Genomic DNA, 144,179 nt, shown 5'->3' with positions numbered 1-144,179 from the left:
CACCAATAAGGAGAGGCAGACTCGAGGGTTAGCGACCAGCACTCACCAATAAGGAGAGGCAGACTCGATGGTTAGCGACCAGGGCTCACCAATAAGGGAGGCAGATTTGAAGGTTAATGACCAGGGCTCACCAATAAGGAGAGGCAGACTCGAGGGTTAGCGACCAGGGCTCACCAATAATAGGAGGCAGATTTGAAGGTTAATGACCAGGGCTCACCAATAAGGAGAGGCAGATTCGAGGGTTAGCGACCAGCACTCACCAATAAGGAGAGGCAGACTCGATGGTTAGCGACCAGCACTCACCAATAAGGAGAGGCAGACTCGAGGGTTAGCGACCAGGGCTCACCAATAAGGAGAGGCAGACTCGAAGGTTAGCGACCAGGGCTCACCAATAAGGAGAGGCAGACTCGAGGGTTAGCGACCAGGGCCCACCAATAAGGAGAGGCAGACTCGAGGGTTAGCGACCAGGGCTCACCAATAAGGAGAGGCAGACTCGAGGGTTAGCGACCAGGGCTCACCAATAAGGAGCGGCAGACTCGAGGGTTAGCGACCAGGGCTCACCAATAAGGAGAGGCAGACTCGAGGGTTAATGACCAGCACTCACCAATAAGGAGAGGCAGACTCGAGGGTTAGCGACTAGGAGGGTTAGCGACCAGGGCTCACCAATAAGGAGAGGCAGACTTGAGGGTTAATGACCAGGGCTCACCAATAAGGGAGGCAGATTAGAGGGTTAATGACCAGGGCTCACCAATAAGGAGAGGCAGATTAGAAGGTTAATGACCAGGGCTCACCAATAAGGAGAGGCAGACTCGAAGGTTAATGACCAGGGCTCACCAATAAGGGAGGCAGATTAGAAGGTTAATGACCAGGGCTCATCAATAAGGAGAGGCAGACTCGAGGGTTAGCGACCAGGGCTCACCAATAAGGAGAGGCAGACTTGAGGGTTAGCAACCAGGGCTCACCAATAAGGGAGGCACATTAGAAGGTTAATTACCAGGGCCCACCAATAAGGGAGGCAGACTCGAGGGATAATGACCAGGGCTCACCAATAAGGAGAGGCAGACTCGAAGGTTAATGACCAGGGCTCACCAATAAGGGAAGCACATTAGAAGGTTAATGACCAGGGCTCACCAATAAGGGAGGCAGATTAGAAGGTTAATTACCAGGGCCCACCAATAAGGGAGGCAGACTCGAGGGTTAATGACCGGGGCTCACCAATAAGGGAGGCAGATAAGAAGGTTAATGACCAGGGCTCACCAATAAGGGGATGCAGATTAGAAGGTTAATGACCAGGGCTCACCAATAAGGAGAGGCAGATTCGAGGGTTAGCGACCAGCACTCACCAATAAGGAGAGGCAGACTCGAGGGTTAGCGACCAGGGCTCACCAATAAGAAGAGGCAGACTCGAGGGTTAGCGACCAGGGCCCACCAATAAGGAGAGGCAGACTCGAGGGTTAGCGACCAGGGCCCACCAATAAGGAGAGGCAGACTCGAGGGTTAGCGACCAGGGCCCACCAATAAGGAGAGGCAGACTCGAGGGTTAGCGACCAGGGCTCACCAATAAGGAGATGCACACTCGAAGGTTAATGACCAGCACTCACCAATAAGGAGAGGCAGACTCGAGGGTTAATGACCAGGGCTCACCAATAAGGAGAGGCAGATTAGAAGGTTAATGACCAGGGCTCACCAATAAGGAGAGGCAGACTCTAGGGATAGCGACCAGCTCTCACCAATAAGGAGAGGCAGACTCGAGGGTTAATGACCAGGGCTCACCAATAAGGAGAGGCAGATTAGAAGGTTAATGACCAGGGCTCACCAATAAGGAGAGGCAGACTCGAGGGTTAATGACCAGCACTCACAAATAAGGAGAGGCAGACTCGAGGGTTAATGACCAGGGCTCACCAATAAGGAGAGGCAGATTAGAAGGTTAATGACCAGGGCTCACCAATAAGGAGAGGCAGATTCGAGGGTTAGCGACCAGCACTCACCAATAAGGAGAGGCAGACTCGAAGGTTAGCGACCAGGGCTCACCAATAAGAAGAGGCAGACTCGAGGGTTAGCGACCAGGGCCCACCAATAAGGAGAGGCAGACTCGAGGGTTAGCGACCAGGGCCCACCAATAAGGAGAGGCAGACTCGAGGGTTAATGACCAGCGCTCACCAATAAGGAGAGGCAGACTCGAGGGTTAGCGACCAGGTCTCACCAATAAGGAGAGGCAGACTCGAGGGTTAGCGACCAGGGCTCACCAATAAGGAGAGGCAGACTCGAGGGTTAGCGACCAGGGCCCACCAATAAGGGAGGCAGATTCGAAGGTTAATGACCAGGGCTCACCAATAAGGAGAGCCAGACTCGAAGGTTAATGACCAGGGCTCACCAATAAGGGAGGCAGATTAGAAGGTTAATGACCAGGGCTCACCAATAAGGGGAGGCAGATTAGAAGGTTAATGACCAGGGCTCACCAATAAGGGAGGCAGATTCGAAGGTTAATGACCAGGGCTCACCAATAAGGGAGGCAGATTAGAAGGTTAATGACCAGGGCTCACCAATAAGGGGATGCAGATTAGAAGGTTAATGACCAGGGCTCACCAATAAGGAGAGGCAGATTCGAGGGTTAGCGACCAGCACTCACCAATAAGGAGAGGCAGACTCGAGGGTTAGCGACCAGGGCTCACCAATAAGAAGAGGCAGACTCGAGGGTTAGCGACCAGGGCCCACCAATAAGGAGAGGCAGACTCGAGGGTTAGCGACCAGGGCCCACCAATAAGGAGAGGCAGACTCGAGGGTTAGCGACCAGGGCCCACCAATAAGGAGAGGCAGACTCGAGGGTTAGCGACCAGGGCTCACCAATAAGGAGATGCACACTCGAAGGTTAATGACCAGCACTCACCAATAAGGAGAGGCAGACTCGAGGGTTAATGACCAGGGCTCACCAATAAGGAGAGGCAGATTAGAAGGTTAATGACCAGGGCTCACCAATAAGGAGAGGCAGACTCTAGGGATAGCGACCAGCTCTCACCAATAAGGAGAGGCAGACTCGAGGGTTAATGACCAGGGCTCACCAATAAGGAGAGGCAGATTAGAAGGTTAATGACCAGGGCTCACCAATAAGGAGAGGCAGACTCGAGGGTTAATGACCAGCACTCACAAATAAGGAGAGGCAGACTCGAGGGTTAATGACCAGGGCTCACCAATAAGGAGAGGCAGATTAGAAGGTTAATGACCAGGGCTCACCAATAAGGAGAGGCAGATTCGAGGGTTAGCGACCAGCACTCACCAATAAGGAGAGGCAGACTCGAAGGTTAGCGACCAGGGCTCACCAATAAGAAGAGGCAGACTCGAGGGTTAGCGACCAGGGCCCACCAATAAGGAGAGGCAGACTCGAGGGTTAGCGACCAGGGCCCACCAATAAGGAGAGGCAGACTCGAGGGTTAATGACCAGCGCTCACCAATAAGGAGAGGCAGACTCGAGGGTTAGCGACCAGGTCTCACCAATAAGGAGAGGCAGACTCGAGGGTTAGCGACCAGGGCTCACCAATAAGGAGAGGCAGACTCGAGGGTTAGCGACCAGGGCCCACCAATAAGGGAGGCAGATTCGAAGGTTAATGACCAGGGCTCACCAATAAGGAGAGCCAGACTCGAAGGTTAATGACCAGGGCTCACCAATAAGGGAGGCAGATTAGAAGGTTAATGACCAGGGCTCACCAATAAGGGGAGGCAGATTAGAAGGTTAATGACCAGGGCTCACCAATAAGGGAGGCAGATTCGAAGGTTAATGACCAGGGCTCACCAATAAGGGGAGGCAGATTCGAAGGTTAATGACCAGGGCTCACCAATAAGGAGAGGCAGACTCGAGGGTTAGCGACCAGGGCTCACCAATAAGGGGAGGCAGACTCGAGGGTTAGCGACCAGGGCTCACCAATAAGGAGAAGCAGATTCGAAGGTTAATGACCAGGGCTCACCAATAAGGAGAGGCAGACTCGAGGGTTAACGACCAGGGCTCACCAATAAGGAGAGGCAGACTCGAGGGTTAACGACCAGGGCTCACCAATAAGGAGAGGCAGACTCGAGGGTTAGCGACCAGGGCTCACCAATAAGGAGAGGCAGACTCGAGGGTTAGCGACCAGGGCTCACGATAAAGGAGAGGCAGACTCGAGGGTTAGCGACCAGGGCTCCCCAATAAGGAGAGGCAGACTCGAGGGTTAGCGACCAGGGCCCACCAATAAAGAGAGGCAGACTCGAGGGTTAACGACCAGGGCCCACCAATAAGGAGAGGCAGACTCGAGGGTTAGCGACCAGGGCTCCCCAATAAGGAGAGGCAGACTCGAGGGTTAGCGACCAGGGCTCACCAATAAGGGGGGCAGACTCGAGGGTTAGCGACCAGGGCCCACCAATAAGGAGAGGCAGACTCGAGGGTTAGCGACCAGGGCTCACCAATAAGGAGAGGCAGATTCGAAGGTTAATGACCAGGGCTCACCAATAAGGAGAGGCACACTCGAAGGTTAATGACCAGCACTCACCAATAAGGAGAGGCAGACTCGAGGGTTAATGACCAGGGCTCACCAATAAGGAGAGGCAGATTAGGTTAATGACCAGGGCTCACGAATAAGGAGAGGCAGACTCTAGGGATAGCGACCAGCACTCACCAATAAGGAGAGGCAGACTCGAGGGTTAATGACCAGGGCTCACCAATAAGGAGAGGCAGATTAGAAGGTTAATGGCCAGGGTTCACCAATAAGGAGAGGCAGACTCGAGGGTTAATGACCAGCACTCACAAATAAGGAGAGGCAGACTCGAGGGTTAATGACCAGGGCTCACCAATAAGGAGAGGCAGATTAGAAGGTTAATGACCAGGGCTCACCAATAAGGAGAGGCAGACTCTAGGGATAGCGACCAGCACTCACCAATAAGGAGAGGCAGACTCGAGGGTTAATGACCAGGGCTCACCAATAAGGAGAGGCAGATTAGAAGGTTAATGACCAGGGCTCACCAATAAGGGAGGCAGATTAGAAGGTTAATGACCAGGGCTCACCAATAAGGGAGGCAGACTCGAAGGTTAATGACCAGGGCTCACCAATAAGGGGAGGCAGATTAGAAGGTTAATGACCAGGGCTCACCAATAAGGGAGGCAGATTCGAAGGTTAATGACCATGGCTCACCAATAAGGAGAGGCAGACTCGAGGGTTAGCGACCAGGGCTCACCAATAAGGAGACGCAGACTCGAGGGTTAGCGACCAGGACTCACCAATAAGGAGAGGCAGACTCGAGGGTTAATGACCAGGGCTCACCAATAAGGAGAGGCAGACTCGAGGGTTAGCGACCAGCACTCACCAATAAGGAGAGGCAGACTCGATGGTTAGCGACCAGGGCTCACCAATAAGGAGAGGCAGACTCGAGGGTTAGCGACCAGGGCTCACCAATAAGGGAGGCAGATTTGAAGGTTAATGACCAGGGCTCACCAATAAGGACAGGCAGACTCGAGGGTTAGCGACCAGGGCTCACCAATAATAGGAGGCAGATTTGAAGGTTAATGACCAGGGCTCACCAATAAGGAGAGGCAGATTCGAGGGTTAGCGACCAGCACTCACCAATAAGGAGAGGCAGACTCGATGGTTAGCGACCAGCACTCACCAATAAGGAGAGGCAGACTCGAGGGTTAGCGACCAGGGCTCACCAATAAGGAGAGGCAGACTCGAGGGTTAGCGACCAGGGCCCACCAATAAGGAGAGGCAGACTCGAGGGTTAGCGACCAGGGCTCACCAATAAGGAGAGGCAGACTCGAGGGTTAGCGACCAGGGCTCACCAATAAGGAGAGGCAGACTCGAGGGTTAATGACCAGGGCTCACCAATAAGGAGAGGCAGATTAGAAGGTTAATGACCAGGGCTCACCAATAAGGGAGGCAGATTAGAAGGTTAATGACCAGGGCTCACCAATAGGGGAGGCAGATTAGAAGGTTAATGACCAGGGCTCACCAATAAGGGAGGCAGACTCGAAGGTTAATGACCAGGGCTCACCAATAAGGGGAGGCAGATTAGAAGGTTAATGACCAGGGCTCACCAATAAGGGAGGCAGATTCGAAGGTTAATGACCATGGCTCACCAATAAGGAGAGGCAGACTCGAGGGTTAGCGACCAGGGCTCACCAATAAGGAGAGGCAGACTCGAGGGTTAGCGACCAGGACTCACCAATAAGGAGAGGCAGACTCGAGGGTTAATGACCAGGGCTCACCAATAAGGAGAGGCAGATTCGAGGGTTAGCGACCAGCACTCACCAATAAGGAGAGGCAGACTCGATGGTTAGCGACCAGCACTCACCAATAAGGAGAGGCAGACTTGAGGGTTAGCGACCAGGGCTCACCAATAAGGAGAGGCAGACTCGAAGGTTAGCGACCAGGGCTCACCAATAAGGAGAGGCAGACTCGAGGGTTAGCGACCAGGGCCCACCAATAAGGAGAGGCAGACTCGAGGGTTAGCGACCAGGGCTCACCAATAAGGAGAGGCAGACTCGAGGGTTAGCGACCAGGGCTCACCAATAAGGAGCGGCAGACTCGAGGGTTAGCGACCAGGGCTCACCAATAAGGACAGGCAGACTCGAGAGTTAATGACCAGCACTCACCAATAAGGAGAGGCAGACTCGAGGGTTAATGACCAGGGCTCACCAATAAGGAGAGGCAGATTCGAAGGATAATGACCAGGGCTCACCAATAAGGAGATGCACACTCGAAGGTTAATGACCAGCACTCACCAATAAGGAGAGGCAGACTCGAGGGTTAATGACCAGGGCTCACCAATAAGGAGAGGCAGATTCGAAGGATAATGACCAGGGCTCACCAATAAGGAGATGCACACTCGAAGGTTAATGACCAGCACTCACCAATAAGGAGAGGCAGACTCGAGGGTTAATGACCAGGGCTCACCAATAAGGAGAGGCAGATTAGAAGGTTAATGACCAGGGCTCACCAATAAGGAGAGGCAGACTCGAGGGTTAATGACCAGCACTCACAAATAAGGAGAGGCAGACTCGAGGGTTAATGACCAGGGCTCACCAATAAGGAGAGGCAGATTAGAAGGTTAATGACCAGGGCTCACCAATAAGGGAGGCAGATTAGAAGGTTAATGACCAGGGCTCACCAATAAGGGAGGCAGATTAGAAGGTTAATGACCAAGGCTCACCAATAAGGGAGGCAGACTCGAAGGTTAATGACCAGGGCTCACCAATAAGGGGAGGCAGATTAGAAGGTTAATGACCAGGGCTCACCAATAAGGGAGGCAGATTCGAAGGTTAATGACCATGGCTCACCAATAAGGAGAGGCAGACTCGAGGGTTAGCGACCAGGGCTCACCAATAAGGAGAGGCAGACTCGAGGGTTAGCGACCAGGACTCACCAATAAGGAGAGGCAGACTCGAGGGTTAATGACCAGGGCTCACCAATAAGGAGAGGCAGATTCGAGGGTTAGCGACCAGCACTCACCAATAAGGAGAGGCAGACTCGATGGTTAGCGACCAGGGCTCACCAATAAGGGAGGCAGATTTGAAGGTTAATGACCAGGGCTCACCAATAAGGAGAGGCAGACTCGAGGGTTAGCGACCAGGGCTCACCAATAATAGGAGGCAGATTTGAAGGTTAATGACCAGGGCTCACCAATAAGGGAGGCAGATTAGAGGGTTAATGACCAGGGCTCACCAATAAGGAGAGGCAGATTAGAAGGTTAATGACCAGGGGTCACCAATAAGGAGAGGCAGACTCGAAGGTTAATGACCAGGGCTCACCAATAAGGGAGGCAGATTAGAAGGTTAATGACCAGGGCTCATCAATAAGGAGAGGCAGACTCGAGGGTTAGCGACCAGGGCTCACCAATAAGGAGAGGCAGAGTCGAGGGTTAGCGACCAGGGCTCACCAATAAGGAGAGGCAGACTTGAGGGTTAGCAACCAGGGCTCACCAATAAGGAGAGGCTGACTCGAGGGTTAGCGACCAGGGCTCACCAATAAGGGAGGCACATTAGAAGGTTAATGACCAGGGCTCACCAATAAGGGAGGCAGATTAGAAGGTTAAATACCAGGGCCCACCAATAAGGGAGGCAGACTCGAGGGTTAATGACCAGGGCTCACCAATAAGGAGAGGCAGACTCGAAGGTTAATGACCAGGGCTCACCAATAAGGGAGGCACATTAGAAGGTTAATGACCAGGGCTCACCAATAAGGGAGGCACATTAGAAGGTTAATTACCAGGGCCCACCAATAAGGGAGGCAGACTCGAGGGTTAATGACCAGGGCTCACCAATAAGGGAGGCAGATTAGAAGGTTAATGACCAGGGCTCACCAATAAGGGGATGCAGATTAGAAGGTTAATGACCAGGGCTCACCAATAAGGAGAGGCAGATTCGAGGGTTAGCGACCAGCACTCACCAATAAGGAGAGGCAGACTCGAAGGTTAGCGACCAGGGCTCACCAATAAGGAGAGGCAGACTCGAGGGTTAGCGACCAGGGCCCACCAATAAGGAGAGGCAGACTCGAGGGTTAGCGACCAGGGCCCACCAATAAGGAGAGGCAGACTCGAGGGTTAGCGACCAGGGCTCACCAATAAGGAGAGGCAGACTCGAGGGTTAATGACCAGCACTCACCAATAAGGAGAGGCAGACTCGAGGGTTAGCAACCAGGTCTCACCAATAAGGAGAGGCAGACTCGAGGGTTAGCGACCAGGGCTCACCAATAAGGAGAGGCAGACTCGAGGGTTAGCGACCAGGGCCCACCAATAAGGGAGGCAGATTCGAAGGTTAATGACCAGGGCTCACCAATAAGGAGAGCCAGACTCGAAGGTTAATGACCAGGGCTCACCAATAAGGGAGGCAGATTAGAAGGTTAATGACCAGGGCTCACCAATAAGGGGAGGCAGATTAGAAGGTTAATGACCAGGGCTCACCAATAAGGGAGGCAGATTCGAAGGTTAATGACCAGGGCTCACCAATAAGGGGAGGCAGATTAGAAGGTTAATGACCAGGGCTCACCAATAAGGAGAGGCAGACTCGAGGGTTAGCGACCAGGGCTCACCAATAAGGGGAGGCAGACTCGAGGGTTAGCGACCAGGGCTCACCAATAAGGAGAAGCAGATTCGAAGGTTAATGACCAGGGCTCACCAATAAGGAGAGGCAGACTCGAGGGTTAACGACCAGGGCTCACCAATAAGGAGAGGCAGACTCGAGGGTTAGCGACCAGGGCTCACCAATAAGGAGAGGCAGACTCGAGGGATAGCGACCAGCACTCACCAATAAGGAGAGGCAGACTCGAGGGTTAGCGACCAGCACTCACCAATAAGGAGAGGCAGACTCGAGGGTTAGCGACCAGGGCTCACGATAAAGGAGAGGCAGACTCGAGGGTTAGCGACCAGGGCTCCCCAATAAGGAGAGGCAGACTCGAGGGTTAGCGACCAGGGCCCACCAATAAAGAGAGGCAGACTCGAGGGTTAGCGACCAGGGCCACCAATAAGGAGAGGCAGACTCGAGGGTTAGTGACCAGGGCTCCCCAATAAGGAGAGGCAGACTCGAGGGTTAGCGACCAGGGCTCACCAATAAGGGGGGCAGACTCGAGGGTTAGCGACCAGGGCCCACCAATAAGGAGAGGCAGACTCGAGGGTTAGCGACCAGGGCTCACTAATAAGGAGAGGCAGATTCGAAGGTTAATGACCAGGGCTCACCAATAAGGAGAGGCACACTCGAAGGTTAATGACCAGCACTCACCAATAAGGAGAGGCAGACTCGAGGGTTAATGACCAGGGCTCACCAATAAGGAGAGGCAGATTAGAAGGTTAATGACCAGGGCTCACGAATAAGGAGAGGCAGACTCTAGGGATAGCGACCAGCACTCACCAATAAGGAGAGGCAGACTCGAGGTTTAATGACCAGGGCTCACCAATAAGGAGAGGCAGATTAGAAGGTTAATGACCAGGGCTCACCAATAAGGAGAGGCAGACTCTAGGGATAGCGACCAGCACTCACCAATAAGGAGAGGCAGACTCGAGGGTTAATGACCAGGGCTCACCAATAAGGAGAGGCAGATTAGAAGGTTAATGACCAGGGCTCACCAATAAGGGAGGCAGATTAGAAGGTTAATGACCAGGGCTCACCAATAGGGGAGGCAGATTAGAAGGTTAATGACCAGGGCTCACCAATAAGGGAGGCAGACTCGAAGGTTAATGACCAGGGCTCACCAATAAGGAGAGGCAGACTCGAGGGTTAGCGACCAGGGCTCACCAATAAGGGAGGCAGATTTGAAGGTTAATGACCAGGGCTCACCAATAAGGACAGGCAGACTCGAGGGTTAGCGACCAGGGCTCACCAATAATAGGAGGCAGATTTGAAGGTTAATGACCAGGGCTCACCAATAAGGAGAGGCAGATTCGAGGGTTAGCGACCAGCACTCACCAATAAGGAGAGGCAGACTCGATGGTTAGCGACCAGCACTCACCAATAAGGAGAGGCAGACTCGAAGGTTAGCGACCAGGGCTCACCAATAAGGAGAGGCAGACTCGAAGGTTAGCGACCAGGGCTCACCAATAAGGAGAGGCAGACTCGAGAGTTAGCGACCAGGGCCCACCAATAAGGAGAGGCAGACTCGAGGGTTAGCGACCAGGGCTCACCAATAAGGAGGCAGACTCGAGGGTTAGTGACCAGGGCTCACCAATAAGGAGTGGCAGACTCGAGGGTTAGCGACCAGGGCTCACCAATAAGGAGAGGCAGACTCGAGGGTTAATGACCAGCACTCACCAATAAGGAGAGGCAGACTCGAGGGTTAATGACCAGGGCTCACCAATAAGGAGAGGCAGATTAGAAGGTTAATGACCAGGGCTCACCAATAAGGGAGGCAGATTAGAAGGTTAATGACCAGGGCTCACCAATAGGGGAGGCAGATTAGAAGGTTAATGACCAGGGCTCACCAATAAGGGAGGCAGACTCGAAGGTTAATGACCAGGGCTCATCAATAAGGGGAGGCAGATTAGAAGGTTAATGACCAGGGCTCACCAATAAGGAGAGGCAGACGCGAGGGTTAGCGACCAGGGCTCACCAATAAGGAGAGGCAGACTCGAGGGTTAGCGACCAGGACTCACCAATAAGGAGAGGCAGACTCGAGGGTTAATGACCAGGGCTCACCAATAAGGAGAGGCAGATTCGAGGGTTAGCGACCAGCACTCACCAATAAGGAGAGGCAGACTCGATGGTTAGCGACCAGGGCTCACCAATAAGGAGAGGCAGACTCGAGGGTTAGCGACCAGGGCTCACCAATAAGGGAGGCAGATTTGAAGGTTAATGACCAGGGCTCACCAATAAGGAGAGGCAGACTCGAGGGTTAGCGACCAGGGCTCACCAATAATAGGAGGCAGATTTGAAGGTTAATGACCAGGGCTCACCAATAAGGAGAGGCAGATTCGAGGGTTAGCGACCAGCACTCACCAATAAGGAGAGGCAGACTCTATGGTTAGCGACCAGCACTCACCAATAAGGAGAGGCAGACTTGAGGGTTAGCGACCAGGGCTCACCAATAAGGAGAGGCAGACTCGAAGGTTAGCGACCAGGGCTCACCAATAAGGAGAGGCAGACTCGAGGGTTAGCGACCAGGGCCCACCAATAAGGAGAGGCAGACTCGAGGGTTAGCGACCAGGGCTCACCAATAAGGAGAGGCAGACTCGAGGGTTAGCGACCAGGGCTCACCAATAAGGAGCGGCAGACTCGAGGGTTAGCGACCAGGGCTCACCAATAAGGAGAGGCAGACTCGAGGGTTAATGACCAGCACTCACCAATAAGGAGAGGCAGACTCGAGGGTTAATGACCAGGGCTCACCAATAAGGAGAGGCAGATTCGAAGGTTAATGACCAGGGCTCACCAATAAGGAGAGGCAGATTAGAAGGTTAATGACCAGGGCTCACCAATAAGGAGAGGCAGACTCTAGGGATAGCGACCAGCTCTCACCAATAAGGAGAGGCAGACTCGAGGGTTAATGACCAGGGCTCACCAATAAGGAGAGGCAGATTAGAAGGTTAATGACCAGGGCTCACCAATAAGGAGAGGCAGACTCGAGGGTTAATGACCAGCACTCACAAATAAGGAGAGGCAGATTCGAGGGTTAATGACCAGGGCTCACCAATAAGGAGAGGCAGATTAGAAGGTTAAGGACCAGGGCTCACCAATAAGGAGAGGCAGACTCTAGGGATAGCGACCAGCACTCACCAATAAGGAGAGGCAGACTCGAGGGTTAATGACCAGGGCTCACCAATAAGGAGAGGCAGATTAGAAGGTTAATGACCAGGGCTCACCAATAAGGGAGGCAGATTAGAAGGTTAATGACCAGGGCTCACCAATAAGGGAGGCAGATTAGAAGGTTAATGACCAGGGCTCACCAATAAGGGAGGCAGACTCGAAGGTTAATGACCAGGGCTCACCAATAAGGGGAGGCAGATTAGAAGGTTAATGACCAGGGCTCACCAATAAGGGAGGCAGATTCGAAGGTTAATGACCATGGCTCACCAATAAGGAGAGGCAGACTCGAGGGTTAGCGACCAGGGCTCACCAATAAAGAGAGGCAGACTCGAGGGTTAGCGACCAGGACTCACCAATAAGGAGAGGCAGACTCGAGGGTTAATGCCAGGGCTCACCAATAAGGAGAGGCAGATTCGAGGGTTAGCGACCAGCACTCACCAATAAGGAGAGGCAGACTCGATGGTTAGCGACCAGGGCTCACCAATAAGGGAGGCAGATTTGAAGGTTAATGACCAGGGCTCACCAATAAGGAGAGGCAGACTCGAGGGTTAGCGACCAGGGCTCACCAATAATAGGAGGCAGATTTGAAGGTTAATGACCAGGGCCCACCAATAAGGAGAGGCAGATTCGAGGGTTAGCGACCAGCACTCACCAATAAGGAGAGGCAGACTCGATGGTTAGCGACCAGCACTCACCAATAAGGAGAGGCAGACTCGAGGGTTAGCGACCAGGGCTCACCAATAAGGAGAGGCAGACTCGAAGGTTAGCGACCAGGGCTCACCAATAAGGAGAGGCAGACTCGAGGGTTAGCAACCAGGGCCCACCAATAAGGAGAGGCAGACTCGAGGGTTAGCGACCAGGGCTCACCAATAAGGAGAGGCAGACTCGAGGGTTAGCGACCAGGGCTCACCAATAAGGAGCGGCAGACTCGAGGGTTAGCGACCAGGGCTCACCAATAAGGAGAGGCAGACTCGAGGGTTAATGACCAGCACTCACCAATAAGGAGAGGCAGACTCGAGGGTTAATGACCAATAAGGAGAGGCAGACTCGAGGGTTAGCGACTAGGAGGGTTAGCGACCAGGGCTCACCAATAAGGAGAGGCAGACTTGAGGGTTAATGACCAGGGCTCACCAATAAGGGAGGCAGATTAGAGGGTTAATGACCAGGGCTCACCAATAAGGAGAGGCAGATTAGAAGGTTAATGACCAGGGCTCACCAATAAGGAGAGGCAGACTCGAAGGTTAATGACCAGGGCTCACCAATAAGGGAGGCAGATTAGAAGGTTAATGACCAGGGCTCATCAATAAGGAGAGGCAGACTCGAGGGTTAGCGACCAGGGCTCACCAATAAGGAGAGGCAGAGTCGAGGGTTAGCGACCAGGGCTCACCAATAAGGAGAGGCAGACTTGAGGGTTAGCAACCAGGGCTCACCAATAAGGAGAGGCTGACTGGAGGGTTAGCGACCAGGGCTCACCAATAAGGGAGGCACATTAGAAGGTTAATTACCAGGGCCCACCAATAAGGGAGGCAGACTCGAGGGATAATGACCAGGGCTCACCAATAAGGAGAGGCAGACTCGAAGGTTAATGACCAGGGCTCACCAATAAGGGAAGCACATTAGAAGGTTAATGACCAGGGCTCACCAATAAGGGAGGCAGATTAGAAGGTTAATTACCAGGGCCCACCAATAAGGGAGGCAGACTCGAGGGTTAATGACCGGGGCTCACCAATAAGGGAGGCAGATTAGAAGGTTAATGACCAGGGCTCACCAATAAGGGGATGCAGATTAGAAGGTTAATGACCAGGGCTCACCAATAAGGAGAGGCAGATTCGAGGGTTAGCGACCAGCACTCACCAATAAGGAGAGGCAGACTCGAGGGTTAGCGACCAGGGCTCACCAATAAGAAGAGGCAGACTCGAGGGTTAGCGACCAGGGCCCACCAATAAGGAGAGGCAGACTCGAGGGTTAGCGACCAGGGCCCACCAATAAGGAGAGGCAGACTCGAGGGTTAGCGACCAGGGCCCACCAATAAGGAGAGGCAGACTCGAGGGTTAGCGACCAGGGCTCACCAATAAGGAGATGCACACTCGAAGGTTAATGACCAGCACTCACCAATAAGGAGAGGCAGACTCGAGGGTTAATGACCAGGGCTCACCAATAAGGAGAGGCAGATTAGAAGGTTAATGACCAGGGCTCACCAATAAGGAGAGGCAGACTCTAGGGATAGCGACCAGCTCTCACCAATAAGGAGAGGCAGACTCGAGGGTTAATGACCAGGGCTCACCAATAAGGAGAGGCAGATTAGAAGGTTAATGACCAGGGCTCACCAATAAGGAGAGGCAGACTCGAGGGTTAATGACCAGCACTCACAAATAAGGAGAGGCAGACTCGAGGGTTAATGACCAGGGCTCACCAATAAGGAGAGGCAGATTAGAAGGTTAATGACCAGGGCTCACCAATAAGGAGAGGCAGATTCGAGCGTTAGCGACCAGCACTCACCAATAAGGAGAGGCAGACTCGAAGGTTAGCGACCAGGGCTCACCAATAAGAAGAGGCAGACTCGAGGGTTAGCGACCAGGGCCCACCAATAAGGAGAGGCAGACTCGAGGGTTAGCGACCAGGGCCCACCAATAAGGAGAGGCAGACTCGAGGGTTAATGACCAGCGCTCACCAATAAGGAGAGGCAGACTCGAGGGTTAGCGACCAGGTCTCACCAATAAGGAGAGGCAGACTCGAGGGTTAGCGACCAGGGCTCACCAATAAGGAGAGGCAGACTCGAGGGTTAGCGACCAGGGCCCACCAATAAGGGAGGCAGATTCGAAGGTTAATGACCAGGGCTCACCAATAAGGAGAGCCAGACTCGAAGGTTAATGACCAGGGCTCACCAATAAGGGAGGCAGATTAGAAGGTTAATGACCAGGGCTCACCAATAAGGGGAGGCAGATTAGAAGGTTAATGACCAGGGCTCACCAATAAGGGAGGCAGATTCGAAGGTTAATGACCAGGGCTCACCAATAAGGGGAGGCAGATTCGAAGGTTAATGACCAGGGCTCACCAATAAGGAGAGGCAGACTCGAGGGTTAGCGACCAGGGCTCACCAATAAGGGGAGGCAGACTCGAGGGTTAGCGACCAGGGCTCACCAATAAGGAGAAGCAGATTCGAAGGTTAATGACCAGGGCTCACCAATAAGGAGAGGCAGACTCGAGGGTTAACGACCAGGGCTCACCAATAAGGAGAGGCAGACTCGAGGGTTAACGACCAGGGCTCACCAATAAGGAGAGGCAGACTCGAGGGTTAGCGACCAGGGCTCACCGATAAAGGAGAGGCAGACTCGAGGGTTAGCGACCAGGGCTCACGATAAAGGAGAGGCAGACTCGAGGGTTAGCGACCAGGGCTCCCCAATAAGGAGAGGCAGACTCGAGGGTTAGCGACCAGGGCCCACCAATAAAGAGAGGCAGACTCGAGGGTTAGCGACCAGGGCCCACCAATAAGGAGAGGCAGACTCGAGGGTTAGCGACCAGGGCTCCCCAATAAGGAGAGGCAGACTCGAGGGTTAGCGACCAGGGCTCACCAATAAGGGGGGCAGACTCGAGGGTTAGCGACCAGGGCCCACCAATAAGGAGAGGCAGACTCGAGGGTTAGCGACCAGGGCTCACCAATAAGGAGAGGCAGATTCGAAGGTTAATGACCAGGGCTCACCAATAAGGAGAGGCACACTCGAAGGTTAATGACCAGCACTCACCAATAAGGAGAGGCAGACTCGAGGGTTAATGACCAGGGCTCACCAATAAGGAGAGGCAGATTAGGTTAATGACCAGGGCTCACGAATAAGGAGAGGCAGACTCTAGGGATAGCGACCAGCACTCACCAATAAGGAGAGGCAGACTCGAGGGTTAATGACCAGGGCTCACCAATAAGGAGAGGCAGATTAGAAGGTTAATGGCCAGGGTTCACCAATAAGGAGAGGCAGACTCGAGGGTTAATGACCAGCACTCACAAATAAGGAGAGGCAGACTCGAGGGTTAATGACCAGGGCTCACCAATAAGGAGAGGCAGATTAGAAGGTTAATGACCAGGGCTCACCAATAAGGAGAGGCAGACTCTAGGGATAGCGACCAGCACTCACCAATAAGGAGAGGCAGACTCGAGGGTTAATGACCAGGGCTCACCAATAAGGAGAGGCAGATTAGAAGGTTAATGACCAGGGCTCACCAATAAGGGAGGCAGATTAGAAGGTTAATGACCAGGGCTCACCAATAAGGGAGGCAGACTCGAAGGTTAATGACCAGGGCTCACCAATAAGGGGAGGCAGATTAGAAGGTTAATGACCAGGGCTCACCAATAAGGGAGGCAGATTCGAAGGTTAATGACCATGGCTCACCAATAAGGAGAGGCAGACTCGAGGGTTAGCGACCAGGGCTCACCAATAAGGAGACGCAGACTCGAGGGTTAGCGACCAGGACTCACCAATAAGGAGAGGCAGACTCGAGGGTTAGCGACCAGCACTCACCAATAAGGAGAGGCAGACTCGATGGTTAGCGACCAGGGCTCACCAATAAGGAGAGGCAGACTCGAGGGTTAGCGACCAGGGCTCACCAATAAGGGAGGCAGATTTGAAGGTTAATGACCAGGGCTCACCAATAAGGACAGGCAGACTCGAGGGTTAGCGACCAGGGCTCACCAATAAGGGAGGCAGATTCGAGGGTTAGCGACCAGCACTCACCAATAAGGAGAGGCAGACTCGATGGTTAGCGACCAGCACTCACCAATAAGGAGAGGCAGACTCGATGGTTAGCGACCAGCACTCACCAATAAGGAGAGGCAGACTCGAGGGTTAGCGACCAGGGCTCACCAATAAGGAGAGGCAGACTCGAGGGTTAGCGACCAGGGCCCACCAATAAGGAGAGGCAGACTCGAGGGTTAGCGACCAGGGCTCACCAATAAGGAGAGGCAGACTCGAGGGTTAGCGACCAGGGCTCACCAATAAGGAGAGGCAGACTCGAGGGTTAATGACCAGCACTCACCAATAAGGAGAGGCAGACTCGAGGGTTAATGACCAGGGCTCACCAATAAGGAGAGGCAGATTAGAAGGTTAATGACCAGGGCTCACCAATAAGGGAGGCAGATTAGAAGGTTAATGACCAGGGCTCACCAATAGGGGAGGCAGATTAGAAGGTTAATGACCAGGGCTCACCAATAAGGGAGGCAGACTCGAAGGTTAATGACCAGGGCTCACCAATAAGGGGAGGCAGATTTGAAGGTTAATGACCAGGGCTCACCAATAAGGAGAGGCAGATTCGAGGGTTAGCGACCAGCACTCACCAATAAGGAGAGGCAGACTCTATGGTTAGCGACCAGCACTCACCAATAAGGAGAGGCAGACTTGAGGGTTAGCGACCAGGGCTCACCAATAAGGAGAGGCAGACTCGAAGGTTAGCGACCAGGGCTCACCAATAAGGAGAGGCAGACTCGAGGGTTAGCGACCAGGGCCCACCAATAAGGAGAGGCAGACTCGAGGGTTAGCGACCAGGGCTCACCAATAAGGAGCGGCAGACTCGAGGGTTAGCGACCAGGGCTCACCAATAAGGAGCGGCAGACTCGAGGGTTAGCGACCAGGGCTCACCAATAAGGAGAGGCAGACTCGAGGGTTAATGACCAGCACTCACCAATAAGGAGAGGCAGACTCGAGGGTTAATGACCAGGGCTCACCAATAAGGAGAGGCAGATTCGAAGGTTAATGACCAGGGCTCACCAATAAGGAGATGCACACTCGAAGGTTAATGACCAGCACTCACCAATAAGGAGAGGCAGACTCGAGGGTTAATGACCAGGGCTCACCAATAAGGAGAGGCAGATTAGAAGGTTAATGACCAGGGCTCACCAATAAGGAGAGGCAGACTCTAGGGATAGCGACCAGCTCTCACCAATAAGGAGAGGCAGACTCTAGGGTTAATGACGAGGGCTCACCAATAAGGAGAGGCAGATTAGAAGGTTAATGACCAGGGCTCACCAATAAGGAGAGGCAGACTCGAGGGTTAATGACCAGCACTCACAAATAAGGAGAGGCAGATTCGAGGGTTAATGACCAGGGCTCACCAATAAGGAGAGGCAGATTAGAAGGTTAAGGACCAGGGCTCACCAATAAGGAGAGGCAGACTCTAGGGATAGCGACCAGCACTCACCAATAAGGAGAGGCAGACTCGAGGGTTAATGACCAGGGCTCACCAATAAGGAGAGGCAGATTAGAAGGTTAATGACCAGGGCTCACCAATAAGGGAGGCAGATTAGAAGGTTAATGACCAGGGCTCACCAATAAGGGAGGCAGATTAGAAGGTTAATGACCAGGGCTCACCAATAAGGGAGGCAGACTCGAAGGTTAATGACCAGGGCTCACCAATAAGGGGAGGCAGATTAGAAGGTTAATGACCAGGGCTCACCAATAAGGGAGGCAGATTCGAAGGTTAATGACCATGGCTCACCAATAAGGAGAGGCAGACTCGAGGGTTAGCGACCAGGGCTCACCAATAAAGAGAGGCAGACTCGAGGGTTAGCGACCAGCACTCACCAATAAGGAGAGGCAGACTCGATGGTTAGCGACCAGGGCTCACCAATAAGGGAGGCAGATTTGAAGGTTAATGACCAGGGCTCACCAATAAGGAGAGGCAGACTCGAGGGTTAGCGACCAGGGCTCACCAATAATAGGAGGCAGATTTGAAGGTTAATGACCAGGGCTCACCAATAAGGAGAGGCAGATTCGAGGGTTAGCGACCAGCACTCACCAATAAGGAGAGGCAGACTCGATGGTTAGCGACCAGCACTCACCAATAAGGAGAGGCAGACTCGAGGGTTAGCGACCAGGGCTCACCAATAAGGAGAGGCAGACTCGAAGGTTAGCGACCAGGGCTCACCAATAAGGAGAGGCAGACTCGAGGGTTAGCGACCAGGGCCCACCAATAAGGAGAGGCAGACTCGAGGGTTAGCGACCAGGGCTCACCAATAAGGAGAGGCAGACTCGAGGGTTAGCGACCAGGGCTCACCAATAAGGAGCGGCAGACTCGAGGGTTAGCGACCAGGGCTCACCAATAAGGAGAGGCAGACTCGAGGGTTAATGACCAGCACTCACCAATAAGGAGAGGCAGACTCGAGGGTTAATGACCAGGGCTCACCAATAAGGAGAGGCAGACTCGAGGGTTAGCGACTAGGAGGGTTAGCGACCAGGGCTCACCAATAAGGAGAGGCAGACTTGAGGGTTAATGACCAGGGCTCACCAATAAGGGAGGCAGATTAGAGGGTTAATGACCAGGGCTCACCAATAAGGAGAGGCAGATTAGAAGGTTAATGACCAGGGCTCACCAATAAGGAGAGGCAGACTCGAAGGTTAATGACCAGGGCTCACCAATAAGGGAGGCAGATTAGAAGGTTAATGACCAGGGCTCATCAATAAGGAGAGGCAGACTCGAGGGTTAGCGACCAGGGCTCACCAATAAGGAGAGGCAGAGTCGAGGGTTAGCGACCAGGGCTCACCAATAAGGAGAGGCAGACTTGAGGGTTAGCAACCAGGGCTCACCAATAAGGAGAGGCTGACTGGAGGGTTAGCGACCAGGGCTCACCAATAAGGGAGGCACATTAGAAGGTTAATTACCAGGGCCCACCAATAAGGGAGGCAGACTCGAGGGATAATGACCAGGGCTCACCAATAAGGAGAGGCAGACTCGAAGGTTAATGACCAGGGCTCACCAATAAGGGAAGCACATTAGAAGGTTAATGACCAGGGCTCACCAATAAGGGAGGCAGATTAGAAGGTTAATTACCAGGGCCCACCAATAAGGGAGGCAGACTCGAGGGTTAATGACCGGGGCTCACCAATAAGGGAGGCAGATTAGAAGGTTAATGACCAGGGCTCACCAATAAGGGGATGCAGATTAGAAGGTTAATGACCAGGGCTCACCAATAAGGAGAGGCAGATTCGAGGGTTAGCGACCAGCACTCACCAATAAGGAGAGGCAGACTCGAGGGTTAGCGACCAGGGCTCACCAATAAGAAGAGGCAGACTCGAGGGTTAGCGACCAGGGCCCACCAATAAGGAGAGGCAGACTCGAGGGTTAGCGACCAGGGCCCACCAATAAGGAGAGGCAGACTCGAGGGTTAGCGACCAGGGCCCACCAATAAGGAGAGGCAGACTCGAGGGTTAGCGACCAGGGCTCACCAATAAGGAGATGCACACTCGAAGGTTAATGACCAGCACTCACCAATAAGGAGAGGCAGACTCGAGGGTTAATGACCAGGGCTCACCAATAAGGAGAGGCAGATTAGAAGGTTAATGACCAGGGCTCACCAATAAGGAGAGGCAGACTCTAGGGATAGCGACCAGCTCTCACCAATAAGGAGAGGCAGACTCGAGGGTTAATGACCAGGGCTCACCAATAAGGAGAGGCAGATTAGAAGGTTAATGACCAGGGCTCACCAATAAGGAGAGGCAGACTCGAGGGTTAATGACCAGCACTCACAAATAAGGAGAGGCAGACTCGAGGGTTAATGACCAGGGCTCACCAATAAGGAGAGGCAGATTAGAAGGTTAATGACCAGGGCTCACCAATAAGGAGAGGCAGATTCGAGGGTTAGCGACCAGCACTCACCAATAAGGAGAGGCAGACTCGAAGGTTAGCGACCAGGGCTCACCAATAAGAAGAGGCAGACTCGAGGGTTAGCGACCAGGGCCCACCAATAAGGAGAGGCAGACTCGAGGGTTAGCGACCAGGGCCCACCAATAAGGAGAGGCAGACTCGAGGGTTAATGACCAGCGCTCACCAATAAGGAGAGGCAGACTCGAGGGTTAGCGACCAGGTCTCACCAATAAGGAGAGGCAGACTCGAGGGTTAGCGACCAGGGCTCACCAATAAGGAGAGGCAGACTCGAGGGTTAGCGACCAGGGCCCACCAATAAGGGAGGCAGATTCGAAGGTTAATGACCAGGGCTCACCAATAAGGAGAGCCAGACTCGAAGGTTAATGACCAGGGCTCACCAATAAGGGAGGCAGATTAGAAGGTTAATGACCAGGGCTCACCAATAAGGGGAGGCAGATTAGAAGGTTAATGACCAGGGCTCACCAATAAGGGAGGCAGATTCGAAGGTTAATGACCAGGGCTCACCAATAAGGGGAGGCAGATTCGAAGGTTAATGACCAGGGCTCACCAATAAGGAGAGGCAGACTCGAGGGTTAGCGACCAGGGCTCACCAATAAGGGGAGGCAGACTCGAGGGTTAGCGACCAGGGCTCACCAATAAGGAGAAGCAGATTCGAAGGTTAATGACCAGGGCTCACCAATAAGGAGAGGCAGACTCGAGGGTTAACGACCAGGGCTCACCAATAAGGAGAGGCAGACTCGAGGGTTAACGACCAGGGCTCACCAATAAGGAGAGGCAGACTCGAGGGTTAGCGACCAGGGCTCACCAATAAGGAGAGGCAGACTCGAGGGTTAGCGACCAGGGCTCACGATAAAGGAGAGGCAGACTCGAGGGTTAGCGACCAGGGCTCCCCAATAAGGAGAGGCAGACTCGAGGGTTAGCGACCAGGGCCCACCAATAAAGAGAGGCAGACTCGAGGGTTAGCGACCAGGGCCCACCAATAAGGAGAGGCAGACTCGAGGGTTAGCGACCAGGGCTCCCCAATAAGGAGAGGCAGACTCGAGGGTTAGCGACCAGGGCTCACCAATAAGGGGGGCAGACTCGAGGGTTAGCGACCAGGGCCCACCAATAAGGAGAGGCAGACTCGAGGGTTAGCGACCAGGGCTCACCAATAAGGAGAGGCAGATTCGAAGGTTAATGACCAGGGCTCACCAATAAGGAGAGGCACACTCGAAGGTTAATGACCAGCACTCACCAATAAGGAGAGGCAGACTCGAGGGTTAATGACCAGGGCTCACCAATAAGGAGAGGCAGATTAGGTTAATGACCAGGGCTCACGAATAAGGAGAGGCAGACTCTAGGGATAGCGACCAGCACTCACCAATAAGGAGAGGCAGACTCGAGGGTTAATGACCAGGGCTCACCAATAAGGAGAGGCAGATTAGAAGGTTAATGGCCAGGGTTCACCAATAAGGAGAGGCAGACTCGAGGGTTAATGACCAGCACTCACAAATAAGGAGAGGCAGACTCGAGGGTTAATGACCAGGGCTCACCAATAAGGAGAGGCAGATTAGAAGGTTAATGACCAGGGCTCACCAATAAGGAGAGGCAGACTCTAGGGATAGCGACCAGCACTCACCAATAAGGAGAGGCAGACTCGAGGGTTAATGACCAGGGCTCACCAATAAGGAGAGGCAGATTAGAAGGTTAATGACCAGGGCTCACCAATAAGGGAGGCAGATTAGAAGGTTAATGACCAGGGCTCACCAATAGGGGGAGGCAGATTAGAAGGTTAATGACCAGGGCTCACCAATAAGGGAGGCAGATTCGAAGGTTAATGACCATGGCTCACCAATAAGGAGAGGCAGACTCGAGGGTTAGCGACCAGGGCTCACCAATAAGGAGACGCAGACTCGAGGGTTAGCGACCAGGACTCACCAATAAGGAGAGGCAGACTCGAGGGTTAATGACCAGGGCTCACCAATAAGGAGAGGCAGACTCGAGGGTTAGCGACCAGCACTCACCAATAAGGAGAGGCAGACTCGATGGTTAGCGACCAGGGCTCACCAATAAGGAGAGGCAGACTCGAGGGTTAGCGACCAGGGCTCACCAATAAGGGAGGCAGATTTGAAGGTTAATGACCAGGGCTCACCAATAAGGACAGGCAGACTCGAGGGTTAGCGACCAGGGCTCACCAATAATAGGAGGCAGATTTGAAGGTTAATGACCAGGGCTCACCAATAAGGAGAGGCAGATTCGAGGGTTAGCGACCAGCACTCACCAATAAGGAGAGGCAGACTCGATGGTTAGCGACCAGCACTCACCAATAAGGAGAGGCAGACTCGAGGGTTAGCGACCAGGGCTCACCAATAAGGAGAGGCAGACTCGAGGGTTAGCGACCAGGGCCCACCAATAAGGAGAGGCAGACTCGAGGGTTAGCGACCAGGGCTCACCAATAAGGAGAGGCAGACTCGAGGGTTAGCGACCAGGGCTCACCAATAAGGAGAGGCAGACTCGAGGGTTAATGACCAGGGCTCACCAATAAGGAGAGGCAGATTAGAAGGTTAATGACCAGGGCTCACCAATAAGGGAGGCAGATTAGAAGGTTAATGACCAGGGCTCACCAATAGGGGAGGCAGATTAGAAGGTTAATGACCAGGGCTCACCAATAAGGGAGGCAGACTCGAAGGTTAATGACCAGGGCTCACCAATAAGGGGAGGCAGATTAGAAGGTTAATGACCAGGGCTCACCAATAAGGGAGGCAGATTCGAAGGTTAATGACCATGGCTCACCAATAAGGAGAGGCAGACTCGAGGGTTAGCGACCAGGGCTCACCAATAAGGAGAGGCAGACTCGAGGGTTAGCGACCAGGACTCACCAATAAGGAGAGGCAGACTCGAGGGTTAATGACCAGGGCTCACCAATAAGGAGAGGCACACTCGAAGGTTAATGACCAGCACTCACCAATAAGGAGAGGCAGACTCGAGGGTTAATGACCAGGGCTCACCAATAAGGAGAGGCAGATTAGAAGGTTAATGACCAGGGCTCACCAATAAGGAGAGGCAGACTATGGATAGCGACCAGCTCTCACCAATAAGGAGAGGCAGACTCGAGGGTTAATGACCAGGGCTCACCAATAAGGAGAGGCAGATTAGAAGGTTAATGACCAGGGCTCACCAATAAGGAGAGGCAGACTCGAGGGTTAATGACCAGCACTCACAAATAAGGAGAGGCAGACTCGAGGGTTAATGACCAGGGCTCACCAATAAGGAGAGGCAGATTAGAAGGTTAATGACCAGGGCTCACCAATAAGGGAGGCAGATTAGAAGGTTAATGACCAGGGCTCACCAATAAGGGAGGCAGATTAGAAGGTTAATGACCAGGGCTCACCAATAAGGGAGGCAGACTCGAAGGTTAATGACCAGGGCTCACCAATAAGGGGAGGCAGATTAGAAGGTTAATGACCAGGGCTCACCAATAAGGGAGGCAGATTCGAAGGTTAATGACCATGGCTCACCAATAAGGAGAGGCAGACTCGAGGGTTAGCGACCAGGGCTCACCAATAAGGAGAGGCAGACTCGAGGGTTAGCGACCAGGACTCACCAATAAGGAGAGGCAGACTCGAGGGTTAATGACCAGGGCTCACCAATAAGGAGAGGCAGATTCGAGGGTTAGCGACCAGCACTCACCAATAAGGAGAGGCAGACTCGATGGTTAGCGACCAGGGCTCACCAATAAGGGAGGCAGATTTGAAGGTTAATGACCAGGGCTCACCAATAAGGAGAGGCAGACTCGAGGGTTAGCGACCACGGCTCACCAATAATAGGAGGCAGATTTGAAGGTTAATGACCAGGGCTCACCAATAAGGAGAGGCAGACTCGATGGTTAGCGACCAGCACTCACCAATAAGGAGAGGCAGACTCGAGGGTTAGCGACCAGGGCTCACCAATAAGGAGAGGCAGACTCGAAGGTTAGCGACCAGGGCTCACCAATAAGGAGAGGCAGACTCGAGGGTTAGCGACCAGGGCCCACCAATAAGGAGAGGCAGACTCGAGGGTTAGCGACCAGGGCTCACCAATAAGGAGAGGCAGACTCGAGGGTTAGCGACCAGGGCTCACCAATAAGGAGCGGCAGACTCGAGGGTTAGCGACCAGGGCTCACCAATAAGGAGAGGCAGACTCGAGGGTTAATGACCAGCACTCACCAATAAGGAGAGGCAGACTCGAGGGTTAATGACCAGGGCTCACCAATAAGGAGAGGCAGACTCGAGGGTTAGCGACCAGGAGGGTTAGCGACCAGGGCTCACCAATAAGGAGAGGCAGACTTGAGGGTTAATGACCAGGGCTCACCAATAAGGGAGGCAGATTAGAGGGTTAATGACCAGGGCTCACCAATAAGGAGAGGCAGATTAGAAGGTTAATGACCAGGGCTCACCAATAAGGAGAGGCAGACTCGAAGGTTAATGACCAGGGCTCACCAATAAGGGAGGCAGATTAGAAGGTTAATGACCAGGGCTCATCAATAAGGAGAGGCAGACTCGAGGGTTAGCGACCAGGGCTCACCAATAAGGAGAGGCAGAGTCGAGGGTTAGCGACCAGGGCTCACCAATAAGGAGAGGCAGACTTGAGGGTTAGCAACCAGGGCTCACCAATAAGGAGAGGCTGACTCGAGGGTTAGCAACCAGGGCTCACCAATAAGGGAGGCACATTAGAAGGTTAATGACCAGGGCTCACCAATAAGGGAGGCAGATTAGAAGGTTAATTACCAGGGCCCACCAATAAGGGAGGCAGACTCGAGGGTTAATGACCAGGGCTCACCAATAAGGAGAGGCAGACTCGAAGGTTAATGACCAGGGCTCACCAATAAGGGAGGCACATTAGAAGGTTAATGACCAGGGCTCACCAATAAGGGAGGCAGATTAGAAGGTTAATTACCAGGGCCCACCAATAAGGGAGGCAGACTCGAGGGTTAATGACCGGGGCTCACCAATAAGGGAGGCAGATTAGAAGGTTAATGACCAGGGCTCACCAATAAGGGGATGCAGATTAGAAGGTTAATGACCAGGGCTCACCAATAAGGAGAGGCAGATTCTAGGGTTAGCGACCAGCACTCACCAATAAGGAGAGGCAGACTCGAAGGTTAGCGACCAGGGCTCACCAATAAGAAGAGGCAGACTCGAGGGTTAGCGACCAGGGCCCACCAATAAGGAGAGGCAGACTCGAGGGTTAGCGACCAGGGCCCACCAATAAGGAGAGGCAGACTCGAGGGTTAGCGACCAGGGCTCACCAATAAGGAGAGGCAGACTCGAGGGTTAATGACCAGCACTCACCAATAAGGAGAGCCAGACTCGAAGGTTAATGACCAGGGCTCACCAATAAGGGAGGCAGATTAGAAGGTTAATGACCAGGGCTCACCAATAAGGGAGGCAGATTAGAAGGTTAATTACCAGGGCCCACCAATAAGGGAGGCAGATTCGAAGGTTAATGACCAGGGCTCACCAATAAGGGAGGCAGATTCGAAGGTTAATGACCAGGGCTCACCAATAAGGAGAGGCAGACTCGAAGGTTAATGACCAGGGCTCACCAATAAGGGAGGCGGACTCGAGGGTTAGCGACCAGGGCTCACCAATAAGGAGAGGCAGACTCGAGGGTTAATGACCAGGGCTCACCAATAAGGGGAGGCAGACTCGAGGATTAATGACCAGGGCCCACCAATAAGGAGAGGCAGATTCGAAGGTTAATGACCAGGGCTCACCAATAAGGAGAGGCAGACTCGAGGGTTGGCGACCAGGGCTCACCAATAAGGAGAGGCAGATTCGAAGGTTAATGACCAGGGCTCACCAATAAGGAGAGGCAGACTCGAAGGTTAATGACCAGGGCTCGCCAATAAGGGAGGCAGATTCGAAGGTTAATGACCAGGGCTCACCAATAAGGGGAGGCAGATTAGAAGGTTAATGACTAGGGCTCACCAATAAGGGAGGCAGACGAGGGTTAATGACCAGGGCTCACCAATAAGGGAGGCAGACTCGAGGGTTAATGACCAGGGCTCACCAATAAGGAGAGGCAGACTCGAGGGTTAATGACCAGGGCTCACCAATAAGGAGAGGCAGACTTGAGGGTTAGCGACCAGGGCTCACCAATAAGGAGAGGCAGACTCGAGGGTTAGCGACCAGCGCTCACCAATAAGGAGAGGCAGACTCGAGGGTTAGCGACCAGGGCTCACCAATAAGGAGAGGCAGACTCGAGGGTTAGCGACCAGGGCCCACCAATAAAGAGAGGCAGATTCGAAGGTTAATGACCAGGGCTCACCAATAAGGAGAGGCAGACTCGAGGGTTAGCGACCAGGGCTCACCAATAAGGAGAGGCAGACTCGAGGGTTAGCGACCAGGGCTAACCAATAAGGAGAGGCAGACTCGAGGGTTAGCGACCAGGGCTCACCAATAAGGGAGGCAGATTTGAAGGTTAATGACCAGGGCTCACCAATAAGGGAGGAAGATTCGAAGGTTAATGACCAGGGCTCACCAATAAGGAGAGGCAGACTCGAAGGTTAATGACCAGGGCTCACCAATAAGGAGAGGCAGATACGAAGGTTAATGACCAGGGCTCACCAATAAGGAGAGGCAGACTCGAGGGTTAATGACCAGGGCTCACCAATAAGGAGAGGCAGACTCGAAGGTTAATGACCAGGGCTCACCAATAAGGAGAGGCAGACTCGAGGGTTAATGACCAGGGCTCACCAATAAGGGAGGCAGACTCGAGGGTTAGCGACCAGGGCTCACCAATAAGGAGAGGCAGATTCGAAGGTTAATGACCAGGGCTCACCAATAAGGAGAGGCAGACTCGAAGGTTAATGACCAGGGCTCACCAATAAGGAGAGGCAGACTCGAGGGTTAATGACCAGGGCTCACCAATAAGGGAGGCAGACTCGAGGGTTAGCGACCAGGGCTCACCAATAAGGAGAGGCAGATTCGAAGGTTAATGACCAGGGCTCACCAATAAGGAGAGGCAGACTCGAAGGTTAATGACCAGGGCTCACCAATAAGGAGAGGCAGACTCGAGGGTTAATGACCAGGGCTCACCAATAAGGGAGGCAGACTCGAGGGTTAATGACCAGGGCTCACCAATAAGGGAGGCAGACTCGAGGGTTAGCGACCAGGGCTCACCAATAAGGAGAGGCAGATTCGAAGGTTAATGACCAGGGCTCACCAATAAGGAGAGGCAGACTCGAGGGTTAGCGACCAGGGCTCACCAATAAGGAGAGGCAGACTCGAGGGTTAGCGACCAGGGCTCACCAATAAGGGAGGCAGATTTGAAGGTTAATGACCAGGGCTCACCAATAAGGGAGGAAGATTCGAAGGTTAATGACCAGGGCTCACCAATAAGGAGAGGCAGACTCGAAGGTTAATGACCAGGGCTCACCAATAAGGAGAGGCAGATACGAAGGTTAATGACCAGGGCTCACCAATAAGGAGAGGCAGACTCGAGGGTTAATGACCAGGGCTCACCAATAAGGAGAGGCAGACTCGAAGGTTAATGACCAGGGCTCACCAATAAGGAGAGGCAGACTCGAGGGTTAATGACCAGGGCTCACCAATAAGGGAGGCAGACTCGAGGGTTAGCGACCAGGGCTCACCAATAAGGAGAGGCAGATTCGAAGGTTAATGACCAGGGCTCACCAATAAGGAGAGGCAGACTCGAAGGTTAATGACCAGGGCTCACCAATAAGGAGAGGCAGACTCGAGGGTTAATGACCAGGGCTCACCAATAAGGGAGGCAGACTCGAGGGTTAGCGACCAGGGCTCACCAATAAGGAGAGGCAGATTCGAAGGTTAATGACCAGGGCTCACCAATAAGGGGAGGCAGACTCGAGGGTTAGCGACCAGCACTCACCAATAAGGCGCATAAGGTCACAAAGCCCATAGAAGGGCCCATTTAAAAACGAGAACAAAAGGTTGGTTTTAGTCAAAAGAGAATACCTCACGGATGTTAAAGTTGGTGTGGTTATGCTGGGAGCACACTTGGACTCGAGAGTTTCTAGGCGCTATCCTTCTGAAGGTTATTCACGGATGAGAAGCAACGTGAAGACAGGGTTCAGGGCTGCACTCGCCTCTGGAGAAAGACCAGAGGGAAGCTGGGGAAAGCTCAGTTTGACACCCTGTGTTCTCCTGGGGTTTTATGGGAAGCTTTTCAATGGGATGTTTGTATATAGTTGGGGGGGGGGCATGTGTGCTTACAGCTTATTGGATTGCCTGGTAGCATGTGCTAGGTTTCCTTCAAACAATATAAAGGCATAATTAGTTTCATATGGTGTCGTCGAGATAGCGTGCCCTGAGGTTATTCAAAGAACGATTGTGTCTAAACCCTCAAGTACGTGTGGTGGTCGAGCGCCTGCTAACGGGGATAGCGCCGTGAAGCATCTGGTGCTCAGTGGGAGCTTTGCAGTGGAGTTCCCATTGTAAGAGTAGGAATGGCGAGAGGAACAGCCTTCCAGAGGGAACACATGCCTTCAGCTCCTCCATCGGATTGGGGGGGCAGCCGGCCAAGGCTCAACAATGGAGACTCCCCGCGAGGTTAACAATAGAGACACCCCGCGAGCTCAACAATAGCGACACCCCGCGAGCTCAACACTGGCGACACCCCGCGAGCTTCACACTGGCGACACCCCGCGAGCTCAACAATAGCGACACCCCGCGAGCTCAACAATGGAGACACCCCTCGAGCTCAACAATGGAGACACCCCTCGAGCTCAACAATGGAGACACCCCTCGAGCTCAACAATGGAGACACCCCTCGAGCTCAACAATGGCGACACCCCGCGAGGTTATCAATGGCGACACCCCGCGAGCTCAACAATAGCGACACCCCGCGAGCTTCACACTGGCGATACCCCTCGAGCTCAACAATAGTGACACCCCGCGAGGTTAACAATAGTGACACCCCGCGAGGTTAACAATAGTGACACCCCGCGAGGTTAACAATAGAGACACCCCGCGAGGTTAACAATAGACACACCCCGCGAAGTTAATAGCGACACCCCGCGAGCTTCACACTGGCGATACCCCTCAAGCTCAACAATGGAGACACCCCTCGAGCTCAACAATGGCGACACCCCGCGAGGTTATCAATGGCGATACCCCTCAAGCTCAACAATGGAGACACCCCTCGAGCTCAACAATGGCGACACCCCGCGAGGTTATCAATGGCGACACCCCGCGAGGTTAATAGAGACACCCCGCGAAGTTAACAATAGCGACACCCTGCGAAGTTAACAATAGCGACACCCCGCGAGCTTCACACTGGCGATACCCCTCGAGCTCAACAATGGAGACACCCCTCGAGCTCAACAATGGCGACACCCCTCAAGCTCAACAATGGCGACACCCCGCGAGGTTAACAATAGCGACACCCCGCGAGGTTAACAATAGCGACACCCCGCGAAGTTAACAATAGCGACACCCCGCGAGGTTATCAATGGCGACACCCCGCGAGGTTATCAATGGCGACACCCCGCAAACAGTGACCAAGCCGATGGGCCGGATTTGAGAAACCCCATAGATTAGCACAAGGAGGTCGTTTTTGACCCTTCATCCCATCAGAATGTCTAGGGTGCAGTCAACCACTGGCATCGTCGGCATTCTGCTGCCAGAGGCACGATTACTGTCAAGTAGACACCTTCTGTGGGTGGAGCCCACCAAATTGAAAGCTAAAACACTGGGAAATGCCTTCACTTTCCAGAGAAACCGTTTAGTTTTACGGGACACCTTCTGCTTGCTCCTGTTCACCCCTTTGCAATTAAAAGGTTTGTTTTTTAACACAACCAGGTTACTTAAATAAGGTCGCAATTGGGGGCAAGTGTCCTCACTGGCCTGATCATCAACATGCTGCAGGGTGGTCGCTCTCGCTGCCCCAGGGACCACAGGGCGCACCCGAACCTTAGTCTGATTTGAAATTATTGGGTTGGGTACCCGAGCGTGGCGCGCAAACAGGCGTATGGAATAGGTGTGAAAAAAGTGCCTTTATTCTAGAGACTGCCATTTCGTTAACGCGTGTTTCGACCAACACTGGTCTTTTTCAAAACGGGGCGATTGTTCTTATGAAGTCATGGCACTCACGAGGGGTGTGAATTCATTGTAGGTTTCAATAAATTGGGATACATTTCCTAAATCCTTGGATAACATGGATCCCCGTGTTATGGCAGGATCCGGACCGCTGGCACGCCGCGCGCTAAATAGGACACAGCGCACCATCAGGACCGGATCCTGCCAAGGATTTAGGGCGCACTCTAGAATAAAAGGCACCTTTTTCACACCTATTCCATATGCCTATTTGTGCAATATTCAAAGAGCACTTATACATTAATTCAAAGGGACACGGGCCTCACGCTCACGAACCCAACCCAATACATGTTATTTAAATACTTCAGTATAAAACCACATTCAAATGACTAATTCAGTTTCCCTTTTACTTTACTGACTGTTAAAGTAATATGAGTTTACTTCAGAACCAATGTAGCCAGCGCTTTGAGGTCATACGAATGATACATAAGGCGCTCTATAAATGCCAAGTAACATAACATGTATTGCTGTGACCACCATGAGCCTTGTAGACCTCGGTAGAGGTCATTGTCGCTTGGGACACTTTCCCCAATTTACGGCCTGAGACGAAGGGTCATTATCCAGCGATAACAACCCTCTCCCTCAGTCTAGAAGGCTAGAACATCTCTCCTACCGCCTCTTCCTCACAACATCTTTAAAGACAAACAAAAAGGCAATCCTATCACAAAGGGAGGGAGATGCGAGCAGCCAAAATGAACATTCAAGACACAGAAAATCAAACACCAGGACTGTAACAAAAGGCTTTATTTTCTCTTTCCAGCTGCAGAAGTGCAATTATGTACAGATTCTGTAAGAACAAACTGCAAAAAAGTGTCATTCACGTGGCGTGCACGCTGCAGAGACTCAAAATCACAAATAGAAAAAAAATAGAAAAGTCTCCTCCTCTCCCAGAGCTGGGAGCGGCTTCAGATGTCTTTGATGACCTCCTCCAGCTCCTCCTTTGAGTACATGTGGAAGAGTTTGCCGGGCTCCACCGTGGCAAGCTGCAAGGAAAGAAGCAGGGTTAGGAAGGGGCGACAGCTGTGGCATCTCTCCGGCGCCTTAAAAATAAACCAGCAGTCCCGAAATAGCGGCTAGGCCAGCACACCGGAGGCGCTGGACGGAGCCTACACCTGGCTACTCGGCACGGAGCCGCGCCACAGTCCATTGCTGCGACCCCATACAGCCCAGCACACGGGGGCTTTCAGGAAGTTTAGTCTGCGACCCATTTCTCCTGATCCCAGCTCACCTCATCTCAGGGGGCAGGAACATATATGCTCTCTTGGTAAAAAGAAGTCATACTCGAGTCAGGACTTTGGAGGAAGTTCTTACACTACGCGCGTCCAGGTAAAGAGCTGCCGGCATTAGCCATGGCAGAGACAGCGGCACGCGCTGCAACCCGCTGAGCAGCAGGCACCTACCTCGATGTTGATGGCGTTCAGCTTCTCCTCCATGACCTGCTTCAGGATGGTGAGCGCAGACTTTATGGCCTCCTTCAGCGTCATGGACTGCAAAGAAGACAGCATGGGGTCAGTACCAGTCTGCACATGTCACTCTACACGGGGGTGCGCCAAGAAGCCCGCTGCTTGGGGCGCAGGCGCTCGCCAATAAGCACCAAGCTCCGCATTGCAGGTCACATGTGGGGCACATGGGACAGGAAGTGATGGGCCATAACTGGCTGCAGAGAGTGACCGGGCAACTGGAAGAGCCCTGGGCATTTCATTTCTAGACAGAGAAGCAGGTCACATGTGGGGCACATGGGACAGGAAGTGATGGGCCATAACTGGCTGCAGGCAGTGACCGGGCAACTGGAAGAGCCCTGGGCATTTCATTTCTAGACAGAGAAGCAGGTCACATGTGGGGCACATGGGACAGGAAGTGATGGGCCATAACTGGCTGCAGGCAGTGACCGGGCAACTGGAATAGCCCTGGGCATTTCATTTCTAGACAGAGAAGCAGGTCACATGTGGGGCACATGGGACAGGAAGTGATGGGCCATAACTGGCTGCAGGCAGTGACCGGGCAACTGGAAGAGCCCTGGGCATTTCATTTCTAGACAGAGAAGCAGGTCACATGTGGGGCACATGGGACAGGAAGTGATGGGCCATAACTGGCTGCAGAGAGTGACCGGGCAACTGGAAGAGCCCTGGGCATTTCATTTCTAGACAGAGAAGCAGGTCACATGTGGGGCACATGGGGCAGGAAGTGATGGGCCATAACTGGCTGCAGAGAGTGACCGGGCAACTGGAAGAGCCCTGGGCATTTCATTTCTAGACAGAGAAACAGGTCACATGTGGGGCACATGGGACAGGAAGTGATGGGCCATAACTGGCTGCAGGCAGTGACCGGGCAACTGGAAGAGCCCTGGGCATTTCATTTCTAGACAGAGAAGCAGGTCACATGTGGGGCACATGGGACAGGAAGTGATGGGCCATAACTGGCTGCAGAGAGTGACCGGGCAACTGGAAGAGCCCTGGGCATTTCATTTCTAGACAGAGAAGCAGGTCACATGTGCGGCACATGGGACAGGAAGTGATGGGCCATAACTGGCTGCAGAGAGTGACCGGGCAACTGGAAGGGGCTATTTTTAGGGGGATGCCCAATAAGAAGGGCCGGTCTTGGTGCTCAGAATCAAATAGGGGTTCATTATAAGCTCCAGGCAGTGTGCAACAAACTCTACACGCTGGTGCCTATCACGCATGCTCTTATGCGGCACTTTCAAATCTCCAAAGTGGAGATGCTTTCCGGCCCCTCTTCCCAGCGTGCATTGGTACAGAGTACAGAGGTACGTGCTCAAATGCCTGGAAAACATACGGGCACCGAGGCAAGCTTCCCCTCCTACCCAAGGTCGGCGACCCCCAGCAAGCCAGGCTATCTCAGTGCTTTCCTTGCCAGGATATGGAGTGCAGGAAGTCGCCCACCGAGCACTGTTGCACAGCAGCGTTCATAGAGTACTCAAGTAGATGGCTTCTGGATAGCGAAGGTGCTGGTTTTTCTTGGTTGAGGAATATTTAGCAAGCAAAGGAATACTGGTCGCTTCTGAATGCGTGGCCACCCTGAGGATCTTGGCTAAAGTTGCTGATGTAGAACTTCAGTAAATTAAAAACCGATTTAAAAAACAGACACGCAATGTTTAATGCCTTTAATGGGAGGCGTTTGGCTCCATTTGAACTGAGAGCAAAATGATCTTAAAATAAGATTACACAGCCTAGGAGAGAGAGTTTTAGACAAAGAATGTAGAGCTATGATAAAGTAGGCGAATGCGTTAGTACTCTGGAGGCACACCCAGTCCCTCACCATTGGCCGGTTTGCAGGACTCACACTGTCAGTCGGTTGTCCGCCGCCTCACTGGCCTCACTTGCCACCCGTGGCTTCCAGCCCATCACCCTTCTGCCAGATTCTCCAAGCCCTGCCATTCCAAGCTCCTGGGCCAGCTAGTCATCAGCCTGCAAGGTCGCGACCGGTACTAAGCCCGCCCGTCACCCCCAGTGCCACATAATGCCCACCGCCTCTTGGTAATCTTGCACTCCAGTCCACAGCATTTGCCTGGAGCACTAATGGGGGGAGACTTTACCCACCTGTAACAGCGGCAGAGAGCACACCCACCCCCTCGCCTTGTGCCACTGACTGTTACTGGATGAAAAGCCCCGGCCTGAGGCTTCTTGTTTAAACAAGGCCGGGGTAGGGGGGCTTGGCAGTGATTATTTTGGGTTATGCCCAAGCACTGTTTTGTAGCACGGAAAAAGGAGCAAACCACCCAAAGACCATATTAGTAGATCTGAGCCTAGAACGCTTGTGAGTGATAGAGTGAACTAGGAGAGCAGAAAGAACTGCTTGCGTCCTGTTACTCGTCTAGAGGGCAGATCTCTTTTTCGATAAATTAGGAGTATTTGAGTACTCCCCAAATCTGGTTATCAATCTGAGAATCAATTTAGGACAGAGTAAAGTGGGGGGAAACAGGGGGAGGGGGGAAAGGTTCTCGCTCTCCCTACCTGCCTCAAAGCCCAGGGACGGGCGGCACACCAGCACAGCCCAGGGACAGGCGGCACACCAGCAGAGCCCAGGGACAGGCGGCACACCAGCAGAGCCCAGGGACAGGCGGCACACCAGCAGAGCCCAGGGACAGGCGGCACACCAGCAGAGCCGGCACACCAGCACAGCCCAGGGACAGGCGGCACACCAGCACAGCCCAGCAGAGCCCAGGGACAGGCGGCACACCAGCACAGCCCAGGGACAGGCGGCACACCAGCACAGCCCAGGGACAGGCGGCACACCAGCACAGCCCAGGGACAGGCGGCACACCAGCACAGCCCAGGGACAGGCGGCACACCAGCCTAGGGACAGGCGGCACACCAGCACAGCCCAGGGACAGGCGGCACACCAGCCTAGGGACAGGCGGCACACCAGCACAGCCCAGCAGAGCCCAGGGACAGGCGGCACACCAGCACAGCCCAGGGACAGGCGGCACACCAGCACAGCCCAGGGACAGGCGGCACACCAGCACAGCCCAGGGACAGGCGGCACACCAGCACAGCCCAGGGACAGGCGGCACACCAGCACAGCCCAGGGACAGGCGGCACACCAGCACAGGGACAGGCGGCACACCAGCACAGCCCAGGGACAGGCGGCACACCAGCACAGCCCAGGGACAGGCGGCACACCAGCACAGCCCAGGGACAGGCGGCACACCAGCACAGCCCAGGGACAGGCGGCACACCAGCACAGCCCAGGGACAGGCGGCACACCAGCACAGCCCAGGGACAGGCGGCACACCAGCACAGCCCAGGGACAGGCGGCACACCAGCACAGCCCAGGGACAGGCGGCACACCAGCACAGCCCAGGGACAGGCGGCACACCAGCACAGCCCAGGGACAGGCGGCACACCAGCACAGCCCAGGGACAGGCGGCACACCAGCCTAGGGACAGGCGGCACACCAGCACAGCCTAGGGACAGGCGGCACACCAGCACAGCCCAGGGACAGGCGGCACACCAGCACAGCCCAGGGACAGGCGGCACACCAGCACAGCCCAGGGACAGGCGGCACACCAGCACAGCCCAGGGACAGGCGGCACACCAGCACAGCCCAGGGACAGGCGGCACACCAGCACAGCCCAGGGACAGGCGGCACACCAGCACAGCCCAGGGACAGGCGGCACACCAGCACAGCCCAGGGACAGGCGGCACACCAGCCTAGGGACAGGCGGCACACCAGCACAGCCTAGGGACAGGCGGCACACCAGCACAGCCCAGGGACAGGCGGCACACCAGCACAGCCCAGGGACAGGCGGCATACCAGCACAGCCCAGGGACAGGCGGCACACCAGCACAGCCCAGGGACAGGCGGCACACCAGCCTAGGGACAGGCGGCACACCAGCACAGCCCAGGGACAGGCGGCACACCAGCACAGCCCAGGGACAGGCGGCACACCAGCACAGCCCAGGGACAGGCGGCACACCAGCACAGCCCAGGGACAGGCGGCACACCAGCACAGCCCAGGGACAGGCGGCACACCAGCACAGCCCAGGGACAGGCGGCACACCAGCACAGCCCAGGGACAGGCGGCACACCAGCACAGCCCAGGGACAGGCGGCACACCAGCACAGCCCAGGGACAGGCGGCACACCAGCACAGCCCAGGGACAGGCGGCACACCAGCACAGCCCAGGGACAGGCGGCACACCAGCACAGCCCAGGGACAGGCGGCACACCAGCACAGCCTAGGGACAGGCGGCACACCAGCACAGCCTAGGGACAGGCGGCACACCAGCACAGCCCAGGGACAGGCGGCACACCAGCACAGCCCAGGGACAGGCGGCACACCAGCACAGCCCAGGGACAGGCGGCACACCAGCACAGCCCAGGGACAGGCGGCACACCAGCACAGCCCAGGGACAGGCGGCACACCAGCACAGCCCAGGGACAGGCGGCACACCAGCCTAGGGACAGGCGGCACACCAGCACAGCCCAGGGACAGGCGGCACACCAGCACAGCCCAGGGACAGGCGGCACACCAGCACAGCCCAGGGACAGGCGGCACACCAGCCTAGGGACAGGCGGCACACCAGCACAGCCCAGGGACAGGCGGCACACCAGCACAGCCCAGGGACAGGCGGCACACCAGCACAGCCCAGGGACAGGCGGCACACCAGCACAGCCCAGGGACAGGCGGCACACCAGCACAGCCCAGGGACAGGCGGCACACCAGCACAGCCCAGGGACAGGCGGCACACCAGCACAGCCCAGGGACAGGCGGCACACCAGCACAGCCCAGGGACAGGCGGCACACCAGCACAGCCCAGGGACAGGCGGCACACCAGCCTAGGGACAGGCGGCACACCAGCACAGCCTAGGGACAGGCGGCACACCAGCACAGCCCAGGGACAGGCGGCACACCAGCACAGCCCAGGGACAGGCGGCACACCAGCACAGCCCAGGGACAGGCGGCACACCAGCACAGCCCAGGGACAGGCGGCACACCAGCCTAGGGACAGGCGGCACACCAGCACAGCCCAGGGACAGGCGGCACACCAGCCTAGGGACAGGCGGCACACCAGCACAGCCCAGGGACAGGCGGCACACCAGCCTAGGGACAGGCGGCACACCAGCACAGCCTAGGGACAGGCGGCACACCAGCACAGCCCAGGGACAGGCGGCACACCAGCCTAGGGACAGGCGGCACACCAGCACAGCCTAGGGACAGGCGGCACACCAGCACAGCCCAGGGACAGGCGGCACACCAGCACAGCCCAGGGACAGGCGGCACACCAGCACAGCCCAGGGACAGGCGGCACACCAGCCTAGGGACAGGCGGCACACCAGCACAGCCCAGGGACAGGCGGCACACCAGCCTAGGGACAGGCGGCACACCAGCACAGCCCAGGGACAGGCGGCACACCAGCCTAGGGACAGGCGGCACACCAGCACAGCCTAGGGACAGGCGGCACACCAGCACAGCCCAGGGACAGGCGGCACACCAGCCTAGGGACAGGCGGCACACCAGCACAGCCTAGGGACAGGCGGCACACCAGCACAGCCCAGGGACAGGCGGCACACCAGCCCAGCCCAGGGACAGGCGGCACACCAGCACAGCCCAGGGACAGGCGGCACACCAGCCTAGGGACAGGATTCCTATCTAACAGTAAAGCTTAACCCTAGGCTGTGCTGGTGTAAAGCCCAACGGTAAAGCCTGCCCCTAGGCTGCGCTGGTGTAAAAAACAAAAATGGTGAGAACCTCAAAAATGTGACACCTCGAGGTAAAGCAATATAGAAGAAACACGTGGTGGTGCCAAGATGAGGAGAGCAACTGAAGGACAAGGCAAGAGGTATTAGATCAAATCATCCATTTATTTTATTTAAATTGTGATAAAAAAAATGAATTGAAGACGTTCATGATGATTTATCATTTTTTAATCACAGTTTAAATAAAATAAATGGATGATTTGATCTAATACCTCTTGCCTTGTCCTTCAGTTGCTCTCATCTGTGCTGGTGTAAAGCCTGTCCCTAGGCTGCGCTGGTGTAAAGCCCGTCCCTAGGCTGAGCCGGTGTAAAGCCCGTCCCTAGGCTGAGCTGGTGTGCTGCCTAACCGTGAAGCCCGTCCCTAGGCTGAGCTGGTGTAAAGCCCGTCCCTAGGCTGAGCCGGTGTAAAGCCCGTCCCTAGGCTGAGCTGGTGTGCTGCCTAACCGTGAAGCCCGTCCCTAGGCTGAGCTGGTGTGCTGCCTAACCGTGAAGCCCGTCCCTAGGCTGAGCTGGTGTGCTGCCTAACCGTGAAGCCCGTCCCTAGGCTGAGCTGGTGTGCTGCCTAACCGTGAAGCCCGTCCCTAGGCTGAGCTGGTGTGCTGCCTAACCGTGAAGCCCGTCCCTAGGCTGAGCTGGTCATGAAGCCCGTCCCTAGGCTGAGCTGGTGTGCTGCCTAACAGTGAAGCCCGTCCCTAGGCTGAGCTGGTGTGTTGCCTAACCGTGAAGCCCGAGCTGGTGTGCTGCCTAACCGTGAAGCCCGGCCCTAGGCTGACCTGGTGTGCTGCCTAACCGCGAAGCCCGTCCCTAGGCTGAGCTGGTGTGCTGCCTAACCGCGAAGCCCGTCCCTAGGCTGAGCTGGTGTGCTGCCTAACCGTGAAGCCCGTCCCTAGGCTGAGCTGGTGTGCTGCCTAACCGTGAAGCCCGAGCTGGTGTGCTGCCTAACCGTGAAGCCCGTCCCTGGGCTGAGCTCTAACCGTGAAGCCCGTCCCTAGGCTGAGCTGGTGTGCTGCCTAACCGTGAAGCCCGTCCCTAGGCTGAGCTGGTGTGCTGCCTAACCGTGAAGCCCGAGCTGGTGTGCTGCCTAACCGTGAAGCCCGTCCCTGGGCTGAGCTCTAACCGTGAAGCCCGTCCCTAGGCTGAGCTGGTGTGCTGCCTAACCGTGAAGCCCGTCCCTAGGCTGAGCTGGTGTGCTGCCTAACCGTGAAGCCCGAGCTGGTGTGCTGCCTAACCGTGAAGCCCGTCCCTGGGCTGAGCTCTAACCGTGAAGCCCGTCCCTAGGCTGAGCTGGTGTGCTGCCTAACCGTGAAGCCCGAGCTGGTGTGCTGCCTAACCGTGAAGCCCGTCCCTGGGCTGAGCTCTAACCGTGAAGCCCGTCCCTAGGCTGAGCTGGTGTGCTGCCTAACCGTGAAGCCCGTCCCTAGGCCGCGCAGCCCAACAGTAAATAGCCCAGGGATAGACTTTACTGTTCCACAGGCCACACATAAGCTTTGCTGTTAGGCTTTACACCTGCACAGGCCTGGGGGGGGAGGGGGGGGGGGAGAGACTTTTCTGTCCGCCCTTTTACTCGGTCCTAAATCGATTCTCAGATTGATAACCAGATTAGGCGAGTACTCGAATACTCCTAGTTTATCTATAAAGAGATTCGGCTTCCAGACGAGTAACAGGACGCAAGCAGTTCTTTCTGCTCTCCTAGTTCACTCTATCACTCACAAGCGCTCTACGCACCGATCTACCGATATGCTCTTTGGGTGGTTTGTCCCTTTTTTTCGTGTTACAACAAATATGGTTGTCTACTTGCAGTGTCGACTTCTTACTTTAATCAGTAAGTTGCTTAAAGTAGATTTTGTTTATACAACAATGATTTTCCATAATGCTAGGGTGGGTGGCAGTGTAGTTCTAGTATTTAGATCCGGACGCTAGTGTCCTACCGGAACGATGCCAATGGATCGGGACACACATCAGTATGATCGTGTCAGGGTGGCCATTACGCACACAGGCTGCTGGATGTAAATGAGTGGATCGCCCTCAGCAGCGTCATCCGGTGGGCACCGCTACAGTTCTATGCGAGAGCGGAATATGGACCAACGCCATCAATGAGACCGATGAAAGGAATGCAAAACCGCCGTGAGTTGGGGGAGAATATCCCACACGCCTCCACTTTTACATTGTGGTACTCTACCGTAAACCTTCCACACGACTACACTAATTACCTTGTGGAGCACCTCATGTAAACCTTCCACACGACTACACTATTTACCTTGTGGAACACCTCATGTAAACCTTCCACACGACTACACTATTTACCTTGTGGAGCACCTCATGTAAACCTTCCACACGACTACACTATTTACCTTGTGGAGCACCTCATGTAAACCTTCCACACGACTACACTATTTACCTTGTGGAGCACCTCATGTAAACCTTCGTCACGACTACACTATTTACCTTGTGGAGCACCTCTGTAAACCTTCCACACGACTACACTAATTACCTTGTGGAGCACCTCATGTAAACCTTCCACAACAGGACTACACTATTTACCTTGTGGAGCACCTCTGTAAACCTTCCACACGACTACACTATTTACCTTGTGGAGCACCTCTGTAAACCTTCCACACGACTACACTATTTACCTTGTGGAACACCTCATTGTTAGGATGTGCAGTGTTTCCAATGTTTACCTGTTAAACCATGAGTGTATAATATTTCCTTCACTATGTCTATTGTCACTTAGATACTATAGAACATAGAACTGCATCTTATGTAGCAGGGTTCCAAGGAGAGCCAGTGAAGAAGCAGGGCCTTAGTGGGAAGATTGTACTCCTCCTGCTGGGGGTCGTCTTATGTCATCAACTTGCAAATAAAAGGTTCTTTACCTTTAAACTACTGGTTATGTGAAAGCCTCCCTTTGTACATAACATTTGGCGACGAGGATTTTGACTGGGACCCGGAGGACGACCCCCAGCGCCTTTTCTACAGATCTAGTGTGCTGGCTGTGGAGCGGAGCCAGCCTGACTTGCCTGAGGGAGGGCCTTTTTCAGTGGATTATTGACGGCCTGACATCCAGTGTGTGGCATCCACCGGAGGGACATTGCTAGCGCCAGAGGAAAACCCCTGGAGGCTCCGTGGTCTGTGGGAGCTGGAATTGGACCCCTGCAATTTTGTTGAACTTGTGGAGACTGGGCTGGCAAAGACACGGCTGTGGCACTTTTATAATTGGATTTTGGGTTGTGTGTTTTCTGAGCGGCCATTGGACACCCTGGCCCCACACTGAGCAAGGTTGAGAAAGGAGTCGCCGCCGATGACCCTGGTGAGGCGCTCCAGGGTGAGTACATAACCAAGCAGCTATCTTTTAATTAGTGTCACCTACCTGATTGGGTGGGAGCTCTATTGGTTAAACCAGAATTGCAAGCTTGTTATTCTATTCTGCAACTTTGAGATATGGCAAATGTGCCTGCTCCTGTGTTTTTTCTGGCAGTGCCAGGTGAACCCAGGGTTAGATGGGAAGACTGGAAGGAAGGATTCAGCAAATATGCCTTAGCAGTGTTTGGTGCCAACTACTCCAATGAGCGCAAGGAGGCATTGCTATTTCACTGTTTGGGAACTGCAGGCCAAGAGGTCTTAAAGAGATTGCCGGAGCCTTCTGACATTTTGGATGCTGGTCCATATGAAAGGACATTAGCCAAACTGGACAGGCATTTTAGAGTGGAGGAGAACATTATATTGGAAAGATATAAATTTGCCACGAGAGAGCAGAAGAATGGGGAAAGTATCGAGGATTTTGTCACGGCTTTAAGGGGCTTAGCAGTGAAATGCAAATTCACTCACTGTCAGGATGAGCACTTGAGAGACCAGCTAATGATTAAATGTTCCAATGACAGTATTAGGAAAGAACTATGGAAAGAGAGGAACCCCACTTTGGATCGAGCAATTGAGATAGCGAAAATGGTGGAACACACAGATAAGTGCATTGAAGTTCTTCAATCGGATACTGTGAACAATGGTAAACCCAAGTTGGATGAGAGTCAGGGTTCAGTGCTGAAGGTGTCAAAGGTTGTTCAGAGGCAGAGTACGTGGAATCCAAGACGCGCCTCGCAGAATGCTAAAAGGAGCGAAGAGAACAGACCGGCAACTGGCAGAGGATGGCGTCAATGGGTTCCTGCAAAAGATAGCAGAGGGATTCCCAAAGACATGAATTCTTTCAAGATGGTTAGGGATTCAGGACAATCCAGAGGTTTTCCAGGGAGAAGATGCTTTAGATGTGGAAGCTTGTCGCATATAGCCTCTGATAAGGATTGCTTTGCTATTCATATCATATGCAATGAGTGTGGTGTGAGAGGGCACATTGCCCGATGTTGTAGAAATTTTAATGCTGGGTCAAATCAAGTGCATGAAATAAGTGCAAGTTATGAAGATGAGTCATATTGTGAGGATGGCAGAGAAGTGGTATTTACAGTGAATGCTGTCAATGGCAGAGTGAAAATGCAGAAACCTTATGCTGAGGTTGTAATTCGAGGTGTACCCGTACGCATGCTAATGGATAGTGGTGCTGACTACACCTTGATAAGTGCGGAAGTGTGGAGGAACAAATTCGATAGTTGTACTCTGTGGGAAAATACTGTTAAAGCAAATGCTTATGGAGATGTTCCCATAGATATTATAGGTTGCTTTGATGCTGAATTACAGTTTAAGGACAGGAAGGCCAAAGGTTGTGTGTATGTTACCAACAGAGGGGGTGAATTGTTGTCATGGAGTGATCAAGCTGAATTGAAGATAAGGCTTGAGGCAAGTCATCCCGAGCAGGTAATGTCTGTTGCGGGAGGAGAGCCCACAGAGATACAAACCACGTTATCTGGGAAATTGGGGTGTCTCAAGGGCTTTGTACATGTAATTCGCCTAAAGAAAGGAGCTGTCCCTAAGATTGCAAAACTGCGAACTATTCCTCTTGCTCTTAGAGGAGATGTAGAGGAAGAACTCAAGAGAATGGAAAGAGATGGTGTCATTGAAAAGATAGAAGCATCTGAATGGGTCAGTCCTATAGTTGTAGTCAGAAAAGGCAATGGGTCTTTGAGGCTCTGTATAGATCTTAGACATCTAAACAGCATGGTTGTGGCAGACAGGTTTCCCCTTCCCCGAATAGATGATCTGATGGTGGGAGTAGCTGGGTCAAAAGTGTTCTCCATACTAGATCTTAAATCGGCCTACCATCAGGTTGAATTGCACCCTAATTCCAGGGATCTCACCGCCTTCATCACCCCGATTGGATTGTTCAGGTGTGTTCGCATGCCATTTGGTTTGGTCTCAGCCGCAAGTGTGTTTCAGAGTATTATGCATAAATTACTTGGGGGTGAAAAAGGGGTGATGTGTTATCAGGATGATGTTCTTGTATGTGGGAGCGATGAGAAGGAGCATGATGTTCGTTTGAAAAGAGTTTTGGATATTTTGAAGGAGGCAGGCCTCACCGTTGCCTTGGAAAAATGTACTTTTAAAGCCAACAAAGTGGTGTACCTGGGTCATGAGATCACTGGGGAAGGGGTTAGACCCAAGGAGGAGGCTATTGAGGCCATAAAAAGAATGGAGGAGCCTAAGTCTAAAGGGGACATACTATCATTTTTGGGACTGGTGGAGTTTTACGGCAAATTTGTCAAGGGGTTAGCAGAAATGTCGAGGAATATGAGATTTCTCACTCGCAAGGGAGTCGTTTTTAAATGGTGTGACCGGTGCAAGAAAGAATTTTTGATGATAAAAGAGGCTATTGTCAATGCTCCCATTTTGAAAATATTTGAGGAAAGTAAACCCACATTGCTTTTTGTTGATGCCAGTGATTATGGTGTTGGGGCTGTTCTGATGCAGGAGGATCAGACAGGTTTACAGACTGTGGCTTTTGCGTCCAGGTCTTTGAAGGGCCCAGAATCTAGATATTCAGTTATTGAGAAGGAGGCTCTAGCATGCGTTTGGGGTGTCGAGAAATTTAAAAGATTCTTGTGGGGGAGGAGTTTCACCATTTGCACTGACCATAAACCCTTGGTTGGAATTTTTACAAAAGGTGGTTTGGAGGGAGTGTCAAGACGCATTATGAAATGGGTCACGGCATTGCAAGGGTTACAGTATACCATGCTCCACGTAAAGGGGGAGGTTAATGTGGTTGCAGACGCCTTGTCTAGATCTGTCCAGAGGGAAATTTCTGACGATAGTGACTTTACAAGTTCAGAGGAGAGTGCAGAAATATTCCAGGTGCATGAAACATTAAAGAAAAGTGAGTGGGATGTGTCTTGCACGGAGGATGTTGTATATCAAGGAGTACTTGCTCTGGTTGCAGAAGGTAAAATTAAGAGCCACAGGGGCGAGATGAATGGTTTTGCCAAAGTGAGGGAGGAGCTATGGATTCAGGATGGTTATTTATACAAGGGTCACCAGATGGTTGTGCCAGTCGGTATGAGGAAGTCTGTCTTGGAGTTGGCCCATGTTGGGCATTTAGGTCTGGCCAGGACGAAGGGACTTGTGAGGTCTGAATTTTGGTGGCCTGGTATCGACAAGGACATAGAGGAACAAGTCAAAGACTGTGTGGAATGTATTGAGGGAAACAAAGGCTTGAAAGTGCAAAAAGTTCCCATGGTAGTGAGGGAGTCCCCGCGTGTCCCTTGGGACGAAATTGCGTTGGATCTCCTCGGTCCATTTAATATTGGTGGTGGCAGAGATAGCTACCTATTAGTAGTCATAGATTTATTATCAAAATGGCCGGAGGTATGTGTACTCAAGGACATATCCAGTAGTAGTATAATCAGATTTTTGGAACAACTGTTTTGGAGAGAAGGGTTTCCAAGAAAGTGTTTGTCTGACAATGGGACCCAACTTGTTTCCAGAGAGTTTAAAGAATTTTTAGAGAATCATGGGATTGAGCAGGTGAATACTTCTTTATATCATCCCCAGAGTAATGGGTGTGTGGAACGATTTAATAGGACTCTGATGGAGGCTATTAGGATAGCGGTGGCTACTGGAGGAGATTGGGTGAGAACAGTGATGGAACGCACGTTCCAGTATAGGCTAACTACCCATAGTGTCACAGGCGTGAGTCCATTTGAGATCTTGAGAGGAAGAAAACCAAATACTCATTTATGTCCAGGTTGGATGGGCAAATCAAAAATGGTGGATGTGGATCTAGAGAGTGTAAAAAGGAGAATTTTTGAAGCTGGAGTTAGATCCAAGGAGAGGTATGATCAGAAGAATTGTTGTAGGGAACTCAAGGTCAAAGAGGGTGATTGGATTAAAGTCAAGCTCCCCACCAAAGTTCGTAAAGGAGCCTCGTTGTTTTCTGAACCCAAGCAAGTTGTGAAAGACTTGGGTTCGTCAGTGTTGGTCAAAGGAGGAGCTATTTGGAATAAGGAAAGGGTGGCTTTTCCGTTTCAATGTTAATTTGTCTTCAGTTAGTTGGAGACAGGGACTTTCTTGTGACTCTACCTAATCAACCACTAGATGTCATATATCTATGCTCTTGATTTGTGCCAGGACTTGCAGCGCATCCAATGTTTTACCTGTTAAACCACGAGTGTATAATATTTATTTTACAGGTTTCAATTTCAGTTGTTCAATATGTGTTTTACAGGTTTCAATTTTAGTGGGTCCTCACCCACACAGTTACTTGTTATGTTTAAGGAGGAGAGGTGTTAGGATGTGCAGTGTTTCCAATGTTTACCTGTTAAACCATGAGTGTATAATATTTCCTTCACTATGTCTATTGTCACTTAGATACTATAGAACATAGAACTGCATCTTATGTAGCAGGGTTCCAAGGAGAGCCAGTGAAGAAGCAGGGCCTTAGTGGGAAGATTGTACTCCTCCTGCTGGGGGTCGTCTTATGTCATCAACTTGCAAATAAAAGGTTCTTTACCTTTAAACTACTGGTTATGTGAAAGCCTCCCTTTGTACATAACACTCATGTAAACCTTCCACAACACGACTACACTGTTTACCTTGTGGAGCACCTCATGTAAACCTTCCACACGACTACACTATTTACCTTGTGGAGCACCTCATGTAAACCTTCCACACGACTACACTATTTACCTTGTAGCACCTCATGTATTTTGTATTTGTATTTTTATTAGGCTTATATAGTGCTTTAATACAAAGCGCTTTACAACAGGATACAAGAATAATGAAGCATAACATGGAAAAAAAACCAGCAAGACAATATATAGAACAATTTACCTAGGTAGGGGGAGGAGAGGGAAGAGATGATGGAATGATGAGGAGGAGGAGGGATAAGGGGTAGGAAGGGAGATCAGGGGGGGAATGGAGAAGGAGTATGTGGGAATGGAGCGGACATAGGAAGGTAAAGAGTTCCAGTGTAAGGGGGCCAAGAGCTGAAAGGAACGAAATTGTGACGAGGCACATGGGTATGGGGGAACAGTAAGTAAGAAGAGTTCAGCAGAGCGGAGAGGCCGGGAGGGAGTATAGAATGAGAGGAGGGAAGACAGATAAGGGGGGGGGGGGGTCAAGGTCGTAGAGAGGTTTGGAATTTAAGTTGGGAGTGAAAGGGAAGCTTGCCAAAGTAAGAGCGAAGAGGAAATGGAGTCATGGGGAGCAAAAGACAAAATGTACGGATAGAGGAGTGGTAGATGGATTTGAGGGGGTCAAGATGAGAGGCAGGGAGACCAAAAAGAAGGGAAGTGCAGTAGAACAGACGAGGGAGGAGATTAAGAGTTTAGAGGCATGGAAGGTGAGGGAGGAGCGGATCCTGCGAATATTGAAGAGGTGGCAGCGACAGGAGCGAGAGGTGAGAGAAATATGGTGGGAAAAGGAGAGGGAGGAGTCAAAGTGGAGACCTAGATTACGAGCATTAATAGAGATGGGGAGATTGGAAGGGGGGAAACTTCCACACGCCTGCCCCATTTACCTTGTGGTACACCTCCTGTAAACCTTGCACACGCCTGCCCCATTTACCTTGTGGTACACCTCCTGTAAACCTTGCACACGCCTGCCCCATTTACCTTGTGGTACACCTCCTGTAAACCTTGCACACGCCTGCCCCATTTACCTTGTGGTACACCTCCTGTAAACCTTGCACACGCCTGCCCCATTTACCTTGTGGTACACCTCCTGTAAACCTTGCACACGCCTGCCCCATTTACCTTGTGGTACACCTCCTGTAAACCTTGCACACGCCTGCCCCATTTACCTTGTGGTACACCTCCTGTAAACCTTGCACACGCCTGCCCCATTTACCTTGTGGTACACCTCCTGTAAACCTTGCACACGCCTGCCCCATTTACCTTGTGGTACACCACCTGTAAACCTTGCACACGCCTGCCCCATTTACCTTGTGGTACACCTCCTGTAAACCTTGCACACGCCTGCCCCATTTACCTTGTGGTACACCACCTGTAAACCTTGCACACGCCTGCCCCATTTACCTTGTGGTACACCTCCTGTAAACCTTGCACACGCCTGCCCCATTTACCTTTTGGTACACCTCCTGTAAACCTTGCACACGCCTGCCCCATTTACCTTGTGGTACACCTCCTGTAAACCTTGCACACGCCTGCCCCATTTACCTTGTGGTACACCTCCTGTAAACCTTCCACACGCCTGCCCCATTTACCTTGTGGTACACCTCCTGTAAACCTTGCACACGCCTGCCCCATTTACCTTGTGGTACACCTCCTGTAAACCTTGCACACGCCTGCCCCATTTACCTTGTGGTACACCTCCTGTAAACCTTGCACACGCCTGCCCCATTTACCTTGTGGTACACCTCCTGTAAACCTTGCACACGCCTGCCCCATTTACCTTGTGGTACACCTCCTGTAAACCTTGCACACGCCTGCCCCATTTACCTTGTGGTACACCTCCTGTAAACCTTGCACACGCCTGCCCCATTTACCTTGTGGTACACCTCCTGTAAACCTTGCACACGCCTGCCCCATTTACCTTGTGGTACACCTCCTGTAAACCTTCCACACGCCTGCCCCATTTACCTTGTGGTACACCACCTGTAAACCTTGCACACGCCTGCCCCATTTACCTTGTGGTACACCTCCTGTAAACCTTCCACACGCCTGCCCCATTTACCTTGTGGTACACCTCCTGTAAACCTTGCACACGCCTGCCCCATTTACCTTGTGGTACACCTCCTGTAAACCTTCCACACGACGGCCCCATTTACCTTGTGGTACACCTCCTGTAAACCTTGCACACGCCTGCCCCATTTACCTTGTGGTACACCTCCTGTAAACCTTGCACACGCCTGCCCCATTTACCTTGTGGTACACCTCCTGTAAACCTTGCACACGCCTGCCCCATTTACCTTGTGGTACACCTCCTGTAAACCTTGCACACGCCTGCCCCATTTACCTTGTGGTACTACACCTGTAAACCTTCCACACGACGGCCCCATTTACTTTGTGGAGCGCTTCATATAAACCTTCCACACGCCTGCCCCATTTACTTTGAATCCAAGTGATTTGACCGAATGAAAAATTATCGAGGCTGAAATATCCGAAAACCAAGTGCTCGAATGACCAAAAGTTCAAACACTTTGTTTTCAGACATTTCAGCCCCGATAATTTGTTAAAACACACATTCTCTCACACACACGCACACAAAACACACCCATAACACCCCCCCACCAACACCCCCAGCATACTCCCACCCACACCACCAACATAAAGAAACCCCACTTACCTTCACGCTGGTTCCTGCAGCACCAGTTCCCTTTCACTTCTGTGATTGGGAACTGGCGCTGCAGGGTCCTTTTCTTTTCTTGTTTTTTTTTTCCCACGGACGGCTGCAGGGGTGTCCCCCACAGCCCCCGCTCACTAAACCATAAAGTATAGTGAGCGGGGCAATGCGGGGGACACCCCCGCAGCCCCTTTTTTTTTTTAATGCTACCACCAGAGGATCGAACTTTTGGTGTTCGATCCTTTGGTGGTAGCATTTTTAGAACTTTTGGTCGTTTCGACCTTTTTTTTTCCGGTCATTTCGACCTAAACCTTTACTTTGTGGAGCGCTTCATATAAACCTTCCACACGCCTGCACCATTTACCTTGTGGTACACCGCATGTAAACCTTCGACACGCCTGCCCCATTTACTTTGTGGAGCGCTTCATATAAACCTTCCACACGCCTGCACCATTTACCTTGTGGTACACCTCCTGCAATGAGCTCTGAGCACCCTCAGAGGCTGATCCGATTGCTCGTGCATCACACTGTACGAAGGTCCCCGAAGGATCCATGTGGAAACTGTAAGGTAAACGCGAATGTGGTCAAGATTGGAAGGGCTGCTGCAAGTGTACACCCAAAATGTAATCTCACTCTCCATGCAACCTATAGCCCACCCCAACCCCATACTCCCTAGAGAGGCTTCACCCCATTTACCCTCCCCTATTCCAGATCTATCTAACGGCTCTCCTGAACATCCGTGAAGATCTGCTCTCCAACCTTGACTCGAACATTCCCTCTGTCCTCATCCTCCTCGATCTCTCTTCTGCCTTCGACACAGTCAACCATACCATTCTGCTCAACCGTCTCCGTGAAAACCTGGATATCACTGATCAGGCTCTGGCCTGGCTGACCTCTTTCCTCTCAGATCGACCCTCCCAGGTCCAACTTGGGTCCTTCCTTTCATCTATCTTCCTCTCTACCTGTGGTGTTCCCCAGGGGTCCAACCTCTCGCCCTGGCTTTTCAACCAATACCTGGGAACTCTCGCCCACGGCATTGGCACTTTCTGCTGAAATTTCCAGTGCTACGCTGACAACAACTCATTTTCAGACTGCCCTCTGCCACCTCCTCTCCCTCTCTCATCTTTGATTGCCTAAACCTTTACTTTGTGGAGCGCTTCATATAAACCTTCCATTCAAGATTGTGTTCGGCCAATGATCTTTGTCTGAATGCCAGCAAGACGGCGATACTCCTCATCGGCACACCTTCACCATCCTTTCCCCTCACTCTTCCGACTGCACCTCCTCAGAGGTACTCTGCTTTTCCTCTCCTTCCCCCAGAAGCTCATGGTATCCCAAGCTCTGGTTCCCTCTAGCTTATTGTAACAGCCTCATTCTAAATCTACCTGCCTCTACTTTCCGCCTTCTGCAACTAATCCAGAACAGGACTGCGAGACTTGTCCTTGGCCTCAAACCCTGGGATCGTATCTCTCCAGCTCTGAAATCTCTCCACTGGCTCCCAGTGGATGCAAGGATTAAATTCAAAACCCTCTGCATCGTCCACAAGGCTTTCTGGGGCCTGGGTCCAAAATACCTTCAGCTATCCCTCCGCAAATACCTCCCCACTCAAGCTCTTCGCTCCTCTACCTTCAACTCCCTCAGGGTCAGTCGTTTTTCAAAGAAACGAGCTGGGGGTAGATCTCGGTCTTCGGCTGGGGCCTCCCTCTGGAATAGCCTCCCTGCCACTCTAGAAGTTGAGGAGAACCATCTCCGGTTCCGGAAGCACCTCTCTTTTCTTCTGCTTTCGCTCCCCCTCTCCCTTGCTGATCGGTTCTCTCTTGGCACTGTGCACCTGGCCACCCTCTGTCCTTCGGGCCCAGGAACCTGCTCACCCTGCCACCCTCCTGCACTGGGGTCTGTATCTGTACCCATACAGCCCCCACCCCCTTTTCTTCCTGCACTTATCAGACCTACCCTGTATGCTGCCTTAAACCTAGCACTTGCAAACTGCTGGCTGCACTACCACTGTTTGTTGCCTTTATTATGTATTTATTGTTATTAATCTATCTATCTGTTTCCCTTCTGCTTTGCACTTTCCACTTCTCCCTCCTTCCATGCACTTTTCCCCTCCCCCTCTCCCACGCACTTGCGCGTTCTCAATGTCACTGGGCCTAGTAAGATCACCGTTTTGTTCTCCCCTGTTCTCCTCCCTTGCCCTGTCGTGCTCTGAAACACTTGTGTGTACGAGCACGATAGAAATAAAATATCAATCAATACCAGCCTCTCCTCGCTCCTTACGCATGAGATTTGCAGTCTCCCGGTCCCAGATCTACCAGCCTCTCCTCGCTCCTTACGCATGAGATTTGCAGTCTCCCGGTCCCAGATCTACCAGCCTCTCCTAGCTCCTTACGCATTAGATTTGCAGTCTCCCAGTCCCAGATCTACCAGCCTCTCCTAGCTCCTTACGCATGAGATTTGCAGTCTCCAGGTCCCAGATCTACCAGCCTCTCCTAGCTCCTTACGCATGAGATTTGCAGTCTCCCGGTCCCAGATCTACCAGCCTCTCCTAGCTCCTTACGCATGAGATTTGCAGTCTCCCGGTCCCTCCTCGCTCCTTACGCATGAGATTTGCAGTCTCCCGGTCCCAGATCTACCAGCCTCTCCTCGCTCCTTACGCATTAGATTTGCAGTCTCCCGGTCCCTCCTCGCTCCTTACGCATGAGATTTGCAGTCTCCCGGTCCCAGATCTACCAGCCTCTCCTAGCTCCTTACGCATGAGATTTGCAGTCTCCCGGTCCCAGATCTACCAGCCTCTCCTAGCTCCTTACGCATGAGATTTGCAGTCTCCCGGTCCCAGATCTTCCAGCCTCTCCTCGCTCCTTACGCATGAGATTTGCAGTCTCCCGGGCCCTAGCTTTGTCGGTAGAGAGGAAAATCCCTATAGACTGTTCATAGTTCATTTCCCTGCATGCAGAGGATAATGTTCATCTATACTTACAGCTGGGGGCCCTTCTCATCTGACCCTCCAAAAAGAAGGGCCACTCCAAACGGGCGACTCTGCAATGAGAAAAATAAGTGGCCGGCTTTAGTCATCTAGTTTGACTTGTTAGCACATCAAAGACTCAGGGATTTCACAGAAACCTGTTTCACTGTTGTTTTTAAACCACATGTTACCGTAAAGAAATAAATAATACGGCGGGAGATCCCCCACACCCCTCATTTGTAAATACTTAACCCCAACACAGGCACACAAAAACAGATTTTTTATTGCAGCAAATTGCGGTACAAAAATTGCACTGAGAGTATTCAGTGAAACTGGCCAGCAAGCAAAATGGGCATTTGCCAAAGAGCTTGCAGGCATTCTAGAGAACTTTGCTGGACACACTGGAGGAAGGCCCATCACACGGCATTGCAGGGAAAAGCACCAGCAGCGTCCTGAGATTGATGGATCCCAGACCCTTCACTGATCTCGGAGGCTACGGGTAAAGGCAGTGCCTCTGTTCACCCATCGGAAAATGTGAGCACTCAAGAGTTAACGGGCAGTGCAAAGTACACCAGAAAATGAACCCCTCCAGGGACAGCCGGCAGAAGAGGGAAGAGATTCAATATATGGAAGCAAGACAGACCTTTGGGTTATTGAGCTGGAGAACCCAGTGAGATGGGCAACTGTGCATTTCCTCTTCATCCTCCATTACTCCAACACAGATTTGCTTACACTGAAACCAGTCTATTTAGAAGATATGTTGGGCAGGGCGAATCATACCCAGGGGTGGATAGTTCCTTACAAGCTCAAGCGCCTCCGCAAGGTAACCAAGCATCCAAGCCGAACCAGAGGCAAAAACGAAGGCAGGCTGGGTAATAGTAAGGACATTTCACTGGACAGTGTTCCAAAACACCTGGGATTCTGGGTCCAACTGTGATTTCCCAGCATTTGCCCAACAACACCCTTCCAGGTGGGGCCTACAGGAAGACCCTTGCTTCTCCTTTACTGATACATGTATCTGCGGAGTCAGCGACTCAGCAGGGAAATGGGGGCACAGCTCAATTCCCTCGAGAGGAGGCTTCTGGGAGCACTGAAGAACCTGGATTGGACAGAATTTCTTACCCAGGGTATAGAGGACCTGGCAATATTACAGCACAGGACAGCACACCCAGAGCTACAGAACAAACCTCAAGGGGCCCAGGTGTAGGCATCAGGGAGGCCGCAGAGCTTTTAGCTCACTGAGGCCTCTGATCAGCACTTTGAAAGTCTGTTAGGAAGATTTTCCCGAGGCCCGGTTTCCAGAGCCCTGGCACACCCTCCTCAATTGCGTCACAGGGTTTCCTTTGAGATCACAAGGCTCTCAAAGGGGTCATGTGGGGAGGCAGCCAAGCTCAACTCAGGAGGTGAGCAGGATGGTAAAGCAAATGTGTTAGGCGACATGCAATAAAAACTGTCCTCACAATTTACCCTCCAAAAATATAAAGCATATTGTGGCGGGTCAGCAGAAGGATGCAGGTTCTCATTTTCCATCTTCTTGAACGTTTTATTAACTTAAAAGAATAAATGCCTATTGTGAGGGGTCAGAAATGTAAGGCGGACAACTTTGTGAAGGTTTTTCAAAAAATGCCATTTTATTAACTCAAAAGGTTGGTAAAACGCCTCACTATCCCTACCCTAACGAGGATTTCCCTTCCTAAAATAAACTAAATGAAACTTTAACAAAAGGGTTCTGTCCCTCAGACTTATACACAACAAATCAAAAGAATGGTCATGGGCAGGTAACATAGCAAGACTGGAAAGCCAGACAGCTGCACCCAAACTTGGGCCGGCTGCTAATAAAATGAACAAGATGCCAAAGTACCTGTCACAGTTTCCTTCGAGGCATCACCGTGATCGGTTTCTGAAAATGAGAATGAACGCGATAAGAACTAAGGACATCCTACTAATAAGAAAAGACGCAGAGACCAGAGACAATCGGTGCCGATTCTGCAACGAGGACATCGAAACAGTAAAACACTCGTTAGTCGCCTGCCCCAAACTTCGATCCCTAAGATCTGTACACCTGATCAAATACGCCCCGAGAAATGAGAACATGGAGGATTGGTGGTACCGAATACTGAGTGGGAGCTCAATTCACCTAATATCCTCAGTGATAAACTTCCTCGATGCCATTCAACTGTAAAGATCATGTGAAGGGAGGGGTGGGCTTCTTGAGGCTGTAATGGAATTGTTTTGTAAATAATGATGTGTCATAACAAAAAGTTTAATAATAAACTATGTTAAAAAAAAAAAAAAAAAACAACAAATCAATAAGGAAATAAAATGAAAGTTCAACAACCACTTCACATTGTAATAGTGGCTTCTACTGATAACCTGGGCAAAAGCCCCTGGCCTAGATTCAAGCAAACTTTTCTTTGACTGTTCAAAAATGATAAGGAAATCCAGTCTCATTGAAAGTTCCACTTCAGATCTCTTAATCCAAGTTGATAAAGTTTCATTGTGGATTCCACAGGTGGTTCACAATTGTTTAACACAACTTCCTTATTGCTACTTGTAGTCTAAGTCTTGAAACAGTTTGTCGTTGTTAATAAATACTTCAACAACTTAATTGGTTTAAAAACAAATGTCCGGATATTTTGGCACCACTTTTAGTTTCAGTGCTACTTCACCAAAACACTTGTGATTCTTCAAATGCTTTCTTCTTACGTTTTTACCCCATCACATAACTGGCAACAACATTCACCTGGTTTACACTCATGCCAGGTTTACAGCTTCCAACAGTATTTGTTCAGGTGTTCTCCCACACCAGAAAACAACCAATTGCCACCAAGGTTCTTGGACCCGATATACTTCCTTGCCCACCAAGACAAACTACTGCAGCTCTCCATCCAGGCATACTCTCCTGCCCTAAAAGGGCCAATTGGTGAAAAGTTCTACGCCCTGGTATACTCTCTTGCCAGGCCAAACTACTAACTTCAAGTACTCCTGTGGTAAGGTTCAATTTCAAAGGTTTTAAAGGAACCTGTGTGATAACTACGTCGCCCATAACTGCATCGACAAAATGGTCTATTCCAATTACGGCGTGGCAATCAGATATATCACTGTGCCCGCATCACCCGGCCCGCATTTCCCTTCCCGACCCCCACCAAACTTCCCTTTATGGCGGCACACTTCTGTGTGTGGTCTACACCCTGCTATTCCTGTGGCGCCAGTTCCTCCCACCAACGTGGGTAAAAGCAGATGCTGCAGGATGTTTTTCTTTATTTTTTTTCTTGTCCCTAGCTTACCACAATGGTGAGCAAGGGACACCCCTGCAACCTCCGCTCTGGTTGGACAGAGTAAAGGTTGCCCTCATTTTGTACACCTCCAAAGGCACAGTGACTGCAGGGCACACAAAGGAGGGCAACATTTCGGCACGTTTGTTTTAAGGTGGTCTTTCAGCTTCACAGTTAGATTTAAGGATTTCTTCAAGAAAAAAAAGAATCTCAATGGTGCTATTCACTGAACCTGTGTGTTTGCCACACGCAAGACTGGCAATGCTCTCTTCCTGAACCTCTTATCAGAAAGACAGCCATGTTTCAACTGGCTGGCACCTCCCTCTGGAACTGCCTCCCCCGTCTCCTCAGACTTGAGCCGGATCTTAAGTACGCGAAACTTCTCAAGACCTTCCTTTACTCCTCCTCCTTCATTCTCCCCCTCACAAGCTAAACTGTCTGCCGTTGTGACTGGGGCCTGGACCCTTCATAGTCATACAGGGGCTAGACTCTCCCGCTCCCCCACCAGCCCCTCTTAGCATATTTTGCCAGCACTTACCCTCGGGCTCGCATTCTCGGATTAACCCAATTTAGTCCTCACTGTCCACTGCACTTTTTCCCCCCCCTCTCCCCTCTTTGCCCTGGTCCTTGGCCCGACCAGCACTTTCCACCCCAACCCTTGGGGGAACCCCACACCTGAACTTCTCTGTTTACCCCAATCCCACCCCCTTGCACTTATCACCCTGTGATGCACTTGAACGGTAGGATTGTCACAAGGCCAATATCACATGCATTACTCACTGTAATAGTATTTCTGATGTTTGTATCTGCTTAGATTCACATGCTGTGCATATAGTCCGACATCCAGTGGTAACCGCCGAGTATTGAATCGAAAAGGGGACGTCGACATGGGCGTGACTGTAACACTATGTGTAGTGTACCCAAAATCCCTCACTGTTGAGCTCCCTCCGATTGTATTTTTTCTGCCATGAGGGAGCCCAATGACTATTGTAAGTAAATAAAAGAGAAAGTAGTAAGACAGCTATGCTCCTTCCACCCGAGCGGGGAAGAAGGGTGGGCACATGTGAATTTAAGCAGATACAATCATCAGAAATGCTATTACGGTGAGTAATGCATGTCTTCTGATGCTTTTTAATCTGCTTAGAATCAAACGCTATGCATAGACTAGCGAGCAGTAGCTGGAATTGGAGGTGGGCTGTGAGAAGGAACAGTAGTGAAAAGATGTCCCACCTGAGAATCAGACCTAGAATGAGTGTCTAGGCAATAGTGTTTTATAAAGGCGTGTACAGACCTCCAGGTTGCCGCTTTGCAAACGGACTCTAGGGGAACATTTGCAATGAAAGCTATGGAAGCCCCAGTGCCTAGAGTAGAATGTGCTCTAGGCTTGAAGGGCAGTTCTCCCTTAGCAAGAGTGAAACAGAGTATGATGCATTGAAAATACAGCTTGAGATGGGCAATTTAGAGACAGGATCCCTTTCTCTACCAGCTGCCACTGAAACGAAAAAAATGGGTTCTTTTTTTTCAGTGGTCTAGTTCTTTCCAGGTAAAAACAGTACTGCCCTGCGCACATCTAATGTGTGTAGGCTCCTTTTAGCCACGCTAGAGGGATTCTGGAAGAAAGTTGGCAGTTCTATTGATTGGTTCACATGGAACTTGGAAATAAATTTAGGCGCAAATCGGGGGTGAGTGCGCAGAACCACCTTGTCTCTGAACTGTAACGAAGGGTCTAGAACTGAGAGGGCCTGTAGTTCACAGACTCTCCTTATAGAAGTTATAGCCACTAGTAAGGGCGTCTTATAGGTAAGATCTTTGAGACTTGCCTTATGCATAGGCTCCAAAGGAGACCCCGTAAGTCTAGTCATCCCATAAGTCTAGTCAATATCACATGTAGGTCCCATCCCGGAGCCGGGTTAAAAATGGGGGGGGGGGGGATGAATCCTTTTAACCCCTTCCATGAAAGCCTTAATAACGGGTATTTTCCACCACGACACCTTCTGTTGTGACGTAGTGAAGGCTGAGAGTGCAGCTAAGTGAACCTTCAGGGAATTAAAAACCAGGCCCGAGTCTAGTTGGCGAGCCAGGTACAATACAATGTGAGTAGGAGAGCAGTCAATAGGATCGACGCCCTTGGAATTGCACCAGATAACAAAGCGCTTCCATTTACTGAGTAGCAGTATCGGGTGTTGGGTTTTCTCGCCTCCCTAAGTATGTCCATGCATCTCTGAGGGAGTTGTAGGTGTCCGAACTCTATGACCTCAGGAGCCAAGCCGCTAAATTCAGGGTTTGCTGGCATGGGTGAAGAGTCTCCCCCTTGTCCTGGGATAACATGTTGTACGGGAAAGGCAGTATTGGAGGAGATAGGGACATCTCCATCAGATGAGAGAACCAGGGTTGGCGGGCCCACATCGGGGCCACCAATATCAAGGTGACTGGTTCCTGGAGCATCTGGTGCATGGACTTGTTGAGTAGGGGAGTCGGGGGAAACACATTGAGCGTTCTCCAGAGTTGCAAACAAGTCGATCTCTGGGAAACCCCATTGTGCGAAAACATTGGAGACAATGTCTTTGTGTATTCACCATTCGTACTCTACGGGCAGTGGGAAGTCTCTGCTGAGCATGTCCGCTAGAAGATGGAATTCCCCTGGAACGTGTTGAGACAACAGGAACATCCTGTGTTTGAGAGTCCATTTTCAAATGTTCTGGGACAACTTGGATAGCCCTGGAGAGTGTGCCCCCTTGCTTGTTCAAGTAGTACATGGCCGTGGTGCTGTCTGTAACAATCAGGACCACCTCCCCTGTAACTGTCTGAAAAACTTTCAGTGCTTTGAATACGGCTAACAGCTCCACAGATTTATGTGGTTGGATGCTACTTCTGAGGACTGCGCCATCTGCTGAAGCAGGTCGAGCCCCCCCCCTCACCCTGTGAGAGATGAGTCTGTCGTGAGAGTGGCTTTTACTGCGGGGTGAAGGCCTTTCCCTTCAAGAGGTTTTCCCTCGACCACCACTGCAGAGAGAGAACGAGGGCTGGCGAGACAACCACCAGATTTTCCCATAGTCCGCTGGTCTGACACCACTGAATGTTGAGCCACTCTTGCATAGGACGCATGCGCCGACGCGCGTGAGGAACTAAGTAAATGCAGGACTACATCATTCCTAACGGTCACATGGCTTTGCGTACCGTCATCTCTCGACTGGCTACATATTGAGGGATCTGAAACAGAAGGTTCTGAACCCTCTCGTTGGAAGGGAAGAGGGTCTAGGCTGGATTTCCTCTCATTGATGGAGAATCCCCGGCTGAATAAGAGGTCTATTGTCTTTTGAGTGTTCAACAGGCATGTTCCGTAGGAATCCCCTGTTATGAGCCAGTCATTGAGGTAAGAGTGACCGAAACGGATTCTCCGTGCAGGTGCGCTGCTGCCACTGCCAGCACCTTTGTAAACACCCTTGTGCCGAGGCAATGCCGAAGGGGAGTACTTTGAACTGATAGTGCTTGTCCTCCATCATGGACCTGAGGTATTTTCTGTGGGCTGGCAACATTGAAATATGAAAGTATGCATCCTTCATATCCAGTGTTGCCATGTAATCCCCCCGTTTCAGCAGAGGGATTACCTCCTGCAATGTGACCATACAAAACTTTTAAGTTTTGACAAATTTGTTCACTGGGCGCAAGTCTAGCAAATGGCACATGGTGAGATCCTTTTTGGGTACAAGGAAGTACATTGAATAAATACCCTTGTTTACCTGTAGAAGAGGGACGACTTTGATGGCACCCTTTTCCTGCAGGATCTTGACCCCTTGCAGCAGGATGCGTAGGTGTTCCGGTGTCAGGCGTCTTGATTTTGGAAGTCTGAATGGAGGTGGTCGGCAAAATTCTATGCAGTACCAGTGGGCAAGGGTCTTGAGCACCCACTGGTCTGTTATCCCCTCCCACGCACGAAGGAATGATGTTCAAAGTCCCCCGACCGGGGAGGCATGGGAGGGGACCCGGATCTGACCTGAGGCCGCGGAGCCTCTGGGGGTGAATTCCGGCCTGTACCCTTTCCACGGCTTGTCCTCTAGGTGGACACTTGGTGGTGGTGTTGGATCCTTGCCCTGAAGACCAGTTTCCTGAAGTATACTGGTTTTGAGGGGAGCAAGATTGCCCACGAAAGGAACGACGAGAGCCACCCCCTCTCTGTTGGTAAGGCCTTTGGGTAATCTGGTTTAAGGTCTTGGGAGTCTCATGTTCCTTCTTTGCTGTCTCAAGCACTTTGTCCACGGCCTTGCCGAACAAGTTGGTCTCCTCAACCGGCTTGTTTATTAAGGCTGCTTGAGTTACAGGCTCAAAACCAGAGTTCCTCAACCAGACTTGCCGTTTTAGTAATGTACCCTGGGCCAAGGTCCTTCCCGCTGTTTCAGCGACGTCCAAAGTGTTCTTAAGAATGTTGTGGTTCACCTGCTTGCCTTCAGATACAATCGTGAGCAGTTTAGCCCGCATTGGTTCGGGGACCTCTTGAAGAAGGTTCCATTGGACGTCCGAATAGCTAGCCAACAGAGTGTTGTTAGCTATTTGGGTGGAGAATGCAGCAGCATTCATAACCCTCTTTCCCAGTCCATACAACTTTTTGCCTTCTTTATCAGGTGGTGCCTCACCTGTAGACAGGGGGACACCTGCCCTCTTTATCGTAGTCGTAACTACCAAGGAATCTGGCATGGCATGCCCTTTAATGTAAAAGGGGGTCGGTAGGAGAAGGGCGAAACAACTTCTCTACCCTGGGATTAACCGCCCTGGTCTGGGCTAGTGTTAACAATGAAGGCGCCAGACGTCTCTTGATAGAGTTCAGTAAGGGAATGGCCCGACTAGCAGGAGGCTTTTCCTTCAGTATTTCCTCTACAAAATCTGAATCCTGCACAGCCTCCTGTGTGGCGATTTGAAAATGTTCAGCCGCCTTCTTTAAGATGGCATTAAACGCCATCTGATCATCCACCGGTGAGGCCTGACAGACTGGAGTGGTAGCAGGGAAATCCATACACAGAGCGCCAGGGTCTGGGGTAGGAGTAGGGGACGGCCAAGTTTGATTATCAACCGGATGGCTGTCTTCCCAATTAGCCATAGTCGTATAAGAAAGCTCCTCATGAGGCCTCTTGGGAGCAAATTTCTCTGAAAATTCAACAAACCTCTCTAGTCTGTTAATGCACCCCTCAAACTTCTCCCTGGTCCATGAAGATGAACCACGGGAGTGTGGGGGAGGAAAGGGGTCTTCTTGACAGTTTTCCTCTGCAGAACGTCGAGATTTCCCTTCTAAAGTCTTCGATAAAGACCAAGGGCTCTCCGAGTACTCTTTGAGGCTCTGGGCGTTGTGATGGGTCTCTAGACACATTGTTAGGCCGTTCTTTCTGCGTCGATGTCGGTTTCGACTGTTCCTTTGGTTTAACCGCCGAAGCGATCCTCGGGGTTTCAGGGAGGTGCGACTGTTGAGCCGGTGGCTGTGCAGTGGATTTCAGCATCACAGGGGCCTTAAGCAGTGCTGGAATGTTCTTCTGAAGCGTTTTGACAGCCGTGTGGGATTTGATGCTAGCGCCCTTACTTTTGGATTGCCCGGACGGACGCCGCTGTTGTAGGGAGGGCTGCAAGCTTAATGATCAGCGGGCACCGCCAAAGTATCCAACATGCCCGTTGGCACTTTGGAGCGCTTCGACTGGACCGCCTAAGGTGAACCGTGGGTTGTGTGCTTAGTGTGGGAATCGGATGCATCCCTGTCGCCGGGATGTAAACTCCCCACAGCAGGACTCACGTTGTGCCTATCGGGCCGGGGACGGCCGCTGCGGAACGAGCACTCTCCGCGGTAAGGTCTATAGCTTCCGAAGTGGAGCCTTGGTCATCGCTAATCCCTTTGGCACACTCGGTGGCTGTGGCTGCGGGCGAATTGCTTTCGGCCTGCAACATACCGTAGGCCGCTCACCGTTTCAAACGGTGCTCCTTAATAGTCTTAGGCCGTAGGAGTTCACAGGCCACACAGGACGCCTTGTTGTGGTCAAGGGGAAGACAATTATTGCACCGACTGTGCTAGTCTTTCCACGGCTATTTTGCCTTACGGGAAGGACAAAATCTAAATGGAGTCCTGTCCATAGCGCAGAATCGTGATCGCGACGACAAACTCAAGGAACAAAGAGGGAAAGGAAAGGCATTCTAGAAAAGAATATGGAGCAACCCGACCCCACTCTCCCTATTGTAAAGCCTGGCCAGAAGGCCATGTGGTCGGCAGGGCCGACCGGCTCAACAGCTGTTGAAATTCTGTTGTCAGCAGTGGCACAGGAATCAGCTGTTGAAGGGAGTGACAATGAGAATAAACGACCGACAGTCGAGAAATATAACAATAACGCAATGTTTTATGAAGCTCTGTATTAGGGCGACCAGATAGCTGGGTAGACAAAAACAACCTGAGGGACCTTGACGCGTGAGGGATTTTGGGTACACTACGTCATGTTAGGGATAGTGTTACAGGCACGCCCATGTCGACATCCCCTTTCAATTCATGAAAGACACGATGCAATACTCTGCGGTTACCACTGGATGTTGGACTATATGCCCAGCATGTGATTCTAATCAGATTAACAAGCATCAGAAAACCGTCCTCTGATGTATTCTTATGATTTCCCATGTCCCCTCAGCCCCTCTTGTTTTGTGGCGCTTGGAAACACCAATGTATAGGCGCCATACAAATGTCCAATAAATAAAATACTCTCTGTATTTACCAAATGATGATAATTCTTCTTCACGCCTCTTTGGCTTAGGCAAAAATCTGTTTAAACCACCTCTTAGTATAACAACCTTCACACAAAGGCAACGGTCTTCACTTGACATTTAAAGGCTCAATGATCTCCTTTTGGCTTGGGCAACACTTATTTGTCAATTGCCTTCATAGGAGTCTTTATTGGCGTGGGTAATAGTGGTTTGCATTCTCTTAAAATGTTGCCCCTTCAAATGTTTTTCTTCTACTGTAACCCAATAGGTTATAATTACAGTCTTCGGTTTGGAGGTTTAAGTTGTTATCTTGCCAACACATTGCCTAAATTTGTAGTCAACTTATTGTATGTCAGTTCAGTATTCCAAATAAACAAGAAGATCTGGACAGGATCAGCGTGCATCCCGGAACGCTGCAGGGTCACAGTTCTACCTTCAGCTCACAAGTTCTAGGTGCGCATCCAGTTTCCTCGCGTCTCCCATCTCCTCTGCTCTGTGTCTTATACGCAACTCTTCAGCCTCTATGGCTTCCCACAGCTCGCGTCTTTCACTTTTCCAGCATTCAAGTTCTCGCCCGGCACCAGCAAACGCTTCACAACGGGAACAGTGAAAACACGGTGCATTTTCCGCTGCGTGACCTCTGCAAACGAAATTATGAGCCCATGCGACCCTCTCAGGATCGGCATTCACTTCTCTTGCCGCTGTCATCCCGGCATCTCAGCGCCTACACGCTTTCTTCCTCTGCAGCTTTGTGGAGAGCACAAACCTCCTCCACCAACTACTACTATTACTACTACAGTCCTCTTACTGCTGCAACAGCTTCTTCCACCATCTTGTTCTCATGGCCTGCACCCGAGGGGCCTTTTATGCCTCACAGCTACCCTCGGGTGTGGGCCAGTAACATTAAGGGGCGGCACTTTGCAACCCTGTGCCTCTGCATCCCTCCTCTTTGTCCTACTACTAGGGCAAGTCGGGAACTTGAAGTCCCCAACATGATAATCACTTTGTACAATATTTTCATCACAAAGTTCTTTTCTTCCTCCATGTATATTCCTTAAAGGAGTATCACAAAGATTCAAGACTACATTTAGCTTAACAGTATAATGAGGTTTTTCAGGATGTAAATCTCTGCATCATTTTCCTGGGACTTCCAGGATTTCTTCTTTCCAAAAGTGTTGGAAGTTTTACAAGTGTTTTTCTCACTTCTAATACATGACCGGTTATGATGTCTTCATTCATATTCTGATGATTAACTTGAGGGAATAATAGTTCTATGTGGCAGTATTAATGCTATTCCTTCCCTGGGGAAGAGGAGTACTGCGTCTCATCCCACCAAGTCCTCCCGTCATCCTGGAGCCCTTCTCCTTCCTCGTGATCCACCGAGCTAACACCGACCCCAAGGCCAGGAAGCATCTGCCGCTCCCTGGCCATTCAAGGAGACTTTATGTAGGGTTTAGTGAGGCCTCATCACGCCACCTTGCCCATACTAAGGGGTTTCCCTACCTTACAAAACTAAGGTGCTCATCAGTCATCTGTGAGAGTCCAAATCAGAATCTGCCCAAGGTCCAAACTAACCTATTCAAACCCACCACGATTATAAAAAAAAAAGCAGGAGAATGACTCCCTTCACCCGAAGAGTGTTTTTTCACCACAATCAGTTCAGTAAAACATTGCCAAATGGGTATTGGCGATTGTGCAATCCTATAACAGAACTGATCAAAACAATCTTGGTTTCTCCTTCGTAAATAATTAATCTCTACTTAATTTCTTGTTGTTTTCTGTACTTAATTTTTATCCAATAAAAAAACGTTCTCCTGGGCTTCTCCCAAGCTTCTCTGGCCCTTGGTGTCTAGCCCATAGCCTCTGGCTTCTCTTTGGCTTTTGCCCTTGTGCTGTACTTCTCTGGCCCTCAATGCCTGGCGCATAATTCTCTGGCCCTCGATGCCTGGCTCATAATTCTCTGGCTTCTCTTTGGCTTTTGCCCTTGCTCTCCATTGTCACGTTCTGTTCAGCCTTTCCTTTTCTACAATACTCCACTTCTCTGGTTAGATCTTCTTGGTCTTTTTGGATCTCAATAAACATTCCAACCTGGATTTGTTCCTTCTTTTATTTTGTAGTATGTCAAGACTTTCTGCTCGACTGGGACAAGCATGAACACTACCGTAATAATTCCAATTCAATTCCTTCAATGTCAATGCTTTATCTCGACTGAGACGAATATGAGCATTCCAGCAGAACAAGGATGGTCTTCTCGCCTCTAGCAGCTACCGACCCCATACCCATCACTTGTGGTGCGCCGCAGGGATCTTGCGCCTCGCCCACACTGTACAACATTTTTACCAAGCCCCTTTTCGATGCTCTGGATCATCTGGATATCACCTACACTAACTATGCAGATGATACCCAGATCCTCCTCCCGCTTTCAGGGGATTATGAAAAGGATTTGGCCTTGGTGAATAGAGTGTACATCATCATCCAGGCACGGATGGCCACGCATGGTCTATGCTTGAATGATGATAAAACCAAACTCGTCATCCTGGGCACCCACTCTAGCCTAAAGAAAACGAGGTTCCGATTATTCCTCATTCATAATGGAAGGCAATAGTATTAAAGTAGAACATGAGGTAAAAAATTAGGATTTTACCTTGACTCAAACCCATCATTTGCCAAACAGGTCAATTCCTTAGCGTCCTCCACGGCCTACATGTGCAAACTTATCCGCACCGGCAAGCCATTTCTCTCCGACAGTAGCTGCACCATCCTGGCCAGAGCCCTCATCCTGTCTCGCCTGGACTATTGCAATGCCCTCTTTTTAGGATCAACTAAAGCTACTATCAGAAGAATCCAAACATTACAAAATAATGCCCTTAGAGCGGCATTAGGCATCTCCAGACGAGATCACGTCTCCGAGAGCAGGCGACAGAACTGGCTCCCAAATAACGACAAAATCCCGCTAAAACCTTTTCGCTCACCCACAAATCCTTCAACAATGCTGCCCCCCCCCCCATCCCATCTACCTGGCCGAGAGATTCCATAAACAGACCTCCCTGAGACCACCTAGATCAGCCAACAGAGATCGCCTCTCCATACCCAACTTCTAACGCTCCACTATCGGAGGCAACAGTTTCCCAGTGAAAGCAGCCAAATTGTGGAACTCCCTACCTCCCTCACTGAGAATAGACCAATCCTACCAAAACCTCAGATCCAACATCATTATGTGGCTGACATCTAATAACCAGTAAAGATGACTCCTGCTCAGCACACAGTGAGGATTACTATGGTACCCTATGTCCATACGAGTATCATTTCTCGCTTCTCTTGACCTTCTACCTCTGCGGTAACTACAATTATCCTACCCACTGCCTGTATACTTTTACTCATCTCCACCCTCCCGGTTATATCTTCTACACCCTCACTTGTATATTTAGCTTCTATAAGATGTCTACATCATTTGTATATACTCACTCTGTATCCTACGCCTGTAAACAGGTACATTAGGTACTACCTGTATATATCCTCTTGTAATTATGACTTGTATGTACATTATAATTTTTTTTAATACCTTTCGGTTGTAACTAAGCCTTGCATATACTTGTAACTGCTGTGCCCTGTTACCCTGGGTATGATGCGCATTATAAATGAAACAAAACAATGATTCTCTTCACTCAATGTCAATGCTTTATCTCAACTGAGACGAATATGAGCATTCCAGTAATGATTCTCTTCCGTCCCCCTCCTGGGTCTCCAGTGTTCTGTTACCTGCTGTGTTCAGGGAGAAAGTCTTTCAGGTTTTCGCTGGGACCTTCCCCTCCAGTTTTTATCAGATTGCCCTCTAGCAATTCTTCCGTTCCATAGTGTTGCTGTACAGCCAGATTCAATTCTCCTCTGGATGTAGGTTCTTCGTCGGATATGGCAAAGTGGTATCAGCGTTGTTCGAGGGACCTCTGGTCCGCCACGGTTCAGTTTTGGTCATGCCATGACTCGACCCTCTCCAAGGGTAAGGACAACTCGCGTCCACTTTGACTTCACTACTGTGCCCATCTAACACTATAGTTTGCTTCCTTTCAAATCACAGGACGCCATGTGTTTTTTTTCCTCCCGCCATCCCTCCCATTTTTTCTTTTATTACGGAGTTATAGGACTTCCCCGGCAGAGTTTTTTTTCCTTTCTTTGAGTTTGTTCCATCATCTTTATTCCTCCACATATCTTCTTCATCTCATTTGTTGATTAGTTTTCTTGTAAATGAGAAAAAGAGTTTCTTGATGGAAATAAAACACGTTAGCATTTTTTCCATACATTGCTTTATTTCTTCAGCTATGGTTGGAAGTATTATTTTTTTTTTTTTTAAAAAGGAAGCAGAGTCGCTGTCCCCCCAAAAGGGGGAGACTCTCCCGGTGAGGTCCTACTTGCCTCAACCCCTACAGGGTCTCCTTGGCGAGAAGGGAAACATTCTCAGGATTCGTCTTAATATACACAGATGAGGAAACGGGGAAAATCACGGCAGTTACAGGTAAGTCAAATTTTGTAAGATGAAGGTCTGTATCACAGAACAGCAGTTAAGTATCTAAGTTCTCGGAAGTTCTGGAAAGTATTTAACAGAGGATAGTGAGAACCTTGAAGGAGGTAAGCAAAGAGCTTCCCATCTTTTCAGATAGGTGGGTAAAGACAGTTCAAAGGAAGCCAATCAGACAAAAGGATTGTGGTAAAGCTGTGTGTTTTGCGGAAAACACTAATAGATGCAGTCCCAATGTTCCAGTCGGATGGGAAGGATGGCATACCCTTGGATCCAGAGAGGGGAACCCCCCCCCCCCCCAACCTCCAGTGACAAGACAAAAAAGCCCCCAGCAGTGAATCCCAGTGTCCCGGAGCCAGTACCAAAGCCAATCCCAGTGCAAGTGTTGTGAGGGAGTCCAGGGGCAAGGTTAATCCAGAGAAGGCTTCAGTGATGATGCACCAGTGCAGAGGGGACCAGCACATTCATGGCAATAGATTTTTCAAGATTCTCTGTCTACTAATCCTACGGGTATGAGCCAGCAGCATCGGAATTAGGGGTTGGGTTGCAGAGTGGAAGTTAATGATAAGATTCCCATGACATCCACAGGTTTAGGAACAGGATTTCAATGAAGGGGGTCGCACAAGGAGACCCGCATGAAAGGATTACTGAAGATTCATTCTTGGGATCACCAGAGAGGATCCATTGACCAGAGTTTCCAGGTTGAAGTTTCCACGATACAATCAGGCAACAGCAGGGAGCATGGGCATCACATACGAGAGTGATGGAACCAGGACGCTTCCCCTATATCCTCTTGTGCTTCTGAAGCAGGAAAGAAAAAAGGTACAAGTCAGAGCCTCAGGGCAAGAAAAGGAGGCTGCCTTTGGAGGTCAGGTGATGCAGCTTTCTCATCGGTTCAGAGTGAAGGAGCACCGTAGTCACTTTCTTCTTGGTTGCTGGAGAGGCAACGCTTTACTGTGCAATTTCATGTTGCGTTTCAGACACTGATGCAGAGCTTCAACCCCGTCCTCGAGCAGCAGACCGTTTTGGTGTGCTGCAACACGAGTAAGAGCAGAACTTATGGGGGGTGAGGGGGTGAACCTACTGGAGCACAGCGATGGACAGAGGGACGACAGTAAAGGATAGAGAACCCCATGAGTTCCCCGTAGGAGGTTGTTTCTTTCAAAAGTAGGCGAAAGACACATGGATAAGTCCAAATCCTAGACAAGACTGCATTGTGTTTCAAGGACATCAGTGACCCTCCCGGGTGAACGGCAGAGTTGGTGAGGTAAGGGCAAGCCTCTGGCATTAACCTTGACTTGTGAATTAAAAACTTCAAAGACAAGAAAAAAATACCCATAGCCGGTGAGTTGGCAAGCAACCTGACAGACCGGTGTGTGTTAAAGAAAGATTGAAGTGGCAACAGTATATTGCACAAGTTAAGAATGCACGCGTGTGGAAGAGACGCAAAGGAAGGCAGACCTGTGATCAAGTTCGAATTACTGATAGCTTTGAAACCAACAACACCGAGTAGCTGAGTGTCTGGCGAAAGGAAGTAGCCCTCTCTCTATAGTCTCAGTGAAAGGAGAAAGGTTTTTGTTATGAAGCGATAAAGTGAATGAACTATAAAAAGCGAAGTGATCAAAATTAACCACAGGAAAAAGGGGGAAGAGGGGAGTAAAAAGGTGAACGTTGTGTGCTTATGATAGCAAACTACACAGACCAAAAGACAACGGGGTAAATAACACAAGAGTGTGAGCTGAAGGAAAAGTTGAAATGGTCCTGCGGAGGTCTGCAGTAAAAGCCACGCACATTCTATAGTCTGACACGTAAAAAGGTCTGAGCCCGACTGAGGGAGATCAGAAGTGTGATAAGAAGGGAATCCCAAAATGAAATGAATTAAGCTTGGGGGAGGGAATCCCTGCAAGTGTTGTGTTTGAAAGGTCTCAGCCCGACTGAGGGAGAGCTATGTGAACCTTTAGCTTTTGAGAGGTCTAAGCCTGACAGAGACCTGCGTGAACATTTTGTTGAACTGTGTTTTGAAAGTTGTAAAGGGAACTGATTCAACCACACTTATTCTTTATATTCAAAACTGATGTTCCTTTGCATAAATATTCTCCTTTACACACTTTTTGTACAAGAGATGGGGCAGGCATTAGGTTTTGTTAGTGTAGGCCATTTTGATTTGACGGACTCAACTACAAAGGTTTTATTTATTATTTGATGGTAGAGATTTCTCCCATCATAGCTGTTATGCTGGAAATGCTTCGGAGGGACAGGGCCTCCGTATCCTTGTCCTTTACTGCCTTTTATCGTGTGTTCTGTCGGGTTTTCCGCGCAGGAGTTCACGTGGGACTCCTGGCGGTGCAGTTCTCCCTTTTGGTTTGGTGAACGGACCCGTGGGATACTCTTTATTTATTTTATTTTTATTTAATATTTATATTGCGCCGGTAGCTCGCGAGCCTCGGGGCGCAGAAACAAGGACACGAGAACGGACGGAACAGATAGTGATTAGACAGAGCAGACGGGACAGTCACATAGAATTAAGCTAACTGAGGCATATGCCGTGATGGCCGTTTATTTGAAGATATGGGTTTTTACCTGTTTGCGAAAACGCGAGTAGTTGGTTTCCAGTCTAAGGTGGTCTGGTAGGTTGTTCCAAAGGTTGGCTGCAAGGGTTGGAAAGGCTCTACCTAAGCCACTTTTGAGTTTGTGAGGTGACGTAGCAATTTTAACAAGTTGGGATGATCTCAGTGTTCTATTAGGAACGTATGGTTTGATCCTAGTTTTTAAGTAGGTTGGTGCCTTTCCGTAGATGCATCTGTGAACGATGGTTAAGGTTTTGAAATGCACCCTATCTTCGATTTTCAGCCAATGAAGCTCTCTTCTGGAGTTGCTGATATGTTCCGTTTTAGTTTTGAGCTTGACAATTCTTACCGCGTTTGTTCTGTACAATTTGGTAGCTTTGTAGGCATTGCTTGGAGGCACCCAGGACTAGAGCGTTGCCATAGTCAAGGCGCGATAAGATGGTGGCTCTTGCTATGGTCGCACAATTTTCCTCGGATATGAAAGGTCTGATGGCTTTTATTAGACGGAGGTGGTAGGCACAGTTTTTTTGATGAACTGTACTTGGGCGTCCGCACCCAACGATGCTTCTAGCAGCATACCTAGGGTTTTAACCTTGCTTAGGACCGGAATGGGGGTATCTTTAATGTGGAAGGATGTGTAGGATGAGGGTAGCTTAGCACGAGCAGAGGATGAGCCGAAAATCATGAGTTCCGTTTTTTTTCCGTTTAGGCACATCCAATTGGAGTCCATCCATTGCTCCACGTGCTCCATGGGTGGGGGGGTACAACCCTGTGCCCCTAGTGTATGTTTTTGGGCACCTGTGGGTGGCCCGCAGAGCAGGGTATGGGCTGGTGGCAGCTCCATGCTGAATTTGACAGGTGCGGAGTATCCTCCATTTTGGGATACCCCTGCCCTGACATTGGGATCAGTCGATTCCTGATGGAAAACAAAATGGCCCCTGTGGCCTCTTGCTTTCTACTACCTATTACCTTGTTTTCCCAAAGTCCTCGGAAGCCCTGACTCTGTCCCTTCTCCCTGACTGGCTGTTGGGTGGAAGTGCCATATATGGTGTTGTTGTGAAGGCCCGGCCAGACTAGCTGGAGCATTCCCAGTGACTGTATGTTGTGGGTACCTCCTGTGGGTGGGACCTGGATGAATGGAGTGGGTGACCAATATGCACTTCTTGTTGTGGTTGTCTGGTTTCTGGTATGAGAGAGAAAAACGGAGACAGCCCTGCCCGAAACTGGCCTGAATGCAGTGTGTAGTGTTGAATGGCTGGGTACTTGTCCCAATCCACATTCCTTGTTGTGAGTGTCTGAGCAGGAGGAGGATGGCCTGAATGCACTGCGTACCCAATTGGCCGACTGACTGCATGAATGCCCTTCTGGATGATTGGCTGCTGAGTGTGACCCAGCAGTGTGGATGGGAGACAATAGTATATCTGGGGACCTCTCACCACTGGAAATTATTCAGAAGCTGAAGTCCACTACGAAGAGTAACTGGAGTAACTGAAGCTTGACCTTGAAGCCCTGGTGGAAGAGAAGAATTGCTGTTGCTCTCCTTCACAATCTGAAAGCTGCTGTGTCTCCAAGGATTGACCCAGAGAGGACCTGGTAAGGCGCCCTCTTCCCGAGCTACGAGGGACTATCGTGCACAGCTGCTCTTGGCCAACGCTCCTTGGTAGACAGGCCTACGACAGGCTGCCGACCGGAGACTGGGACTGCCGCGAAATCCCTAAGAGAAGCACCCGCACTACTGTCCGCCACTGTCGACGACCGCCGTTGAACGGAGATCGCCGTGCTCCCGTTTGCCTAAGAACTTCATTTGATCATCGGACACTCTCGTCTGCATCGTTGCCCGCTTTATCCCGCGGGAGAAGGCCCGACCGTCGACGCGCCGAGGAGCATCTGCCAGTGGGTTTCCCGCCACCTAAAAAACCACAGACGGCGACGACTCGATGCCCTTGCTGGGCCACAGTTCATCCTCTCTTTGCGGTCCAGAACTATCGTCACCGAGGTGCCCCACACGCCTCTTCCTTGCAGGACGCCAACGCTCCACCATCGACGAGCACCGCTAGGAACGAAGCTGCCACTTCACCGCCGTAGTTCAACCTGTTCTCCGTCGGACGTTCAACGACCGTGACTCCTGCCTTAAAGGGAGGGCACTCAAGAAGGGCCGTCGATTCCCCGCCGCCAAACGCAGAGTTCCTCGACGCCTCTCGATGATCCGTGGCTCCTGCTTTAAAAGGGAGTCACCCCAGAAGGATCTGTCGACGCATCTTCGAAGAACTCTACTCCACCAGGTACATTGGGGGGTAAAACCTTAATAGGAGGAAATAAGACTAGTGAACAATATATGGACTGGGCTTTTGCGATATACCTTTATTTTACAGGTTGCCCAGGTTGGGTGGGGGGGGGGGACCTCCACACAGAACTGTGCCTAGTGGTAGGGTTCAGCATTCTGCCTATTGTTCCAACCATCTTGCGTTCCTTCCTATCTCTGTTGCTGGTTTCCTCGTTATTCATCTGTGTGACATTTTAACTGTACAGTTGATGCACTTTAATGAGATTTGATAACATTGGTGGTACCACTTTAGAATTGTATATATTTATCATTGTTGATTTCCGAGTACAAAGTGCGTTATTGTGATTGTGTACATACCTTTGAATATTAATTATATAAAGACTGTTTGCAGTAATACAGTGTGTGGACATTCCTTTGTGGGGGTTCGGGGACTACACTGTACTTAAGAACCAGCCTGCATCACCTCCCGAGAAGCTAGGCCTTGATTGCTCGTCCATTGCTACCAATTGAGAATCTTGGCTGGGGTCCTCTGTGCCTCTCCTATACCATATAGAGTGCGGAAGTACAGGCACCCCCCACCAGTATCTTCACAATAGCTAAAGGGCAAAGTAGGAGTTTTTCCAAACCCCGAAAATTGAATAAAGGTTTTAAAAATGTTACCTTTTGTGTCAGTGTCATACTTGTGATACCATGCCTCCCTTACAAGCCCCCAGCTCGGGAGACCAGCATCTATGACCCTCTAGGGCCACTACACAGCACGCACAGAGAAAGGGGCAAGTTGTTAGGGAGAATGTTCTTCTATGCCAATTCCCTTTAACCTTAGCGACCGCAGCTCATTTGCTGGACCCAGGGCTTTTTAATTTTAACTCCCGAGCGAGTGGGACTTTTCTCACTCCCTCATGTGTTTTTTTCTGACTACGATTTTAGTGTTTCTTACTGTTTAATGGAGTATGGGATCTGCTTTTTGCATTGTGACAGCACCTTTTGTGCAGTGCCACTGAAAAGACCCTTGAACTTCTCTTAATGCTTAAATACATTCTCTTGGGTGAATTACTGTACCCAAGAATAGTAAGAGGATTCCTGTCCTACTTACCTTTTCTTGTGGGTCCAGCACACACCACCCTATGTGGAGTGCTGGGGGGTTACATAGTAACTCCTTTAGTCCCACTTCTCATGTAACATTCTGTTACACTAACTCGAATGGCTGGTGGCAGTGGTTTCTTTTTTACTACCTTGTGCCATGTATATGCAGGCTGATTCCTCAGCTGCAGTACAGCACACAAGGGTGACAATTTTCTCAAAATGACCCCCGCCCGCTTTCTTTTTACACCATTTGTCAGTTTGTTCCATCTGGACTTTAATTGTTTGAATCAGGTTTGAGTCCTTTGTGTGTTTGGCCTTTGGCAGGCTTCAGCTTTGAAGCCTGCCCAGGCTCCAGTGTGTCTGGAAAGGCAGGAAGTGAGGGAGGGTCCCAAAACGTCCCTGTCTTTTGTCTCTAGGTGTGTCTGAGTGAAACCAGTTCTGATTGGCCGGCTGGCTGTCCTGGAGGACAGCCACCCTGCTGGGTGATTAACAGCCTGGGAACTTGCGTGAAAAGGCAAGCGTTTTGGGACTAGAGGCAGAGTCGACCGCTGGAGGCCAACATCCCAAGAAGACTTGGAGACGCCAGCAGCAGCACCCTCATGTACCGCTTAGTGCTTGGTGAAGACCTGCAGCTGTGATGACCCAGTTTTTGTTTTAACTGGGAAGACCTGTACGGGACGACTTCCTGCCTTGGGCTGGTCGGACCAACTAGCCTCAAGACAAAATCTATTTTGGCACAACACCGACTTGCTGTGACTTTCCAAGGCTGCAGAATCCCACTACCCAGGGACCCCTGACCATCATCAAGCGCATGGTCTTCAGACAAAACTTTGTGGGCATTCAGAGGAAAATCAGCAGGAAATCTTCATCCGGAGTCCCCTCACCACAGTCCAGGACCGAGGGATCAAGTAACTTCAAACAGGAGCTGTTTGCTGTTCTTTGGCACTGAGAAAAAAATAATAAAAAAAGTACCAAAACCACAAAAGGGCAGCTGAACCAAGGATACTCTATTGCTACAGAGCCCCTCTCTCGAGTGTTGCCGCAGAGGCCCACCAGACGTCCTCCCTTTCGTCACCACGACCAAGGACCAGGACCAAGGGTCTGCTACACTGCAACAGGAAGGCATCCAGCTGCACCAAATTCTTCAGTTCAGTTACTGTGGCGCTTGGGGTACATCTACCTTTGCCAATTGTGGTGCTTCCTAACTTGGGGAATGCTATTTTACCCTCTTGAGTTGACCTCAGCTCACTTGCACTGGCCTCCCAGCTTGTGCTTCTTCAAGGTGGCTCCTCTTGAGCATTCAGTGATTTTCTATTTGAACTACTGACTATTTTAAAACACTTTCTAAGAGGAGAGCATCAGAACTTTGAACTGGCCCTTTAACTTTGGCTGTTCTAGCTCCCTATAGGCCCCCTTCTGAACCTATTGACTTTGTCAGTGCTTGTTACTGTTAGGAAAGATTTCGTTATTGTAGGGAACTTTCCTTCCATGTGGCAACCCCTAAACTTTTTGCTATTGTTTTCAACCTGTTTTCTTGACTTTGCCAGAGAAGTGCAGCCTTCTGCCGTACTCCTCTGGGCTTTCGCTCCTTTCTTACGGGGAAACTGACATGCCCTTAAGACAGTCAGTACCGGGGAACGCTGTTTCCCGTAGTTTCTTTTATCGTGTCGCCATTTTTGTGCAACACGACACAAGAGGGCACTGTAAGCTAAGTTACAGCTCTCTTGGGTCTCTAGCCTTCTACAGACCCTAGACACTCTTGTAGGATGGTTTTTGGATCGGTGCAAGTCATTCAGGGACTGGGCTGGTGGCAGCGATCATTTGGTTTATTTTGAGCTCCTTTTGCCGTTCTGAGCACCTTTTTGCCGCGAACACAAAAGGGTGGCCCGGCTACCCAAAATGGCCGGACCACGAGGCTCCTTTGTCTCGTCCACTGTCCGTCTTGCTCCCTTTACCTTCCCCCGGGTCAGGCGACCCGGGGCCTTCCTTATTTGGGCATGTAGTTTCCCGCGAAACACGGTTGCTTTCGCGGGCTTCTACATGTCGTTTGAGTGCCCCCAGGATGTGGGCTGGGCTGTCTGGTCCCAATACACATCCTGGGTGCCAGAGAGTCTAGGGTGGTGTGAATGCCTGGGACCACTGTGGTCCGTGATTGGTCCACGTATGGTATGTGTGTTGATGAGCGGATCTCCCATTGGCTCCCCTCCGTTTTGGCGCGAAGGGAACCGTGGATAAGAGGGAGCTGGAAACACCACTGCCATGTCGATCTCCTGAGTTCTTACGAACCCAGGGATACAGGAGCCAAGTATCCTGCGAACACGAGGCTGGACCGAGGAATCGCTGGTGACCCCCTGAAGAACTTCTGCTCCTCATTGCTGTCGTCCGGTGAAGCCCTTTCCACCTAAGATCGAACAAGAAGGCCTGTACTGGCGCTTCGACCTATTGGAATAGCAGGACCAGCTATTCCCGGCACCTTCATCAACTCCTGCCGTAAGCCTTCGGAAGTGTCTCTGGGCCATCCAGTTGACTGACCAGCTTACTAAGGAGTCCTGCTCTGTAACCGCCGACAGGTTGGGTGGTATTCTGAGTCCGGGGCACGCTCACACGCTTCGTTTGCTTAGCAGTCCTAAGCTAGAGGTGAGCGGTGCTCGTTTGGCTTGAATACGCCCGGCCGTTCCGTTGCCCTGCTGTGGCGACAAAACTGTGCTTGTTTCTTCGATCGGGACGTCTTTTTACTCTGCACGACGACGAGACGTTCCCTGCTCTCCAGAACCTGCCAGAAGCTGCATCTATCGAGGAGAAGCTCGGGCCTGCTTGCTTCGGGGACCGGTGAGTAGATTAGCTAGGATCTGGTCGCCCTCCTGCAGTGCCCTTTGCTTTTCCCCGCTGTGAATACAGCACCCCTTGTCCGTACTCGCGCCCTGCTTCTGCCTCACAGTGGAGGCTGCGCTAGAGTCGCGGACCGTGTTCTCCTTCATTAGAGCTCCCTACAGAGCTGTTCAACGTCCTCCGAAGAGCTTCACCTTCTGCCCATTGGCACCGGCGTGTGCAGGTACTTTTGAGCGCTAGGCTCCACTCTTCGTAGGGATTGGACTACCATCCAGTTAGGGGCCTCAGAAGGCGGACATATCACTCGCATTGGTTCGCACTGCCTGTTTTCCTTCCCCTGCAGGTGGATAACATATTTCGTGCTGCTAATGCTGTGAAACTGTGTATTCTGTATATATATTGGGTGGATAGTGTATGTGTTGGTTTAATATCGTTGTATATTGCTGCTTTTACTGTGGTTATTAGTTTCAAGGCCTTATAATAAATGTGTATCTATTTTTGATATAAACAACTGTTTGGAGTAGTTTGTAAGCGCTCTTGCTTTGTGTGCTCACTGCGGGCTTTCAGTCACCCTCACCCCTCTTGAGACCTAGTCTTGACCGCCGCGATCGCTACCTTGATTGGTCTGGCTTGTCCAGAGGTTACCCTGTTCCAAGTAATTAGGTTGGCCTTCTGAACTTCTGCGCCACCAGGACAGAGTTCAGAAATCCGTCTTAACAAATTGGTGTACAGCGGTGGGATACGACTGAGGGTATCCAGTGTTGCGCACGAGCTAAGGCGTTTTCAGGTTATTCCAACCAGGACACGCAGTAAAGTATTGAATATAACGTTAAAAAGGCCATAGTCCTATCAACAGTATGGAAACGAATACTTTATTAACCTTAAATGCTTCGAAATCTGAAACATTGAAGAAGATGTGTGCGGAGAGAGGGGTTTCCTCTCAAGGCACTAAATTGGAAATGATCCAGAGAATCGTGGCGTGGCAAGAAGCGCAGCTTGACGCTATAACTTCCGAGGACAGTGCAGAAGGTGGTGGGGCTGCTCTCACTGGCAGAACCGACGGTTCTGCCGCTGCACTGATCCATCACGACCACGAGGACAGGGAGGATGTAATGTCTAACGTTTCCTCTGCCAGTGTTGATGGGGAGGCTATGCTTGAATTCAAGAAGCAAGAGCTGCGGTTTAGGCAGCAGGAGCTTGAATTCAGCATAGCCAAACTGAAAATCGACCAGGCAGAAAAACAAAAAGACAGGGATCACCAGTTGGAACTGGCCAAGCTTCAGTTCGCAAATGGGTCCAAGGGTCCTGGACATGGTTCTGGGGCTTCCTCTCATCCACGGTTTCCAAAAGATCTGCTCAGTGTGTATGAGGAACGAAATGACATTATGGACTGGTTAAATGCGTTTGAGTATGCATGCGAGGTTCAAGAGGTTGATAATGCGGATAAGATTGCATGGTTACTCAGCAGACTGCCCCATTCTGGTTGCAGTGCCATTATGGAAATGTCGAAGGCTGAGCGCGCTGATTTTGCAATGTTGAAGCAGACTCTCATTTTAAAGTTTGGGAAGACTCCGACCCAATATTTGAAAAGGTTTAGAGAGTATAAGAAAAAGGAAGGTGGTACTTGGGTGTCGTATGTAGCTGAGTCCCTGAAAAACTTGACTGGCTGGGTTGAAGGTTATAAGGTTTCTACCTTCGAAGGCATGATCAATCTGGTCATGCTGGAACACATTTTTGCTTCTTCTTCCCCGGAGCTTAAGCAGCATTTGGCCGATTCGAAGGAGATAGATCCTAAGAAGCTGGCCATTGCAGCAGACTTATGGGTGTCACATCGAGTGTCCCATAAGGACAAAACTCATCCTGGTAAGCAGGAGGAAGGGAAAAAGTCCAAAGATATGGAGGGTGGGGAATCTGCTAAATCTTCTTCCCATAAGGGCCACAAAAAGAAAAATAAGGGTAAGCCATACGAGAACTCACAGGGTAGTGGAGGTTCGCCTCCGAAACAGAACTCTGGTTATAATAAGCCTCCCTACGTAAACAGACCCAATGGGGCTTGTTTTTCTTGTGGAGCAACTGACCATGTGAAGGGGGATCCCCGTTGTAAGGTTAGACCTTTGGGGGTCCACTCCGCTAATCTGGCCTTCTCCTCCTACGAGGAAGAAGAGATTACAGGAGCATCCTTCTCCTCAGACTCATTTCCCAGCGGAATAGAGGCTGAGGTAGTTTTAGTGTCCCTGGGTTCCTGGGAGCCTAAAGTCGCAGAGGCGTATGCTAGGATTCCGGATAATACCAAGCACTACTTTAAAGACAGTGTGCTGATCAATGGAGTGGATACTCCAGCTCTTAGGGATAGTGGGTGCAGTCGAACTGTAGTGGATTCTACCTTGGTAGACTCAGAGGAAGTTGCCAGAGCTCCTCTGATGCCCACTAAGTTGGCTGACGGCCCCCTCCGTATGTTTCCCGTGATCCCTGTTAATCTAACTTTAAATGGTACAGCAGTTAGGATTCCAGTGAGCATTCAGAGAAACGTCCCGGGAAAGGTCTTGTTGGGCAATGATCTCAGAGCTCTAGGGCTCGTAGGAGACACTGCCGAAAGACCCTAAACACGGTCTCAAGCACGGGCAGCATTGGCCAAGTCCAATACGCCGCCCCAGCCGAAGGGGAAACCCAAGGCGAAAGGAGTCAAGTCCCGACGGGGGAAAGAGAATATTCCCCCGAGCTCGCCTACCACTGCGGTGGAGGGAGTTGGTCAATCGCCCGAGCCTGACGAGGAGGTGGCGATGCCTGAAGTGTTCGACCCCAACGACCATCCTGAACTAAAAGACTTGTTAGTTGAAGGAGGTCCTGATAGGGACGACTTCAGTAAGGGCCAACGTGAGTGCCCATCTCTGGAAGGCCTAAGGAGACAGGCCTGCTCCCAGCTTGAGGGTGAACCTCCTGGGTTGCAAAGGATTTACCAGGAAGGTGGACTCCTTTATAGTGAGCCCACAGAGTCTACAGAAGGAGACCATAGGAGGTTGGTGGTTTCCCTTGCTGTTAGGCCCTTCCTCCTGCAGTTGGCGCATGTCGTTCACCTTGCTGGTCACCTTGGTATGAGGAGGACCAAGCAAAGGTTATCCATGCACTTCTACTGGCCCAAGATGGGGGAGCAAGTAGAAAGTCACTGCAGGAGTTGTGCCGCCTGCCAGTTGTCTGGTAAGGTTGGCGCGACAATCCAAGCTCCGTTGGTACCGCTCCCAGTTGTGGGGGTACCATTTGAAAGGGTAGGGATCGACATGGTTGGTCCCCTTGACCCGCAAACATCCTCAGGCAATAGGTTTATCCTGGTGCTGGTCGACCATGCAACCCGGTATCCTGAGGCCGTCCCATTTACAACTGTAACTGCCAAGCCAGTTGCAGAAGCTTTACTCGGCATGTTCACTAGGGTTGGCTTCCCTAAAGAAGTTGTGTCGGATCATGGCAGCAACTTTATGTCGAAGTATAGGCAGGCTATGTGGAAAGAATGTGGGGTCACCTACAGGTTCTCTTCTGCATACCGCCCCCAGACCGATGGTCTGGGGGGGCGTTTCAACAGGACGTTAACGAGCATGATTGGGGCTCTGGAGGAGCCTCAGAGAAGAGAATGGGATCTTCTTGTTTCATGCTTACTGTTTGCCTACCGAGAGGTACCACAGGAGGGTGTTGGCTTCAGCCCCTTCGAACTTCTGTTCGGTCATCCCGTACGGGGACCCTTAGCCATTGTCAAGGAGGGATGGGAGATGCCCACTCCCCCTGTTACTACCAATGTAGTTGATTATGTGCTAGGGCTCAGAAAACGGATGGTACTTCTGATGGGCTTGGCTAGTGCTAAATTGAAGGCAGGGCAAGCGCTGGTGAAACATTGGTACGACCAGAAAGCTTCCCTCATCAACTTTACACATGGCCAGCAAGTCCTGATCGTGAATCCCATAAGGCCTCGAGCTTTACAGGACAAATGGTCAGGCCCTTACCCAGTGGTGGAGCCCCTGGGTGAGGTTAGCTATTCAGTGGACCTTGGAAGGCCTGGACAGGCTCTAAAAGTGTTTCACGTGAATAGGCTGAAGGCTTTCGTCCCAAGCGGCGAAATCGCAGCACTGCTATTGGCTTCAGACGTTGAGGAAGAGGAGTCTGAACCTCTCCCTGACCTGTTCCAAAGCAGTCCTTCAGAAAGCTCTTTTGAGGGTGTCCGAGTGGCCCCTCACCAAAATGGACAAGGCTCAGTGGTTTGCCTTGGACATGAAGTAGGTGGAGGGAGGAGACAGCCTCTATCCAGTAAGGTACCAGCGGTACAAGACTGGCCTACCCCCACTACGCAAACCCAAGTGAGAGCCTTCTTAGGACTCACAGGTTATTACCGCAATTTTGTGGCAGACTATGGCACCATAGCTGCTCCTCTGACTGCCCTCACAACTCCGAAGAAACCCAAGAAGGTAACTTGGACTGACGAGTGTGAGAAGGCCTTCAATGGCTTGAAAGACTCCTTGTGCCAGGCCCCTGTGCTCAGGGCCCCTGATTATCAAAGACCTTTTATCGTGCAGACGGATGCCTCTGACACTGGGATAGGAGCTGTACTATCACAAGTAGATGAGAAGGGTAAGGAACACCCTATCGGTTTTATTAGTCGCCAGCTTAAGGACAGAGAGCTCAGATGGTCCACGGTAGAGAAAGAATGTTTCTCTGTTGTGTGGGCCCTAAGGAAGCTGCGGCCCTACCTCTATGGGACCCACTTCACTGTGCAGACTGACCATAAGCCGTTAAAGTGGCTAATGAACATGAAGGGGGAGAATCCAAAGTTGCTTAGGTGGTCCATAAGTCTACAAGGCTTCGACTTCACTATTGAGCATAGGCCAGGTGTCCAACATAGCAATGCTGATGGGTTGTCCAGAATGTTTTACCGACCTGAACAAGAGACTCATCCAGGGGTGGATTAGTTCCCCCTGTCCATAGTCTGGGAGGGGCGAGTGTTAGGAAAGATTTCGTTATTGTAGGGAACTTTCCTTCCATGTGGCAACCCCTAAACTTTTTGCTATTGTTTTCAACCTGTTTTCTTGACTTTGCCAGAGAAGTGCAGCCTTCTGCCGTACTCCTCTGGGCTTTCGCTCCTTTCTTACGGGGAAACTGACATGCCCTTAAGACAGTCAGTACCGGGGAACGCTGTTTCCCGTAGTTTCTTTTATCGTGTCGCCATTTTTGTGCAACACGACACAAGAGGGCACTGTAAGCTAAGTTACAGCTCTCTTGGGTCTCTAGCCTTCTACAGACCCTAGACACTCTTGTAGGATGGTTTTTGGATCGGTGCAAGTCATTCAGGGACTGGGCTGGTGGCAGCGATCATTTGGTTTATTTTGAGCTCCTTTTGCCGTTCTGAGCACCTTTTTGCCGCGAACACAAAAGGGTGGCCCGGCTACCCAAAATGGCCGGACCACGAGGCTCCTTTGTCTCGTCCACTGTCCGTCTTGCTCCCTTTACCTTCCCCCGGGTCAGGCGACCCGGGGCCTTCCTTATTTGGGCATGTAGTTTCCCGCGAAACACGGTTGCTTTCGCGGGCTTCTACATGTCGTTTGAGTGCCCCCAGGATGTGGGCTGGGCTGTCTGGTCCCAATACACATCCTGGGTGCCAGAGAGTCTAGGGTGGTGTGAATGCCTGGGACCACTGTGGTCCGTGATTGGTCCACGTATGGTATGTGTGTTGATGAGCGGATCTCCCATTGGCTCCCCTCCGTTTTGGCGCGAAGGGAACCGTGGATAAGAGGGAGCTGGAAACACCACTGCCATGTCGATCTCCTGAGTTCTTACGAACCCAGGGATACAGGAGCCAAGTATCCTGCGAACACGAGGCTGGACCGAGGAATCGCTGGTGACCCCCTGAAGAACTTCTGCTCCTCATTGCTGTCGTCCGGTGAAGCCCTTTCCACCTAAGATCGAACAAGAAGGCCTGTACTGGCGCTTCGACCTATTGGAATAGCAGGACCAGCTATTCCCGGCACCTTCATCAACTCCTGCCGTAAGCCTTCGGAAGTGTCTCTGGGCCATCCAGTTGACTGACCAGCTTACTAAGGAGTCCTGCTCTGTAACCGCCGACAGGTTGGGTGGTATTCTGAGTCCGGGGCACGCTCACACGCTTCGTTTGCTTAGCAGTCCTAAGCTAGAGGTGAGCGGTGCTCGTTTGGCTTGAATACGCCCGGCCGTTCCGTTGCCCTGCTGTGGCGACAAAACTGTGCTTGTTTCTTCGATCGGGACGTCTTTTTACTCTGCACGACGACGAGACGTTCCCTGCTCTCCAGAACCTGCCAGAAGCTGCATCTATCGAGGAGAAGCTCGGGCCTGCTTGCTTCGGGGACCGGTGAGTAGATTAGCTAGGATCTGGTCGCCCTCCTGCAGTGCCCTTTGCTTTTCCCCGCTGTGAATACAGCACCCCTTGTCCGTACTCGCGCCCTGCTTCTGCCTCACAGTGGAGGCTGCGCTAGAGTCGCGGACCGTGTTCTCCTTCATTAGAGCTCCCTACAGAGCTGTTCAACGTCCTCCGAAGAGCTTCACCTTCTGCCCATTGGCACCGGCGTGTGCAGGTACTTTTGAGCGCTAGGCTCCACTCTTCGTAGGGATTGGACTACCATCCAGTTAGGGGCCTCAGAAGGCGGACATATCACTCGCATTGGTTCGCACTGCCCGTTTTCCTTCCCCTGCAGGTGGATAACATATTTCGTGCTGCTAATGCTGTGAAACTGTGTATTCTGTATATATATTGGGTGGATAGTGTATGTGTTGGTTTAATATCGTTGTATATTGCTGCTTTTACTGTGGTTATTAGTTTCAAGGCCTTATAATAAATGTGTATCTATTTTTGATATAAACAACTGTTTGGAGTAGTTTGTAAGCGCTCTTGCTTTGTGTGCTCACTGCGGGCTTTCAGTCACCCTCACCCCTCTTGAGACCTAGTCTTGACCGCCGCGATCGCTACCTTGATTGGTCTGGCTTGTCCAGAGGTTACCCTGTTCCAAGTAATTAGGTTGGCCTTCTGAACTTCTGCGCCACCAGGACAGAGTTCAGAAATCCGTCTTAACAGTTACCTTACTGGTTTTAAATTGAACACGATTATTGCTGGGATAAAAGACTGCATAACTGCATAACTGTTTTTCAAAGTATGTTCTGATCGAACTATAACTTTTCCGTCCTTCGAATTCAATATTGCAATGATCACGAATAAGTGTCATTACTGACCTCAAATGACGTCACTCAATGTGCTGCAATATGTAGGTCATATGAAAAGTTACTCATCTGCTTTATTGCCCTTGTTAAACTTGTATCCTAACTCTGGGATTAATATTACAAATAGTTTCCGCTTTTTAAAGATTGTCTAAATCTGGGTGTATGTATAAATAAATATTTATACCATAACTTTAATTAAGTGTCCAAGTGCTTACTTGGATACCTGTATTTACTGATTACATTGTACAGCTCTACAGCTCACATTACCCCTCTTAAAATAAGCCTAGCTGCTCAGTCACACTACCAACCTGTGTAGTACAGGGCTACATTAAAAGGTGGGTTACCGAATACCAAGAAATAAGTCTTGTAAAGTCCCACACCAGTTGGCCTGTACACATTCCTACCCAACACTGGTGGCAGGTGGTGGGATTGGTGTAGAGTGGATGGCAGTGACTATTGGCTTTACTTGTGCCCAAATAAACCATCCACAAGGCTAGCTCCACCAAAAAGTAAACTTGAACAGAAAAATACCAGAAATGCATAACTTTAATGAACAGCCCCTTACTGCACTTACAATGGAACCATTGAAAGATGTATGTAGAACAAGGGGACTGAGTTTAAAGGAAAGAAAACATGAGTGGATTACAAAGTTTTTAAATCACCAAAATCCGGAAAGTAGGCCCATAACCCCTACACCCAACATAGATAGAGGAAATTGATGAGAATGATGGTTCAGAGCTTAGCTCAAATCTGCCAAATGGGTCAGAAGGTGAGGAGGATCCTCAAGGGGTGAGCAACTCCCCTCCACAGCCTTCTCCTGTACCTTAACAGACTACTATCGCAACTCCTGTGGGTCACAATGTAAGCCCAGAATATATCTCACTTGAAAGAATGAGACTGGAACTAGAATTCAAGACACTTGCAGTACAGTCCGAGGACAAAGACAAGGAGAGAAGGCTCAGAGAAAAGGAAATGCAGCACGAGTATGATATGAAAAAGATGTCCCTCGATTCTGCTTCCTTAAAGGGTCTTCTCGGTCTACTAGTCCTAAGAGACCTCACTTACCAAAAGAGGCTGTAAGGATGTAGGATCCTAAACTTGATGTGTTGGATTGGTTGAATACTTTTGAATTGACTTCTGGTTTGTAGAATATGTGTGGGAATTATTTAGTTGCATGGATCATGTCTAGGCTCCCCAGAATGGTTGCAATGCTATTATGGAGTTGACCATACAAATTCTTACCTAACACAAGGTATACGCCTCCAACTCCCTCAGGGTCAGTCGCTTCATCAAGCAACGATTTGGTGGTAGATCTCCCAGTCTTCGGCCTCGCTCTGAAACAGCCTCCCCGCCCTCTGAAACTTGAGGAGAACCATCTTCGGTCCCGGAAGCTCCTAAAAACCTTCCTCTCTGCTTCTGCTTTCTCCCCCCTTTCCCCTGCTGAAGTCCTGGCTGACAGTGAGACTGCACGGGTTACCTAGCCACCCATCTGAACTCGGGCCCTAGCCCTGCCAGTTGCACGCTTGCGCTGCCTCCCTGGCAACCCTGCCCCGGGGGACTGTTTTCTGTATCCCTACAGTCCCCAAACCAGCACTTATGTCTGCACTTGCCACCAGCTGGCCTTTCTTTATTTTATGTGATTATTTATTATCCCATGTACTGCACCCCCCCCCCGCACTTTTCTTCCCCCCCTTCCCTTGAACTTGCGCGATCTGAATGACACCGGGCCTAGTAAGATCGCTGTCTGTCTTCCCTCTGTGCCCCCTCGTTTGCCTCGTTGCGCCTTGAAACACTTGTGTATAGGCGCGTTACAAATGTCATATCATATTCGGGTGACCACCACCTCTCCCGAGGACATGAGGAGGACCAAGATGGCCTTCCATTTTAGGCAGCTGAAGGAGCGAGTCAAAAAAGATCACATCTGGAGAAAATGGTTCCTCACAATGGAGGCCATTTTGCAGACCAAAAAGCTGCTACAAACCTAGACCCATGCCTACCAGGGCGGAAATGTCCACTTTAGGGCATCTTTGGGATACTTGTGTCTTAAAAGTCTTCAGGCCCCTTAAGGTAAAGCACAAACGTACAGAGCAACTCTCCAGTAAGAGGCTTTACAAAATGGAGTTGTAAGCCAAAGAAACAAGCAAAAAACAGAGGGGCCCCTCAAAGCTTCGAAAAAGGACACCAAAATAGAGTTCTTCCCCAACAAAATTGTTCGAGAACAGGCGGGGGAAAGAACATCATGGAGGGAGAACACCTTTTTGTTGTCACAGGTAGTTGCCACAGCACATCTCCATAAAATGAGCAGGTAGGAGTTTTGGTGAGGCAAAGGAAGCTGTGGTGATTGGGCCTGCAATGTAGCAGTATATATATATCTATATTTTGCCCAGTCATTACCAACATCTCGTACCCCACAGGTGGGCACCTGCATCTGTAGAAGACTATTCTATAAGAGTTGTATAGAAAATGCAGATGGCCCATCCATCCATGGAAGTACTTTTCTCCCACTGGTCAATTTATGAGTAGGGGGCTGGCCAAGGATTGGGTGTTGGGTGGGAAATCTTGTTCTCAATGATTGGAAACCAACTGAAACACTCACCATGGCTCCAGGGTCTGCATCTTCCTCCCCGAATTGGAGGGCTAGATTGGAGACTGCCTGCGTCACACTCTCCACTGTCATTGTCTCGTTGTAGGTGAACCAGTGATTCTACAAAGAGAAAACACATCAATACTGCGGCCAGAGAAACGCCCTGCAATCATTTTACGCTAGCAGGCGTGAAGCCCCCCCCCCCCCCAGGCAAGCTCCACACATCCCTTGTTCCAAGATACAGATCTTAAAAATCCAAAGAACTGCCACCCTCCAAGACAAACAAAACATGGTCTGAGTACTTGAATTAGACAAACAGACCTTGTCTACTCAACAAGAACAAAGAATCAGAAACCCACACTCTGCTATTAATTCACTGCTCCAAGGCACACATCTCACCCATGCGGTTCACTATGCATTGCTCAGAAACTCACTTTCAACATGCTTTGCTCTGCGGGACACATATGGTCCTTAGGGCAGGCTTTCTCTGGCATGCCCTTGGTCATGCTTTGCTGGGGCATACATTTAACCAAGTGTCGCTCTGAACAATACATGACACAAAGTCAAGTTAAGCAATGCTCTCACAAACATCACAGTACCCTCAGTCACGCTTGGATGCGAGACATTACACTCAGCCATGCATTGCTGATACAAAAATGCCATCTACTATGCTTTGCACATAGCTATCAAGCACCCATTCAGCTATGCTTTGCAACAAACAATTCATGCCCTCAGCTGTTCCAATCTCTGACCACTGTGAGTCAGGACTGAAACTTGGAAACCAGCCAGCCATCAGTTTGGTTAAAGACATTTATTGAAAATAAAACGGCTGGGAAAATGCCTGATACTGCACTAAGAGGACTTTCACTACCTAAACAAAAACTAAGGATCTGTACGTGTCAGATGTCACACTCAATACTGTCCCATGTCAAAAGTTCTATTCTGACCCTCATACTATAAAATAAACTCCAAGGTGACAAAGGAAAGGTCTTTAACCTTGGGTGGTTTAGACAAGTGTTCATAAAGAAAGAATAAATGGCTCCAACACAAAAGTTCTCCAGGGATAAAGGTCCTCAGGCAAAGCAGTTTAGCTTTGTAGTTATGTCTCGCTCAGTATCAGTGAAATATTGTTCACACAGTTCCTTTATCTAGTCCTGATATTTCTTCTCAGGGCTTCTTCAGATCTACTACAATCCTTTCCCCAGTCACGATGGTTCTTTTCAGGACCCCTTTGTATCATATATATTTCTTAGGACTCCCTGGAATACTCACCTGCCATGGCTTCTTGTGCGATTGCCTGGTATACTCTTCTGCCAAGGTTTCCTGTATTCGCACACTTGTGATTGCCCGGTATACCCTCCTGCCAGAGCTTCTTGCATTATATGGGTTCTCAACCATCTCCCAGAGTTGCACATATATTTTATGGGGCAATGTGTCAGCTTGGCATATTATCCTGTTTGGGTATCCTCTATGATTGCACAGTGAATGCATTCATATCATTGCAAGGGTTTTGCTTTCAAAGCAATTCCCCCCTTTCACAGTCAATCTTTTCACTTTGCTCTGTTACTTTATTTATATTTGTATACATTCGGGGTGGCCGAGGCCCCGGGTCCCTCGGGGTGGACCTGCCAGCTCTTGTTGGCATTCCTGGATTCTCCCACGGTGAGCCGGCAAAGGTTCACTGTCTAGTTCCTTCTCGCGGCTGCCTTCTCACAGCCCCCACTTGACACGACTGCATTGGTCCGGGCTCTGGTAAATGAAGCACTGCTTGGAGTCTCTCGCCAACTTCTGGTGTTCCAGCCGCGTGTCTTGCTCTTGCAGCAGGTTTTTTTTCCCAATCGGTGAGCCGTCTGACTCCACCACGCTGGTCTTAGCCTTTCGTTTTCAGGGTCATCACCGAGAGGTTCCGCACTCACCCCCCCCAGCAGTAGCAGCGGCTGCAGACTCACCGATTCAGTTCTTTACATTTCCCGAGAACGGGTGTATGCAAGCAACAACTAGAGCGCTCGCTGTGCTTGTGGCATCCTTCACTCTGCATTCCTGAATCCTCTTCCTCGTCCCAGTATTTTGGTAATTCTGGGAAAGGAAGTCAATTTTTGATGATTGGATGGAAGAACTTGGAAAAGCATTTTGAATGGGTTTAATTGGCAAATCAGTCCGGGATGATTTGATAGGTGAACTGATGAAGTTGGCTTCATAAGTTTCTTAAGGCAGACCAGAGTTGGAAGGTTGGCCTACAGATCAGAAGAGAAGGTTTTCCCCTATTCTTGAGAATGAGTAGATGTATAACAATAGGTCATTAGACATGGTAGAGTAATGTCAAGGAAAAATGGGGGACGCCATGAATCATCCGATGAAGCCATGAGCTCTACCCCGACCGTCTCCCCTACCACCCCCTCCCCCATGTGATCCTCCATCATATAGCCACCCCAAGGGTCAGGATCAGGTAGCGACTGCCGTCCCCCGGTCACATGGGAGGAGGTCATCACTGGGAAATCAGTGATGACTCCATCAGATCACACTCCTGGGTCGACAAATCAATATTACTACATGCAATTATTAAAATAAAAAAATATTATGCTCTTCAAATCCCTCACGACTACTAATGCCGCTGTTTGTAGATACAATATGAAAAGGTTTACCTGTGTCTCCACTCTGGCCTTGTCTATTAAAGTTTTAGCGTCTGCAATTAGTCCACTCATGGCACAGCCTGAAAGAGAGGGGATTGTTAGTGACCATGGTCCCACAAGGACAAAAAGACCAAAATGAGGATTGCAATGTGCTCAGCGTGACAGGAAAAGACAACACAAGCATGCCAACGGAAAGGCGAACACCTGGTTAGCCCTGGGATGGTGGAGGTTAAGGAAGATTTTAACCTAAGTGCTAAATCTACCTCACTTGTGTAAGGAAGGCATGGCATCAAACAGTGAAGACAGACGTGACCACAGTTCAAGGGTGTTTATTGTACTTCAATGGGTTGGTAAAACACAATTCTAATCATAAATCTAAAGATGGGAGCAACCTACAACCATCAGAAAATAATAACGCAGTCCTAGAGGAGTCAGTCAAAACAAGAGGGCCTATACCAATAAACCTATTGCCAATCCTTGGTGTGGAATAATGTACGCAGAAGAAAGGCGTTCAAGAAATGATATTTCAGGATAGTTGAGAAGTTGGCCTCCCGGACCCACGTTTTCAGCACGGTGGAAGGAGGGACATGCGGGCTTCGCACACAGTCTAGCTTCTTGGCCACAAGGCAACAATTCAGCACATAAGCATCAAGGCCTTCCACCAAAGTCTCTCTCGCAATGACAGCCTCTTAATGCAGAGGGCCTGATGCAGCAAACAAAACAGAAAATTCCTTTCCTTTGTCAAGGTTTCACTTTCACAAGATAAAGGCTCCCCCAGACCCCTTTTTCCACAATAATCTCAATTTGGTCTCCCTCCTTCAGGCTCAGACCAAGAATCCCTTAGTCAGGGCTCAGATCCCTTTTGATACCATAATCAAAGACCTTCAAATGTGCAATAAGTGTTGCCTAAACCGTTGCAGGACCACTTTGATTCACCTCACACAGTTCACACTTCACATGTATCTTTGGTTTTTGTTTCCTTTCGCCAAGATACCGTATAGAGACCTTCGAGTGAGCACATACACAGTGCCAGTCAACGGGATCGTATCTTTTCTTCTAATGTTCAAATATTCACCAGCAATTTAGCTTCACTGGCATCTTTCACACGCATTTAACAATGTTCCTTCCAGTGCTCACTTTACAATGTTGCTGCTTGCAACCTTGACTTCAACACAGACCCATCTCCCCAACTCACTGGCTGTGTTGTTCTCTGTCGCTTCTTTGTTCTTGGAGCCAAGGACGATAACACAGCATCTGGTGCTCCTCCCTGCCTTGGTCAGTTACACGACAAAACCCTCGATATCTCCAACACACAATGCAGGATTCTTTAGCCTGGTTTTCTGGTCTTCTGTTTTCTGCCTTGAAGGTTTCTGGAAAGTAACAGCTTCCTGTCAACGAGGTCAAGCGTGTTGCCCCTCTCACAAACCTCTTGTGCCAGGCCGTCTTTCTCCTATCGTTCAACTGCCAACTCGAAACTGCTGCACCTTTGTGTGTTTTGCCTCGCTCATAGTGGGCTCTGCCTTTTATCCATGTGGGAAAGTGTAATGTTTGTCAGGTGTGAGTGATTGTCGATAATTGCCCAACCTCACTGTAACATATTATTGGTGTTAGGTAAGAATTGATGCAGTCACACTATGTGAGACAACACAACACTTATCTGCTTGGTATTAGGTAACCCACCTTTGGTATAGGTCTGTACTACACAAGTTGGTAGTGTGACCAACAGCCAGGCTTATCTCAAGAGGGGTAAATGTGAGCTGCAGCAATGAAACTCGCAAATCCAACTAGCCAAGTAACACTTATACTCAAGGTTTCAGTTATAAATAGTTATTTAACTTAATTTTTTAAATAAGCGTTCTTTAAAAAGGGCAAGGTATGTAACAATCAGATGTATTTTAAAATACTTCTCCAGAATCAGTACAAGTTTAGTGGATACTTTTTAGAGACTCTTACTTCCTACACCCTTCATTCTCAAGGACATTAATGGCATTTATATATCACTAGTTCTACTTTGCGGCTTCTGAGGTTGAACAAAGGAAAGGTTAAAGGAAGAAGGTTAAACAGGTTCTCGGGGCATGTGCTTTCTTCCAATGAACTCTAGATAAAAAATGTCCCAGCAACAACAGTCTAAAAACAGTTAACACCTATGAGGGACAGAAATATCAAAGTCAATGGACTAGAAGAGTCTTCAAGGATCTAGGAAGCCAAAGTCAATTGGAGCAGAGTCTATGGAGCTGAGGCACTTGCCTTGCACAAAGTTAGGGATTTTGTAGAAATCACTTGTAGGGGCACAAGCTGTTACACTTGTGAAAAGCAGAGTTAGGATGTACTCTAGGGTAAGCCAATGCAAGTCTCAACTGAGAAAAGCACAGCTCAAAGACAGTGAGGTAAGCACCCCAAGTCTAAACAGTACCTCTGGTTTGAAGAGGGGTCCAGCTGGATTCTGTCCTGTTGCAGTGATGCAGATCCTGGGTTCCTGAGCCTCAGTCGTGGGGACAAGAGGGAGGACATCTGGAGGAATCCTGCAGCAGCAATTTTGAGGTCGTCGGCATCGTCGGATCAGCGGCACTTTGCGGTTTCAGCGTGTGGTAGCACCATCTCAGATACCGGTTGGGCTTTCTTCACTCCTTGAGTCCTGCACTCTGGTGAGGAGACTCAAGCTCTGGTCGTCTTGCTTCTGGCCGGATTGCAGACGTTGCACTCGACTATGGATTTCTTGACCCCTGGCACTCGGTTCTTGCAGCAGCGAAGAAGTACAGCCAATCAGGGAAGATGGCCCAGTGGAGTGTTTCTTGGGATTAGTTGGTCCCACTAACCGAAGGGAACAAGTCGTCCCTTGCGGAGCTTCTCTTGTTGATCAGAAAAAGGAGTTTCAGCACAGCAGCAGGGCTTCAGTGGGAAGTTCAACGGTCCAGGAAGATACAGCAAGCTTCATTCACAGTTTCTTCGTCGGGTGTTCTTCCCAGTGGTCTACACTGCCTTTAGTCCCAAAACCCTCACCTTTTAATCAGGTTTCTCCCATTCATGCACAGCCTAGGCTGTCACTCAACCAGCAGCCAATCAGGACTGGTTTCATTCAGGCACTCCTAGAGACAAAGGACAGGGGAGTTTCGGGAACCTCCCTCACATCCTGTCCTTCCAGACACACTGGAACCAGGGGCGGGTTCAGGGCTGAAGCCCACCAAAGGCAAAACGAACAAAGGGCGCAAACCTGGCTTAACGCGCAGAGTAAAACCTAAGAAAGGCCTCACACTCAGAAAATGGCGAAAAAAGAAGACCAAGGCCATTTTGACAATATGGTCACCCATGAGTGCTATACTGCAGGCGACGATTCAGCCTGCAGTAGAAAAGAACAATGGCAGGATCATTAAGCCACTGCCACCGGCCATTTAAAGTTGGGAGGGTAACGACTAAATTTTACATGAGAATGTAGGATAAGAGGCTACTAGGCAGCACTCCACATAAGATGGTGTGTGCTGGACCTACAAAGAGAAAAGGTAAAGTCAATTTCGCTTTACTATTCTTGGGAATAAGTAGTTCACCGAAGAAAGGGTATTTAAACCTTATGAGAAATCTAGAGGATTTTTCTGTGACATTGCACTGAAGGTGCTGTGCATCACCATCCAAAAAGTAGATGCCTACGGAGTTTGTCAGACTCCAAAAACAAAGGAAACGGATAATCCAAATCAGATCAAAAATATACGAGAAAAAGGGCTCACATTCTCCGGGTTTAAAATTAAAAAGCCCTAAAGTCCAGCAAAAGAGCTGGGGTCTCTAAGGTGGGAGGAATTCATCAATAAAAATGAAAATTCTCCCTAACAATTGGGACCTGTCATGTACACAGCTGGGCTGCGAGTCCGTTTTCTCCCAGAGCGGGCTTCCGTGAGAAACTGTTTGCGCAGGAAAAGGGGGCGAGGGGGTTGAGTTTCTAAATAGCCCATCGGCTAGGATGGGATAAAGGTGTTGCAGGGAAGAGATACCGCGTCTCACCATCTGGTGTCCCACTCCCAGAGGACCTCTTACCCAGGTGATCCTCCCACACTGGTCCACCCCCAGGAACTGGATCCAAAAGTGATGACAGTGTCCTGACCACCTGGATGACAAGTCCCCAGGACTAGCGGGTGAGACACCTTCTGGTTTCTCAAGAAGCCCAGAACCTTTTGCTTTACTGGTGGATTGTTTTTCCCCTATACCTTAGTGAGTGGGAACCTTTTCCACACTTAGACTCTTTTGCTCTTTTTTTTGGGCGTCAAGACTCTCCAGAGTGTCCTTTCAATTTTATCCTCCGACAACTTTCAGTATATACCTTTTTATTGTTGCTGGGTTGCCCTTTGGGCACCCCTTTTACTTTCTCTGGCTAACCTTGCGAGAGCTACAGTTCCCAAAGGTAGAAATTATTTTTGGATCCCTTTTACAGTTTGTTAGGTGAAAACCTGCACACCCCCACCTTATGTGGAGTGCTGGGGATAAACAATGCATCCTTTTTCTCACCAACACTAACAATTCTGTTACAGGGGCAAGCTTATCTTTAATTAATGGCTGGTGGCAGTGAACCTTTTTCCAAATTCGGTGAACCTTGACCACGGGCTGTTTTCACAGCTGTGGTAAAGGCACCCAAGGGTGCCCATTTTACCAAAATGGCCCCAGTCTTCTTTTTTTTGCCATTTTAGTGTTCCTTGTCCTTTCTTGTTCCTTCCCCTGACCTCCTTGGCGGGGAAATCTGTATGTGATTTCCATCTTTGGTTTGAGACCTCGGTCAAGCACGCCCATGCTGCAGTGTGTCTTTAAAGGCAGGAAGCGAGGGAGGATTCCAAAACTCAGCAGCGTTTTGTCATCCAGCCTGACTGAGAGAAAACAGTTCAAACTGGGAGGCTGGCTGCCTGAAAGGATTGCCAATCCCCCCCCCCCCATCCCCAAGTTTGAATGTTGCAAGTGTTTGATTGGCTGGGTTCCTGTATTAAAAGTCTGATCCTGGAAGCTGAAGAGGTAGTCGACCACTGAACCTGAATCCGAAGAGTACGATGAAGAAAAACACGGCCGAGATGATTTCCAGTGACCAGAGAGCTTGCTGTATAACATTAGCCTGCTGTTACCCTTCCTTCCAAGCGATCTGGTGACTCTGAAAACAACGACCCAGACCCAGCGCCTGGTGAGATCCACTGGACTCAAGACAAGCATTTTGAGCCATCCCACGCTGTGCTGAGACCATGCAAGGTTGCAATACCACAATACCCTGGGACCTCGAGCCATCGTTGCGGTGCATGGTCTTCTTAATCTAACTTAAACTTGTAGGGCATCCTGCTGGACCTCCAGAGGCGCATTTCCAGCCCGTGAAGTCCCCCTCACCAGAGTGCTGGACCAGGGCGCCAAAACGAGAGAGACACATCCAGCCGCGAAGAAACTTGCCTGGAGCCTTCCCAGTTGATCCCTGCTACAGAAGCCCTTCCAGTGTCTTGTCTTCAGGATTCATGAGAAGGAATTCAGCTGCCAGGTTTTGGGCTGCAGATCCTGAAGTCTCCCCCACTGCAACATCTTCCTCTGTGCTGAGTAAACCATGCAAATAACCTCCTGACTAGGGCCTTCCTGGGGATCCCTGCTGCAAAAGCCCTTCCAGTGTCCTGTCTTCAATCTTCATGATAAAAGGAATTCAACAGCTGAGTTCTTGGCTGCAGATCCTGAAGTCTTCTTGCTACAACTCTTTTTCCGTGCTAAGGTACTGTGTTGGCTGGGGTATTTACTTACCTTAAGCCGGTGTGATTTCGGTAAAAGCTTTGGGGTGTTCCTGGGAGCCCTCATCCAGTTCACCCAGGCCCACTGCTGGAATCCTCCTAGAGGGTCTTCTCAGAAGCCCCTGGACCCTCAATTAACTCTAAAGTGAAATACTTTTTAATGTATTGTTTGCTTGTTAGGCGCTTACACAGTAAGAAAATACTGTTTCAAAAGCGACCACGGGGAGGGAGCAAATTTGTGAAATACATTAAAAACACAATATTTAAGAGCAGGGGGGAAGGGGGGGGGGGGGGGTTAGAAGGGACGAACCTACTATGTATTTAGAACTTGCAAGTACAGCTAGGAAGGAGGGAGTCAGGGGGGGTGGGGGGGGGTCGGGAGTGCTAGGAAGTCGTGCTCATGGGTGAGCCACAGATGAAGTGCTAGGAATGTTGAATTGTGCGTGAGGTCAGGGCCCCTAGGATGCGTAATGGCTCAGGACACCAATTGCAGCAACGGTGGGATTAGCAGAGGAGAGAAGAAGGGAAGGAGGAGGAAAATCTTAAGGAGCTTCCGGAATTTGAGAAGATCCTGCTCACGGCGCAGAGGGAGGGGAGGCTATTCCATAGGAGGGAGCCCGCTGAGGAAAGTGAACGATCATCTAGTTAACAAAACGCTTAACACACAGTTGGTGCCAGAGGAACGTAGTGGTCTGGAGAGTGAGTATTTAGTCAGATTAAGTTGAAGATGGTGTGGTCCCTGGGCCCAGACAGCCTTGTGGATGATGCAGAGGGATTTTAATTTAATCAGTGCAGCAACCGGGATCCAGTGAAGACTTTTTAGTACAGGAGAGATGCCGTCTCTGGGTTTAAGGCCAAGGATAAGTCTTGCTGCCCTATTCTGGATTAGCTGGAGGGGTTGCTGAGTAGAAGGTATATTCAGGAGAAGGATATTGAAATAGTCAAGCCTAGAGAGAACCAGGGCTTGGGTCACATTGAGCCTCTGAGGGGGAAGTGAGAAAAGGTTAAGTTCCTTTGAGAAGGAAGAGCTGAAAGTGGGACTTCTTGGCAATGTCATGCGTGTGGGGGAGGAAGAAGAGTCGTCTAAGAGGACTCCAAGGTTTCTGGCTTCAGTTGAAGGCGCAGGAGTAGTGCCCAAGGAGGAAGGCCAGAGTGAGGGGAAGAAGGAGGGAGCAGGGGTCTCGATGGGAAGGGTCTAAGTTTTGCAGGCGTTAAGGCAGATTGTTGGAGGCGCACCAGGACTGGATGGCAGATAGGCACTCAGGTATGATGGAGGGTGCAAGAGGTTCAGCAGGGAGTTTGAAAAAGAGCTCTGTCTTCTGCGGAACCCTGGAAGTTGGAAGAGAAGGAGGCGATGAGGCGTGCAAGGAGAGTAAGGTAGATATTAAAGAGCCACACAGAGGATAGATCCCTGGGGGACACCACAGGTGGAGAGGAGAAGGTGCCCAGGATGATTTGGGAAGACCGCTAGTGAGGAAAGAGGTCAGCCAGTCCAGTGCCCCTCCTGAGATACCAAGGGTATCGTGGAGCCTTTGTATGAGGATGGAATGGTTGGCTGTGTCAATGGCAAAGGAGAGATTGAGAAGGATAGGCCAGCTGGGGAGTTGAGAGTCCAGAGATGAGAGCAGTTCTTCTCGGTTGTTCAGAAGAGCAGTCTGTGCCTCTGGATGCTCGGAATCCAGATTGATGGTCGTGGAGACCACAAAACAAGTTCAATGTGTGAGTTGAGTTGGGGCAAGGCCAGCTTCTCAAGCAGCTTCCCCAGGAAGGGGGTGATGGAAATAGGGTGGTAAGCTGGCAGGGCAAATAGGGTCTAAGGATGTTTTTTTCCCAGGAGTGGGCGCACAAGGGAGGGCTTGACAGGGGAGGGGAAAGATCATGTAGCAAAGGAGTGATTGCAGTTTGACCAGTGTTCCTTAGAAACGCAGACGTTTGCTACTTCTGAGCCTATCCGGAAATGCCCGTTTGAACTAGTGCCCCCCTTCTGCCACTGAGAATACTCAATGCTCCAAGAATAAGGGAAAGACTTTCCGAGGATTGGGCCTGTGCCTAGAAAAGAGAACAAGTGTTTTAAAGCATACTTACTTGTAGATTAGTTGGTTGGCAACTAACTCTGAGAGTGAACAGTTACAAAGGTTCTTGCTTACCTTGAATGTGTGTGGTGCCGTTCTGAAATGTATGTAAGGTAATTTTTCTCACCTGTGAATTGGTTGTGCCTCTTCCCCAAAAGTAATGCTATTGGTTTCACTTTATTATTCCCGTTAAGATATACATGTATAAGTCCGACCAATCAGGTCTTGCTTCCCGTGACTTGCTGTTAGCTTGTCTAGAATAAGTCTGCCTTAGGTTATACTTAACTTTAAGTTGCTGATAGCACCTTTAAAAAAGTATATGGGTTTTACTTACATTGGTTTAGCTGTGTGCCATCCTAAAATAAGTTAGAGTTATGTTTTACCTCAGTCTGTGTTCCACTGATCTGAAAAGCAACTGTAATAGTATATTACATTCTTAGGTTGTATCTGCCTAGAATAGCAGTGAGCCATTGTTATGTTAATAGCATTTACAGAGCGCACCTGTACCCGCAGGCATCATGGCGCTAAAATGAACCGCGATAGTGTAAGCCGGAACGAGAGAATCTAAAAAAAGCAGTGTTTTTAATGACCGATGAAAGAGGAGGTTGTCAGCCATCTTTCGGAGATCAAGGGGAAGTTTGTTCCAGGCCTTAGCTGCCACAACAGTGAACACACGCCCACCAATTCGAGTGTGCCTGAACCTGGGGACAACTAAAAAATGAGAGGATTGAGAGCAGAGAGTGCGAGTAGGAGTATAATGAACAAACTTTGCTTGCAAATACTGATGCCATAAAAAACCCGGTGGACCATACACATAGACTTGAACATAATTCTAGCCTCAACGGGCAGCCAATGGAGATGTCAAGTAGTGGGTTCATATGTGTGCCAAAGGAAGGACGAAGGACAGATATTGCTGCAGCATTCTGGAGGAGTAAATTGAGGGGCTGACCCAAGTAGAGTGAATTACAATAATCAATTCCGCTAAGGACCAGGGCAGCCACCACAGGCGCTTGAAAAGCGGTAGGGATAAAAGGAAGAACTTTCCTTAGAGTGCGCAATTTAAAATGACCGATCTTACATACCGCTGCTACCTGGTCCGCCATGGTCAAAGAGGCGGCTATTTTTATGCCCAGGTTTCTCACTGAAGCATCAGGAATATGAAGAAGTGGACCCTCTTCATAACGATTTCTGCCCCCCCCCCCCCTCCTTGGACAGGAGGGGGGCCAGAAATCGTTAGTCCAATACAAATGGGGGAGGCTGTTCCTACCACTAGAACCTCTGTTTTACTGGCATTCAACTTGAGCCAGTTGGAGGACATCCAGCTTCCAAGTTCTTCAAGACAGTTCCTCAAACGGGTAGCAGTGTCAGATTGATCTTAAAAAAAGTGTTCTCTAGGTGTAGCCGACCTTGGTCTGCTGGGACAATCCTAAATTGGTGTAAAGAGTTCTTGCTTAACTTCGTCTGTGTTCCACTGAGCTGAAAAGCAACTAGAATTGTATATTACACCAAAAGTTCTTGCTCACCTAGCATAAGTGTGTGTTATCCTGAAGAATAGTTATATATATTTTTTTTAAACTGTTCATTGAATGAGTTCTACTATTCAGAAAAGTATACTTGCAGGTTTACTATGCGATTTCTTTGCTGAGCGTCACTGCATAACTGACAGGGTCTACTACCCTTGACTTACTGTAAAGTAATCAAAAGTAACAAATGGTTTTTACTCCCCATGAATAGGTGTGTCCTATACGAAGTGTGTATAATAAGGTCCAGGGGTGCAGCAAGACCTACTTTATGGTGATGGGAGAAACCACTTCAGTAACAGGGTGGGGCAAACTTAGAGGCTACGCCCCATTCACTGTACACTCCATCATTCACAAGCGCTCCTGGTCCCGCATTCATCATGCACTCCTACACACACACATCATATAATACATATGTATACTCACTGCACAAATATACATAAGGAGCTAACATGCAACAATAATTCCCTCACCTATCCTGTCTGCTCTACTGAAAGCAAGTGCGCACATCAGCCCCCTCCCTCGGATATGAAAGAGCACATGCATTAGATGTTGACTTGAATCCGTGGGGAGGGGGTTGGCTGACGTGTACATTAGGCAGAGAGGCGAGGGGAGCCTTTAGGTTTAAAGTTTAGCTGTGTTTGTTTGTGCAAGGTGCTTCCCTCACCTCTCCGCTTATCAAAAATGTAAGTGTGCACATCAGCTCCCACCTGGGGTGCACCTAGGCTATAAATTTAGCGGGACTAACGCTTCAAATGTTGGGAGAGGCACCAACTTCAGAGACTGTTGGGGAGGGGCTAACTTACTTATGTTGGGGAATCTAACTTCATTACATACTCTAAGACAAGTCTAATGCAGCATCAATGTTACAAGCAGTTAATTCTCCCCTTCACATCTGAACCACACACTTAAGGACTTGCTGTAAGAATTCGCTTTCTCCTGACCCCTCACCCCCATTCCAATCATTCCCTTTACATGGAAGTACTAATCCCACATAACGATTTCAATTGCCTAAAAAAGTATACATAGGAATACAGGTGCCAACAATGAAATGCTTTAATTGCAAGGTCTTTGTTAACAGCAAAGCCCAGATGCCGTTTAATGTCTGTGTCCTGTTCTTTCCGTCCACGGCTCTATAGGTCAGCCAGGTCGAGTCAACATAGTCCAAAATTTCAGGGGGCCGGGGGGGCTACAGCCTGTTCAGCTCAATGGTGTGCACCACTAATCAGGTCTGACTTCCCTAAAATTACTGTTAGGTATTCTAAAGGTTTATGATTTGGTCCGTGTACCTACAAGCATTGTGGTGTGGGTTTGTCATAAAGTACTTACCCCAAGACTTAACTTACCCTATTTGTATTCATAATAAAGCTTTTTTTAAAAAAAAATAATACTTCTGAGTGTAAGTGTTTCTATTGAATCCTTGGCATAGTACAGGTTCTATGTACTCTCCTACAGCCCTCTCTCCCTCCTAAGATAAGCCTGGTTGCTTGGTCTACGCTACCATATTCTCAGGCGGTACAGCATTATACTAAGAGTGGAGTCTTGTACTGTCCAAGTGGAATGGTTTTCCAACTAACAGTGGAAAAGCCAACAAATACAAATTCACAGTGATTGCATCATGCTCCTGCTGGTTGCACCCACACAATCCATTGCAGCTGCAGCTAAAGCGTAAGGGAACCCCATTGCTAAGGTTTAAATAGGAACATCTAAAGATGTCAAACATGAGATGTTTGTTCGAGACACTTAGAGTATTGTAGGCATTTTGTCCTAGGTCCAAAAGTGACTGAAGCTGACACACTTACTTGGAGGAGTAAAGCAACCGAAGCAGATGGATTAAGTGTGCCCTGGAGTGCAGGCAGAGAGAGATGCACTGAAGGTGGTGTCTTGACCACAAAATACTTGTGGTGGACCAGGAGTCCTCCAAACAAACCAGCCAGCAGAGGACAAATCCCAGAATAGGTAGTACGTTATGGCCATCCTCAACATCAAGAGGGAAAAGAAAGCCCTAAAAGAATAGGAGAGAGAAACTGGACAATACAGAGAAACAACGCTGAACCACAAAATGCTCCGGTGACGTTGCCCCTAGAAATCTCACTCAAAGGGGAGTCCCAGGAAGGGAAACTGATGGTTATGAGATGAATCCTACTCATCTCAGTCAAAGTAAAGAGACTGATACTCCAGGCATAAATTTGTTTTCAAAAATTCATTAGCAGTTTGCTAATTAACAATTATTGATTAGCAAACATTTGATTAGAAATGTTGTACTAATATTGTTATTGTTATCAGAAGTTATTTGTACTCAAGACATAAAATAAGCATCAATGCAGCATTTTTGTATTGCTGAAATAAGATATTGGTTTGACGAGTCAGGTCATGCACATCCTTTAACATTCCAGGCGACCTACCAGTCCAGCAACTTAGTTTACACCTAATTAACTGAAGAGAAATGCGTTCACATCCCTTGGCAAGGGAGGACAAAAAACGTTAATGTGCTTTCTGTACAATGGTGCATGCCACCACAAACCCACTTTGTTTGGCACTCTGCTGCCACCCAGAGGTCAGCCACAAACAGGGAAACTTATTTAACATTTACTTTGCATTAAATGTCAAATACAAGTGTCCAACATCCCCTGCAAATGGTGCTCTCTCTTCATATAATCTAATCGACTAAGCGAGCGGGCAGACAAGTGTCTTCAAAACATAAAAGGTTAGCTCCACGAAGGGACACAAATAAATATCATAAAAGGCCCTGAAAACCGTTTGTCCCGTTCTCTGCGGCAGTTCTCGCCTGCAGGTTTTAATATATAATGCAATCATAATCAGAGCAAAACGAGCTCTGGAGGCAAACTACAGTGTGTGGTACTGCAGCAGATCTGTAGATGTACAGACTGGAAGGAACTATGGATCTCTACTTTGCATAAACATTTAGTTAGCTTTGTGTATTCATTATGATATGATGTGATACGATAATACCCAGGGTTTTCCAAACTCGGACCCGGGGAACAAACCTGTTGTGTTCTGTGTCGTCTTGCCAGATATGATATAGTCAGCTTAATAAAAGTGTCACCTGGTTACTTCTGGTTTTCAATTATTTGAAAAATAAATTCTCGCCTAGCACTCCCACACAGGGACTTGAGAGTGGAGGAGATGATTACTGCTGCACTCTCACTCTCCATTAGCCCCTTTGGACTGGAGGGAACAGAGAACAAAGGGTGGAGAGAGGCCCAAAGGCAAGAAAAGTGGAATGCAGGGTGAGCTGTGCTTTTCTTGAACGTGGTAACTTAAATAGCTAGCATTGCTACACAAGTGTCAATTTAATTAGCAAACCTATGGAATTGCATAGCAAATTCCCAGAGACGCTGCTTATTTTATGCCTTGTACTTGAATCCACCTGTGAGGCATAAACGTGGGCTCATCTTGGACTCCACACATCACAGACATTGCCAAGTCCGTGCAACTTTCAGCTGCATCTTCTCATGGGCATTCTACCTTTCCTCACCTTCCCTCAGAAGCTCAATGTCTCCAGAGCCCTGTTTCTCTCTAGGCTGGACTGCTGCAACAGCCTCTTTCCCAATGTGCCTCTTCCCTCCCTTTGTCCCCTCCAAACAATCCAGAATAGGACAGCAAGACTTATCCTTGGCCCAAAGACCAGGGCCCGCATCTCTCCTGCCACAAAAATCACTCCACTGGCTCCCGGTGACTGCAACAATCAAATTCAAGACCCTCTGCATCATCCACAAAGCCGTCTGGGGCCTGAGACCTCTTTACATCCAGCTTTCCCTCCCTAAATACCTCCTGAACAGAGTCCTTTGGTCCTCTGGGTCCAACTCTCTGCAGGTGAAATGTTTCTCCAAGCAGAGAGTGGGAGGTAGATCCCCTTCTGTGGCCGTCTTCTCCCTCTGGAATGGCCTTCCTTCCCCACTCAGACTTGAGCCAGGTCTTCTAAAGTTCCGGAATTTTCTCAAGACTTTCCTTCTCCCCTTCCTTCCCTTTCACCCTCCCGTTCCAACTCTCCCTCTGCCGCTACAAGTGGGGACTGGTCCCTTCAGAGTCATACAGGGGCCAGACCATCCCCCACCAGTTCCTCCTGCATCCTTTGCCAGCACTTGCCCTCCAGCTCCCTTTCTCCGACTAACCCAACTTAGTACAACCTGCCCACATCATTCATCCTCCCTTTCCCCTCCCCCCCACACCCTGGCACTTACCTTCTTGGCCTCCCTGGCACTTCCCTGCCCCCCTCCCTAGGGGCGCCCCACTCCGGCACTTCACCCCATGCACTTAGCACCTTCTCAAGCATTTGCATGGTAGGATAGTCACAAGACCAATATAACCATTTGTTTTGCTGTTATTCCCCTGTTGCCCGCCCCACCCCCATCTGGTCTTGTGGCGCCTGGAAACACTTGTGCGTAGGCGCATACAAAATGTCCAATACATCAAATCAGGAGGGGGGGGCGGGGATACTTAGACCAAGAGGAGCGAGTGAGGATCATCACAGGATTGATACTTCTCCTCCCAGTCAGAACACGCAAAGCAAGAGAAGAGACGGGAGATCGTCAGAAGACTCATCTTATTCGTCTCAGTCAAGATGAAGAAACGCAAATAGTATAACCTCAAGAAGTGAACAAGAATCACTATGGTACTATTCAGTCCCATACGAGTAAAGCCCAGGAGAGGAAATGGGAACGAGAGAGAATGATAAATGGTGAAACTGTTTATACCAGGAACAAGGAAGCACAGGTTTCTATAGAAAGAATCAAGAGGAACGAGTCAGAATTCAAAAGGATCCAAGACAGGCAAAGCCAAGTCAAATCCTATCTGAACTGTACAAACTAATCTGACCAGAGGTTACTTGAACATTAATTATTGAAGTAAAAGTTTGAAAGAAGCAAAAACCCAACAGGAGAAAGGAGTGATTCTACTGTCCTTAGTGGTTAGCGGTCGGGTCAGTTAAGCTAGTTTTGGACGGTGGACAGTTTCTGTTAAGGCATTTCACCGATGACTGACGAGCACCTTAGTTAGTGTTAGGTAGGGATGCCTTATAAAATAGGGAAGTTAGGCCTTTTTCCATTTTCTTCAATGAATCTGAACGTAAAGAGTCTGCCTCCTCCTTCTGAGTCGCCACAGGAGGTAAACAGAAATGTTCAGTGCGCACCAAGCGCTGCAAACGTTGGAAGAAAAAGTCTGTGCCGAAGAGGACTTGAGCCGACATGCACTCAGGTTGAGAGAGAAGAGAGGCCATCAGCGGCACGTGCAGGGAAGGGCTGACTACTGTGTGACCCTAGTAGGGGCACACAGGGTAAGAGTAGTTTGACACAGATGCAGATGCGAGGAAATAAGAATTCCTTAAAAGGATGGTAGATTGCACCGACCCCTCCCCCCGCCCCATGTGTTAACTTGCATGACCCCTCCCCCCATGTGTTAACTTGCATACTTTATTGTATCAAGTCCTTTATAGGCATTTCAGCTCTTGCTATATTACCGTGTAATATGTATTCAAAGATAAAATACTAATTGTGTTTAGTATAGAAGCAGCTCTTGCCCACACACCTTTACTTATCTGCCATATTTGCTGTGTCCAAATAGCCGCCGTTTTACTGTATGTGACCACTGCGGGCAGGCAATTGGATTATACACTACATTTGTATTTACACTTCTTGCTTACAAACCAAATTTAGCCATTCCAAAATGTCTACCATAATATAACGTGTTACCATAACTCTTAAAACAGGTATATCAATAATACAGTCGTCATGCCAAGCCACTGGGTGGGAAAACAGCAAACTGGCGAGCCTCGTTAGTAACGTCATTACTGATAATTGCAGTCTGCCCTCATGTTAAGAACCTATGGCTACAAGCCTCCAACGGCATGATTTATAATGATATGGCATTTATAACGCGCCTATACGCAAGTGTTTCAATGCGCGACGAGGCAGGTGAGGGGGTACAAGGGGAGACAACGATCCTACTAGGCCAGGTGTCATTCAGATCGTGCAAGTGCAGGGTGGAGGGGAAGGGAAAAGTGCAAGGGGGAAAGGGAGAGGAGAAGTGCAGTACAGGTTTAGTAGAACAAGATAAATAATAAGGGCCAGCTGGTGGCAAGTGCAGGATAAGCGCAGACAAGTGCTGGGAGGAGGGGCTGTAGGGATACAGAGACAGTCCCACAGTGCAGGGGTTGCCAGGGAGGCAGTGCAGGGGAGAGTAGCACGGCCGCAGACCGGGATAGGTAAGTGGCCCCGTTGCAGATTCAGTGCAGTTTCAGTAATATTAACAGGGGAGAGGGGGAGAGAAAGCAGAGGCAAAGAGGAAGGTTTTGAGGTGCTTCCGGAACCGGAGATGGTTCTCCTCAAGTTTCAGGGAGGCAGGAATGCTGTTCCAGAGGGAGGCCCCTGCTGCAGAGAGAGATCTACCCCCAACTCGTTGCTTGGAGAAGTGGCTGACCCGGAGGAAGTTGGAGGTGGATGAGCGAAGAGCTCGAAAAGGAAGATATTAAGGAAGAGAGTTGAAGGTATTTTGGCCCGAGGCCCCAGAAGGCCTTGTGGACAATGCAGAGGGTTTTGAACTTAATCCTCACAGCCACTGGGAGCCATTGTAGCGATTTCAGCCCTGGAGAGATATGGTCCCTGGGCTTGAGGCCAAAGACAAGTCTCGCAGTCCTGTTCTGGATGAGCTGCAAAGGGCGGAGAGTAGAGGCAGACAGATGCAGAAAGAGGCTGTTACAGTAGTCCAGCTTGGAGAGGACCAGGGCTCTGGAGACAGTGAGCTTCTGAGGGAAGGCGAGGAAAGGAAGGATACCTCTGAGGAGGTGAAGCTGGTCGTGTGACTTCTTAGAGACGTCAGATATGTGATGAGAGAAAGAGTGTGGAGTCGAAGATGACCCCAAGGTTTTTAGTCTTGCAGGTAGGAGCAGGAAGAGGGCCAAGAGAGGCCGGTCAGAGAGCTGCAGGGAAGGAGGGAGTGGGTGTGCCGAAGAGTAGAATCTCAGTCTTACTGGCATTAAGGCAGAGGTCATTGGCGGCACACCATTCCTGGATAGCAGAAAGGCAGTCAGAGATGAGGGAAGGAGAGGAGGAGGCCGAGGGTAGCCTGAAAATGTGCTGGGTATCATCCGCATAGCACTGAAAACTGGGGCAGAGAGCGGCGATGCGGTGGGCAAGAAGCGCCAAGTACTGGTTGAACAGCCAGGGAGAGAGGTTAGATCCCTGGGGGAAACCACAGGTAGAGAAAAAGATGTCAGAGAGGAAGGACCCCAGTTGGACCTGGGAGGGTCGATTGGAGAGGAAAGAGGATAGCCACGCCAGAGCCTGACCAGCGATACCCAGGTTATCACTGAGACGGTTGAGCAGGATGGTGTGGTTGACAGTATCAAAGGCAGAGGCGAGATCAAGCAAAATGCGAACACAAGGAGTGTTTGAGTCAAGGTTCGAGAGCAGGTCCTCGCGGATGTTCAGGAGAGTAGTTTCCGTGCTTCTGGCGGCTCTGAAGCCAGACTGATGGTCGTGAAGACTACCAACAGATTCAGCATGGAGATTAAGCTGGGAGATGGCCAGTTTAATGATTTTATCTTAACTTAAACCAATCTTAGAGCTAACACTTAAACTCATGACTACAATTTTATTTCTATTCCTGGTAAAGTACGATCAACTACTGCAAGGAAAACTTAATCCAGAGGATAATATATATCCTCTTTAGACACAGGGTAGAAACACAATGCAGATGAAGATACCCAAGCTTCCGTTACAATGTATATCCTCTTTAGACACACGGTAGAAACACAATGCAGATGAAGATACCCAAGCTTCCGTTACAATGTATATCCTCTTTAGACACAGGGTAGAAACGCAATGCAGATGAAGATACCCAAGCTTCCGTTACAATGTATATCCTCTTTAGACACAGGGTAGAAACACAATGCAGATGAAGATACCCAAGCTTCCGTTACAATGTATATCCTCTTTAGACACAGGGTAGAAACACAATGCAGATGAAGATACCCAAGCTTCCGTTACAATGTATATCCTCTTTAGACACAGGGTAGAAACACAATGCAGATGAAGATACCCAAGCTTCCGTTACAATGTATATCCTCTTTAGACACAGGGTATAAACACAATGCAGATGAAGATACCCAAGCTTCCGTTACAATGTATATCCTCTTTAGACACAGGGTATAAACACAATGCAGATGAAGATACCCAAGCTTCCGTTACAATGTATATCCTCTTTAGACACAGGGTATAAACACAATGCAGATGAAGATACCCAAGCTTCCGTTACAATGTATATCCTCTTTAGGCACAGGGTATTTTATATCCCAATCAATTAGTTTTCAATGTCATTTCTAGTTACGCGAAAATATTAATATTAATTAGGCCCCATTCTGAACTACAAAATATTCTTTTGTAGGCCACCGAGGAATGTGGTTTTGGAACTGTGATGGTATTGCTGCAAATGTTATTGCATTCACGTTTGATATTTGTATTGCAGTGGGTCATGTAATACATAATCACAAATTAGATTTGATATTGAACTACGTGACTATCTACATTCCCATATAACGTACCTGAACATACAGACCTGACTAGCATATATTCCAGCATGCATTTCACACAGATTTTTCCTTTCTTTACTATTTCTAGAACTGTTAAACATTACAAGGGTAGATATTTGATACTAACATTCCTCTGCCAATCAATGTACTAACACGTTATTCCAGATCATTTGCTTTACTAAAATGTGTGGATTCCTTTGAATCTCATGTTCTATTGAATGGAAGGAACAAACGTATTTGTTTTTGCTCCCTCGTTTTTTGCATTATGCATTTACATGTGTTATACAATTCTTGTTATAGTTTCTCTTCGTTAACAAACTTAATATAATAACTTCACTAAATAAAATAGGAATGAATAAGGCGTATGTACAATTCACCAGGAACGGTTAGGGTGACAAAGCGTGGTTGCAAGATAAACTTTTGCATCTAAAGCCCCTCTATTAAATGCATGCCAAATTAATATTAAACATCCCACATGCATCATGCGTTGATGGTAATGTACCAAGATCCCAAATATCTCTCAAGAACCTATTACTATGACATATGCAAGTTAATGTGGGGGTCACCGCAGACCACCATCCTTTAAGGAACTTATTTCTTGCACAAGACGTAGCGTCACACTTTACAAAAGTCGAGCAGCTATTACCCCATTGCCACAACATTCTGAGCTTCAGTGCAGGGGAACAATCTAGACACCCACTTTACTTTATTACAGATGTAGAGGAGGCGAGGGGCCAGGAAGAAAGGTCAGAGGCAGATGGAGCAAGCCACAGCTTGCTCAGTATATAAGGGCAATTCAACAGCACCAATTCCGTGCCACCCGATAGCTACGTCACAACGCAAGGGTTCTAACGTAATGGAATTGGGTTTTGTAAAGTGCAGCTGCTGAAACTTGAGAGGATCTTTTGGCACTGGGTTCTGTAACAAAATGGGCGTTACATGTTAGTGGGGACAGAGGGGCAAGTTTTCTTTTAAGCATACAGACACAATTAAGATTGTGAAGAGGGAGTATTTGACTTCCAATTGTCTCACATTAGGAGAACATTGTTTTTAGTAAAAACAAACTTACATTCCAAATTTGGATATTTTAAAAAAGGTGCCTAAAAGTAGATGTAATCAATACTTCTCTACATATAGAGAGTGCATAGTTAAAGTTCTCTCCATATTAGATTTATAGAGCTTCTTCCAATGGCACGGATACAGCAGGTCCATAGAGCTGTGTGGGTGCAAGAAGGGGGCACACTCCTACGTCGGTTTCAAAGGGTTATTTTGACAGCAGTTATACTCCCTAGTAACTTCAGTTGGGCGTTTGCTTGTTTTTTGAGAATAAAGGCTGATGTGGTGCTTATCAGTTGGGCTTTGTTCAAAAATCGATAGAACCAGACTTTAGTTGCCAGAACACTCCCCATACTATATGACCCCCTTTGTTACTCTGGGTCATTTCTTCCCACGGTTGGGGCTGGAGAAGGCATTTATGGTGCTATGTGCTAGAAGGGGCTGAGCATGGGGAAACAGGTGTGAGGTGGACCAATGCATTCCCAGAGAGTGGGTAGGGTGCGCCAGTGGTGGAGAATTACAAGTCAAGGTTTGTGGGATGTTTAGGAAGGAAGAGGTCAGACCAGGGTGTGGCAAACCAAGTACTTCATGGTAAACATGGGCAGCCTAAAAGGCAGGCTTTGGGGTGGCAATCTTACCGATGTGTGAATCGATTTCCACAATCTTTTCAATACTGGCCGGTTCCATAAGTGGAGACGTGATTCTCTTCTCCACAGCCAAACACACCCCCTCCGACGTCTGGATTCCGATTGCAGTAGAACCGAGCTGGAAAGAAGATAGAGGTGGGGGTGAAGTGTTAAGTTCATACTCCCAGGATGAAGGACAGAATGGACATAGACCCCCACCGATTCAGTGTTGCCATCAGCCTTTAGGTCAAGCTGCCCCATCTGGGCTCTGCGATTAGCCCATTGCTACAGCATCCTGCCTTTTAAGGCAGGCCAGGCCAAATCCAAATTAATTCAGCTTTGTTAAATATGGTTTGCCTTTCATATTAAATTCCGTGTAGCACAAAAGTAAGGGACAACTTTCTCTCTTACAACTCGGTACACATGGATATCGAAGGATTCAATAGAGTAATGTCCACTGCACCAGAAGGCTACATCTCACTATTCAATAGTTTATATCTGCATCACATTATCAACTTCAATATTTTAGCTGTGGATGAGGCAAAATCCCTGAAAGTGGCAATGGCACACAAACAAAACACACACAAAAAAAAAAAAAAAAAAAAAAAAAGCAAAACGCAAAACTGCTAACCAGAAGAGCAGAATGTTGCAGGCTGTGGGCTTTCTGCGGCACTGATCATCATTCCCGTGGACCAGCAAGGGGGCGGGGGGGGGGGGGGGTGGAAGAGGGGAGCGGGTGCAGGAGGGGGGCATGACGACTGTGCGGCAGGCTCCCACACGAGTTTCAATTGTTGGATTTTAGGAAGAATTTTCATTTCTGTGCACATTCCCGTCAACCTTAGAGACCCCAGGTCTTTTGCTGGATTTAGGACTTAACTCCTGAGTGAGTGTGACTTTTCGCCGATTTGGATTTTACGTTTTCACTGTTTTTGGAGTCTGAAACTCCATAGGCATCTGCTTTTTGTATAGTGACACAGCACCTTCAGTGCGGGGACACTATCTATTGGATTTCTCTTAAGGTTTAAATACCTTTTCTTGGGTGAACTACTGTCCACAAGAATAGTAAAGTGAAATTTACTTTACTTACCTTTTCTCTTTGTAGGTCCAGCACACCCCATCTACTGAGGAGGGGGGCTTATCCTACTGTCTCATGTAACATTTTTGGTACCCGCACTACTTTAAAAGGCTGGTGGCAGTGGTTTAATTTGTACTACCAGTGTGTTTTTTTTTTTTTTTTTTTAAAACACGGGCTAAACCATCAGCTGCTTTACAGCACCCAGGGGTGACCATTTTGTCAAAATGGCCAGTCTTCTTTTTTTGCCATTTTCTGTTTGTGAGGTCTTTCTTGGGTTTTACTCTGCCTTGAGACACGTTTGAGCCCTGTGTGTGTTTGGCCTTTGGCGAGCTTCAGCCATGAACCCGCCCCTGGCTCCAGTGTGTCTGGAATGACAGGATGTGGAGGGTACCGAAATTCCAGTCCTTTGTCTGTAGGTGTGCCTGAACGAAACCAGTCCCGATTGGCCGGCTGGCTGTCCCGACAGCCACCCTGCTGTGTGATTGACAGCAGCCTCGGCTGTGCATGAATAGAAAAAACGTGCTTAAAAAGGCAAGGGTTTTGAGACTAGAGGCACGAGCCGACCACTGTAAGAAACATCTGAAGCAGAAATTGTGAAGAGACGCCGGCTGCAACCTCCTGGACCTTGAAGTGCTGGTGAAGCCCTGCTTCTGTGCCGACTTCCTTTTTATCGACAGAGAAGCTCTGGATGGGACGACCTCTTCCCTTGTTGATTTATTTGCATTTGTTGAGCGCGCAACAACCCGGAGGCATTGTGGTGTTGGTTACAGACATTTTACTTATTTACAGACGAGATAAAAACAATTGCAATCATATATACAGACAGGAAGCACACAAGGGGTCAGATGAAGAGGAGGGTTTTGAGTTTTTTGCGGAAAGTGAAAAGGGAGTTTTCTGTTCGGATGTCTATGTGTAGGGCGTTGCAGAGTTTTGAGGCTATATATGGGAAACCTAGTCCTCCCGCTTTGGATCTGTTGATGTGGGGGGTGTGCAGAAGGTTGGTGTAATGCATTCTGGTGGGTCTCGAGTGAGTAGGTTTGGATAAAGTTTGTGCCAGATATGCTGGAGCTGAGAATGATGGGCATTTGTGGGTGAGGATTTTGAAGTTTATGCATTCTTTGACAGGGAGCCAGTGGGCTGCCTGTCTAGCCTGGTTGATGTGTTCTCTTTTGGGAAGGCTTAATGCTGCTCTGAGCGCATTGTTCTGCGTGATTTGCAGTCTGTTTAGATTGTGTTTGGAAGTGCCTGCTAGGAGAGCATTACAATAATCCAGTTTGGCTCAAATAGTGGCTCTGGCAATTAAGAGGAATTTGGGCTTGGATAAGTATGGTTTAACTACATTTATAAGTTTAGTAGTGTGCGTTGAGGCAGAAGTGATGGCAGCTGACTGGACATGGAGTGGGGAGTCCAAGTAGACGCCTGGGGTCTTCACTGATGTGGAAACAGGGATGATGGTGTTGTCAATAGTGAAGTTTGAGTACAAATTGTCTAGCTTGGCTAATGTAGTTCTTAGGCCTAAAATGTTGATTGTGGTCTTCTCTCCATTTAGGCACAGGCCGTTGGCTGCCATCCAAGCCTGGATGGTGGTGTATAATGAGTGAAATGCTTGGGCATCTTTGGTGTATGAGCCAGTGAGTGGTAAGAGTACTTGGGTATCATCAGCGTAGTTGGTATATGCGATACCCAAGACGGCAAGCTTGTTGAAGAGAGGCTTTGTAAACAGGTTGTATAGAGTGGGTGCCGTGCACGAGCCCTGTGGGACTCCACAGTGAATGGTGGTGGGGCATCATGGGCTACGTCTGAGAATACTTAGAGCCCTGCCCTCGAGGAAGGATGTGGTCCACTGTGCAGCTTCTTTGGAGAAGTTGGCTGAGTGTGTAAGGTGTGATGTGGGTGTATTGTGATCTACAGTAGCACGAGGGCAGGCTTGCCTTTACCCATGATATGTGAGATCTGGTTTTTTAGGTCTACCAGTGCTGTTTCCGTGCCATGAACTTTGCGAAATCCAGATGTCTAGATACAAGAATTGGGTGGGTTTCAAGGAAATGTTGGATTTGGCAACGGGCAGCTTTATCCAGGATCTTAAGGAGGAAAGGCACCGTTGTTATGGGTCGGTAGTTGTTGGGCTGTGTTGGGTTGAGTGTGTTTTTTTTTTAATTTTATTTTTTATTTTTTTAAGAAGTGGACGTACCCACGCTTTAAGGCTAGCAGGGACGATACCGGTTCTGAATGATGCGCTAATGAACGCTGTTATAAGTGGGACAAGGAGGTTTGCGCAGTCCTGTATAAAGTTTGGGAGGACCGATGTCTCCTTTACACAGAGGGTTTTAGGTTTTTGAGGATGTTAGTGACTTCTAGTTCTTAAATGTCTTTAAATGTGAAAAGTGGTGGATATGAGTTTGTTGAAAATGGCAAAGATTTCTTTAGATTGCGATTTGGCATTAGTGAAACGGACATTGCAGGAATTGGCTTTGGCATCTTTATATAGCCAGGAGATTTGGTTAAAGCAGTTTGTGTCCTCGCTCGGGTGTGCTAGCCAGTTTTTTGAGCCTCCCTTTTACGGGAGCATAGGGACTGAAGTTCATCCGTGAACCACGAGTTACTCTGTAGAGATTTTCTGCCTGTTTTGGGTTCAAGAGGCGCTATGGCGTTAATGGCTTTGGATAGAGCATCTTTGTAGGTGTCAGCTAAGGCGTTTGGGTCGTTAGAAAAAGGTGGGGCTAGTGCAGGGATGTTGAGGCGTGATTGAAGGATGTGCTCTGAGTTTTTTGGAGCTTCTTGCTAGTGTTGAGGGGGCAGGGGTGAGGATTTTGGTGTTAGAGGAGGTAGGTATGGTGAACTCGACGCAGTTGTGATCGGTCCAGGGTAGCGGTGAGTTGGCGATGATGGAGTTGAGGCAGTTATGGTCAGCGACCCAGTGGAGGGTGCGGCCTTTGGTGTGTGTTGGGCCAGAGACTTTTTACTCCGAGAAGTAGGGTCTTAGTGGAGCCTTTGATGTGGTTGCTTGGTATATGCAGGAGGCGGCCCTTGAAGTCCCGTGGGAGGACGATATAGTATGTGGATGTTGATAGTGCTGTTGGGGGGGACAGGGGCTTAGGTTAGTGGGACAAACTAACTGAGACTAACTGCACCAGCGCAATCCCCGACTTGCTGTGCCTCTCCGTTGCTGCAGAAACCCAATGCCAGGGGTCGAGTGTCCATAACCGAAAGCAACATCTGCCGCGGAATGAATCCAGCCAAAAGCTCTAGGAGCCTCCCAAGGACACTCCAGAAGCAGGAAACCCTGATCCAGAGTCCCCTCACCAGAGTCCAGGACCAAGGAAAGTCCAGCCAGAGATATTCGATCTGCACCAGTGCTGTTTGCGAAGCGCTGAAATCGCGAAGTGCCACTGAATCAAAGAGAGCCCGTAGCTGCTGACGACCTTCCCGAGTACTGCTGCAAGAGCCCTCCAAGCGCCCCCCCTCTTGTCCCCACGACTGAGGCTCCGCAAACATGGCCTGCTTGGCTGTAGCAAGACGGAATCCAGCGGGACCACTTTTCTTCTAACCAAAAGGTACTTTTTTGGGCTTGGGGGTACTTACCTTCTTGCTCAACTTTCTAAGTCGATTTCAACTCCCCTTTGCACGGGCCTAACAGCTTGTGTGTCTTCAGTAGTTTCCTTTGAACTATCTGACTTTGTGAAAGAATCTGGAAGAAGTGCATCAGAACCATAGACTTTGTCCAAATGATTGGCTGTCCGGTCGCCCTAAAGGCACCTTTCTGAATTTGTTGACTTTGGCATCGTCTGTCCCTCCATAGGTTGGAGCTTGTTGAATACCGTTACTACTGCGAAAGTTTTACCTAGATCTCATTGGATTCAGTTGTCCACACACTATAAGAAACTGTTATAACCTTTCTATTTTTCCTTCTTGAAATTCCTAATCTAAAAAGTATATTGGTGCGATATAATAATGCAATACTATCCTTGTAATTTAAGTCACTTCAGGGTGTAGGAGAAGTGTATTGGGCATCTCCAAAGAGTATTCACAGCTTTATTGATTTTGAAAAGTAATTCCAAAGTTTACTTGAACTGTTACAAACCATTGCCTTTTTAAAGAACGCTTTCTTGAAACGGATGTTAAATATTTATAACTGAAACCGTGTGTACGTTTTACTTGCATTGACGGATTTCATCTGTACAGCTCATGTATACCCCTCTTGCGATGTGACTGAGCAGCCAGTCCTACTACCACCTTGTGTAGTACAAACCTGTACCAAAATGTGGGTTACCTAATACCAAGCAGATATTTATTGTGCAGTCTCACAGTGTGACTGCACCAATTCTGACCTAACATTGTTTTCAGATTATTCGCTGGTTTTAAGAAGTAAAAGGGGTGGGGGCCTCGTTTTTTCTGTATGGGGGGATGCAAAGCCGAACAATCAACACAGATTTTGTAAAGACTAGAAGTTAAAGAAACAAAAACACCTGCACCTAGAAAGATGTTTACGCAAAGCAGCGTTCAGACTTTACAGATGTGCAGCAGTTCTCAGGGACTTATCAAATGGTTTACTGATTAGAACCAGCTTTTAAAATATACTGGAATGGAGGGCTTTTGATTTGTTTCACAGCAGCATACCACGTGACCATGTGTCATTATTACTTATTTCAAGAGCGCGAATGAAAAGGAATAAAACAAACCAACAGCAGTCACATGTGCAGTGGAAGAGGGCGAGTATCATCAATGCAGAGTAAAAGTAAGAGCTAATTTTCAGAAAGGTTACACGCAAATCATAGCCACTGGCATTGTTCAAGGCAAGCATTCACTTATTTTTGAGCCTGCCACGCCATTACAGTATCAGAAAATCACATTGAAATGGTATTCAGTGTCACAACCTAAGAGGCAGTCGAGCCTGAGCTGCTAGGTTACATCTGTAAGGGTGCAGAAGTACGAGACTGACACACAGGTGGCATGGTTGTTGGCATAAACCTTTATTAATAGGAAAATAAAAGAGAAAACCTATCCTTGCCTCAACTAAAAAACTAAGGATTCGGTCAAAATGTCCATGAAATCAAGAGTCCACCATCCTGAGCCAAAAACCCTACTTCTATCCCTTACACTTGTAACTAAACTAAAGAGGTAGTGCATCTTCTAAGTCCAGAAGAATGGCGCCCTTCTGCTGACAACGGCTCCCAGTTCCACTTGTTAGGTCGGATCTTAGCCTGAGGAAATGGCTCCCTTTCCCAGGCTGCAATCCCGAAGGTACAAAGCTCCACGTTGAAATGTCAAATAAGCAGCAAAGTTCATAGTTCAACTCAAAAGTGTAAAAGTTCCACCTTAAACATCAACATTTCTTATTGCACAATGTTATTTCTTCACTGTTGGGTTCCTGTAGAATGCCTCTCTTCTCCAGGCCTCTTGCTCGCGCTGTTTTCACAATGCCAGGGGGATGACTGCCTTCCCCTGGCCTTCTCTCAGTGTTCTTTGCAGTTCACAACACCAGGGGGAACGTCTCACTTCCCCAGGCCTCCTTGAAGGCTTACCTTGCACTTCAGATCAACAGGGGGAATTAATCCCTCTCCCCTGGTCTGGACCAACTTGGTTCACTAACCTGTCAAGTATGGTTAGCTTTCCTTAGCTTTCAGTCTTCCACAATAATACTGACGAGGAAGATGTCTTCCACCTTCCTCTTGGTTTTCTCTCAATTCGGGTAGGGTCTCTCAACCAACCCTTTCTGGTGTGGTGTTCTTCCTGGAATCTCCTGCCAGTCTTGTACTGATGTTAGCTGCTCTCTGTGGCCCCTCCGTACTTTCCACAACCCTCTCGGATGCCCAACGCCTTTCCGGCAACTAGCGTACCTTTGTGCGTGGTCCGCGAGAGTTCAGGTTTCTCCTGTGCATCTGCTAACAGCCGTAGAGTTCCTGTGCCTTCCATGGATCTCTTCTATGCTGCGGCGGCTCCACAGCCTCTGACTTCTTCCTGGTCATGCAGTACTATTTCCCACCAGCTCCCAGGCTTTGGACCCGCTTCAGACCTCTCTACTCCCTCTCCTGCGTCCCGGTCTGCTTCCTCTTTCGCTGTGCCGAAGTGGCTAGACCACTATGGTTTTTATTGGAGAAGTCCACAAAAAGCTAGACTGCTCCATCATGGTCTTGTTGGCGATTGTCATTGTTCCACGCCTGTCCTAGTCCTCGTCTATGACAGTAGTCTCTATGTTTCCTCATCTCAGTAGTAATGAGAGGGGTAGACTGACAAACATGCATAGGAGTAGATGAAAAGGAACTGGGGTCTAAGGGAGGATTATTGGGGTTTGGGTCCCCACCCCTCCACCCTTCTGTAATAGCATTGCAGACTGGAAAGAAAAAAAACAAAGATGATGGTCTGGAGGTTTTATGCTGAGCAATGCCAGTGTTTCAGATTAATTAAAAAGGGGTAAAATGTCAAATTGCAAGCTACTAGCCAGCCATAAAAAGTCACTTGGCACCTCAATTGTATGCATACACCCAGCACGCCATTTCTTATTCATTAAGGGTTATCACTAGCCAATGTAGAGTGGCGAGTGCACATTTTGAGCCATGATCCAACACCTTCCAGCCACCACTTTTCTGTTGTGCTATTTTTTTATTATTAATGTTAAATAGTTGGTCAAGACACCGTACACGCATTAATACACCCGTTCCATTGCATAATACACAAAATCTTACAAAATATCATATTACTTCCCTTGTAAAGTACAACATTAACAATATCTTACACTTCATTAAAAATTATTTTAATAGCAGCTAAAATTAACATTCCGTTTTTCGGAACTGTGTTAAAAAAAAAAATATTCAACTGATTTAGATCAATTTTTGTTTTTGTAAGTACTAATGGAATTGTTAGACTTCATTTATTGCCTTCTAGTAATCCAATTTTCCCATGGGGTAAATCTGCTGAAGGAACGTGTGAGACTCGGGGAGGCCCTTACAATGAATCAAAAGAGCCACAGAGTCCCTGCACTGAACCACCATCGCACAATGAGCATTTCTCCGATACCAATTTAGCGGAACTCACAGACCTTTTATTTGATTTGTTAAAATTTCACCCAAATCGTAAAAATGTCTTTCTATAAAAAGAATTCTGAAATCTCTTGGGCATATTCCCAGAGGCTTATCCTAAAGGGACATACTTGCATGCATTTTCAATTTAACGCATTGATTCAATTGTCTTAACGCAGTCACTTTGGAATAACTGACTGGGTTTCCATATAGTTCTTTATCAGAAGCAATGAATCCTGAAATTTTCCCGACTCTACATGAGAAACTGGCGACGGGAGCAGAGCGCATTCTCTCAAGTTCTTTCTTAATTATTACATATAAAGTTCTCTCCTTTGCTATCAGGATATTTTTGTAGATGGCCAATGCTCTCCAAAAACAATCCCAGTTTACATCTTAGTGCTGTAATAGGTAAGGATATTGGCAAACCTAGTGCTTTCTTGCAGATGATCGATTCTACCATATTCCAAGGTATGCTTTAAGAAGAAATAAAAGCCTCTTTGAACATATAGCAGCAATGGTACCACTTCATTGTGAATCTACAGTATTTCATATTTATATACCTCAGTTGAGCTGCCAATTGGCTTGCTTCTAGTTTTAACCTATTCATCCGGCCAACAATGGACCTTTGGCTGCCTAGCACTAGGCCCAGGTAGGTGATATTACTAGAGGGAGCCACGGGTACAGTAGCTATATAGCTTCCCAGAGTACAGGGCAACAGTACTTTCTAGGTTGATTCCCAATGAGTTTATTATCGCATATTTCTCGTTAGCTTATTAGTTGCTGCAGCCCTTTGAGTACTAGCTAATAAAATGATATAATCTGCATATGACACCCACTGTATTGCTAAGCCCCCAATTTGCAGTGTGGCAAAACCTTCCGATAAAAGCACTTCTCCCAAATCTGCACGATATAGAGTGAACTGGAAGGGCCTTGAACCCGTTTTGCTAGGTTCACCCAGAGTGGGTCCGGTATATACTGATGTGGGTCCCTGGCCTGCTGGGTCTAGAGACCTAAGCTACACCAGTCTGATGATGCTCAGTGAGGCCGAAACATGTCTGGGGTTTCTCGAGTTCTTGTACAGAAGCAATGTGACATAGCAGTTCATTCTGGACTAGCAAGGCTGGATTCTATATAGTCTTTCCCCTTCTATAATTTATTTTTATTTTTATGCATAATGGCCAAGCAGACTAAAAAAAATGATGGGTTGGAGGGTTGCCCGGGGCAATGCTGTGGCTAGTCAAGACATTCCATCCAACACTCTTCACTTTCAATGCAAAGCAGTCAATGTTTACATTGTGCATACATGCCTGTAAAAAACCTCCACACACACTCTTGCCGTGATGGCGTCTTTCACATGTACCATCCCACACGTGTTCCGTAAGTCAAGCAGCAGGACCAGCAGAGTCGGGAGAGCAACTGGACCACTAGAAGCATTAACAGCCACTTGAGGAGACTGGGCTCTGAGGGGAGCGGATGAAGAATTCGACCCACTAACAACCTTACAGAGTCTCTTGGTTTTGCATGTATAGAAAGCGACTATAACTGAAGTTGGTCCAATAATTCTTCCATGGGCTTTGTGAAGGTGCCGTGAAGGAGACGCAGACAACAGGTTCACGTTTTGGCTTCTACTTTTTATCAACTTAAAATGTAGGATGGAGTAACGCCTAACTTGCCATGTGCTAAAGTGGGTTTTCCCTACCTAAAGAAAACCAAGAATAGTCTGAGTTAGACAGTCCAAAGAAAATGTATGTGTCCAAAACCTATACTTGCCCTCATATCTAACTGTACACAATCTGTAGGGATGTCAGCATCAAAAAGAAAAGTGTTCAAAGTTCTTGGCTTGTAAGCAGATTCCCCTTCCCCAAGTTGAAAACAGTTCACAGAGCATAGGGTTTCCCTGCCCCAAGAGGGCAAATCTTCCAGCTTTTCAAAACACCACAAGTCCTTGGGACACTTCACAACTCTTATACTAGTTGTATGTTTCACTAGTTCACATAGGCACTTCAGTTTCTGAATGGTTGTGGTATAAAAAACAATCTACACAGGGGTTCACTTGACCTAGGCGCAGTCGTCGGACCACACAGTCCACCCATTACAGGTCACGCAATCGGTCCCCCTTCCTTGCAGCTTTTCCATCAACAGTAGGCCAGTGTCAACTCGACAGTGCTCTGATGTCTCCACCTGTGTCACACTGTCCAGACACTGCACAGAGGCTTGACTGATCACAATACGCCAGTTGCACTTTCTCCTAGCTCTTGCCAATGTATATTCATAAAGTGCCCTTGCTTTAATCCTCCTTCTGGCTTTTGCTCGGGCCCGTTTTCTCATATCTTGCACTTCACTGGATTTAAGCAAGATCCCAAACTTTCTTTCACTCAGTTTAAGGTTCACGATTGCGCAAGACTTGCTTACATTGCGTTTGGTATTCAAAAGTGTTCACTTGGTTCAGCATTCAAAAGTACTTTGCTTTTACTTTGTTTGGCACTCACAAATGCTTATATTTACTTTCACTTTATTCGACATTCATATAAAGGCTTAGTTCCACTTAAAATCAATCTTCATTGCTTGCTTAACATATTTGCATGCCAACCCGGTGTTTCCCTGTCTGGATTCACTCACTGGTCGGAGCCAATGGCTTTGTTGAGAGGTCCTCGACCGCCACAGGGTTTCTCCTTCCTGTGCGGTACGTTGTCTCTGCTCCCAGCGGCTCGGCACACCCGGCGCTGCTCCTCCTGTAGATCGGGACTTGCTCGACCGCTGCTCAGCTGACTCTGCCTCCACAGTGTATTAAGAATATTAGGTTGACATGTGTTTGTCGCAACAAAATGAGGATGCATCTTCCTAGTTAGTCTCTTCCTCGTCCCAGTACTCAGCTTGGGGACTCTTTCAAGGGAAGAACAGTGAAAGGGCTGGCAAAAGCCCATGAAGGCTTGAGGGACAGAGGGTTCGGTATGAAAGGGAAATAGGGGATACCATGTCTCACCTAGGGACGTTCTCTCCCCACGTCTCCTTCACCCAGGTGATCCTCCCTCGCATCTCCGCTCCCAGGGTCGGGATCCAAGAGCAATGACCTTTCCCTGGCCCCCTGAGAGGACGACACAGGGTGAAAAGAAGTGAGGACGCCCTCAAGTTCTTCCCAGCTTCCAGCACAGGAAGTAGTGTTATAAAGGCTATGGGCGACTGGCTAAACAGCAATGCCAGTGCCAATCCTTAGTAGGAACCTCATTCATTATCATTAAATGAGCAGCACCAGCTGGCAAGTGACACCAGAGACTATAAACAAGTAAAAATACAGAATGTTTAAGCATATACAGACACACAAAGACAGCCAAACATATGTTACAAGAAATAGGGGAAAAAAAACTAATAGTAACGAAATTACAACCTAAAGAGTGCTCAAAACAATGCAAGTCCGAACTTTGACAGTGCTGCAACAATATCTTGAATAGATCAAAACAGTAATTACCCAACATAGTCCATACCTTAATGGCCTCGATGGCATATTCCACCTGGAACAAGCGTCCCTCGGGGGAGAAAGTGTTGACGCCCCTAAAGAATAAACACAAGGCAGTTAGCGGTGCGCTGGGGCAAGAGGTTCACTTTCATGCAGAAAATACTCCACTGCAAGAGAATTAGCAGGATTAAGAGAATATATGGCCCATTAATGAAAAAGATGAATCCATTTTAGATCACCTTAAATAGATGAGGTCTGAAGAAGAAGAGTGCAAGATACACCCTGATGAAACTACCTTCTCTGTCTGCCGAGGCCGGCACACACCTGCACTTGGATTCTAGCCCACCTGATCTTCCTGCACTTGGATTCTAGCCCACCTGATCTTCTTACCTTCTCTGCCTGCCGAGGCCAGGCACACACCTGCACTTGGATTCTAGCCCACCTGATCTTCTAACCTTTTCCGTCTGCCGAGGCCAGGCACACACCTGCACTTGGATTCTAACCCACATGCATGAAATATGTGGCATGTTTCTTAGTGCTCAAACTCTCAAAGCCTACACAAACTATCTTACTGCTTGCACGTGACACCAGACCTACATGGTCTCAAACTTTATGACTTTCTCTGCACTACTGCTTCCATTGGCTTATCCCAGCACACACTGCCAATCAAAGTATAAATGTATCAAAAATACTGGTAAAGACACAAACTATAAGGCTTGGCAGCACAGCGAGGTGAAAATTATGCAAAACTCTCGAAGCAGCCCTTTTTAGGCAGATTTGTAACCAGCCCATATGCATGTACCCTGGTCAAACATTTAAGAATTTGATTGGCAAAGTACCTAGCAAGAAAACATAGGCAATTGCCAGAGGTTACATTTCAAGTTCAAATCTACTAGCCAAGCATAAGTAATAAGTCATTACACCCTTTGTTTTCAACATGTACACACACAACATTTCTGGTTTCCCAAGCGTCATCACTCGCCAATGGCTAGTGGCGAGTGCAAATGGTCAGGCTTGTAATGACACGTTACTTCAGAAACTATAAGTAGATGACAGCTCTGGTGGAAGGAGTTTCCGAATAGGGCTGGTCAAAGGAGAGACCGGAGAGCCCAAGGACAAAACAGTGATTGTGGCAGGGAGAGAAGGAAGACGGGGGAAATAATCAATACAAAAGTTATAAGAATTCTGATACATTTGTTCCTATAAATTGTCCCATGTCAAAGTTGTTAGAGAAAGGGAAGTAAATGGACTTGTGGGTGCTTGGGTTGGGGGTGGGAACAGGTGTGCAGAACTGAAAACAGGGACAATTGGGAGAAATAGAAGAAAGACTACAATGTGGTAAAGTCAATAGTAAGACATGAAAGAAGGAAAGAAATTCACTCTGACGGGTCTAGAAAAGTGCACGGGGGAGGGGGGGGGGGCTAGTGCGTTGTGCTACTAGGTATATAGAGCCGGCCGGTTCCTCTCCTCCTGATCTATTTAGTGTCTTCCATTACCCACTCAGCCTTTTGATCTTTTTCATGGCCTTTCTCGGTCTAACAGAATTCCAATCACATGTATAAACCTACTGCAGTTTTTGTACATTTTCTTTCACATCTATTCTTTTTGCTTTGCTGTACATTTCCCCCCTGCAATCCTTTCACTCCCCCAATTTTTGACAACATCCTTACCCTGTGGAATTTTCAAAATTCTAGAATCCCTCAAGAGCCACTTAACAGATCTCTGAAAACGGAATATGCTTTTCACAGTAACAAGAGTAACTTTCTTATCATGTCTACAATGTATATACAGTGCCAGAAAATGAGGAGAGGGGTCAGAGGTCAGAGTGGTTTCGCCTGGGCGGAAACAAAGAACCAGGCCTTCTCGCTAGACTAGTCTGATACTAACCCACGAAAGAGCTGCACATTGAAAAGTACACCCCGACAAGAGGAACCCTTTGTTTGTTTATTGAACTTCATAAAAAGGGGCCTAGGCTTGGGGAAGGGAACCCTAAGAGGCAGAGACATTGTGAACTCTATAGATTTACGGCAAGAGCCCCGTGTGGAAGGTCCCAAGCGTAACCCTTTTGAGTTGAACTATACCTACTGGTAAGTCTATCTGAAACCAGCTGTGGTTTACATTACCTTTCTTTCTGTTTTTGTATTTTTTTTTTGGAGTCGACCATTTTTCCTTTAAGAAAATCCTCCAGCAGATTTGGTTTAAGAGTGAGGGCAAGCATAGGTTTGGACACACCCAAACTTTGGTTTTGAATTTCCAGCCCTTAGAAGCATCAGTTGAGGGAATAACCCCCTTTGAGTTAGGGCCAGGTAGGCATTACACCAACCCCACAAAGTTTGATAATAAAGGTTTTCAAACTGTTACTTTTGAGCCGGTGCCTCTCAATACCATGGATGTCTCACAGTTAGTAGTACAATTAATATAGCTTATTTTGCCAATAGACACCATTTTAATTTGCAAACGTCTTCCTTGGAAAAGATCAGATTAAAACGAATCATGTGTTTCTTTTTCTAACACCAATACACTGTTTCGTTTTGCGCACTGGCCACTGATTTGAGTGGTAGCGCTGCTGAACCTGTGCATTTGTTGTAGTATGCAGAGACATTAACAACCCCAAAAATAGAAAATTACAGACACTGTTGTAAGCCATAAAGCCTGCTCTGCTGGTCCCTTACACGGACGGCCAGAACCCTGCGTAATGCCTATAGCCTATCCAGGCCCCCCTCCCCACAACAGAAAATGTGGTCTCACATTCAATGACAAGACAGGTCTCCAAACACCAAGCTGGTCCCCACCCTGCACATGCCTCTGTCGACAATCGACAGAGAGCGAGTAGTAGTAGAATGGCATAGGCTATGCCTGGGACAGCCTCAAACCCACTCTTCATTTTCTAATCCTCACTCTCACGGAGTTCCCACTTCTTTCACTTTACATCACGTCCACACACTTGTCTTTTCTGGCCTTGTTGAGGTAATAAAGGAAGGCCTCGTTTTCAGTGTCTCCCCATAATCGCAGACTTTCCCTGCAGCAATAGCTTGCCCTGCGTGCATCGTTAGGCAGAGAAGTGCTCTGCGGGGTTCTACATTTCTGTGAGCCATTTAGCTTTTGCTTGTACCCCAAAAGAACCTGGTTAGCGAGCTACAGGGGAATGCATTTGATTCCTCAGTATTTGTATTGTATTTATTGTGTTTATATAGCGCTTTACTCCAAAGCGCTTTACATTATAACAACAAGATACATGGAAGACTATAACCGTAGAAACAATTTACAAAACATGAATCAAACCAACAAAACAGTGAGTAGAGCAATTAGCCTGTGAAGGTAAACAAGAGAAGGAGGGGGTGAGGAAGGGAAAGGAGGAGGGAGACAGAATAGGGATTAGGGTGAAGATACAAGGAGGGGGAGGTAAGGGTGAGAGGAAGAGGAGTGGATAGGGAGAGGTGAGTAGGGGGAGATGTGGGGAGTGAGAGAGGTGAAAGGAGGAAGAGATTTCAAGAAAGCACAGAAGGAGGAAAAGGTGGGGATGGAGCAGAGAGAGTGAGGTAGAGAGTTCCAGTGCAGGGGGGCCAGGAGCTGAAAGGAGAGGAAACGAGATGAGGCACATGGGGAAGGGGGAACAATGAGCAGGAAGAGAATGGCAGAGCGGAGGCAGCGGGAAGGGTTGTAGAATGAGAGGAGAGATAAGGGGGAGCAAGATCGTGAAGAGATTTAAAGACAAGACATGAAATTTAAGTTGGGGGTGAATGGGAAGCCAACAAAGGTAAGAAAGCGAAGAGGAAATTGAGTCGTGAGGAGCAAGGAGACAGAGGGTATGGACGGCTGAGTGATAGACAGATTTGAGGTGGGCGAGATGAGATACAGGGAGTCCAAAGAGGATAGAAGAGGCGAGAGAAGATGAGGGAGGAGATTATAAATTTAGTGGAGTGGAAGGTGAGAGAGGAGCAGACTTTGCAAATGTTGAAAAGGTGGCAGCGACAGGCACGAGAAATATGGTGGGAAAAGGAGAGGGAGGAGTCAAAGTGAATGTCTAGATTGCGAGCATGGGCAGAGATGGGAAGATTAGAGGGGAGAAAGTGAATAGGGGGAGGGGGAAGAGTGTTGGAGGGAAAGAATAGGACTCCAGTCTTATCAGTGTTGAGAGAAAGAAAGCAGAATGACATCCAGTTTTTAATGGCAATAAAACAGAGAGAGAGATGGGTGGAGGTCAGGAGTGAAGGAAGAGAAGGAAAGGAAGAGCTGGGTGTCATCAGCATAAAAATGGAAGAGATGATGGGGGGAAGAAGAGAGGTGTAAAGAGAAAATAGAAAAGGGCCAAGAACAGAGCCTTGGGGTACACCATAATCCATGGGGAGAGTAGAGGAGGTACAACCGCCCCTACAGACAGCAAAAGAGCGGGAGGAGAGGTAAGAGGAGAGCTAGTTGAGAAGAAACCAAAGGAGGAAAGAGTGTTGAGAAGTAAGGGGTGATCAACAGTGTCAAAAGGCAGCAGAGAGGTCAAGGAGGAGGAGGACAGAGGATTGCGTAAAGTAGCGAGCGGTCAGGAGGGAGTTGAGAACATAAGTTAAAGAAGTTTCAGGGGAGTGTTTAGGTTGGAAGCCAGAATGAGAGGGGGGTGGGGGGAAAGGTTAGTGACAAAAGCTGAGTGCTGGGAGTAGACTAGGCGTTCAAGTAATTTAGAGAGGAAGGGGAGAAGCAAGATTGGATGGAAGTTTGAAGCAAGAAGGGGATCGGCAGAAGGTTTCTTAAGAATAGGTATGAAAGTAGCATGCTTGAATGCGGAAGGCAAAGTACCACAGGGGAGACAGATGTTGAAAAAGGAGATTAAGTAAGGAATAAGAAGAGGGTAAATCTTCGGGATAAGGAGGGTGGGGAGAGGATCGTAAGGGGCCGCCGTAGGATGGGATTTGGACAGGAGGAGGGACACGTCAGAAGGGGAGACAGGCGAGAAGTCAGACATGCAAGGTGAAGGGGAGTGGGGGCATGTGGGGAAATAGGAAGGAGAGCAGTTAATGTTATGGCGAAGAGAGAATTCTGGAGGAGAAGAAGTCAGCGAAGTTAGAAGGAGAGAGGGAAGATGTAGCTGAGGGGCATGGGGTGGGCAGGGAGAGAAGACGAGAGGGTTTGAAAGATACGGCGAGGATGAGAGCCTTGGAAGTGGAGAAGGTTAGAATAGTAGGAACGTTTAGCAGAGGTAAGGCAGGAGTCATAAAGAGAGTGATCAGAGAAATAGGAGGTTTGATTAGGCAGAGAGGGAAATTTGAGCCAGTGTCGCTCGAGGCGACGACGCATGGAGAGAAGGTGAGGGGAAAGCCAGGGTTGAGACGGTTTGCGAGTATGTTGGAAAGGAGAGAGGGGGTAAAGTTATCGAGAGTGGAAGAGATAGGAGGACAGAGCATCATTGGCAGAGAGAGAAGAGAAGTCAGAAGGGGGGAGAGGAAGAGCAAGTCTCAGAAAAAAAGAGAAGGACTAAAGTTGCGCAGGTCACGTCGAGAGAAGGAAGTGGGGGAGGGTAGAGGAGAGGAAGGAGGGCAAATGGGAGTAAGGGAGAAGGAGGGTAAAGCATGGCCAGAGAGATAGTTGTTGGGTAAGGTGGAAGAGGAGGAGTAGGTTGAATTAAAGATAAGATCAAGAGTGGAGCCAGAAGAGTGAGTAGGAGAAGAAGGGAGAGGAGGTAGGAGTCAAGGATGGAAAGAAGAGGAGAAGGTTGAGGGGGAGGGGGTAGAAAGGTGAAGGTTGAAGTCGCAAAGTACAGTGAGGGGAGAGGGGAGGGAGAGATAAGAGGAGGTGGTTTAGGTCATCGTAGAAGGAGGAGAGGGGGCCAGGAGGTCGGTAGATGATTAGAAAGGAGATAGGGTGAGGGGAAGTAAAGTAAAGGATTTGTATAGGTATTCGAAGGAGGGGAAGGTAGGAAGAGGCAGTAAGGAGGTAGAAGAAAGGTATTTAGGGTGGAAGAGCAGGCCAATGCCACCACCACGACCAGAAGAACGAGAGATTTGAGAGGAGGAAGAGGTGGTGAGAGAAGCAGGGACAGTAGAGTTGTGAAGGGTGATCCAGGTTTTGGTTAAACAGAGGAAATGAAGGTTAAGACTGAAGAACATGTCCAAAACGGCTGCTGTCTTATTGCAGAGGGATCTGGCATTCCAGAGAGCAATGTTGATGAGGCTGGAGGGTTGGACAATAGAGGGGGTAGATGAGGTTAGGATGAAGAGGGGGGGGTTGGAAGGGGATGGGATGAATGTGGGACGGGTGGAGCAAGGGAATGGACATGAGAAAAAGGGGAAAGGAAAGTAGGAGGGGGGCGGGGAGTGGGGAGTCTGGCAATGCGCATGACAGGGGGAGGAGAGTGCTGTGATGAAGAGAGAGTAAAGGGGAAGGGAGTGGGTTATTGAAGGCGAGAGATAGTGAAAGGGAGAAGGAAGGCGTCAATGGGGAGAGGGATGGCGCTAGGAGCAGACCAGGGTGCCCAGGTTGTGGCGTCTGCAGTCTGCAAGGGCCCAGAATAAAGCAGTCAGGGGCCAGAGAAGGCCGGGGCCCAGGAGGGCAGGCGAACCTCAGATCAGAGGGCTCAGGTGGAAGCAGGGGGGACTGTGGGAAATGAAGAATCCTGGGAGGTGGCAGGGAGGCCAGCAGATAGGAAGGGCCCAAGAGGTGGCAGGTGGACCACAGAAACAAAATGGGCTCAGGTGGTCCACAGTTCAGAAAGACCCAGATGGCAGCAAGCAGTCTGTGGTAGATGAAGAATCATGGAGGTAGCAGGGGTCAGCAGACAGGAAGGGCCGAGGTGATAGCAGACGGACCACTGCACAAAAGGGCCCCGGTGGTAGCAGGCAGACCCTGGGGAGTAGGGGACAGGTGGAGGGAGGGGCAAGCAGATGAGGGGGGTCCAGGCGGCCTGTGGGAAATGAAGAATCCTGGAGGTGGTCCACAGTTCAGAGTCCCAGGTCGTAGCAGGCGGCCTCTGGGAAATGAAGATTCCTGGGATTGGCAGAGAGGCCAGCAGACAGGATGGCTCTAAGTGGTAGTAGGCGGACCACAGAACAAAATGGGCTCAGATGGTACACAGTCCAGAGAGTCCAGGCTGGTAGCGGGCGGTCCTTGGTAGATGAAAAACCCTGGAGGTAGCAGGGGGCCAGCAGACAGGCATGGCTCAGGTGGTAACAGGTGGTCCGTGGGGAGTAAGGCCCTGGTGGAGGCAGGGGCAAGCAGACAGGGAGGGTCCAGGTGGAAGCAGATGGACCGTAAATCAAAAAGGAGCCCCATGAGGAGGCATGGGTTTGTGGCTAACAGCAACATGTCAGGAGATTAATGCCAAGACATTCATTCTGTGTTTGGGATTGTATATAAAATCAGCATTTGGACATGTGTAAAATAACGTAAAGCACAATAGGCAAAAAGTTATACTTTCCATCTAATGCTAAAGTAGATATGTGACTTGATTGAGCCTGCTCAGTGGATGCTGCCTGACACCCAGCAGCTGCTTTTAGTTCCCCCAGTAGCGCCTGCTCAGTGGATGTTGCCTGGCACACAGCAGCTGCTTTTAGTTCCTATGGTAGCATCTGCTCAGTGGATGCTGCCTGACACCCAGCAGCTGTTTTAGCTCCTACGGTACAGCCTGCTGCCTGACACCCAGTAGCCGCTTTTAGCTCCTACGGTAGAGCCTGCTGAGTGGATGCTGCCTGCCACCCAGCAGCCGCTTTTAGCTCCTACAGTAGAACCTGCTCAGTGGATGCTGCCCGACACCCAGCAGCTGCTTTTAGTTCCTATGGTAGCGCCTGCTCAGTGGATGCTTCCTGACACCCAGCAGCTGTTTTTAGCTCATACGGCAGAGCCTGCCCGAGACTCACCAGCTGCTTTTAGCTCCTAAGGTAGCAACAGATCAGTGGATGCTGCCTGACACCCAGCAGCTGTTTTTAGCTCCTACGGTAGAGCCTGCTGCCCGACACCCAGTAGCCACTTTTAGCTCCTACGTTACAGCCTCCTCAGTGGATGCTGCCCGACACCCAGCAGCCGCTTTTAGCTCCTATGGTTGTGCCTGCTCAGTGGATGCTGCCCGACACCCAGCAGTCGCTTTTAGCTCCTACGGTTGTGTCTGCTCAGTGGATGCTGCCCGACACCCAGCAGTCGCTTTTAGCTCCTACGGTTGTGCCTGCTCAGTGGATGCTGCCCGACACCCAGCAGCTGCTTTTAGCTCCCAATTATGAAAATATTTAATCCAATCCCTGCATCAATACGCATCACTTTTGCAAATAATTGTGTCTTTGTTAAAATGTATTAAAAACATTCTTGTGACGGGGAGACCCCTTATTAAAACCTGAGAATGTACAAAAACAGGCAAAGTCCTGACTCCTGCAATACACCAAGGTTGATGCCAAGAGACCAAATGTAGAGGCACACCCCTGAATGCCCCAGCAAGCTAGAGCATAAATTGATGCCAGGTGGTGATACAGAAAACTGTCTCTGAATATGTACAATGAAGAGAAGGTGGTGGGGGGAATTGAAGGTCAGCCTCAGTTATTTACAATTTAAGCGGCCCTCAAAATGTTCACTCATCACCAGCCGTTGGTAAGAAATGGCACGCTGTATGCATCTGGAAAGCTAAGCTAGTATTCCTGTGTAACTAATGGTTTTCCCTGGATTTAAGGTTTCTTTATTTGATTGGTATTTTCCAACTCTCCTGCGCAGACAGTAAGCTTTGCTTTAGGCTCATCACAAGTCAGAGGGGACGAGGGTGGCACAGGGACTCGCTCACACGGAGGTCTAGCAATGGAAAGGGATGTAGCACCGAGAAGGCGATTGGGAGGGATTTGAATGCGGCAAGTCCTATAAGAAGTGGGAATGACTAAATTTGAAAGGAGAGGTTTATTTATGTATATACAGGGGGGGGACAATGCTCTTTTGATCACAAAAGAACGTACAATAGATAAGAAATCAGATTTGACAGAACTAGCGTACTTACTACAATGGGGTGAGTTTGAGGGGCATCCTGACCAGGTTGTTGGGTGGGGGAGGGGGGGGGGGGAGTAAATGGAACAGTCACTGAGGATAAGACACAAGTGAACATACATAGATTAATGAAAAAGAACATTGGAGATTTTTAAGTGCAGCTAGGCAGTACAGCCAGATGTGCTCAGGATGTGCCCAGAATGGGTGATGTGCTAGAGTGGAGGCAGAGGAAGTGAGGGACAGAGGCCGGTTAGAGGTGAGGGAAACATTTTATCTAGCAGGTAGGTAGGTTACGAGGGAAACTCATAGGCAAGGAAGTAAGCTTTTAGTTTGGGTTTGAACACATCTGTGTAGACTACTTCTCGGATGTCGGGAAACACAGGGATGCGAGGAGTCAAGGGTTGTTGAGGAGGCAGAGCACAGATTACAGGAAGGCTTGTAGAGTTGGATAGAGGAAGATGGATACATTGGTGCCTTACCGTGGCTAGATTTGTGAACCACGAGAAGGACTTTTAATCTGGTCCTGTTTTGCATCGTCAGCAATCCAGTCTGGTGACTGTTCGAACAAGTAGGTGTGAAAGGAGGGAATTCAAATACAGACCTGGTAGCAAAGTTAGTGATCTTGTTGAGAGGACAGACAGCATAGTTGGGGTGAACAAAGAGTGCTGGCATAGTAGTCCAGTTTAGATAAGACCAGTGTGTTTAAGAGATGCTTGCCAGTGTTAAAAAGGAAGGAGGTGCTGGATTTGCCTAATATTTAGGAGGTTGAGGCGAGCTGCATTTTCACTTTTAGAGATGAAATCAGAGAAGGGTCATAGATGCAAATGAGGTTTCTAGGTGAAGAAGAATAGAGGAGAGTGTCAGGTGGAACCGAATAGAAAGAGATGAGAGCTTTTGGCAAAGAAGAAGAGCACCTCTGTTTTGGTAGAGTTTAACATCAGGGAGTGCAAAGCCAGCCAATATCTAATGGCAGAGAGACAGTTGCAAATGTTGACTGAGATCAGCGGAGAGTTCAGGAAAAGAGAAGAAAACGTGGGTGTCGTTCTCAAACAGTGGTACGAGAAACCAAAGGAGGAGATTAGAGTTCCAAAGACAGATTTAGAGTGTAGAGGAGTGGACCAAAAGACAGAGCCTTGTGAAACACCAACAGTTAGAGGAGTGAGTTGAAAGGTGTTGATGCTCCAGGAGAGAAGGAATTGGTGAGGTGCATGGTAGGATTCACTCCAGGCAAGGGCTCAATCACGAATCCCAAGAAGAAAGAGTATAAAGGATATCGGAATGCTTGACAGTGTCAAAGGCAGCCGACAGGTCAAGGAGAATTAGGATAGGTTGGAGTGCTTAGCAGAGGCGTTGAAGTTGGACACATTCATGAGAGCACTTTCCGCGGAGTGACAGGAACGGAAACCTTTCGAGCACTATAGGGTAGCACGGAAGAGCTGTTAAAAAACAGTATGCTGTGTGAAACAATGACTACAAGAAGGTGAACATCATGTGCATTCTTTTATTGTGTGCAGGTGATCAAATGAGAGGATTTTTAAATCCACATTACTTATTATACTGCTACACTTTCATTCAGGATGGGGAAAATAAAGCTAGAAAACTTTTTTCTCAACATATTTCTATAAGTATTCATATACAGTGACGGTGGTTTATTATGTGTACTTTCAAGCCAGCCCTTGCGAATTGTAGTATTATTTTTGTTCTTGAAATCGATACCTCAATAAATACGTGTTCCAACTATAAGTGGGGACATCTGTGGTCATAATGAAGAGCCTGGGAGACAAAGTAGTGGCAATCTGCATTTTAACAAAAATTATGGTGCAACAAACTTTGGAGTCTCCTTGGTTTCAGATGCAGAGGTGGTACATTCATTAAAACGGCCACTAATGTGGTTTCAAGTGACTGTCCTAAGGATCCTACTGCAAACCTGCCAACTCTCGGGGATGTCCTCCACTACACCCAATAACTTGCACTCCTCTTTCAACCTGCTAGAGCTCCCCCCCCCACCCCCTCCCAAGTATTCAGCCACAGGAGAGGGCCTCCCACCCAAGACCTGTCGAGGGTCTGTGCACTTTACCCAGAGAGCCTCCCACCCAAGGACCTGTCCTGCCCCCCTGGAGCCTGTGCCAGGCCCTGCAATGCATGGGCTAAGACGAGGGTCTGTGCACTTTACCCAGAGAGCCTCCCACCCAAGGACCTATCCTCCCCCCCCCCCCCGGAGCCTGTGCCAGGCCCTGCAATGCATGGGCTAAGCCGAGGGTCTGTGCACTTTACCCAGAGAGCCTCCCACCCAAGGACCTGTCCTGCCCCCCCTGGAGCCTGTGCCAGGCCCTGCAATGCATGGGCTAAGCAGGGGATATGAGCACCTTATCCAGAGGGCTTCCTGTGCCCAGCCCTGCAATGCATGGGCTAAGCCAAGGGTCTGTGCACTTTACCCAGAGAGCCTCCCACCCAAGGACCTGTCCTGCCCCCCCTGGAGCCTGTGCCAGGCCCTGCAATGCATGGGCTAAGCCGAGGGTCTGTGCACTTTACCCAGAGAGCCTCCCACCCAAGGACCTGTCCTGCCCCCCCGGAGCCTGTGCCAGGCCCTGCAATGCATGTGCTAAGTCGAGGGTCTGTGCACTTTACCCAGAGAGCCTCCCACCCAAGGACCTGTCCTGCCCCCCCCCCTGGAGCCTGTGCCAGGCCCTGCAATGCAAGGGCTAAGCCGAGGGTCTGTGCACTTTACCCAGAGAGCCTCCCACCCAAGGACCTGTCCTGCCCCCCCTGGAGCATGTGCCAGGCCCTGCAATGCATGGGCTAAGCAGGGGATATGAGCACCTTATCCAGAGGGCTTCCTGTGCCCGGCCCTGCAATGCATGGGCTAAGCCGAGGGTCTATGCACTTTACCCAGAGAGCCTTCCACCCAAGGACCTGTCCTGCCCCCCCTGGAGCCTGTGCCAGGCCCTGCAGTGCATGGGCTAAGCCGAGGGTCTCTGCACTTCACCCAGAGAGCCTCCCACCCAAGGACCTGTCCTGCCCCCCTGGAGCCTGTGCCAGGCCCTGCAATGCATGGGCTAAGCAGGGGATATGAGCACCTTATCCAGAGGGCTTCCTGTGCCCGGCCCTGCAATGCATGGGCTAAGCCAAGGGTCTGTGCACTTTACCCAGAGAGCCTCCCACCCAAGGACCTGTCCTGCCCCCCCTGGAGCCTGTGCCGGGCCCTGCAATGCATGGGCTAAGCCGAGGGTCTATGCACTTTACCCAGAGAGCCTTCCACCCAAGGACCTGTCCTGCCCCCCCTGGCAGAAGGTTTCTTAAGAATAGGTATGAAAGTAGCATGCTTGAATGCGGAAGGCAAAGTACCACAGGGGAGACAGATGTTGAAAAAGGAGATTAAGTAAGGAATAAGAAGAGGGTAAATCTTCGGGATAAGGAGGGTGGGGAGAGGATCGTAAGGGGCCGCCGTAGGATGGGATTTGGACAGGAGGAGGGACACGTCAGAAGGGGAGACAGGCGAGAAGTCAGACATGCAAGGTGAAGGGGAGTGGGGGCATGTGGGGAAATAGGAAGGAGAGCAGTTAATGTTATGGCGAAGAGAGAATTCTGGAGGAGAAGAAGTCAGCGAAGTTAGAAGGAGAGAGGGAAGATGTAGCTGAGGGGCATGGGGTGGGCAGGGAGAGAAGACGAGAGGGTTTGAAAGATACGGCGAGGATGAGAGCCTTGGAAGTGGAGAAGGTTAGAATAGTAGGAACGTTTAGCAGAGGTAAGGCAGGAGTCATAAAGAGAGTGATCAGAGAAATAGGAGGTTTGATTAGGCAGAGAGGGAAATTTGAGCCAGTGTCGCTCGAGGCGACGACGCATGGAGAGAAGGTGAGGGGAAAGCCAGGGTTGAGACGGTTTGCGAGTATGTTGGAAAGGAGAGAGGGGGTAAAGTTATCGAGAGTGGAAGAGATAGGAGGACAGAGCATCATTGGCAGAGAGAGAAGAGAAGTCAGAAGGGGGGAGAGGAAGAGCAAGTCTCAGAAAAAAAGAGAAGGACTAAAGTTGCGCAGGTCACGTCGAGAGAAGGAAGTGGGGGAGGGTAGAGGAGAGGAAGGAGGGCAAATGGGAGTAAGGGAGAAGGAGGGTAAAGCATGGCCAGAGAGATAGTTGTTGGGTAAGGTGGAAGAGGAGGAGTAGGTTGAATTAAAGATAAGATCAAGAGTGGAGCCAGAAGAGTGAGTAGGAGAAGAAGGGAGAGGAGGTAGGAGTCAAGGATGGAAAGAAGAGGAGAAGGTTGAGGGGGAGGGGGTAGAAAGGTGAAGGTTGAAGTCGCAAAGTACAGTGAGGGGAGAGGGGAGGGAGAGATAAGAGGAGGTGGTTTAGGTCATCGTAGAAGGAGGAGAGGGGGCCAGGAGGTCGGTAGATGATTAGAAAGGAGATAGGGTGAGGGGAAGTAAAGTAAAGGATTTGTATAGGTATTCGAAGGAGGGGAAGGTAGGAAGAGGCAGTAAGGAGGTAGAAGAAAGGTATTTAGGGTGGAAGAGCAGGCCAATGCCACCACCACGACCAGAAGAACGAGAGATTTGAGAGGAGGAAGAGGTGGTGAGAGAAGCAGGGACAGTAGAGTTGTGAAGGGTGATCCAGGTTTTGGTTAAACAGAGGAAATGAAGGTTAAGACTGAAGAACATGTCCAAAACGGCTGCTGTCTTATTGCAGAGGGATCTGGCATTCCAGAGAGCAATGTTGATGAGGCTGGAGGGTTGGACAATAGAGGGGGTAGATGAGGTTAGGATGAAGAGGGGGGGGTTGGAAGGGGATGGGATGAATGTGGGACGGGTGGAGCAAGGGAATGGACATGAGAAAAAGGGGAAAGGAAAGTAGGAGGGGGCGGGGAGTGGGGAGTCTGGCAATGCGCATGACAGGGGGAGGAGAGTGCTGTGATGAAGAGAGAGTAAAGGGGAAGGGAGTGGGTTATTGAAGGCGAGAGATAGTGAAAGGGAGAAGGAAGGCGTCAATGGGGAGAGGGATGGCGCTAGGAGCAGACCAGGGTGCCCAGGTTGTGGCGTCTGCAGTCTGCAAGGGCCCAGAATAAAGCAGTCAGGGGCCAGAGAAGGCCGGGGCCCAGGAGGGCAGGCGAACCTCAGATCAGAGGGCTCAGGTGGAAGCAGGGGGGACTGTGGGAAATGAAGAATCCTGGGAGGTGGCAGGGAGGCCAGCAGATAGGAAGGGCCCAAGAGGTGGCAGGTGGACCACAGAAACAAAATGGGCTCAGGTGGTCCACAGTTCAGAAAGACCCAGATGGCAGCAAGCAGTCTGTGGTAGATGAAGAATCATGGAGGTAGCAGGGGTCAGCAGACAGGAAGGGCCGAGGTGATAGCAGACGGACCACTGCACAAAAGGGCCCCGGTGGTAGCAGGCAGACCCTGGGGAGTAGGGGCAAGCAGATGAGGGGGGTCCAGGCGGCCTGTGGGAAATGAAGAATCCTGGAGGTGGTCCACAGTTCAGAGTCCCAGGTCGTAGCAGGCGGCCTCTGGGAAATGAAGATTCCTGGGATTGGCAGAGAGGCCAGCAGACAGGATGGCTCTAAGTGGTAGTAGGCGGACCACAGAACAAAATGGGCTCAGATGGTACACAGTCCAGAGAGTCCAGGCTGGTAGCGGGCGGTCCTTGGTAGATGAAAAACCCTGGAGGTAGCAGGGGGCCAGCAGACAGGCATGGCTCAGGTGGTAACAGGTGGTCCGTGGGGAGTAAGGCCCTGGTGGAGGCAGGGGCAAGCAGACAGGGAGGGTCCAGGTGGAAGCAGATGGACCGTAAATCAAAAAGGAGCCCCATGAGGAGGCATGGGTTTGTGGCTAACAGCAACATGTCAGGAGATTAATGCCAAGACATTCATTCTGTGTTTGGGATTGTATATAAAATCAGCATTTGGACATGTGTAAAATAACGTAAAGCACAATAGGCAAAAAGTTATACTTTCCATCTAATGCTAAAGTAGATATGTGACTTGATTGAGCCTGCTCAGTGGATGCTGCCTGACACCCAGCAGCTGCTTTTAGTTCCCCCAGTAGCGCCTGCTCAGTGGATGTTGCCTGGCACACAGCAGCTGCTTTTAGTTCCTATGGTAGCATCTGCTCAGTGGATGCTGCCTGACACCCAGCAGCTGTTTTAGCTCCTACGGTACAGCCTGCTGCCTGACACCCAGTAGCCGCTTTTAGCTCCTACGGTAGAGCCTGCTGAGTGGATGCTGCCTGCCACCCAGCAGCCGCTTTTAGCTCCTACAGTAGAACCTGCTCAGTGGATGCTGCCCGACACCCAGCAGCTGCTTTTAGTTCCTATGGTAGCGCCTGCTCAGTGGATGCTTCCTGACACCCAGCAGCTGTTTTTAGCTCATACGGCAGAGCCTGCCCGAGACTCACCAGCTGCTTTTAGCTCCTAAGGTAGCAACAGATCAGTGGATGCTGCCTGACACCCAGCAGCTGTTTTTAGCTCCTACGGTAGAGCCTGCTGCCCGACACCCAGTAGCCACTTTTAGCTCCTACGTTACAGCCTCCTCAGTGGATGCTGCCCGACACCCAGCAGCCGCTTTTAGCTCCTATGGTTGTGCCTGCTCAGTGGATGCTGCCCGACACCCAGCAGTCGCTTTTAGCTCCTACGGTTGTGTCTGCTCAGTGGATGCTGCCCGACACCCAGCAGTCGCTTTTAGCTCCTACGGTTGTGCCTGCTCAGTGGATGCTGCCCGACACCCAGCAGCTGCTTTTAGCTCCCAATTATGAAAATATTTAATCCAATCCCTGCATCAATACGCATCACTTTTGCAAATAATTGTGTCTTTGTTAAAATGTATTAAAAACATTCTTGTGACGGGGAGACCCCTTATTAAAACCTGAGAATGTACAAAAACAGGCAAAGTCCTGACTCCTGCAATACACCAAGGTTGATGCCAAGAGACCAAATGTAGAGGCACACCCCTGAATGCCCCAGCAAGCTAGAGCATAAATTGATGCCAGGTGGTGATACAGAAAACTGTCTCTGAATATGTACAATGAAGAGAAGGTGGTGGGGGGAATTGAAGGTCAGCCTCAGTTATTTACAATTTAAGCGGCCCTCAAAATGTTCACTCATCACCAGCCGTTGGTAAGAAATGGCACGCTGTATGCATCTGGAAAGCTAAACTAGTATTCCTGTGTAACTAATGGTTTTCCCTGGATTTAAGGTTTCTTTATTTGATTGGTATTTTCCAACTCTCCTGCGCAGACAGTAAGCTTTGCTTTAGGCTCATCACAAGTCAGAGGGGACGAGGGTGGCACAGGGACTCGCTCACACGGAGGTCTAGCAATGGAAAGGGATGTAGCACCGAGAAGGCGATTGGGAGGGATTTGAATGCGGCAAGTCCTATAAGAAGTGGGAATGACTAAATTTGAAAGGAGAGGTTTATTTATGTATATACAGGGGGGGGACAATGCTCTTTTGATCACAAAAGAACGTACAATAGATAAGAAATCAGATTTGACAGAACTAGCGTACTTACTACAATGGGGTGAGTTTGAGGGGCATCCTGACCAGGTTGTTGGGTGGGGGAGGGGGGGGGGAGTAAATGGAACAGTCACTGAGGATAAGACACAAGTGAACATACATAGATTAATGAAAAAGAACATTGGAGATTTTTAAGTGCAGCTAGGCAGTACAGCCAGATGTGCTCAGGATGTGCCCAGAATGGGTGATGTGCTAGAGTGGAGGCAGAGGAAGTGAGGGACAGAGGCCGGTTAGAGGTGAGGGAAACATTTTATCTAGCAGGTAGGTAGGTTACGAGGGAAACTCATAGGCAAGGAAGTAAGCTTTTAGTTTGGGTTTGAACACATCTGTGTAGACTACTTCTCGGATGTCGGGAAACACAGGGATGCGAGGAGTCAAGGGTTGTTGAGGAGGCAGAGCACAGATTACAGGAAGGCTTGTAGAGTTGGATAGAGGAAGATGGATACATTGGTGCCTTACCGTGGCTAGATTTGTGAACCACGAGAAGGACTTTTAATCTGGTCCTGTTTTGCATCGTCAGCAATCCAGTCTGGTGACTGTTCGAACAAGTAGGTGTGAAAGGAGGGAATTCAAATACAGACCTGGTAGCAAAGTTAGTGATCTTGTTGAGAGGACAGACAGCATAGTTGGGGTGAACAAAGAGTGCTGGCATAGTAGTCCAGTTTAGATAAGACCAGTGTGTTTAAGAGATGCTTGCCAGTGTTAAAAAGGAAGGAGGTGCTGGATTTGCCTAATATTTAGGAGGTTGAGGCGAGCTGCATTTTCACTTTTAGAGATGAAATCAGAGAAGGGTCATAGATGCAAATGAGGTTTCTAGGTGAAGAAGAATAGAGGAGAGTGTCAGGTGGAACCGAATAGAAAGAGATGAGAGCTTTTGGCAAAGAAGAAGAGCACCTCTGTTTTGGTAGAGTTTAACATCAGGGAGTGCAAAGCCAGCCAATATCTAATGGCAGAGAGACAGTTGCAAATGTTGACTGAGATCAGCGGAGAGTTCAGGAAAAGAGAAGAAAACGTGGGTGTCGTTCTCAAACAGTGGTACGAGAAACCAAAGGAGGAGATTAGAGTTCCAAAGACAGATTTAGAGTGTAGAGGAGTGGACCAAAAGACAGAGCCTTGTGAAACACCAACAGTTAGAGGAGTGAGTTGAAAGGTGTTGATGCTCCAGGAGAGAAGGAATTGGTGAGGTGCATGGTAGGATTCACTCCAGGCAAGGGCTCAATCACGAATCCCAAGAAGAAAGAGTATAAAGGATATCGGAATGCTTGACAGTGTCAAAGGCAGCCGACAGGTCAAGGAGAATTAGGATAGGTTGGAGTGCTTAGCAGAGGCGTTGAAGTTGGACACATTCATGAGAGCACTTTCCGCGGAGTGACAGGAACGGAAACCTTTCGAGCACTATAGGGTAGCACGGAAGAGCTGTTAAAAAACAGTATGCTGTGTGAAACAATGACTACAAGAAGGTGAACATCATGTGCATTCTTTTATTGTGTGCAGGTGATCAAATGAGAGGATTTTTAAATCCACATTACTTATTATACTGCTACACTTTCATTCAGGATGGGGAAAATAAAGCTAGAAAACTTTTTTCTCAACATATTTCTATAAGTATTCATATACAGTGACGGTGGTTTATTATGTGTACTTTCAAGCCAGCCCTTGCGAATTGTAGTATTATTTTTGTTCTTGAAATCGATACCTCAATAAATACGTGTTCCAACTATAAGTGGGGACATCTGTGGTCATAATGAAGAGCCTGGGAGACAAAGTGGTGGCAATCTGCATTTTAACAAAAATTATGGTGCAACGAACTTTGGAGTCTCCTTGGTTTCAGATGCAGAGGTGGTACATTCATTAAAACGGCCACTAATGTGGTTTCAAGTGACTGTCCTAAGGATCCTACTGCAAACCTGCCAACTCTCGGGGATGTCCTCCACTACACCCAATAACTTGCACTCCTCTTTCAACCTGCTAGAGCTCCCCCCCCACCCCCTCCCAAGTATTCAGCCACAGGAGAGGGCCTCCCACCCAAGACCTGTCGAGGGTCTGTGCACTTTACCCAGAGAGCCTCCCACCCAAGGACCTGTCCTGCCCCCCTGGAGCCTGTGCCAGGCCCTGCAATGCATGGGCTAAGACGAGGGTCTGTGCACTTTACCCAGAGAGCCTCCCACCCAAGGACCTATCCTCCCCCCCCCCCCCGGAGCCTGTGCCAGGCCCTGCAATGCATGGGCTAAGCCGAGGGTCTGTGCACTTTACCCAGAGAGCCTCCCACCCAAGGACCTGTCCTGCCCCCCCTGGAGCCTGTGCCAGGCCCTGCAATGCATGGGCTAAGCAGGGGATATGAGCACCTTATCCAGAGGGCTTCCTGTGCCCAGCCCTGCAATGCATGGGCTAAGCCAAGGGTCTGTGCACTTTACCCAGAGAGCCTCCCACCCAAGGACCTGTCCTGCCCCCCCTGGAGCCTGTGCCAGGCCCTGCAATGCATGGGCTAAGCCGAGGGTCTGTGCACTTTACCCAGAGAGCCTCCCACCCAAGGACCTGTCCTGCCCCCCCGGAGCCTGTGCCAGGCCCTGCAATGCATGTGCTAAGTCGAGGGTCTGTGCACTTTACCCAGAGAGCCTCCCACCCAAGGACCTGTCCTGCCCCCCCCCCTGGAGCCTGTGCCAGGCCCTGCAATGCAAGGGCTAAGCCGAGGGTCTGTGCACTTTACCCAGAGAGCCTCCCACCCAAGGACCTGTCCTGCCCCCCCTGGAGCATGTGCCAGGCCCTGCAATGCATGGGCTAAGCAGGGGATATGAGCACCTTATCCAGAGGGCTTCCTGTGCCCGGCCCTGCAATGCATGGGCTAAGCCGAGGGTCTATGCACTTTACCCAGAGAGCCTTCCACCCAAGGACCTGTCCTGCCCCCCCTGGAGCCTGTGCCAGGCCCTGCAGTGCATGGGCTAAGCCGAGGGTCTCTGCACTTCACCCAGAGAGCCTCCCACCCAAGGACCTGTCCTGCCCCCCTGGAGCCTGTGCCAGGCCCTGCAATGCATGGGCTAAGCAGGGGATATGAGCACCTTATCCAGAGGGCTTCCTGTGCCCGGCCCTGCAATGCATGGGCTAAGCCAAGGGTCTGTGCACTTTACCCAGAGAGCCTCCCACCCAAGGACCTGTCCTGCCCCCCCTGGAGCCTGTGCCGGGCCCTGCAATGCATGGGCTAAGCCGAGGGTCTATGCACTTTACCCAGAGAGCCTTCCACCCAAGGACCTGTCCTGCCCCCCCTGGAGCCTGTGCCAGGCCCTGCAGTGCATGGGCTAAGCCGAGGGTCTATGCACTTCACCCAGAGAGCCTCCCACCCAAGGACCTGTCCTGCCCCCCCTGGAGCCTGTGCCAGGCCCTGCAATGCATGGGCTAAGCCGAGGGTCTGTGCATTTTACCCAGAGAGCCTCCCACCCAAGGACCTGTCCTGCCCCCCCCCCCCGGAGCCTGTGCCAGGCCCTGCAATGCATGGGCTAAGCAGGGGATATGAGCACCTTATCCAGAGGGCTTCCTGTGCCCGGCCCTGCAATGCATGGGCTAAGCCAAGGGTCTGTGCACTTTACCCAGAGAGCCTCCCACCCAAGGACCTGTCCTGCCCCCCCCTGGAGCCTGTGCCAGGCCCTGCAATGCATGGGCTAAGCCGAGGGTCTGTGCAATTTACCCAGAGAGCCTCCCGCCCAAGGACCTGTCCTGCCCCCCCTGGAACCTGTGCCAGGCCCTGCAATGCATGGGCTAAGCCGAGGGTCTATGCACTTTACCCAGAGAGCCTCCCACCCAAGGACCTGTCCTGCCCCCCTGGAGCCTGTGCCAGGCCCTGCAATGCATGGGCTAAGCAGGGGATATGAGCACCTTATCCAGAGGGCTTCCTGTGCCCGGCCCTGCAATGCATGGGCTAAGCCGAGTGTCTATGCACTTTACCCAGAGAGCCTCCCACCCAAGGACCTGTCCTGCCCCCCCTGGAGCCTGTGCCAGGCCCTGCAATGCAAGGGCTAAGCCGAGGATCTATGCACTTTACCCAGAGAGCCTCCCACCCAAGGACCTGTCCTGCCCCCCTGGAGCCTGTGCCAGGCCCTGCAATGCATGGGCTAAGCCGAGGGGATATGAGCACCTTATCCAGAGGGCTTCCTGTGCCCGGCCCTGCAATGCATGGGCTAAGCCGAGGGTCTATGCACTTTACCCAGAGAGCCTCCCACCCAAGGACCTGTCCTGGTCCTGCCCCCCCTGGAGCATGTGCCAGGCCCTGCAATGCAAGGGCTAAGCCGAGGGTCTATGCACTTTACCCAGAGAGCCTCCCACCCAAGGACCTGTCCTGCCCCCCTGGAGCCTGTGCCAGGCCCTGCAATGCATGGGCTAAGCCGAGGGTCTGTGCACTTTACCCAGAGAGCCTCCCACCCAAGGACCTGTCCTGCCCCCCCCCCGGAGCCTGTGCCAGGCCCTGCAATGCATGGGCTAAGCCGAGGGTCTATGCACTTTACCCAGAGAGCCTCTCACCCAAGGACCTGTCCTGCCCCCCTGGAGCCTGTGCCAGGCCCTGCAATGCATGGGCTAAGCCGAGGGTCTATGCACTTCACCCAGAGAGCCTCCCACCCAAGGACCTGTCCTGCCCCCCTGGAGCCTGTGCCAGGCCCTGCAATGCATGGGCTAAACCGAGGGGATATGAGCACCTTATCCAGAGGGCTTCCTGTGCCCGGCCCTGCAATGCATGGGCTAAGCCGAGGGTCTATGCACTTTACCCAGAGAGCCTCCCACCCAAGGACCTGTCCAGGACCTGCCCCCCCCTGGAGCCTGTGCCAGGCCCTGCAATGCAAGGGCTAAGCCGAGGGTCTATGCACTTTACCCAGAGAGCCTCCCACCCAAGGACCTGTCCCGCCCCCCTGGAGCCTGTGCCAGGCCCTGCAATGCATGGGCTAAGCCGAGGGTCTGTGCACCTTACCCAGAGGGCCTCCTGTGCCCGGCCCTGCACTCCAGGGCCTAAGCCCAGGACCTGTGCACGCTACCACCCACCGCCCCCTCAGGACGGGTCAGGCCCTCGCCACCAGAGGGGCCGTGCTGCCCGGATCACAAGGCCTGTGGCTGCTCTCTCCTCTCTGGGGAGCTGCATCTTCCGCGCCCCGGGCTCCACGCTCACCTGTCATACTCGGAGCGGGTGAGGAACATGGCTGGGGCCGGGCTTGAAGGGTCCTCGGGGGTCCTCGGGGATCACTCACACTGCACTCAGGACTACAGCCGGCTCTCCACACCACGCGCATGCGCCTTACGGACCCGCCCCACGGCGCATGCGCGCAGGCCCTGCCCGACCGTCAGCCATTGGACCGGCTAGCGCCATAAGTAAACACAAAAGAAAGACTACAATGACGAGGCAAACTCCCAGAGGGCTGGCGGGGCGGCGCCAGCGCGGCCGCCATCTTGGAGAGACTCGTCAGCAGGGAAGAGCAGGTATAGAAATGTGCATTTGTTCACATTGGAATCACTTTCTCACAAGGAAGCTCATAGGCCTGTTACTAACGAATTGATACTTTAATATCAGTCATAAAGTATCTCTGGGAGGCCAACCATCAAACGGAATCGTCGTGTGAATCTCCTAAAACTACTTAGTCATGGCCCCATAACGTTTCCATTCTTTTTAATTTCTGAAGCTGAAATGGAATGCTGCAATCTTCAGAGCAGCCTCTAACCTTTCTTCACTCACCCTGAGGTAATCATATGGCTACAAGTTACACACAAGTACTTGGTTCCAGTGAAAATAGAGACCTGCTCAAACCTGACACCTACACCACAAGCTTGGTATTCTATGTCAAGACTGGAGGCTCAGATTATGCTTTCTCTTCATCTTTACTCTCAGCCATAGCTCCCAACCTTTTTTGTCAGCATGGCGGGTGAAAACACCCGATTTTCTTTTTGGCGGGTGAGAGGCCCATAGAAGTGAATGGGCATACGAAGGACTTGGCGGGTGATTCATCTGCTTTCAAGGCGGGTGACACCCGCCAAAAGCGGATGAGTTGAGAGCTATGTCTCAGCAGCAAAGAAAACCAAATATGTAAATAACATACAAAAACCAAGAAAAAACTACAATAACCATGAGATTTTTCAGATTTTGTAGTCCATCACTATAGGTCCTCAAACTGACCACGTGTTCAAAATAACCAATAGAAAACATAAGTCCTCCAATAAAAACTCTTGTCCTTTCTCTATTCTCCCTCTTTCTTTGCTGCTGGGCAGCGAGTTAAGTACTTTTCTTCTTATTTATATAGAATGTTTGGTGTGTGTTTGTAACAGTGTATTGAACTTTAGGATTTCAACGTAACATGCCTGTAGGCGGAACATATCCGCTACATTTACACGGTTTCTCGAAGTTGCGGCCGCGACGGGGCTGGTGCACCGGCGGCCGCAGCTTCTCAGAACCGTCGGAGAGGGCACTGCGGTACGGAAGAAGGAGCACGACGGGACCGCGTATTTCCGGCGCTCACTTCCTCTGTGCCGAACTTATTGAGAGGAGTGTTTTCGGACAGGGTCGGTGTGATCATAGCTCTCAACCATTTATGTCGCAAAGGGGGGTGAAAACACCCGATTTTATTTTTGGCGGGTGAGAGGCCCATTGAAACGAATGGGCGTGAAGTTGGCTTGGCGGGTGAGTCAGCTGTTTACAAGGCGGGTGACACCCGCCAAAAGCGTGTGAGTTGAGAGCTATGTGTGATTTTGAACGATTAATCCGTTAAGGATTACAATTTCCTTACCATATCATTACGCATCGTTCATACAAACGTATCGTCCTGTTTTCAGGAGTACTACAGCGCCCCTGCAGGCAATCAGTGATACCGCAGCCATACGGGCACAGTCCCAGGTAAAACCTGTCATTGGATATTATTATATCTATTTATATATATTCAGAACCAGGGAATTTACTAATTCGGACAGATATTTTGGCTCTCTGTACTGAGAGGGTTGATTAATCCCTGGTATACACATATTTTATTCTTTTGAAATGTCCCCAGGGCCTGAGAATAATGAGTTCCTCCAGTGATGAGGGGAAGGCTAGTGTTAGCCAAAAGAGGAGCCAAACAGCCATGACGGATGTCCTTCACAAAGCCCTGGGGGCTTCATTGGGACATGATCCTCAGCAGAGAGCTCTGATGGAGGATTGACTCTGTTCTTCTCAGGGCCTGGAGGAGGTCAAGGGTCTGAAAGCTCGAATGAAGTCCAAAGGGGGCAGTAAAGCAGCCCGTAGGGCGGAGGAAGCCCACACCCCCCCGGGCACTCCACCAGGAAAGAAAGGTGGAAAGAGAAAAAGAAAAAGTAAAGCGGTGCCTAGCAGGGAACGAGAATCATCTCATACCTCAGATGAGAGTGAGATGGAGTGGGAAGAGGAGTACCCTGAAGAGGAGGAAGTACTATCGATATCCTCTTCAGGCGAAGAAAGCCATGAGGCGATAAAGAAAAGGAAAAATGAGGAGACAGAGGGGGACGGTGCGGATGATGAGGATTTCGATCCAGAAGCACTGATTCATCCCTGATCATCAGAATGGGAACCCCCCAAAAGGATTGCGACATATTTAAAGAAACGCCTGAGGGCGCCGCTAGCCAAAGAGGCTAGAAGCAAAATGAGGGCAGAATGCCCCAGACCACTCCTCCCTTAAGGGGCAGCTGATACGCCAGTAATTGACGAAAAAATGATTACCTTTATGGGTAAATTCACAAAAGATGTGAGGAAAGGCCTTGATAGATCCTGGCGATCCTGTCAGGATAAGATGCTGGATGTGACGGGACCCCTCACAAAGATCCTCCAGATGGGAGAGGACGCGAAAGTAAAAGGGGAGCCGATAAACCCGGCAATCCTCATAGGATGGGCCCAAAGGGCGATATGCATGTTGGGTAATGCTAATCATGCTATAACCACCGAAAGGAGGAGATCTTTGCTGGTTAAGATCGACCCAAAATTGAGTGAATTAGCATCCCCTACTCAGTTTCTTCAGCTAAAGGAAAGTTATTTGGAGACTCCTTCATCAAGGAGCTCGCCAGATTTGTGAACTCTTACGCAGCCTTGGATAAGGCGCAAGCATCTCTTAAGAGAGTTTTCGGGAGACAGATTTTTGGACGGGCCAGCAGAGGCAGGGGTCGCTCGGCTGGCCGGTACCAATTCCACCGATCCGTTCAAGATAGAGCAAATTGCCGCGATCAAGAAGAGCGCAGACAAACGCCTTTCTTCCCATCGAGGAGTAGAGGAAGAGGCAGAATCTGGCGAGGGGAGCATCAGCAAAATAACACAGGTGAGATTGCCATATGCAATTCCGGTTACCCCAGAGGTAGGGGGGAGGACTGCTCAATTTTTAGAGAATTTGTCATGTCACGCGGGAGACTGGGGTCTGCCGCTCCCATTTCCTCCTGGCGAGTCTACCCGCGCGTATGCTTTCAGGGACTCGCCGGGAGGGGAGCGACGGGCTACGGGGCTGGCGGCCTTCGGCGCATGCGCGGAAGACCTCTCTCTCGGTTCCGCGCATGCGCCGTGGACCGGACTCACCTCCTTGGTGGGGCTTGCTTTCCAAGCCTCGTTATGGGTCCGCCGGCGTCCGGAAACGGAACGGCCTGCGTCCCAGGCCTCTCGGGCGCCGGCGGCCCATAAAAGAGGCTGCGAGTTTCAGCGAGTCGCGTCTCAACGCGGTTCGCTTTGCTCGCCTCGTTGTTCCTGCTTCCACACTTACCTGTGGCCTGTCCTGGGCCAACCTGCTTCCACACTTACCTGTGGCCTGTCCTGGGCCAGCCTGCCTCCAGCCCTTACCTCTGGCCTGTCCTGGGTCAGCCTGCCTCCAGCCCTTACCTGTGGCCTGTCCTGGGTCAGCCTGCCTCCAGCCCTTACCTGTGGCCTGTCCTGGGTCAGCCTGCCTCCAGCCCTTACCTGTGGCCTGTCCTGGGTCAGCCTGCCTCCAGCCCTTACCTGTGGCCTGTCCTGGGTCAGCCTGCCTCCAGCCCTTACCTGTGGCCTGTCCTGGGTCAGCCTGCCTCCAGCCCTTACCTGTGGCCTGTCCTGGGTCAGCCTGCCTCCAGCCCTTACCTGCGGCCTGTCCTGGGCCAG

The 144,179-nt window shown here is 49.9% G+C and overlaps 1 protein-coding gene across 1 annotated transcript; it reads right to left on the bottom strand.

Moving 5' to 3' along the window:
- Positions 1 to 31,713: 31,713 nt before the first annotated feature.
- On the bottom strand, positions 31,714 to 140,403 carry PSMA5 (proteasome 20S subunit alpha 5). The gene is made up of 9 exons (XM_069633005.1): positions 140,241 to 140,403; positions 118,686 to 118,752; positions 107,125 to 107,251; positions 87,574 to 87,641; positions 84,944 to 85,051; positions 51,865 to 51,923; positions 49,346 to 49,448; positions 32,388 to 32,474; positions 31,714 to 31,970 (listed from the first exon to the last, which is right to left on the bottom strand). Exons 1-9 carry the CDS (start codon positions 140,267 to 140,269, stop codon positions 31,893 to 31,895), a joined length of 726 nt encoding a protein of 241 aa, XP_069489106.1. The 5' UTR covers positions 140,270 to 140,403; the 3' UTR covers positions 31,714 to 31,892.
- Positions 140,404 to 144,179: the final 3,776 nt, after the last annotated feature.

This window comes from Ambystoma mexicanum, chromosome 13, assembly GCF_040938575.1.
Source record: "Ambystoma mexicanum isolate Mex_15411 chromosome 13, UKY_AmexF1_1, whole genome shotgun sequence".
Lineage (NCBI taxonomy): Eukaryota > Metazoa > Chordata > Amphibia > Caudata > Ambystomatidae > Ambystoma > Ambystoma mexicanum.
Note: the sequence above shows the minus strand (reverse complement) of the source record. Positions and strands in the feature narration are given on the sequence as shown.

What these genes read in the sequence shown, in the direction of transcription:
- PSMA5 (XM_069633005.1), bottom strand. Translation starts at nt 140,269, where the DNA reads ATGTTCCTCACCCGCTCCGAGTATGACAG. An exon ending in GGAAATCGATTCACACATCG is followed by an intron (nt 87,642 to 107,124) that starts GTAAGATTGCCA and finishes CCTCTCTTTCAG; the next exon opens with GCTGTGCCATGAGTGGACTA. An exon ending in AGGCCAGAGTGGAGACACAG is followed by an intron (nt 85,052 to 87,573) that starts GTAAACCTTTTC and finishes TTCTCTTTGTAG; the next exon opens with AATCACTGGTTCACCTACAA.